The sequence below is a fragment of the Meles meles genome, chromosome 16 (genome assembly GCF_922984935.1).
Source record: "Meles meles chromosome 16, mMelMel3.1 paternal haplotype, whole genome shotgun sequence".
In the NCBI taxonomy this organism is placed as follows: Eukaryota; Metazoa; Chordata; class Mammalia; order Carnivora; family Mustelidae; genus Meles; species Meles meles.
Window position 1 is genome coordinate 11617595 of NC_060081.1, and position 134739 is coordinate 11752333.

The 134739-nt window shown below is 39.2% G+C and overlaps 2 protein-coding genes across 4 annotated transcripts; one reads left to right on the plus strand and one right to left on the minus strand.

Annotated features, from left to right (window-relative positions):
• Positions 1-25015: 25015 nt before the first annotated feature.
• SOWAHC (sosondowah ankyrin repeat domain family member C) lies at positions 25016-29755 on the minus strand. The gene has a single exon (XM_045981892.1). The coding sequence runs from the start codon at positions 29232-29234 to the stop codon at positions 27636-27638; it is 1599 nt and encodes a 532-aa protein (XP_045837848.1). The 5' UTR covers positions 29235-29755; the 3' UTR covers positions 25016-27635.
• A 168-nt stretch (positions 29756-29923) lies between these two features.
• Positions 29924-121230, plus strand: SEPTIN10 (septin 10). 3 transcript variants are annotated; one of them, XM_045981813.1, is made up of 12 exons: positions 29924-30077; positions 69263-69331; positions 75631-75751; positions 76152-76347; positions 82339-82525; positions 85607-85768; positions 88492-88588; positions 89777-89945; positions 108852-108984; positions 117697-117884; positions 118398-118480; positions 119651-121230. In XM_045981813.1, the coding sequence occupies exons 1-12, from the start codon at positions 30051-30053 to the stop codon at positions 119791-119793; spliced, it is 1575 nt and encodes a 524-aa protein (XP_045837769.1). In that variant the 5' UTR covers positions 29924-30050; the 3' UTR covers positions 119794-121230. The 3 variants fall into 3 exon arrangements, with proteins under 3 accessions (XP_045837769.1, XP_045837767.1, XP_045837768.1); XM_045981811.1 differs by lacking the exon at positions 118398-118480 and having other exon boundaries at positions 119651-119813; XM_045981812.1 differs by lacking the exons at positions 29924-30077; positions 118398-118480 and adding an exon at positions 73941-73978 and having other exon boundaries at positions 119651-119813.
• Positions 121231-134739: the final 13509 nt, after the last annotated feature.

Sequence of the window (134739 nt, forward strand, 5' to 3'; positions counted from 1 at the left end):
ATTTGCGGTGGGTTTTTCATAGATGGCTTTGATAATATTGAGGTATGTGCCCTCTATCCCTACACTTTGAAGAGTTTTGATCAGGAAGGGATGCTGTACTTTGTCAAATGCCTTTTCAGCATCTATGGAGAGTATCATATGGTTCTTGTTCTTTCTTTTATTAATGTGTTCTATCACATTGATTGATTTGCGGATGTTGAACCAACCCTGCAGCCCTGGAATAAATCCCACTTGATCGTGGTGAATAATCCTTTTAATGTACTGTTGAATCCTATTGGCTAGTATTTTGGCGAGAATTTTTGCGTCTGTGTTCATCAAGGATATTGGTCTGTAGTTCTCTTTTTTGGTGGGATCCTTGTCTGGTTTTGGGATCAAGGTGATGCTGGCCTCATAGAATGAGTTTGGAAGTTTTCCTTCCGTTTCTATTTTTTGGAACAGTTTCAGGAGAATAGGAATGAGTTCTTCTTTAAATGTTTGGTAGAATTCCCCTGGGAAGCCGTCTGGCCCTGGGCTTTTGTTTGTTTGGAGATTTTTGATGACTGTTTCAATCTCCTTACTGGTTATGGGCCTGTTCAGGTTTTCTATTTCTTCCTGGTTCAGTTGTGGTAGTTTATATGTCTCTAGGAATGCATCCATTTCTTCCAGATTGTCCAATTTGTTGGCGTAGAGTTGCTCATAGTATGTTCTTATAATTGTCTGTCTTTCTTTGGTGTTAGTTGTGACCTCTCCTCTTTCATTCATGATTTTATTCATTTGGGTCCTTTCTCTTTTCTTTTTGATGAGTCTGGCCAGGGGTTTATCAATCCTATTGATTCTTTCAAAGAACCAGCTCCTAGTTTCATTGATTTGTTCTATTGTTTTTTTGGTTTCTATTTCATTGATTTCTGCTCTGATCTTTATGATTTCTCTTCTCCTGCTGGGTTTAGTGTTTCTTTCTTGTTCTTTCTCCAGCTCCTTTACGCGTAGGGTTAGGTTGTGTACTTGAGACCTTTCTTGTTTCCTGAGAAAGGCTTGTACCGCTATATATTTTCCTCTCAGGACTGCCTTTGCTGTGTCCCACAGATTTTGAACTGTTGTGTTTTCATTATCATTTGTTTCCATGAATTTTTTCAATTCTTCTTTAATTTCCTGGTTGACCCATTCATTCTTTAGAAGGATGCTGTTTAGTCTCCATGTATTTGGGTTCTTTCCAGCTTTCGTCTTGTGATTGAGTTCTAGCTTCAGAGCATTGTGGTCTGAAAATATGCAGGGAATAATCCTAATCTTTTGATACCGGTTGAGACCTGATTTGTGACCCAGGATGTGATCTATTCTGGAGAAGGTTCCATGTGCACTAGAGAAGAATGTGTATTCTGTTGCTTTGGGATGAAATGTTCTGAATATATCTGTGATGTCCATCTGGTCCAGTGTGTCATTTAAGGCCTTTATTTCCTTGTTGATCTTTTGCTTGGATGATCTGTCCATTTCAGTGAGGGGAGTGTTCAAGTCCCCTACTATTATTGTATTATTATTGATGTGTTTCTTTGATTTTGTTATTAATTGGTTGATATAGTTGGCTGCTCCCACGTTAGGGGCATAGATATTTAAAATTGTTAGATCTTCTTGTTGGACAGACCCTTTGAGTAGGATATAGTGTCCTTCCTCATCTCTTATTATAGTCTTTGGCTTAAAATCTAATTGATCTGATATAAGGATTGCCACCCCAGCTTTCTTCTGATGCCCATTAGCATGGTAAATTGTTTTCCACCCCCTCACTTTCAATCTGGAGGTGTCTTCGCGTCTAAAATGAGTTTCTTGTAGGCAACATACTGATGGGTTTTGTTTTTTTATCCATTCTGATACCCTGTGTCTTTTGATTGGGGCATTTAGCCCATTAACATTCAGGGTAACTATTGAGAGATATGAATTTAGTGCCATTAGTAGCCTGTAAGGTGACTGTTACTGTATATTGTCTCTGTACCTTTCTGATCTACTACTTTTAGGCTCTCTCTTTGCTTAGAGGACCCCTTTCAATATTTCCTGGAGAGCTGGTTTGGTGTTTGCAAATTCTTTCAGTTTTTGTTTGTCCTGGAAGCTTTTGATCTCTCCTTCTATTTTCAATGATAGCCTAGCTGGATAGAGTATTCTTGGCTGCATGTTTTTCTCGTTGAGTGCTCTGAATATATCATGCCAGCTCTTTCTGGCCTGCCAGGTCTCTGTGGATAAGTCTGCCGCCAATCTAATATTTTTACCATTGTATGTTACTGATTTCTTTTCTCGGGCTGCTTTCAGGATTTTCTCTTTGTCACTAAGACTTGTAAATTTTACTATTAGGTGACGGGGTGTGGACCTATTCTTGTTGACTTTGAGGGGGGTTCTCTGCATCTCCTGGATTTTAATGCTTGTTCCCTTTGCCATATTAGGGAAATTCTCTCCAATGATTCTCTCCAATAGACCCTCTGCTCCCCTCTCTGTTTCTTCTTCTTCTGGAATCCCAATTATTCTAATGTTGTTTCGTCTTATGGTGTCACTTATCTCTCGAATTCTCCCCTCATGGTCCAGTAGCTGTTTGTCCCTCTTTTGCTCGGCTTCCTTATTCTCTGTCATTTGGTCTTCTATATCACTAATTCTTTCTTCTGCCTCATTGATCCTAGCAGTGAGAGCCTCCATTTTTGATTGCACCTCATTAATAGCTTTTTTGATTTCAACTTGGTTAGACTTTAGTTCTTTAATTTCTCCAGAAAGGGCTTTAATATCTCCAGAGAGGGTTTCTCTAATATCTTCCATGCCTTTTTCGAGCCCGGCTAGAATGTTCAGAATCGTCATTCTGAACTCTTGATCTGACATAGTACCAATGTCTGTGTTGATTAGGTCCCTAGCCTTCGGTACTGTCTCTTGTTCTTTTGTTTGTGGTGATTTTTTCCGCCTTGTCATTTTGTCCAGATAAGAGGATATGAAGGAGCAAATAAACTACTAATAGGGTGGCAAAGACCCCGGAAAAATGCGCTGTAACCAAATCAGAAGAGACCCCAAATTGTGGGGGGGGGGGGAAGGGGATAAAAAACAGGTTCTGAAAAAAAAAGAAAAAAAAATTTAAAAAATAAAACAAATAAAAAAATATAAAAAAGAAAGAAAAAATATATATATTTAGATGAACTAGTCAAAAAACGTTAAAAAAGAAAAGGGTAAAAGTTTTTTAAAAAATTTAGCAGAAGAAGAAAAAAGAAAAAAGAAAAAAAAATTGAAAAAAGAAAAAAAAATAAAAAATTGAAAAAAGAAAAAAAAATTGAAGTAGCCGCAAGACTAAAGAATCATGGGGAGAAAGCCATGAGTTCCGTGCTTTGCTTTCTCCTCCTCTGGAATTGCTCTGCTGTCTTAGGAATTGAATCTGCTTTCTCCTTGATAGATGAACTTCGTCCTGGATGGATATTTTGTTGATCTTCTGGGGGAGGGGCCTGTTGTAGTGACTCTCAAGTGTCTTTGCCTGAGGCGGGATTGCACCGCCCTTACCGGCGACCGGACTAAGTAATCGGCTCGGGTTCGCTTTTGGGAGCTTCTGTTCCCTGAACACTTTCCGTAGAGTTCCGGAGGACGGGAATGAAAATGGCGGCCTCCCAGTCTCCAGCCCGGAGGAGCCGAGAGCCTGGGGCCCCACTCCTCAGTGCGCCCCCAGAGGACAGCACCCAATCACTCCCGTATCCCCAGCCTCTAGCCGCGCTCCGAGCTCACCCAGCCCGCGACCAGTTCAAGGTAACCCTGAGCTGAGAGTTCAGTCCTTGGCTCTGTCTTTGCAGCCGGTTTCTCCGTTCTAATACCTGCGAGCTCTCCGACACTCTGACACCCCCGATCCTTCTGTGACCTTGCGGGGCCTGGGGCCACGCTGGCCCCGCGTGGGCTTCACCCCGGTTTAGCCTCTGGAGCAATGTCCCTCAGTGGAACAGACTTTTAAAAGTCCTGATTTTGTGCTCCGTTCCTCCGCCGCTTGCCGGGAGCCGGCCCCTCCCCCCGCGGTCTATCTTCCCGTCGTTTTAGATTCACTTCTCTGCCAGTCCTACCTTTCAGAAAGTGGTTGATTTTCTGTTTCTAGAGTTGCTGTTCTTCTTCTCTTCGCTCTCCCGTTGGATTTGTAGGTGTTTGCAATGTTTAGATAAGCTATCGAGCTGATCTCCTGTTACCTGATGTAGTCTCAGGCTGCTACTTCTCCGCCATCTTGACTCCTCCCCCCCAATAAATACGATTTAAATGGCTGTAATGACTCAGATGCTAGAGGTAGAGCCTTTGAAAGGAAAAAGATGGTGATATCTGAAAGCAAAGGTAGGGAAAAGAAAAGCTAGCAGGAGGCAAACTGCCCAGAAGAGAAAAAAAAAAGTTACCTGGTGACAGCCTTTTGAATACTCTGAGTTTAGCATGGGAGGATTTTGTCTTATGCCCTTAGCGGATAATATTAGCAGACTTCTCCAGACTCTAAGTAAAGTGCCATTTTGCGCACACACAAGGGACTTTTATTTCCTGCTTACAGCATAACACTTCTGTCTGTCCCAAATGTTCAGTTGCCAAAGTACACAAACTGGCTGAAACACCCCTGAACCGCTCATCAAGTGGACATTACTCAGTTCTTTTTATTAATCCTAATTTCTTTCTTTCTTTCTTTTTATTTGTTTATTTTCAGCGTAACAGTGTTCATTGTTTTTGCACCATACCCAGTGCTCCATGCAGTACGTGCCCTCTCTATTACCCTCCACCTGGTTCCCCAACCTCCCAACCCCCGCCCCTTCAAAACCCTCAGGTTGTTTTTCAGAGTCCATAGTCTCTCATGGTTCATCTCCTCTTCCAGTTTCCCTCAACTCCCTTCTCCTCTCCATCTCCCCATGTCCTCCATGTTATTTGTTATGCTCCACAAATAAGTGAGGCCATATGATACTTGACTCTCTCTGCTTGACTTTTCTAATTTCTTTCTAAATCGTATCTCAAACAGCCAAAGGAAAATAAAGAAAGGTTATTTGAGAAATGGAAAGCTTGCCTCTGCCATTTACACGGCTGGCTAGAATATTATCCCTTTCTTCCCTAATCCATTTTTTTTAATATGGCAAATACACATAACATAAAATCTACAATTTTAGTCATTTTTAGATCAGTTCAGTGGCATTAAGTACATTCCATGGTTGTGCAATTATCACTACCATTCATCTCCAGAACTTTTTCATCTTGCAAAACTGAAACTCTATACCCATTAAACACTAAGTCCATATTCGCTATCCAATGCCCTGGCAGCCTCCATTAGACTTTCTAGCTCTATGAATTTGACTACTCTCAGTACCTCACATAAGTGGAATTATATAGTATTTCTCTGTTTGTGCCTGTCTTATATCACTTAGCATAATGTCTTCAAGATTTATCTAGGTTATAGCATGTGTCAGAATCCCACTCCTTTTTAGGTTGAATAATAGCCCACTCTATGAATATACCACATCTTGTTTACCCATTCATCTACCAATGTCATTTGGGTTGTTTCTACATTTTAACTATTGTGAGTAATGCCACTATAAACACTGGTGTAGAAATATTTGTTCAGGTCCCTATGGTCGCGGCCAGTGCGGCAAATGGACCAGGAATGTGAGGGTAAGAGAATGGTGAAAAGAAGAAGTTCAGAGACAAAGAGATGTGGGCAGGAGGAGCACTGAGGAGGATGTCCAACAGTGCCGACTTGATTCAGGGCAGTGAGGCATTCTATAGCCAACAGTAACTACTTTCAGCTGGTTACAAAAGAATTTGCTACATGCACAAAAAAACCTCCGGACTTCTCCACTACCTACTTCTCAAGGTCTAATAGCAGACCCTCTGGTTTCTTGTAAGAACTAGTGAGAAATGAACAAGGTGCACCTGCAGGCAATGGCTGATGTTAGTACAATTGTTCTGTATTGATACAAGAAGTAACAGCAAACCTGAAAGTGATTTATGAGCTGTGCTGGAACAGCAAGGACCAGTTAAGAGTTTATGACTCCGACCAAATTGCTCTCATCTAACTAGTAAACATGTGGGAAGTCATGTTGGCAAGCGCACAACACATAGCACAGACCCTTTCTCAGTGCTACTCAACTTTTCTGTCCTAAGCCTTTTGTTAGGCTATTCGGACTTTAAAGGAGACACAAGTCAGGGCCTGGTTTGGTCCTCATCTCAAGCCTTATCGTGGCCTCCCACACCCTATTTTTCAATTGTTTTGTGTATATCCCCAGCCCAACCCATGTTTGGAAGCCATTATTTGCAGTTACACTTCTTAGGCATACTGAATATTTCCCTTTTCCCTTCTCTCATTTTTTAAGGAACTCTAGAAGATTTATCCTCAATTACTAGCCTTTGGTAAAGCCCCATATAAAAACCAACAGCCTCTAAGTGTCAGGAGATTGTCAGAGTTGATTTGGAAACAGGAGCCAGGCAGGTATGGATGGGCGCCGAGCCATCTGATCCAGTCCTTCCTGCTATACCTGAGCCTGATTTAGAATAACAGATGCTTCAGTCTCTGGGCTTAAGGATTTGAAATGACTGTTCAGTAAACAGCAGTCGGACAGAGTAAAAACAGAGCCCAGGAATCTGAGCCTCCCATTGAGCAATGGCTGAGTGTGGCTGTGATTCAGGGGAGCAGGAAGCTGGCAGCCCAGAGTTAAGGATCACAGTGACACACTGTGCTAATGAGTCATTGCTGTGGCCCTCGGTGACTAATCAACTCTACCCTTCACTGGCTTGAGTTTAACAGCTTTTAGAAGAGGGATCCTGTGAAACAGCCTTACTGTTCAGAGCCATTGTGAGGAAAGATTAAATATTAAAAGAGATTCGGGCTTTGCAAAAAAGAAATCATATAATTCATAAATGTTTCTGTGAATCTCCCGCTATTGATTAATGTAGGCTTTCAGAAACAAAGTTGAAGACCAAAGAAAGAGAGAAAATCTGCAGCCCCTTCTGAGCAGGCAGTTCTGTGGGTTCTTTTCTAATCTAGTACTGTTAGAAAACATGAGTGGCCTGTAGTAACCTTCTGTAAAAGGCCTGTCTGGGCCTTTAGATAACAACCAATTTCCTCACATGATTTCTAGAGTCAAACAACTACTTAATTAAAAACTGCAGAAGATTCTGGAGGGATTCTCTTTACCACAATGCCCAGTGAGATGGAGAAACATCTGCTTAATTTTCTTAGCATAAATTTGGCCCAATATGTAAATCCATCACTACTAATAATTCCTCAATTCAGAAAGTAGAGAATAAAAGCACTTGAAAAAATCTCAGTGACCCTCTGCAGATGGGAGGTACTGCAGATCAAACTACTTGAACATGTGAAAGGTCTGAAAACATACCATTCTAAGCATTAGGCAAACTACCTCCTCCTTTCCAAGATTATTGGCTAGAAAAGCCAGGTGACACCTCTTTTAAATTGTTCCCATGTTTGCCATAAAGGGATTTGGCCAGTAGCAACATTTGTTGAATCCAGGCTCTGTTCTGGAGCATGGCCAGAATGCTCCTGGAGGTAGAAAAAAGTCTCCAGCCTCTATTTCAAGAAACATCATCTCAGGGTGTTGGCAGAAGAACCAGGGAGTCTTACAAGAGCATCAGCTCAACCATGTAATTTCTTATGCACTTACAACTGCTTTTTAACAGTTTTAGTGGTTTTTAATGGTTTTCAACAGTTTAGTGGTTTCTCTGGAAAGCCAGTTCTAGTAGCTGAGATCAGGGCCTTATGAATGAGCCACTAAAAGATCCTAAAAGACAACAATATTGTATTATAGTCACTAATCTTGCTAAGAGACTGGAACCTAATGATTCCAATCACTAAAAAGAGAGGATAAGGGGTGCCTGGGTGGCTCAGTGAGTTAAAGCCTCTGCCTTCGGCTCGGGTCATGATCTCAGGGTCCTGGGATCGAGCCCTGCATTGGGCTCTCTGCTCAGTGGGCAGCCTGCTTCCTCCTCTCTCTCTGCCTGCCTCTCTGACTACTTGTGATCTCTCTCTCTCTCTGTCAAATAAATAAATAAAATACTTTTTAAAAAAGAGGATATTTATGTAATGTGATGGAGGTGCTAATTATTGCTACAATGACAATCATATTACAATATATAAATGTATCAAATTATCATGTGTATGCCTTAAATTTATACAATGTATTTATCAAATATATTTCAATTAAAAATAAATAAAAACTATTTTAAAAGAATCTTTTAAAGTATTGAATGATGGGACCCCTGTTGCTAGGCTCCATTTGAAAAAAATTTTTTTTATTACTTTGCAAACCTACTCTTTGTATTACTTTGTATTATTGTGTATTACTATATTAGGGAATCAGAAATTGATTTTCTTAACATATGTGTGAAAGCTGAATCAAACTGGATTGCTTTTTAAGCTGGTCAATGGAAAAAGGTCACACAGAAGACCAGCAATTAGATCACTATCATCTTTTTGTAAATGGCTCAATCCCAGGCTTCAAGTCATTTTCAAAACCATGTTCAGGACAAATAAGAACAATACACACCAGTCCAAACATGTAACATGCACATCTGGTGGGAAATTTAGAACTTGGGTTTGCTTTTATGGAACATAAAAATGAAAGTTTCAGGAAAAAAGTTAAATCTGATATGGAAACTACTTTCAGAGAGCAAACCTAGTGTTTAATTTGGTTCCAGAGAGTGCTCACTTAATTCTTACATGATAGTTTTGTTCTTTCACCTAATTTTTAATGTAAGTTGCATTAAGAGCACAAAAAATTTCATGTCTTTTGTCCTGACTCCCCAAATGTTAACATTTTGCCACATTTGCTTTAACTTTCTCTCTTGCTATTTTTTTTCCCCTTGAGACATGTGAGAGTAAGTTGTAGACACAATGTTCCTTAGCCCAGATACTTAGTGTGTATTTCCTGGGAAGAAAGACATTATTTTACACAACCACAATGATAAAGTCAGAACACTAACATCAAAATGTTAATTTTGATGCCAAATGCCATTATAATCTACAGACATTATTCAGATTTTGTCAATTATCTTAATAATGTCTTTACAGCAAAAGACAGTCTGGAGCCTGTGTTGCATGTGATTGTCATATTTCTCTAGTCTTTTTTAGCCTGGAACGGTTCCTCTGACTCTTTTTGTCTTTTATGATATTGACATTTTTAAAGACAGCATGTCAATATATTATAGAAAGTCCCTCCATTTGGGTTTGCCAGATGTTTCATAATTATTCCATTCAGGCCATATACCTTTGGTAGAGATTTCATAGAAGTAATTTCATAGAAAAGTAAGTATTCTTCCCAGTGCCTCATATCAGGAGGCATATTATGGTAGTACATAATAATTTCTCATTGAAAACTATATCTTGGCATGCTCTTCTCAGTGGGAAACACACGAGAATTGTAAACCATCATCAGATTCTTAATAACCTTAGTATCATTCTGTATTTATTTACAGAATATATAGAGAACACGTCTTATTCCTGTCTACAATTTAGCACCCAGAAAAGTACATGACATCTAATTGCACTCACACCTACTGAGTGAATTACTTTTCAAGAGGAGAGCATTCACTTCATCTTCACAAACCATCTTTTATGAAATGGCAACCCACTCTGGATCTCCTCAGTCTTGGCTTCTTTCTCAACTTAGACAGGATCACACAGCAGTCCAGTCTGGACAAAGCTCCCTCTTAGGATATGCCACGTGGCTCCCCTCTGAAGCTCAGAGTGGTAAACTGCCATTCACTTCAGTGCTCGAGAATGTTGGGTCACAAAATAAATACATGTTTAGAATGAATATGCCAAGTAATTTTCTCACTTCTGCCAAATACTGAAGTTTCATAAAGTGGATTGAATAACCAACTCATTAACATTCAAAACCATTTCGCAATTCATAGAAAATATGAGGATCATCAATTTCAGACTTCCCTATAAATTGGTGTTATAAATCTCTTAATAGCAGCAGCTATTAAGAGATTAGCTTTCAGGATGTAGGTACTTGTCATAGCCTATGTGTTAAGGATGGCTGACAGATGACTAAATAAACAGGTCAGCAATAGAATATTTAACCGGAGAAAGATGATCATAACTGTCTAACAGGTTTTAATTTCTTCATAGACACTCATTTATGGTTTGACTTTATAGTATGCACAAATTAGTATTAGAGTGAACATTTATCTTTTTTTGATGCAGATCTAAACTCCTTCCTATGTTCTCTCTTACTTTTTAAGTATTATGTTGTATAATAAGTGTTATTGTTGTATTATACAGTCAAGAGTCCTTTTTTGACTTGCCCACATATGTACATTAATGTACATGTAACCACATATGTCTCAAAATTTCCATCTGGGATTACTTTGGCTTTTTCTCAATATAGTTCTTTAATGAACAACTATGTTAGCAGCAGATTCTTTCAGTTTTTACTATCTGAAAACACCTTTATTGTGCCTTTAGTCTTGAAACACCTCTCAGCTTCATCGTCAGTTACAACTGACTTATTTTTGTCAATGCAGTGTAGCCATCATCTCCTTGGCCTTATGGCTCTTCCTGCTCTTATTGCTATTAAGAGATTAGCTTTCAGCCTACCTGTCAATTTTGGAGAGATAATGTGCCTTTCTCTCTGGCTTACTTTGGTGTTCTTTCTTTCTTTGTGCTTGGTGTTCTTCAGTCTAAGTATAATATACGCAGCTGTCAGTCTCTACTCATTTATTCTGGTTGTGATTTGTTGGACTTCCTGATCAATGATTGCCATTATAATGTCAGCTGGTATTTTTCATCAGTCAGGACATCAGAAAATTCCATCACTGTTTCTCTATCTCCTACTGGAATCCTAAATTCATCAATGTTAGGTCTCATCCTACCCTTTATGTGTCTTACCTTCTTTTTTACATTAAAAAAAAAAATCTTTCTCTGAGCTGCATCTAGATAATTTTTTCAAATGTATCTTCCAGTTGATGTATTTTTTTTCTTCTTCTTCTGAAATGTCTGATCTGGTATAAGGCAGGCTGTTCATTAAGTTTGTCCATTTTAAATTTCAATTACTATGTATTTTATTTATGAAAGTTTTGTTTAGGAACACCTGGGTGGCTCGGTAGGTTAAGCGTCTGCCTTCAGTTCAGGTGTCACGATCCCAGGGTCCTGGGATTGAGTTCTGCATCGGGCTTCCGGCTTAGCAAGGAGTCTGCTTCTCTTTCTGCCTGCTGCTCCCCCTGCTCGTGCTTTCTCTTTCTTTGTCAAATGGATAAATGAAGTCTTTTATTTTATTTTTTTTAAGATTTTATTTATTTGACAGAGAGAGGGAGCAGCAGGCAGAGGGAAAGGGAGCAGCAGGCACCCCTGCAGAGCAGAGAGCCCCATGTGGGGCTCAGTCCCTGGACCCTGAGGTCATGACCTGAGCTGAAGGCAGTCGCTTAACCAACTGAACCACCCAGGCACCCTGGATAAATAAAATCATTTAAAAAATGCTTTGTTTAGGCGAACCATAAGAGACTATGAACTCTGGAAAACAACCTGAGGGTTTTGAAGGGTCAGGGGTGGGAGGGTGGGGGAACAGGTGGTGGGTAATGGGGAGGGCACGTTTTGCATGGAGCACTGAGTGTTGTGCAAAAACAATGAATACTGTTACGCTAAAAAAATAAATAAAATGGGAAAAAATGTTTTGTTTAATTCTTTTTCAAATGAGTTTATTCAACTTAGAGTCTGTCATTAGTTGCTCACATTTTTGTGGTGATTGTTCAGAAAGGAATATGAAGAAATCTATGCCCAGAGAAAGCTCACCACATAGTAAGGAAAATAGTCAGGTAGAAAAACTAAATTACAACACCATAGGGGAAAAATGCAACAGGGAGCATATAACATATAAATGTAGCCAACTCATCAAAGGCTTCCTGAAGAAAATGACTAACTAAATTGCAAGTTGAAGTTACCAGTTAATCCATATTTCTCTTGAGCAATAGCATTCATATGGTACCAGCTGTTGCATAAACTAGATTTTTAACAGTATTAAATAGTATCAACTCCATGCCACAGGAGAAAACAAATGTCCATGGACTTTTTGAAAATCAACCAATCTGTGACAGCCCTGGTATCTCCCAGTCCCTAATTTTGAGTCTTACACTCATTCTTTGTGCTAGATATCATCCATTCATCACCAGATTCATTCTCTCCGTGGGGGACAGATAATCTGGGCTTAACTGCTTCAGTTCCAGTCAACTGCTGAGAAGCACAGGAGGAGGGAGGCTGACTCGCTCCTTGCCCTTGGCTGTGGTTCTGCAGTGGCTTTGTCCTTCGGGATGAAAGGTCTTGCTAAACAGCCCCTTTCTCCAGGTCTCAACAGGCGCTGGTAACATTTCAGGCTTGAGCGTTTCCCTGGGTGCCTCAGCCTTCCCTGATGGTTTCTTACTCCTCTCCATTCTTTTTAAAATTGTTCTGAGAACAAGACACCCCAACACTTAGATAGCAACAGTTAACAGACAAGATGAGTCCCCTCGTGTCAAAGGAAAAAAACCCAAAAATTATAATCAGGCTGAATGACCATGAGGAACAAAACCAGTCAGCACCAAGATGACAAGCTTGCACAAAATTCATCAAAATTTGCAGAAAGATCCTGCTACATATCTTATCATACTCTTCAGTGGCGGCTGCCACATCCTGAAACTGCTACCGGAAATGGTGAGCTGCGTCTTGCTGGTCACTTTGTTCCTGCAGTTTGCAGTTGGGCGCCTGAGTCTGACCAGTTTTGGAGCATACTTTTGGTTTGCAGCAGAGGCTATGTCTCCCCAGTTTGTAAACTGCATAGCAATAAAGTTTTTCCTTCCCTCTGACCAAATCTTTGCATTCCAAGAATTTTTGTTAAGAGTTCCTTCATTCAAAAGTCTTTTTAAAAATTCCAGTGGAACATGCCTTCTATTTCCCATCAGGACCCTGCTTACTACAATTTCCCAAAATGGTTTTCCACAAGTCTCAGAGGGTCCCCTTGGGTTTGATACTTTACTAGAACAACTAACAGAACTCAGGAAAGCGCTATACTTTATAAGTATAGGTTTATTGTAAAGGATACACATAGGGCAGAATCTGGGAGGGTCTAAAATGCATAGTTTCTGTGCCTTCTCCCTGTGGAATCAGGGTGTGTTACTATTGGGGTTTCATTATATGGACATGGTTGATTAAATCATCGACCACATAACCGAACTCAATTTCCAGGCCCATCCCGCCTCCCAAAAAGTGTGATTCAAAGTCCCAACCCTCTAATTACATAGTTGGCTTTTTGTTTTTTTGAACAGCCGGCCATCCTAAAGCTATCTAGGGACCTATCATGGGTCACCTCATTGGCAAAACGAAAACACTCCTATCATTTAGGAAATTCCAAGATATTTAAGAGACTCCATGACAGGAAGCCAAGACAAAGACCAGAAACATTCTTTATTATACAACAATGATCATGAAATGGCTTAATGGACTTGTAACTTCTCCCAGAGCACAGGGTTGTCGAACTTCATATTAGTAGTGAGAAGGGACTTAAGACACAAATCAATATACAACTTAAGTTTGGATGCTATTTGGAACTAGGGTTTCCCAAATTAAGGATTTGACAAGTTATGACAAATGTTGTCATTAAACCTGTGATTTGATATCTATATACTTACCTCACTTTCCAAAAGATTTGGGACCATGAACAACCTTCTTTTCAAATATCTTATTGTAAGAAAGTCTAATTCACTCAAACCATAGAAAATAGTCTAAGTGGAGGCAACAGGTGTGAGCTGAGGGCTCTGTGGGCTTAGATCCTCAGCCACAATATTACTCTCGCCTTATCTCTGCTGCTCCATGTATAACACCAAGAGTTGGACAAGATGATATCTGCCATTCCACGCCTGCCACAAGTCAACTGCCAGTTCCTACAATGATAGCATCCTGTATATTTAAGTTTCAAACAACTAGCGCTTGTAGACTATTTATGATATATAGTCTTCAAGCTTTTAATCTTAGAAATTTTCTATCATATATGATATTGAGATTTAAAAATCAATTCTCCGGGTGCCTGGGTGGCTCAGTGGGTTAAAGCCTCTGCCTTTGGCTCGGGTCCTGATCCTGGCATGGAGCCCTGCTTCAGGCTCTCTGCTCAGCAGGGAGCCTGCTTCCCTTCCTCTCTCTCTGCCTGCCTCTCTGCCTACTTGTGATCTCTGTCAAATAAATAAATAAAAAATCTTAAAAAAAATCAATTCTCAAATTAGTATATATATGTATACATGTATACATATATATATAAAGTTAATTTTTATATTAAGGTAGAGATTTATCATTTTTCAAGTTTGTAGAAATACGGCCCAGAAAAATGAAAAATCAATATAATTTATTAAAAAAGAAAAAACTACTTTAGGCCAAGTAACATTTGTACTTGCTGGTGGCTATTCAGTAGTATCAGTAAATATCTGAAGTATTTTACATTTAGCCAGACATTTAACAATTAAATAATTGCCAGATCACTTGCCAAAAAAAATGAGATTCTTCAAGAAGAAAAGGAATAACAACCAGAACTACTTAAGTACTTTTGTAAGATTAACAAAAACTGCCATTTGGAAAGGTAGCATGTCATCATATTGATGTAATGCCTTGAAATAAAATGAAATGTGGCTAGATTTTAGAAAATATAAAACAAGCAGACAGATTGGGGGAAGAAAAATGCATCCACATAGAAAACATGAGAATGTTAGTAAGCATATAAAGGGGAGGGTCTTACCCTGATAAACTAAATATGGCTATAATGGGAATAACAGGAAATACATTCTTTAAAGGTTCATGATCAGTTGTTTGTAACAGAAATCAGGAAAGGGGTATTTACTGCAGTCTCTTAGGTGTCTTGGAACATCTTTGCGTTAGCAAGAAGGTTGTAGGCTGAGCTTCAAAGACCCTCCCAGAATACCACCACAGGAGAGGACCACTGGAGCTGCCACCTCCGTTTCTGTCTGGGAGATGGAGAATCAAGAAGTCACTGTCCCAGATGGACCAGAGTTAAAAAGCTATGATACCCTGTCACCCAGGATCTGCTCACCAAAAGCCTTTTGTTGGAATATTCATAGCACACTCATTATAGCCCTAAAAAGAAACTACTGAATTGACATAAAAGACAAATTGTGTTATAGTCACACAAGTATACAAGATGAGTATAAACAAGTATACAGCAATGAGAATAAACAACCAGTCTGCAATCAATAACACAGCTGAATCTTACAAACCCCATTCAGGAAAAAAGTGAGACACAAGGAGTATATACCATATGATTCCATTTATGTAACATACAAAGTCAAAATTAATCTGTGGAGTATTTCATATACTCCCATAAAAAATTTTAAATGCCTGCCTCAACTATGGATCTAGGCCCCACTGTCCTAGTCCCAGTCCACACCAGCAAACTGGATGCCTGTGCACTGCTCTAGACTTGGATGACTCTAAGAACCAAGCTAGGGCTCTACTCCCAGGAAAGATCTCCATCCCCAGCTTGCCTGAGGAATGACAGTGATAGAAGAACCTGCATCTCACCTTGACCTTCCTAATCTGCACAGCAGTAATTTGATGGAAGCCAGTCTAAATAAAAGTTCTCAAATTTGAGGGTTTAAGAAGTATAGCTGCAAGTCTGGAATATGCCAGTTTCCAGAGTGAGGCATAGGACGGGGGTTAGGATCGAATTGTAGGATCAGTGTGCAACTCAGCGCCCTTTTACCATTCACTAGCTGATGTCCTTGGTATTTGCCTCTTTAGTTAAATCCTGCCTCATCTGTGAACAGCTTGATGCTGTAGCCTTCTCAGGGGCTATATTTTATCATTTAGATTTTATTGTGAATACATTCAGATAAACAGCAAAACAAGGAAAAATGGAAAAGTCATGACAGGAGACCAAAGTACGCTTTTTTTTTTTTTTTGGTACTTTTCCCCCCTTGTGCAATATTTCAAACATATATAAAAATGGTTAACAAATATATACCCATCACCCAGCTGTACCATATTTAAACATCTTGCTATGTTTGATTCTGCTCCTTTTTTTTTTTTAAAGATTTTATTTATTCGTTAGACAGACAGAGATCACAAGTAGGCAGAGAGGCAGGCAGAGAGAGGAGGAAGCATGCTCCCCACTGGGCAGAGAGCCCGATGCGGGACTCGATTCCAGGACCCTGGGATCATGAGCCGAAGGCAAAAACTTTAACCCACTGAGCCACCCAGGTACCCTGATTCTGCCCCTTTTTATAAAAGAAACAGAACACCACCAATATAGTTATTTCTCCATTTCATTCTCCTTCCCCTGCAAAGGTAACAACCATACTACATTTGGTATACATCACCCCATGCCTTTTTTTTTTTTTTTTTGCTGCATATGTTTGTATCCCCAAATGAAAGAACACTGTTTTATTTTCAAATCATATAAACTGTATCATACTGTACATTTCAGACTGCAATTTGCTTTCCTTTTTCACTTAACACTACAATTTTGAATTTAATCCATGTTGGTATATATGGCTTTACTTCATTTATTTTTAAATGCTTTATCACATGTCATCATATGGTAGTACTACAATGTATCTATTCTCCTTGTGTTGGAAATTTGGGTTGTTCCCTTTTTGTTTGTTTGTTTTAAAGACTTTATTTATTTGAGAGAGAAAGAGGGATTGAGAGAATGAGTTTGGGGGGCGTGGCACCTTGGTGGCTCAGTCATTAAGCATCTGCCTTTGGCTCAGGTCATGATCCTAGGGTCCTGGGATCAAGCCCAGCATCAGGCTCTGCGAGGTGGGAAGCCTGCTTCTCTCTCTCACACTACCCCCTGCTTGTGTTCCCTCTCTCACTGTTTATCCCTCTGTAAAATAAATAAATAAAATCTTTTAAAAAAGGAGAGAGGTAGAGAGAAAGAGAGAATGAGTGAGCAGAGGGGCAGAGGAGAATCACACTCCTCGCAGAGCAGGGAGCCTGATGCAGCACTCGATCCCAGGACCCCGGGATCATGACTTGAGCCAAAGGCAGACCCTTAACCAACTAAGCCACCCAGGGGCCCCCTTTTTGGTTGTTATTAGAAACAATGCTGCAACAAACATGCACTTTTCCTTCCTTGATTTCCCTAGAGCCAAAAGTTGGTTAATTCCTGGGATCTTGTTGGGATCTTGTTGAAATGCAATTTCTGATTCAGGAAGTCTGTGTGGAGCCTGAGATTCTGGACTTCTAATAAGCTCCAAAGTGATGCTGATGCTTTAGGTATAAAGACTATCCACTGGGGTACCTGGTGGTGTAGTCCATTAAACTTCCAACTCTTAGTATTGGCTCAGGTCCTGATCTCAGGATGCTGAGATCAAGCCCTACTCCATGTTTAAGGCTCTCCCTCTGCCCGCTCCCTGCACTTAAGCATCTCCCCTTCCCTCTCAAATAAATAGATAAATCTTTAAAGAAGAATAGAGGGTACCTCCTGAGTAGACTATGTATTGAGAAGTGGAATGGTTGGCTTAAAGAGTATAGGTATCTACGGGGTGCCTGGGTAGCTCAGTGGGTTAAGCCTTTGCCTTCGGCTCAGGTCATGATCCCAGGGTCCTGGAATTGAGTCGCACATCGGGCTCCTTGCTCAGTAGGGAGCCTGCTTTTCCGCCTCTGCCTGCTGCTCAGCTTGCTTGTGCATGCGCGCGCGCGCGCTCTCTCTCTCTCTCTCTCTCTGACAAATAAATAAGTAAATAAATCTTAAAAAAAAAAGAGTATAGGTATCTTCAATTTCATTCCATTTTTCCAAATTCCTCTCCATAGTGGTTCTACCTTATACCCTTTCTACAAATGACAGTTGCTGTACATTTTTCCCAACTCTTAGTATTACAAGAAAATAAACTTGTTGAGATGATTACATAGTTTTTCTCCACACGGAATTGTGGTACATTATATCAAACAGATTTCCTGATTTTAAACAGCCTTTCACTTTTTTTTTTAAAGATTTTTATTTATTTATTTGTTGGACAGACAGAGACCACAAGTAGACAGAGAGGCAGGCAGAGAGAGAGGAGGAAGAGGCTCCCCACTGAGCAGAGAGCCCGATGCAGGGCTCGATCCCAGGACCCTGAGATCAGGGCCCTAGCTGAAGGCAGAGGCTTTAACCCACTGAGCCACCTAGGCTCCCCAACAGCCTTTCACTTCTGAGGGGAGTACCTTACTTGAATTTGCCAAATTTGATAAGCTATTATTAAGGATTTTTAACTCTAGTTTAATAAGTAAAATTGGCCTACAGTTTTGCTTTCATGTACTCCACCAGTCTGATTTTGGTGTCAAGATTACATTAAACTCATAAAGTGAGTGTTTCTTTTTATATTCTCTGAAACAGTGTATGTTAGAAAGTATCTGTTTGTGTTATGTTTTGTTTGTTTTGAGAGATTACAATGTTTCTGGAAAAGAACTACTTTTATTGTATTTTTTAAAGATTTTAATTATTTATTTATTTGACAGAGAGAGATCACAAGTAGGCAGAGAGGCAGGCAGAGAGGAGGAAGGAGGCTCCCTGCCAAGCAGAAAGCCTCATGTGGGGCTCGATCCCAGAATCCTGGGATCATGATCTGAGCCAAAGGCAGAGGCTTTAACCCACTGAGCCACCCAGGCACCCCGAAAAGAACTACTTTCAATTAACAACTCAATATCTTTAAAAAAATTTTTTTAAGATTTTATTTTTTATTTGACAGATTGAGAGAGCAAAAGCAGGGAGAGCAGCTGAGGGAGAGGGAGAGGCAGACTCCCTACTGAGCAGGGAGCCCAAAATGGGGCCCTATCCCAGGACCCTGGGATCATAACCTGAGCTGATGGCAGATTCTTTTTTTGTTTTTAAAGATCTATTTATTTGACATAGAGAGATCACAAGTAGATAGAGAGGTAGGCAGAGATAGAGAGAGGGAAGCAGGCTCCCTGCTGAGCAGAGAGCCCGATGCGGGACTCGATCCCAGGACCCTGAGATCATGACCTGAGCCGAAGGCAGCGGCTTAACCCACTGAGCCACCCAGGTGCCCTGATGGCAGATTCTTAACCAACTGAGCCACCCAGGTGCCCCAACAACTCAATTTCTTGAATGGTTATTTGTTTTTTAAAGATTTTTTTTTAGCGGGGGGGTGCCGAGGTGGCTCAGTTTGTTAAGTGTTTGCCTTTGGCCCATGTCATGTCTCAGGATCCTGTGATTGAACCCCAAGTTGGGCTCCCTGCTCAAGGGGAGCCTGCTTCTCTTTCTCCCTCTGCCCATGCTCACTCTCTTCCAAAATATATAAATAAAATCTTAAAAAAAAGATTCTCTATTCTTAAGTCTTTTTCCCTGAAAACATTATCTATTTAATATTTCTCAAATTGTTACTGTAAATTTATTATATTGTTTTTGTATAATTTCTTATCACCATCTTTAAGTTTACTATATTTCTAGTTCGATTTGAGTGATTGACCTAATTTCATTCAATAACATGAGTTGATGAAAAATCTGAATTATAAGATAAGTACAATTCATTTCCATTTATAAACTCAAACTAGGCTGACAAATTTCTGCTTCAACATAGGTCCCAGAATTAATGAATGCCTGCAGCTAGGCTGGGGCATATAAATAAGCATCTATATCACAGATTTTTCTGGTTAAAATGACCTCAAAGTTTATCCTGTCCTACTTCCCACAGTTCAGGAATTCTCTCCTCAATAACCTATACTAATGGTAGTATTGACCTTGAATGAAAGGCACATGGGGGTGGTTTACAGTCTTCACCTACCAATGTTTCCCTTAAATACTCCTTTATTCTGTTCATTTGCTTACCGAAATATCACTCCATAATTAGTTAAGAACTTAATTTCAGCACAATCTAAATCTGAATAAATTTTCTGTGTATACCCAAGAGTCAGAGATATATGCAAGGAGACACAAGGACACAAGGAGAGAGTGAATTTGACCAGTCAGCATAAGAATTACACATGTCTAGGGGCACCGGGGTGGCTCGGTGGGTTAAGCCTCTACCTTCAGCTCAGGTCATGATCTCAGGGTCCTGGAATCGAGCCCCACATCGGACTCTCTGCTCAGCAGAGAGCCTGCTTCCCTCCCCTCTCTGCCTGCCTCTCTGCCTACTTGTGATCTCTCTGTCAATTAAATAAAATTAAAAAAAAAAAAAGAATTACACATGTCTAGACTATACTCGTCAATTATCCCCCCCCCCCCCGGCCGAAAATACACACAGGGAAAGAAAAGAAGAGCAGACCTCAAGTAACATTCCCCAGACAACTTGCAGATAGTTTCAGAAGGATATCTGAAGGAAAGTCTAGGAGAGTGAAAAAATGTTCATGAAATGTGCAAGGTGGGGTTGAAAGTATATATATCACAGTGAGGTAGAAGGCAGGGAGGGGAGTGGGAGGGGATGAGGCCAGAAAGAAGAAAGTGGACCCCAGGAGATTGTGAAAACCTTGTCAGTCCAAAGCCAGGGAATGGCATGGTCAGATGTTCCTTTGCAAATCTCCCTCTGGAAAGGGTGCCACAGACTGGGAGTGGACCCATGGAGATTGAGCAAGCATCTTAGTGCAGCTTTCTGTGGTACCCAAAGTGCAACAAGTCCTCCTCGCATCTCTGATGCCTTAGAATTAAGGTGTCCTTAGGTGAGAATCTAAATACTTGCTTTTTTTTCGCTTTTTCAATATCCGTATTAGGTATAACCCAGTAAAAACTGAAAGAATTACCTTAGACCAAGGAGAGGGGATAGCCTAAATTAAAGTCTGATACCCAAAAATATAGAAGGAACCATTAAGCTGAAGTTACACTGGGGAATGTAAATGGGGTGAAATGAGTAGTTTAACTTCTTCCCCTATCTGATTCTATCCTGTCATTTATTTAAATCCATGAACATACATTACATTTTATATATTCAAATAGCTAATAAAGCAAGGTATTTTTATTCATTTGAAGTACATATGTAGTTAATTGGGTGTCAAAGTTGTAGGAGGTGACTTATTTTTTTTAATTTTTTATTTATTTCTTATTTTTTATAAACATATAATGTATTTTTATCCCCAGGGGTACAGGTCTGTGAATCACAAGGTTTACACACTTCACAGCACTCACCATAGCACATACCCTCCCCAATGTCCATAACCCTCCTCTTCCTCTCCCAACCCCCCTCCCCCCAGCAACCCTCAGTTTGTTTTGTGAGATTAAGAGTCACTTATGGTTTGTCTCCCTCCCAATCCCATCTTGTTTCATTTATTCTTCTCCTACCCCCAATCCTATCTTGTTTCATTTATTCTTCTCCCACCCTCCTACCTCCTAACCTCCCATGTTGCATCTCCACGTGGAGGTGACTCATTTTTAAGAACAGTGTGCAAACAAGGGACAAATATCCTTAAAGATTCTGTTTTTTTTTTTTAAGATTTTATTTATTTGACAGAGATCACAAGTAGACAGAGAGGAAGGCAGAGAGAGAGGAGGAAGCAGGCTCCCCACTGAGCAGAGAGCCTGATGTGGGGCTCAAACCCAGGACCCAAGATCATGACCTGAGCCAAAGGCAGAGACTTAACCCACTGAGTCACCCAGGTGCCCCAAGATTCTGTTCTTTAAAATATATGAATATCACTCTTTGTAATACAGCAAAGGCAAATTTATGACTATTCCAAAATGAGTTATCAAAATTCAGACTCATTGGGTTAAAAATTGGTAAGTTTATGGCAAGGAAAATGGATAACGTATTGCTGGTTTTCTTCCAGGTTGACCTTTAATCTTAAGATTGTGCGGAAGCAGCAAGCCTCTATTAAATCTTAGTGCTCAGACAAAGTGGAGAAGAGGCTGGGGAGAGGGGAGGTGAGGCTGAAAAATGAAACATAACCATACCCTATACATTTTAGCAACTCTTATCATTCTGAGCTAAGAAAATGATCTTTCTCAGCCCACATGAATTTCATCCTAGGCGAGACAGAAAAAAGCTAAACACCTAAAAATCTAGTTTTAATCTTATTCCTATGCAGTATCAGGTACTAAAATCGGTATTTACCTCATCAGTGCTTGCCTTTTTGTTTTGTCTCTTGTACAGGGACTGTGAATTTTCTCCGTCATTTCTACATCACCTGGTGGTAGCCTTGTAAGCTTATGGCCAGTTGACTATAACTTATGTTCCCAGAGAGTGGCAGAGTTTAGTTCTTACCACAAACCCAAGAACCAAGTTGCCTGGGGTTAAGGCCGGGTTTTACTACTAACTAGCTTTGTGAACTTGGACAAATAGTTTCTGCACCTCAATTTCCCATTAATAATATGGACATACTACAGTCTAATGGGGATGAAGCTGGGAGAATTAAACAGCTTATTTTTTATTAAGTGCTTAAAACCTTGCCTGGCATGCATAGTAAGCTTCCTGGAAGTATTAACTGTTTCTATACAGCCAATGAGAACTCTTCACTGGGTTTAGAATCTCCTTAGTGCAACTCAGCAGGCAGCCGGCCACACGACTGAACTGAAGACCACAACCAAACACTGCCTCTTGAATACATACTTGTTATGGACTGAATGTCTGTGTCTTCTCCAAATTTGTAAGTTGAAACCTAATCCCTGATGTGGGGGTATGAGGAGGAAAGGCCTTTGGGAAGTGATTAGGTCATGAAGATGGAGCTCTCATGAATGGAATTAGTGCCCTTGTGAAAGAGACCCCAGAGAGCTGCTTCCCTCTTCTGACATGTGAGGACACAGGGAATAGGCTACTGCCTGTGAAGCAGGAAGCAGATTCTAACCAGACACAGATTCTGCCAGAATCTTGGTCTTGAACTTCCCAGCCTCCATAACTGTGAAAAATAAATTTTTGTTGTTTATAAGCCACCCAGTCTATGGTATTCTGTTATAGTGGCCCAGACGACTAAGACAAAACTCAAGGATCACATTTACCAATATTGGAAACTTCTCGACAAATCTCTTCAAAACTTCTGAGAGACCCATAAGAGTATTCTAACACATGCTTCCAGGTTCTTTCATCAGAACAGCATAAATTTGGGTTAAAAAATTATATAATGCTACTTCACTGGGTGACTTCATTCAGTCAGGCCACTTTCAGCTAAAACTTCGGTCAGAATGAATATGGCCTAGAGCAGTGTTTATCAAGACAGAATCAGTCACAAAGTTTCTTTAGATCTATTTTAACTTCTCAGGTTCTCCTATAACCTCTGATCAATGATTTCCAAGGGCTGTGTTGTGCCTCCTGAGACAGTCCACAGCATGGTTAAAGTGATTATTAGTAAGTTCTCTAAGCTAAACTTCACCTCTCTCTTTTGCTTTTTGGGGTTACACAAAGTAGTCGTTTGTATACATGATAATACTTAGAATATTTAAAGTTAGTTAAAGTAGATTCTCCTATGGGGCACCTGGGTGGCTCAGTGGGTTAAAGCCTCTACCTTCGACTCAGGTCATGATCCCAGGGTCCTGGGATGGAGCCAGCTCAGCAGGGAGCCTGCACCCCCCCCCCCCATCTCTGCCTGCCTCTCTGCTTACTTGTGATCTGTCAAATAATTAAATAAAATCTAAAAAAAAAAAAAAAGGTAGATTCTCCTAGGGATTATGTACTTGAATCAACTTGTAAGGTAAAACTTTCTTATAATCAAATTTATTCATGAATATCTTTTAAGTTGTTCTCAAAGTAAAATCCTATTAAAGCAGATTTTACCTCCCAGGTTGGAAGATTGCTCTTTGGCTGGTCTGTAAATGAGGTGGTTGGCTAGCGTTTAGGAGCCAGATCCTATGAAAAATACATTTGGCATAAATGTGTATCATTGAAATTATCCATACGATGTGACATTATAAAATATTTTGGTGTTTTCCACTAAAAAAAAAAAAAAAAAAAAAAACCAACAACACACACCCACTTATTATCTCCAACACACCAGACATTGTGTGAGGGTGGGGACTTGTCCAATATTCCTTACCAATAAATGTGGAAAAAGAGACAATTTTTTAACTGAATGGGGAAGCCACTCCTAAGACAAAACTGAGTTTTAAAGCAAAGATTAAGGAGATAAAGTATAACATGAAAGTGATAGTCTTCAAAGGAAAATAATTAGATATGACACAAACAACTCTACTTCTGAATCTTGAAAAATGAGTCCACAAAATGTCATTTTCTAACTTAACTTCTCATGTTATTCATGAAAATTTGACTCATCACTGAAGAACAATGGGTTGCAGTAAATTCCCAGAGTATTTATGTTTTAGGACTAACTTCCAGGAAACTCCAAACTGCCATTTATTTAGTAAAATATAGTTTTTCACTAGGACTAAATACAAAGATCCTTCAAGTGGGCTGTTCAATGAATCCTTCCAAGATACATACTTCTCAGGAAAGAAGTCATTCTAGAAACAGAAACTAATCTTAGTCTTTCAGGTATATGGAAAAATATTTTATAAGTTGTCATAAAGCAAGAGTGACAATAAAAATCCCCAGCAGCAATGATAATTGGATCTTCCCAGGTGCAAAATGGCAGAAAAGTACATCAGGTCTTCCCACATATCCTTTTGCAATCTGAATAGAGGTTAATTTTGTTAAAATAGAGATTAAAGTATTTATTTGGTGAGGAAATGAGCTCATTAATGACCAAAGCAAATGGATACTGGAGAAAATTTAAAAAGGTATTCCCATATGTTTAAGATCTGTCTGGGTTGGAAGGGTTCAGGTTAGTTGGTATGTGCGTGAACTATACTTTTTTTTTTTTTTTAATGTAGTGGTGAAGGTACTACCCCTTCTGTCCAAGTTGATTCCTCCAATACTGAAAACAAACTACAGTTGTTTTGCCCAAAATTGGCAATTTGAAGTGCAGAAAATATTGTAGAAAAGCACTTAATCTTAAAATCTTGCTAGCTGCCATTTACTTCATAACCCTGAAGAGCCATCAACCTTCATTCCCTTAACAACTTTAAGGGATAGGAAAGGGATCAAATAAATGGGAAACTTCGAAAGGCACTGTGAACTGTGAACAATAAAACACTACACAGGTAAGAAGTATAAAGGGCTACAGTGATTTAGACAATTCAGAGAAAAAATGTAGTGTGAACCTTTTATTTTGACAAAACAAACTTTTACAAATTACACACTCTATAAACTCCTAAAGTTTCACTCATTTAAAAAATAAGAGATGAGGCATCCTGGACTCCCAAGATTTCAGTCATGAAAAAATAGTACCAGATTTTCAAGTTGTATAAACTAGCTGCATTTTACACACCAAGGAATTGAAGAGAATTGTGACCAAACATTCACTAGTTTCAAGTGTATCTATAAGAAACACATGGACATACTTGGGTTGTCTATACCACAGTTTCATATCAACAAACATCTAAGTAATTGACATACATATTTCCATTAACGGCAGACAACTCCATAAAATCAAATTACACATATCATTTGCTTTTAATAATCTCAATTTGGAAACTGAAAAAGAGGAATGTAGAATTTAAGTAGCTGAAAATGCTATACTTATTGCACATAAGCACATCATGACAAGGAATGCTAAAAGTAGTTCCTCTTAGGAATGATTTTTGAAAATTTAAAGTTAGATTTTATTGGAAGTTAAAATCTTTAGTGTGAAAAGCAGGTTAAACTGAAGTACTGACTCAACCTCTAAAGATCCAATAAATTATAGATTTTGTGTAATTAGTTACTAATATATACATTTTGAGATTAATACCGACCTCAATAGAACATTTAGATGGTTCTGAAGTATCTACATTTCATAGTTCATTTTAGCTTTATATGTCAATGAAATGTAAGATTCCTCGCTGGGAAGTTATATAGCTTGTTCTGCACTAGATACAGGTATATATATATAGAGATATATCTATATAGATATATCTATAGAGATATGTATAGATATATATAAATAATTCCAAACAAATGACTGCTTTTCATCTTCAAGGACCCTCTAATATACAAAATTAGACTGTTTTTACCCATATGTATGGTTAAAAGTGCTTCCCAAATGTACATAGCCTATTTCCATAATCTAAAACTAAAAGCCACACAAATGGGTAATAATTTATGTATTTTATGAGTATTTCTGATATGTCTTTAAACAAATTCAATTGCTATCTAGAAAGGTGTGACACACATGGTACAAATTTCTAAAAACTGGTAAAGTAAAGATCTAAGAACTCTCTAACCTTCAGTTCTGTGCCATTTATATACTGGTTCATTCACTCTGCAAGCTGTTAACTCACTCCTTAATCTCTAAGGGCTCCAGGTACTTAGTTTCAGCAGTACGGAGACCAAAAAGACTAAGGGAGCAGAACTTGTGAGAATTAATCTCCCGGGAAGTTGTTTTGAATCTTGTTACAAATTGATTTAATAAGCTTGTGAGTTAAATTTTATAATAATTATATAGACATTTAACAAATTTGAATGAAATGTGATTAAGAACTACACTTAACTCTGTAATCTTAATGAAAGGTATTTTTCCACTTACTTACAAAAAGAATTCAATAGCCAGCAGCTTTTAAATAAAGAAATAGTCCCACCTCTTTTCCCTTTTATAAAGTGCTATTTTTAACTGGGTAGATTTACTACACAGCTTTTCAATAATTTCACTGTACGCCTCTAACAAATTCAAGGAAACACTGGAAAATTTAAAGTATTAGAAACATATGCAAACATTGCTACAAAGCACAGACTATGAGTGTACTTTCTTAGTAAAGTGTACCTTATGTGAGAATCATTGATTTAATAATTACTTCACAGAAGCATAGGCTCACTAACCTTTATGCCAATTTTTGTTAGTCATCTAAATCAGAAACAGCTTCTGTAGGCAATTCACTTCTAAGTACAACCAAACAGGGTCTTGTCAAATAGAACCAATGGTTATATGATCCCTAGAATTAAAACTCTGGCAAATTTAGACTTTTAGAATAGCAAAACAAATTAGTGAGAATCAGAACCAAAGGCAATGTTTTACTTAAAAGTACCATAGGTTAAGTGTTCTCTTTAAATAATTTTTGTATTAATAATGTACCTTAACACTGAGTGCAATGATACTAGAGTTAAGAGGAAACCACGCTACAGATTACCTCAAAAATGAATACTGCTTATTTATTTAGTTCAGTGATTAAAGTTGAAATTGTTTTTTTAAAAAATAGTTGAGCACTACTTACAATATAAACAGGATACCATTTTTATTCACTAAATAGTATTTTCGCTTTTCAACTATGACCTGACCTTCAGTAGTATTTTAAAAGGTAAATGCAATTAGTAAAAAACAAAAAACCAGGGCAGTATGTAGTTTTGTTCACTTAAAATTTCATTATAACTTGCACTCCTTGTTGCTCTTGGAAGAGTAACCACTTTTAAAAACAGAAACATAAAAGTGCAATATTCCTTATTTTGCATGGCATCCAGTAATTGTAAAATCAAAGGAACCCTCAACCATCAATTCTGTACACCCAATTTAAATACATTCCCAGTCCTCAGAAACAGGGACTCCAGGTCAGAGGGGCCGCACAGGAAAAAGAGGCCTAGGGCAGGTTTGATGAAATCACTTGGAAACCTACTTAATCCAGAATGCTAGGAGAATTCCTTCCAGCCATTCCAACTCCCCAAGTAAGAATGCAGAATTTAGCCTCTTTTCTAGTCTCACTTACTAGCCTATAGTGTGTATTCTATTCCTGAAGACCAATAAACCTAGAATTTTCTAAACGAAATTATTTTTACCCAAATACATTGGATTTCGGCCTCAATTTGAATGAAGATGAGTGACCTTTAAGAGCCCGTTCCTCCTCTTCCTCCTCCCCCTCCTCCAGTGGCTGCTCCGGGTCTCTGAACGAGGGTGTAGTGTGGATGATCTGGGTCCTGAAGCGGATTTTGTTGAGTCTGGGTTTTATTCGTCCACTAGAGCTGCCGGAGGCCTTGCGACCTGGATCCTTTGCTTTGCCTCCAGCCCATCCCTCAGTCAAGTGGTGGTGGTGGTGGTGATGATGATGGTGATGATTCCCTCCATCCTCCAGGACGTGTGAGAGTTTGTAGGTAATGAGGTGTGAAGGGAGCACCTTTGAAAGCCTCCAGCGCCCACCCCCGCTGTCAGTGGCACTCTCTCCATCGTCCTCGTCTAGGGCTCCCACCAGGTTCTTGATTTCCTCCGCGATGCTCTGACTCAGGTACTGAGAGGCCTTTTTCCCACTGTAGTCCCTGATGTCCACGTCTGCGTCGTAAGCCCCCACCAGCAACTTCACCACCTCCACGTGCCCGTGCATGGCAGCTAAGTGCAGGGCAGTGTAGCCTCCGCTTGTCCTGGCGTTGATGTTCACTGGCAGCTGGTGTTTGTTAGCGAAGTTGACCAGCATGGCCAGGAGCTCCTGCCTGCCATGCTTGGCGGCCCAGTGCAGGCAGGTGAAGCCGGTGATGAAGTCTCGCTTGGCGAGCAGGCCAGGCTCGCAGGTGAGCAACCCTTCCAGGCTGTCCCACTTGCCGTCTGAGGCTGAGAGCATCCACGCATGTTCTAGAGGATCCAGCGTCACCGAACCCCCACCGCTGCTCTCCTCCTCTGCCGAGGACGAAGCGACCGATGCGCTGTCTGAGTCGCCCCCGCCTTTGCCGCGTACTCCCCCAGAGAAGCTCCCCGGGCTGCTCCCCCCTGGACAAACGCTCCTCTTCAGCTGCGGGGAGCTGCCCATCACAAGGTCCCGGAGGTTCTGGCGGGTAGACCTTGGGGTGGCCACCCCCCCGGGGGAGCTGCCCGAGTCCATTTCTCCGCAGCCGTGGGGCGGGGGCGCTAGGTCCTCACTGGGCCCGGGGACCGGTCCCCGGGTGGGAGTCTGCACGTCTCGCCGCGAGTTTTTCCTCCGGGCCCCGCCGTTGAAGGGCGGCTCATTCCGGCTCTCTCCGGCCTGGGGCTCCCTATCGCTCGGCTCGCAACCCGGACTCGGGGACGCCGCCTCTGGGCACAGGCCGCTCTCCCGGGTCTCGACCAGGCCGTCGGGCGCCCCCAGGGAGCAGCTGCTGGATTCGGGCTCTGCAGTCACCGAGATGCTCGGCAGGTCCCGTGGGGACACGGCTTCGGACGACGTGGCCCCCTCCAAGAACCTCTTTTTAAGGTGCACGTATTTAGAGCCGTCGGCAGGGTCGGTGCGCACCGTGGCTATGGCATTGACCAGCTCCTTGAAAAGGGCGCGGGCGCGGGTACGCTGCTCGGGCTCGCCGCCCAAGGCACCCCTGAAGTGCTGCACCAGCTCGGCGTGCCGGGCCCGACCCCCGCGCTCCGAGAGGAAGCGCAGCACTGCTTCGGGACTGAGCTCCGCCGACCCTTCCATTCTTGGCCGCGCTGCTCGTCTGGCGGCGGGCGGCTCAACCTGGCCCCATCTCTGCCGGCTTCAAAACGCTGGCTTCTGACCGACGTAGGGTAGAACCGTACCGCTCCTCGGGATTCGCGCCTGGGCGTCGGTGGCGGGAGACGCCACCACCGCCTTACTGGGGCCGCGCCCCGGGAGAACACGCCCCCGCCAGCCCCGCCCCGCTGGCTTCAACCCGCCCCGGAGCCCGCCCACTTCCGGTGGCCGCTAGTTCGGCTCCGGCCCGCCGCCGGCGGGCACGCCCCTTCCCCGCCTCATGGCCCTCCCACTTCCGGCCTTCGTGCGGGCCTCCAATCACTGCACGTACTCGCGGCTCTCCGCTGGCCGTGGAGATTTGTTTCCTCGCATCTTCTCCCGAACTTCCTCCAGTCACCCTCCCCCTGCATGGATTTGTCGTTCTCTAAGACGTCTAGGGGCCCTCTTCTGAGAAATTCGCTTCGCGCGCGCGCAACGATTTTGCCCGGCTAATGGCGCGCGCCCTGCCTCGTAGGGCCTCCACCCTCCCGCTCGGCGCCCTCGCGTCACTGAGGCCACTTGGCTTGGCTCCTCCCCTTTTCCTGCCCCCCCATAATACTGCCCCACCCCCCCGCGGAGGCTGGCCCCGCCTGTTATACCCGCCTCCGGCCTGCCCCCCCCCCCCCCCCCCCCCGCGCGTTCCACCCTTCCCGGCCCGGCTTTGCTCTGTTCGTGGTCTGGACGCTCTGATCGGGGGCAGGGGCTGAGACCCCCCGCTTCGCTGGGACCCCCCCCGCCTTCGTTCAGCTCTCGCTCGGGACTATGACCTCTGAGGTGGCGCGGCACCTGGTGAGTCCCGGTCGACCCCTCACGCCCCGTCTGCTGCCCAGCACTGCCTGCTACCCCAGGGCCCGACTCCCAGGACCCCCGCCCCGCGTTTCCCGGGGTCACAGCGTAATTTCCTCAGCGCGGAGCGCGGAGCTCGCAGCCCAGTCCGACCGCGTCCAGTCCGGGCGGGGATTGTGAGCCCCGCCCCTCCTCAGCCGCTGCTGCCCCCTCGCCCGGTCCTCCCCGGGCTCCCGCGGCCGCCTGGTCCGACGCGGGTGGGGAGGAGGGGTTCTGTTTCTCCTGCGACCGAGCGGGAGACGCCGGGCGGGGCCGTCCCTCGCCCCCAGAAGCGGGGCCCGGGGCGGACCCCCACAGCTCGCCGAGAGCGCGGGGCTGGAGTGGCTGGAAGTTTTGCACGGCTTCCCTGTCTCGCCCAAAGTTAAATCTGAAACAGTGATGTGGGTCCGTCATTTTCATAACGGTTCTGGACGTGCGGAGCGGATTAACCCAACGGTAGTGTGGTAGTTTACGGTCGTACACTCTTCCCTGACCATACTCACTGGAGCCCAGCTTCCTTGGGCTCTGAAGAAGCTCCCTCCTCTTACCAACTGTGCGCTGGTCCTAGTTGTCCTCCATTAGGATTTGAGCTTTTTTTTTTTTCTGGCTTGGCAGCCTTGAACATAAAAGAAAGTATGTTTTGTTCAATGATTTGTTCAATGTTTTATACTTTTAAAATCATTTAAATATTTACCTCATTTGATAGTAAGCTAGTGGTTCTCAAAGTGTGGTCAGAATTATTTTCATAACAATACCAAGGAGTTACCCCTTTTCACCCTCTTTCTAAGTATACATTGAGTTTTCCAGAGACTGTGTGAGGTGGGATGACCTCACCTTTCTGAGGCCTCATGTGTGTACTTGTCTTTTAAAAAAGTTCTTTTAATTACTAATGCTGTAAATATTAATGGTTGTAATCCAGGTAAGAGAAGGTTCTTTGGGGGCCTGAGACCGGAACGTTTGGGAACTACTGGCTTAAGCAGTCTCCTGAGTTAGGTAGTAGGAACAGAGTTCAGATTGTAGCCTTAGAGGTAAGGTGATCTGTGGAAGTTATACAGCCAGTTTCTTTGATAGAGCCTGGATAAGGATTTTTCTCTCTGATACAGCCCGAGATCTCTGCACTTTTATCACGTGTTCAGAGAACTCTGTTTTTCTGTCTGAACTGTGTTAGGGTTCCTTGGTGTGGGTATGTAGATGAGGAAAATGTGTTTTATAAACTGATTCAGAATAATCTTCAGAATTAAACTTGAGCTAAAGAGAGCACTTTATTTAATTGGTATTGTATTTCTTGTGAGTTGGTGTACTTATTTTGCAATAATGCTCCCTTTATTTTCTAATTAAACCTTTTATTTTGAGGTAATTGAGGATTCAGATGTAATCGTGCAGTTGGTAAATAATAGAAATCCCCCTGTACCATTTATCCAGTTTTCTTCAATTATAACATCTTGCAAAACCATAGTACAAGACCACAACCAGGGCATTGTAATTGATACTGAGAATATTGAGAACTTGCCATCACCACAGGATCCCTCAGATTGTCCATTTATACCACATCCACTTCATTCTATACCACTTCCACCTTAACCCCTGACAACCACTAATCTGTTTTTCGTTTCTATACTTTTCTCATTTCAAGACTGCTATATAACAGAATCACATGGTACCTAACCTTTTTGGATTGGATTTTTTTCGTAGAGGAAAATTCTCTGGCGATTTCATCCAGGTGGTTGCATGTCATTAGTTTGTGCCTTTTAATTGCTGAGTAGTATTCAATGGTATGGATGTATCACACTTTGTTTGAAGAACACCTAGTTGTTTCCATCGTTGGGCTACTATGAATAATGTTGCTGTAAACATTGCAGTACAGTAACATGTCATGTAACATAAGTCTTCATTTCTCTGGGATAAATGCCCAGGAGTATAGTTGCTGGTTCACATGGCAGTTGCATGCTTATTAGTTTTTTGGTTTTTTAAAAAATATTTTATTTGTTGGAGAGAGAGAGCAGGGGGAGCAGCAGAGGGAGAAGCAGGCTTCCCACTGAGCAAGGAGCCTGATGCCAGACTCCATCCCAGGCCCTGGGATCATGACCTGAGCTGAAGGCAGACACTTAACTGCCTGAGCCACCCACTGTCCTGCATGCTTAGTTTTGATGAGAAACTGTTAAAACTGCTTTCCAGAGTTTCTGCAACCATTGTACGTTCCCACCAGCGATGTATGTGGGGGCAGTCTCCTTGCATCCCCATCAGCATTTAGTGTTCCTGATTTTTTATTTAGATTTTAGTAGCTATGTATGTATTATGACAGGTGTCTGGTTTTAATTTAATTTGCATTTGCATGATGGTTAATGATGTTTAGCATCTTTTCATGGGCTTATTTATTATCTGCATGTCCTCTTCAGTGAAATGTCTCATTTCTTTTTTTTTTCCTTTTTTTTAAATGACGTTTAGTTAGCCAACATACAGTACATCATTAGTTTTTGATACAGTGTTCAACAATTCATCAGTTGCCTGTAACACCTAGTGTTTTTCACAGCACATGTCTCTTCATTTCTTTAGCCCATTTGCTAACTGGATTTTTTTACTGTTGATTTTAGAGGTTGTTTTTTTTTTCCCCTTTGTTAGATATATGTCTGGTGCCTGTCCTTTCTTGACATGTAGTTGCAAATCTTTTCTCTCAGCCTATTGCTTTTTTCCTTGTCCTCTTAAAAGACTCTTTTGCAGAGCTGGAGCAAATAATCCTAAAATTTGTATGGAATTAGAAGAGACCCCAAATTGCTAAGGAAATGTTGAAAAACAAAAACAAAACTGGCAGCATCACATTACCTGATTTCAAGCTTTACTACAAAGCTGTGATCACCAAGACAGTGTGGTACTGGCATAAAAACAGACACATAGACCAGAACAGAGTGGAGAGCCCAGATATGGACCCTCAACTCTATGGTCAAATAATCTTCAACAAAACAGGAAAAAATATACAGGGGAAAAAAGACAGTCTCTTCAATAAATGGTGCTGGGAAAACTGGACAGCTATATGTAGAAGAGTGAAACTCGACCATTCTCTTACCCCGTACACAAAGATAAATTCGAAATGGATAAAAGACTTCAGCGTGAGACAGGAATCTATCAGAATCCCAGAGGAGAACATAGAGAGTAACCTCTTTGATATCAGCCACAGCAACTTCTTTCAAGATATGTCTCCAAAGGCCAAGGAAACAAAAACGAAAATGAACTTTTGGGACTTCATCAAGATCCAAAGCTTCTGCCCAGCAAAGGAAACAGTCAACAAAACAGGGGGCACCTGGGTGGCTCAGTGGGTTAAGCCTCTGCCTTTCGCTCAGGTCGTGATCCCAGCATCCTGGGATCGAGCCCCGCATCGGGCTCTCTGCTCGGCGGGGAGCCTGCTTCCTCCTCTCTCTCTCTCTATGCCTGCCTCTCTCCCTACTTGTGATCTCTATCTGTCAAATAAATAAATAAAATCTTTAAAAAAAAAACAAAAAACAAAAACAAAACAAAGAGGCAACCCACGGAATGGGAGAAGATATTTGCAAATGACAGTACAGACAAAAGGTTGATATCCAGGATCTATAAAGAACTTCTCAAACTCAACACACACAAAACAGATAATCATATCCAAAAATGGGCAGAAGATATGAACAGACACTTCTCCAACGAAGACATGCAAATGGCTATCAGACACATGAAAAAATGTTCATCATCACTAGCCATCAGGGAGATTCAAATTAAAACCACATTGAGATACCTTACACCAGTTAGAATGGCCAAAATTAGCAAGGCAGGAAACAAAGTGTGTTGGAGAGGATGTAGAGAAAGGGGAACCCTCTTATACTGTTGGTGGGAATGCAAGTTGGTGCAGCCACTTTGGAGAACAGTGTGGAGATTCCTGAAGAAATTAAGAATAGAGCTTCCCTATGACCCTGCAATTGCACTGCTGGGTATTTACCCCAAAGATACAGATGTAGTGAAAAGAAGGGCCATCTCTACCCCAATGTTTATAGCAGTAATGGCCATGGTCGCCAAACTGTGGAAAGAACCAAGATGCCCTTCAATGGACGAATGGATAAGGAAGATGTGGTCCATATACACGATGGAGTATTATGCCTCCATCAGAAAGGATGAATACACAACTTTTGTAGCAACATGGACGGGACTGGAAGAGATTATGCTGAGCGAAATAAGTCAAGCAGAGAGAGCCAAGTATCATATGGTCTCACTTATTTGTGGAGCATAACAAATAACATGGAGGACACATGGGGAGATGGAGAGGAGAAGGGAGTTGAGGGAAATTGGAAGGGGAGATGAACCATGAGAGACTATGGACTCTGAAAAACAACCAGAGAGTTTTGAAGGGGCGGGGGTGGGAGGTTGGGGAACCAGGTGGTGGGTTATAGAGAGGGTACGTATTGCGTGGAGCACTGGGTGTGGTGCAAAAACAATGAATACTGTTATGCTGAAAACTTAAAAAAAAGAAAAGACTCTTTTGCAGAGTCTTTTTAATAATTTTCCTCCAATGTATTATTCTTTTGGTGTTAAGTTGTAGAACTCTTTGCCTAATCCTAGATCCCAAATGTTTTCTCATCTTTTTCCTAAAAGTTTTATAGTTTATTATTTTACATTTATGCCCATGACCCATTTTTTTTTGTATTTTTTTTTATTTGTTTATTTACAGCATAACAGTGTTCATTGTTTTGGCATCACACCCAGTGCTCCATGCAGTACGTGCCCTCCCTATTACCCACCACCTGGTTCCTCAACCTCCCCCCCCCCACCCCTTCAAAACCCTCTGGTTGTTTTTCAGAGTCCATAGTCTCTCATGGTTCATCTCCCCTTCCAGTTTCCCTCAACTCCCTCTCCTCTCCATCTCCCCATGTGTCCTCCATGTTATTTGTTATGCTCCACAAATAAGTGAGACCATATGATACTTGACTCTCTCTGCTTGACTTATTTCGCTCAGCATAATCTCTTCCAGTCCCGTCCATGTTGCTACAAAAGTTGTGTATTCATCCTTTTCTGATGGAGGCATAATACTCCATCGTGTATATGGACCACATCTTCCTTATCCATTCATCCTTTGAAGGGCATCTTGGTTCTTTCCACAGTTTGGCGACCGTGGCCATTGCTGCAATAAACATTGGGGTACAGATGGCTCTTCTTTTCACTACATCTGTATCTTTGGGGTAAATACCCAGCAGTGCAATTGCAGGGTCATAGGGAAGCTCTATTCTTAATTTCTTCAGGAATCTCCACACTGTTCTCCAAAGTGGCTGCACTAACTTGCATTCCCACCAACAGTGCCCATGACCCATTTTTTAAAAAAGATTTTATTTATTTATTTTACAGAGAGAGTGTGAACAGAGGGAGGGGCAGAGGGAGAGGGAAAGAGAAATCCCAATCAGGACTCCCTGCTGAGGATGGAGCCCGCTGCAAGGCTCCATCCCCTGATCCTGAGATCATGACCTGAGCTGAAATTGAGTTGGATTCTTAACTGAGTGAGCCACTGAGTGAGCCACATGAGCCCAACCCCATGACCTGTTTTGAGTTAATTTTTGTATAAGGTGAAGGACTTAGATCGTGTCATTTTTTGACTTATGGTTGTTCCAACACCATTTCTTAAAAATGCTATCTATTCTTTATTGAATTGCTTTTGCTTTTTGTCAAAAAGCCGTGAGTATATTTGTGTGGCACTATTTCTGGGTCCCTACTATCACACAGTCTTGATTCTTGTAGCTATATAAGCCTTGAAATAGAGTAGACTGATACCTCTCACTTTCTTCTTCTTTTTTTCTTTTCTTTTTGAAGATTTTAGAATTTATTTTATTTATTTGAAAGAGACAGAGATAGAGCAAGCATGTTCCGAGCAGGGAACCTGACATGGGGCTCCGTCCCAGGACCCTGGGATCATGACCTGAGCCAAAGGCAGACGCTTAATCAACTGAGTCACCCAGTTGCCCCTATTCTTGCTTTTTTCAAAAATTATTTTGGTTTTTCTAGTATCTTTGCCTTTCATTATAAGTTTTAGAATAGTCTGGTCTATATCTACAAAGAATTTTGCTCAGATTTTGATACATACTACATTATATTTAAGGAGAATTGAAATCTAGTATGTTGAGTCTTCCAATTTGCAGACATGGTATCTCTCCCCATTTCTTCTTCTTTTTTTTTTAATATTTTATTTATTTATTTGACAGAGATCACAAGCAGGCAGAGAGAGGAGGAAACAGGCTTCCTGCTGAGTAGAGAGCCCGATGCGGGACTCGATCCCAGGACCTCAGGATCATGACCTGAGTCAAAGGCAGAGGCTTAAACCACTGAGCCACCCAGGCACCCTTCTCCCCATTTCTTTATATTTTCTTTCATTTCTTCCATCAGCAATTATGTAGCTTTCAGCATACAAGTCTTGCATGTTAGATTTACACCCATTTCATTTTTTTTTTTTTCAGGATTTTTTTTTTCCATTTTATTTTTTCAGCGTAACAGTATTCATTCTTTTTGCACAACACCCAGTGCTCCATGCAAAACGTGCCCTCCCCATTACCCACCACCTGCTCCCCCAACCTCCCACCCCTGACCCTTCAAAACCCTCAGGTTGCCCCAACCTCCCACCCCTGACCCTTGAAAACCCTCAGGTTGTTTTTCAGAGTCCATAGTCTCTTATGGTTCGCCTCGCCTCCCACCCATTTCATTTTTTAAGCAATTATAACTTGTATTTTAATTTCATCATCCACATATTCATTGTTTACATGTAGATATACAGTTGATTTCTGTATGTTTATCATGTATCCTTTGACCTTGCTGAATTCATTTATTCTTGGAATTGGGATTCCTAGTAGATCCTTGGGATGGTCCTCATAGAAAATTGTATCATTTAACACATAGTGACAGTTTTATTTCTTTCTTTCCAGTCTGTTTGCCTTTTCTTGCTGCTTCATTTGTGCTGCTTAGGATTTGTAGCATTATTTGAATAAGAGTGGTAAGAATAAATGTCCTTGCTTTGTTTGTGTTGTTTAGGGGAAGGCATTCAGTCTTCTGTCACAGATGTAGATTTTTTTTTTGTAGATGTTTTATCAGTTCATGAGGTATATTGGTGTATAGGTATTATCTTGGTCTGGTATCAGAGTAATAATAACTTCATAAAATTAATTGGGAAGTGTTTCCTCCTTTTTTTTTTTTCTAGAAGCGCTTGTATAGAATTGTTAATTCTTCTTTAAATGTTTGCTAGCCTTCAGTGAAACCATTGGGACCTAGAGGTTTATTTTTTTAGAGCTTTAAACTTGCAAATTTAATTTCCTTAGTATTTATGTGGCTATTAATATTATTTCTTATTGGGTGAATTTTGTTAATGGGTGGTTTTGTGATCCATTCCTTCCAAGATGTCAAATTTATGTGTATAGAGTTGCTCATAATATTCCCGTTATTATCATTTTGATGTCTTCAGGGTCTATAATGATATTCCCTGTAATATTCTTGATAAGGTTAATTTGTGTCTTCTGCCTTTCTTGGTTCCTCTTGCTAGAAGTTTGTCAATTTCATTCATCTTTTCAAAGAACCAGCTTTAGTTCATTGATTTTTCTCTATTGTCTTATTTTAAATATAACATTTCTGGTTTTACCTTTATTTCCTTTCTTTTTTTTTTCTTCTCTATTTATTTTGTTTTTCCTTTTCTAAGTTTATGAGAGAAGACCTTAGATCACTGATTTGAGACTTTTCTTCCTTTCTTATACATATGGACTTGGTTTTGTGACTTTCCCTCAGAGCATGGCTTTAGCTGTGTCTGACAATTTTGGGTATGTTGTGTTTTCGTTTTCATTCTACATTTATTTTATAAAGAACTATGTTATATCTCACTTAGTACTCAGGTTTTCAGACTTTTTTTTTTTTTTTAAGAGAGGAGAATATCAAGATTCAGGCAAGTTTCATATTTTGCTCAAGGAATTACAACTGGTGATGGTGAGATCTACTATTGGCCATATTGTTTTGCCACTGTCTCCAGCATGTCCCCTATTAGTAATTGCGTAAGTGCTATGATTTAAGAGATCTTGACTGTATAATTATTTATTGCTGACTGCAATAGTAGATCTTGAAATAACGTTCTCTGCCTTTTTCTGCCTCCTGAGAGAAGCACTTAGAATTTCCCACTTTTCTAGATTGTCCTTACCAAAGCTTTTAAATGGTGTCTGAATTTTTTTCAACTCTTATCTGCATTTTTGCTTTCCTCTTTCAGCTCTAATGCTTCTGAACTCATTTATGTTTCTTTTTTAGTATCCTTCACTGAAGATAATGTTTGTATTGTAGAGTCTTTCCTCATTTGTTTTATTTTCTATTTTGAAGTTGTGATTCATAATTCTTTACTTTCATGTCCTGAAATTAATTACTGCCTCAGTGCCTTGTTATATTTCTGGAGAGACATCCTTCTTTCCCACTGATCCAGATCCTGTAATCACTACAGGATAATGAAATACCCGTTTCCTGTCCCACCTTCTCTGAAGCTTTCCCAGAGAATCCTAATCCTTAATAATCTGTCGTACTGCTCATTTGCCACTTAGTCACATGCTACCTTGTAATACCTCCTAACTTAAGTTTTGTATTATTACTTAACTTTTTGCATCAACTAAGTTTTAAAGAGTCTTGCATTTCCCCCCTCTATTAAATGATCTGCCTTCAGGAAGAGCAACCTGTAATATTCTTTGTATCCTTCATAGCCATGATTGTATGTTGTTGAGGATGGATGTTGATTACTCTTTATATGGAAAATAAGTTCACCTTGAATAGTTTTATTCTTGTTAAATGTTAAATGCAGAAATTATGAATTCTTACAGGCAGCCAAGAGCTATTTCTTGGTCTACATTTATGCTTTCATGAAGCTCCACCTTCCACCAGGCTAGACACAGATAATGTCATACCTTTTAGACGTTCCCAGACTGGTTTTGATCTTAACATAGTCCCAGACTACTTATTTGTATTGGTATGTATGTATGTATGTATGTATATATGTTTGTATTTTAGTGTGTGGGAGAAGAGGAAGAACCGTGCTTTTAAAATTTTAATTTTTTTTAAAGATTTTTTTTTTAATTTTATTTTTTTTTATTTGTTTATTTACAGCATAACAGTGTTCATTGTTTTGGCATCACATCCAGTGCTCCATGCAGTACGTGCCCTCCCTATTACCCACCACCTGGTTCCTCAACCTCCCCCCCCCCCCCACCCCTTCAAAACCCTCTGGTTGTTTTTCAGAGTCCATAGTCTCTCATGGTTCATCTCCCCTTCCAGTTTCCCTCAACTCCCTCTCCTCTCCATCTCCCGATGTGTCCTCCATGTTATTTGTTATGCTCCACAAATAAGTGAGACCATATGATACTTGACTCTCTCTGCTTGACTTATTTCGCTCAGCATAATCTCTTCCAGTCCCGTCCATGTTGCTACAAAAGTTGTGTATTCATCCTTTTCTGATGGAGGCATAATACTCCATCGTGTATATGGACCACATCTTCCTTATCCATTCATCCTTTGAAGGGCATCTTGGTTCTTTCCACAGTTTGGCGACCGTAGCCATTGCTGCAATAAACATTGGGGTACAGATGGCTCTTCTTTTCACTACATCTGTATCTTTGGGGTAAATACCCAGCAGTGCAATTGCAGGGTCATAGGGAAGCTCTATTCTTAATTTCTTCAGGAATCTCCACACTGTTCTCCAAAGTGGCTGCACTAACTTGCATTCCCACCAACAGTGGAAGAGGGTTCCCCTTTCTCCACATCCTCTCCAACACACGTTGTTTCCTGCCTTGCTAATTTTGGCCATTCTAACTGGTGTCAGGTGGTATCTCAATGTGGTTTTAATTTGAATCTCCCTGATGGCTAGTGATGATGAACATTTTTTCATGTGTCTGATAGCCATTTGTATGTCTTCGTTGGAGAAGTGTCTGTTCATATCTTCTGCCCATTTTTGGATATGATTATCTGTTTTGTGTGTGTTGAGTTTGAGAAGTTCTTTATAGATCCTGGATATCAACCTTTTGTCTGTACTGTCATTTGCAAATATCTTCTCCCATTCCGTGGGTTGCCTTTTTGTTTTGTTGACTGTTTCCTTTGCTGTGCAGAAGCTTTTGATCTTGATGAAGTCCCAAAGGTTCATTTTCGCTTTTGTTTCCTTGGCCTTTGGAGACATATCTTGAAAGAAGTTGCTGTGGCTGATATCAAAGAGGTTACTGCCTATGTTCTCCTCTAGGATTCTGATAGATTCCTGTCTCACGTTGAGGTCTTTTATCCATTTTGAGTTTATCTTTGTGTACGGTGTAAGAGAATGGTCGAGTTTCATTCTTCTACATATCGCTGTCCAGTTTTCCCAGCACCATTTATTGAAGAGACTGTCTTTTTTCCAGTGAATATTTTTTCCTGTTTTGTCGAAGATTATTTCACCATAGAGTTGAGGGTCCATATCTGGGCTCTCCACTCTGTTCCACTGGTCTATGTGTCTGTTTTTATGCCAGTACCACACTGTCTTGGTGATCACAGCTTTGTAGTAAAGCTTGAAATCGGGGTAACGTGATGCTGCCAGTTTTGTTTTTGTTTTTCAACATTTTCTTAGCAATTCGGGGTCTCTTCTGATTCCGTACAAATTTTAGGATTATTTGCTCCAGCTCTTTGAAAAATACCGATGGAATTTTGATCGGAATGGCATTAAAAGTATAGATTGCTCTAGGCAGTATAGACATTTTAACAATGTTTATTCTTCCAATCCAAGAGCATGGAACAGTCTTCCAACTTTTTGTGTCTTTGACAGACAGAGATCACAAGTAGAGAGGCAGGCAGAGAGAGAGGGGGAAGCAGGCTCCCCGTGGAGCCGAGAGCCCAATTCGGGGGCTCGATCCCAGGACCCTGGGATCATGACCTGAGCCGAAGGCAGAGGCTTTAACCCACTGAGCCACCCAGGTGCCCCTAAAATTTTATATTTTACTACAGAATAGATGTCCTCTCTTCAAGAGTATGTATCAACCCCCATTTTTAGCCATATTAAATCTAATTTTCTCTGCTTAAGATTTTAAGTACTCCTGATAAAAATTCCTGATTTTTAAAGCTCTCTGAGTGAGAACTTTGATTTTTACACTTTCTTCTCATTTCTGGAAGGAAGTTTGATTTACATGATGCTTTATTTCAAAAATTTATTTAACACCTTGTAAGACTTGTATCTGCTACTGATTTGAAGATCACGGAAATAGGAATCACATTTCTTATAGTCTCAGTAACATAAATAAAAGATTAAAAACTCATTTTAAATACTTTAGAATAAATATGATTTTGTAGACTGTAACATAGGCTCTGTTAGTATTACTTGTAGTAAATATGCATATTTTGCTCTAGTATCCTTCCTATCATTCAAATTTTGTCTTTGGCAGTTACATTAATTTGAAATTAACTTCTTCCTTTGTTTTTCTCAGCAAGGCTTGAGATTTTTCACTGAAAATTTAGCTGAAACAGTTTATTCCAGAGCATGACATTTTTATTTATTTATTTTTTTTCCATTTCCATTTTATTTATTTTTTCAGTGTAACAGTATTCATTCTTTTTGCACAACACCCAGTGCTCCATGCAAAACGTGCCCTCCCCATTACCCACCACCTGTTCCCCCAACCTCCCAACCCTGACATTTCAAAACCCTCAGGTTGTTTTTCAGAGTCCATAGTCTCTTATGGTTCACTTCCCCTTCCAAATTTTTTTTTTAAATAAACATATAATGTATTTTTATCCCCAGGGGTACAGGTCTGTGAATCGCCAGGTTTACACACTTCACAGAACTCACGATAGCACTTACCCTCCCCAATGTCCATAGCCCCCTCCCCCTCTCCCAATCCCACCTCCCCCCAGCAACCCCCAGTTTGTTTTGTGAGATTAAGAGTCATTTATGGTTTGTCTCCCTCCCAATCCCATCTTGTTTCATTTATTCTTCTCCTATCCCCCTACCCCCCCATGTTGCTTCTCCATGTCCTCATATCAGGGAGATCATATGATAGTTGTCTTTCTCCGATTGACTTATTTCACTAAGCATGATACGCTCTAGTTCCATCCACGTCGTCGCAAATGGCATGATTTCATTTCTTTTGATGGCTGCATAGTATTCCATTGTGTATATATACCACATCTTCTTTATCCATTCATCTGTTGATGGACATCTAGGTTCTTTCCATAGTTTGGCTATTATAGACATTGCTGCTATAAACATTCGGGTACACGTGCCCCTTCGGATCACTATGTTTGTATCTTTAGGGTAAATACCCAGTAGTGCAATTGCTGGGTCATAGGGTAGTTCTATTTTCAACATTTTGAGGAACCTCCATGCTGTTTTCCAGAGTGGTTGCACCAGCTTGCATTCCCACCAACAGTGGAGGAGGGTTCCCCTTTCTCCGCATCCTCGCCAGCATCTGTCATTTCCTGACTTGTTAATTTTAGCCATTCTGACTGGTGTGAGGTGATATCTCATTGTGGTTTTGATTTGTATTTCCCTGATGCCGAGTGACGTGGAGCACTTTTTCATGTGTCTGTTGGCCATCTGGATGTCTTCTTTGCAGAAATGTCTGTTCATGTCCTCTGCCCATTTCTTGATTGGATTGTTTGTTCTTTGGGTGTTGAGTTTGCTAAGTTCCTTATAGATTTTGGATACTAGCCCTTTATCTGATATGTCGTTTGCAAATATCTTCTCCCATTCTGTCAGTTGTCTTTTGGTTTTGTTAACTGTTTCCTTTGCTGTGCAAAAGCTTTTGATCTGGATGAAATCCCAATAGTTCATTTTTGCCCTTGCTTCCCTTGCCTTTGCCATTGTTCCTAGGAAGATGTTGCTACGGCTGAGGTCGAAGAGGTTGCTGCCTGCATTCTCCTCAAGGATTTGGATGGATTCCTTTCTCACATGGAGGTCCTTCATCCATTTTGAGTCTATTTTCGTGTGTGGTGTAAGGAAGTGGTCCAATTTCATTTTTCTGCATGTGGCTGTCCAATTTTCCCAGCACCATTTATTGAAGAGGCTGTCTTTTTTCCATTGGACATTCTTTCCTGCTTTGTCGAAGATGAGTTGACCATAGAGTTGAGGGTCGATTTCTGGGCTCTCTATTCTGTTCCACTGATCTATGTGTCTGTTTTTGTGCTAGTACCATGCTGTCTTGATGATGACAGCTTTGTAATAGAGCTTGAAGTCCGGAATTGTGATGCCACCAACTTTGGCTTTGGTCTTCAATATTCCTTTGGCTATTCGAGGTCTTTTCTGGTTCCATATAAATTTTAGGATTATTTGTTCCATTTCTTTGAAAAAAATGGATGGTATTTTGATAGGGATTGCATTAAATGTGTAGATTGCTTTAGGTAGCATGGACATTTTCACAATATTTATTCTTCCAGTCCAGGAGCATGGAACATTTTTCCATTTTTTTGTGTCTTCCTCAATTTCTTTCATGAGTACTTTATAATTTTCTGTGTATAGATTCTTGGTCTCTTTGGTTAGGTTTATTCCTAGGTATCTTATAGTTTTGGGTACAATTGTAAATGGGATTGACTCCTTAATTTCTCTTTCTTCATTCTTGTTGTTGGTGTACAGAAATGCAACTGATTTCTGTGCATTGATTTTGTATCCTGACACTTTACTGAATTCCTGGACAAGTTCTAGCAGTTTTGGAGTGGAGTCTTTTGGGTTTTCCACATATAGTATCATATCATCTGCGAAGAGTGATAGTTTGACTTCTTCTTTACCAATTTGGATGCCTTTAATTTCTTTTTGTTGTCTGATTGCTGAGGCTAGGACTTCTAGTACTATGTTGAATAGCAGTGGTGATAATGGACATCCCTGCCGTGTTCCTGACCTTAACGGAAAAGCTTTCAGTTTTTCTCCATTGAGAATGATATTTGCGGTGGGTTTTTCATAGATGGCTTTGATAATATTGAGGTATGTGCCCTCTATCCCCACACTTTGAAGAGTTTTGATCAGGAAAGGATGCTGTACTTTGTCAAATGCCTTTTCAGCATCTATGGAGAGTATCATATGGTTCTTGTTCTTTCTTTTATTAATGTGTTCTATCACATTGATTGATTTGCGGATGTTGAACCAACCCTGCAGCCCTGGAATAAATCCCACTTGATCGTGGTGAATAATCCTTTTAATGTACTGTTGAATCCTATTGGCTAGTATTTTGGCGAGAATTTTTGCGTCTGTGTTCATCAAGGATATTGGTCTGTAGTTCTCTTTTTTGGTGGGATCCTTGTCTGGTTTTGGGATCAAGGTGATGCTGGCCTCATAAAATGAGTTTGGAAGTTTTCCTTCCATTTCTATTTTTTGGAACAGTTTCAGGAGAATAGGAATGAGTTCTTCTTTAAATGTTTGGTAGAATTCCCCTGGGAAGCCGTCTGGCCCTGGGCTTTTGTTTGTTTGGAGATTTTGGATGACTGTTTCAATCTCCTTACTGGTTATGAGCCTGTTCAGATTTTCTATTTCTTTCTGTTTCAGTTGTGGTAGTTTATATGTCTCTAGGAATGCATCCATTTCTTCCAGATTGGCCAATTTGTTGGCGTAGAGTTGCTCATAGTATGTTCTTATAATTGTCTGTATTTCTTTGGTGTTAGTTGTGATCTCTCCTCTTTCATTCATGATTTTATTGATTTGGGTCCTTTCTCTTTTCTTTTTGATGAGTCTGGCCAGGGGTTTATCAATCTTATTGATTCTTTCAAAGAACCAGCTCCTAGTTTCATTGATTTTTTCTATTGTTTTTTTGGTTTCTATTTCATTGATTTCTGCTCTGATCTTTATGATTTCTCTTCTCCTGCTGGGTTTAGGGTTTCTTTCTTGTTCTTTCTCCAGCTCATTTACGTGTAGGGTTAGGTTGTGTGCTTGAGACCTTTCTTGTTTCTTGAGAAAGGCTTGTACCGCTATATATTTTCCTCTCAGGACTGCCTTTGCTGTGTCCCACAGATTTTGAACTGTTGTGTTTTCATTATCATTTGTTTCCATGAATTTTTTCAATTCTTCTTTAATTTCCTGGTTAACCCATTCATTCTTTAGAAGGATGCTGTTTAGTCTCCATGTATTTGGGTTCTTTCCAGCTTTCCTCTTGTGATTGAGTTCTAGCTTCAGAGCATTGTGGTCTGAAAATATGCAGGGAATAATCCTAATCTTTTGATACCGGTTGAGACCTGATTTGTGACCCAGGATGTGATCTATTCTGGAGAAGGTTCCATGTGCACTAGAGAAGAATGTGTATTCTGTTGCTTTGGGATGAAATGTTCTGAATATATCTGTGATGTCCATCTGGTCCAGTGTGTCATTTAAGGCCTTTATTTCCTTGTTGATCTTTGGCTTGGATGATCTGTCCATTTCAGTGAGGGGAGTGTTCAAGTCCCCTACTATTATTGTATTATTATTGATGTGTTTCTTTGATTTTGTTATTAATTGGTTGATATAATTGGCTGCTCCCACGTTAGGGGCATAGATATTTAAAATTGTTAGATCTTCTTGTTGGACAGACCCTTTGAGTAGGATATAGTGTCCTTCTTCATCTCTTATTATAGTCTTTGGCTTGAAATCTAATTGATCTGGTATAAGGATTGCCACCCCAGCTTTCTTCTGATGCCCATTAGCATGGTAAATTGTTTTCCACCCCCTCACTTTAAATCTGGAGGTGTCTTTGCGCAGAGCATGACATTTTGAAGGTGAATTTTGTTTGCTAGTCTTAAAGTTGTTCAGAATTATATTTTGGCACTCCCCTTTTCCTTATTTGCTTAAATAATGTCACATCAAATGTATCGGTTTCCCTATGGCTAGCTACAAACCTTATTATCATAGACAAATGAAGGTGTATGATTACAGTTTTACTACTTAGAAAAGTCTTGAGTCCTGGATTTTCTGTGATAGTACCAGTTATCTAAGTACCATGATCCCTTTAGATTCTGTGTTTGGAGAAACATGGTTACCATATTCTCTCAGCAAACATGAATTGACTACATTGGGAATTCTACAATTCTCAGATTTCTTTCAGTCTGTTTTTTTTTTTTTTTTCAGACACTAAGACAGTTTTAAATTCTGGAATAAATTGTCAGAACAAATTTTTAAAAAGTGGACTGGGTATTGAGCCTAGAAAGGAAGGTAAAATCAAACAGCATTTGAAAGATTTCTGAAATTCACCCTTGGGGAGATATGAACTGAGGAGAATGATCCCAGGCTTTAGAATTTCACGCCTACTTCTTTCTGTTACAAGGGAAGATGCTTGGAGACTCAAGTGAGAGAAGGTGGTAGTTTCTCTGATAAGAATAAGGAAGAGCTAAGGCTATAGAGCCATGTTCCATTTAAGGCTGTCCCACATCTTCTCCCATTCTAAGAATCCTATGTACTCTTGGGCACCTGGGTGGCTCAGTGGGTTAAGCATCTGCCTTCAGCTCAGGTCCTGATCCCAGGGTCTTGGGATAGATTCCTGCATTGGGATCTCGTTTAGCAGGGAGCCTGCTTCCACCACCCCCCTTCTCTGTCTGTCTCTCTCCCTACTTGTGATCTCTCTCTGTCTGTCAAATAAATAAATAAAATCTTAAAAAAAATAAGAATCCTATGTACTCTGATATCTAGGCCTGAGACAACTGACAGAAAGGTATATATCAGTATAGTCGAGATTGCATAGTAATCATTTAGTTAACAAAAGTTGTGTTCCAAAAACCTTTTGACCAGAGGTAGAACTTATATAGGAGGCCTAGGGTTTTTGCTGGGATGTCAGATCAGGGCAATATATTAAATTGAAATATAAACTAAAATGATGCTGTATGTTTAACAAGGTAATATGTACATAGGAAGAAGAAGGGGCTGTAGTTAAGGGAAAGGAGAAGAGACAGTTGTGCTTGAGATTTGGATGTGGGGTGAGACCAGGAGGATGACCCAATCCTACAGGTCCTTGCCAGGTATGATGGGTGCCTCGGCCCCTTCCAGCTAGTTTTAGGCATCCTAGTGTCACATGACCAAGGAGTTTACCAAAGAGAGGATGGGAGAATCATCAGACATCTCAGATCTCCTTTCCCTTCTCCTCTTAAGAACCAGGTCAAGTTTATCCCACTCTCTGTGTAGGCTATGTTTATAGAGACACCAAGGAGTCCTATTGTTCTGATATGTGTAGAAAAATATTTTGTGAGTCATCTGTATGCTGTTTTTTTAATAGACAAATATAAGTTGTATATAGCAATATTTTGCCTGGTTGTATGTATACTCTTTAGCTAGAATATTACTTTGAGCTGTGGATTAAGCCAGAAGCACTAGATTGATTTTTGAAAATAAAAAGATGCCTTTTTTATAAAGGAGGTTTGTTTTAAGAGGAGTTGTTAACTAGGGTATTCCTATATACATAGATGAGATATTTTCCTATTTGAAAATTCTTAGCTAGTACTGCTCAGTCTACAGAGCAGTGAGTCAGGGCTTCAAAAACAAAGACACTGAGTTAATCCCCCACCTCCAGTATGATCTTCATTATTTTCCCATTTATACTGCATGAAATCCACTTACTAAAAAGTCTTTTCTTCTCTTGTGAAAGTATAGCTAGCTCTGGAAAGGCAGTGGGTCACTTTCCTAATACCTAATACCTAATGGAATCCAGAAAGGTAATCCATTAGGAGTGAATACAGCTGAGCAGTTTTGATTTGGGGCCTGACTGGGGGAAGAGACTAGAGTGGGCAGAACAGCATGGGAGAGTGCTGCAAAAGCAAGGTGGAAAAAGACAAAATGGCAAACATAGCCTGTTTCAAGGTTTATCTAGAGTAGTATTTCTCTACCTTTTATTTTCATCATTGCCCCTTAAGGAGAAAAATTAAATTTAAATCAAATTTAGTTAATAGGAGATTTAATTAATCTTTTAAAATTAATTATTTTAATTAACCAAATAACTTTAAGTTCTCCCTGATAAGATGAATTCAATACCAAAGAATAATTCTTTTAGGTAGGTTGAGCTTGGGAGGGTTACAGACCACTGAATTTGGGGTTTTTCATTCCCCAAGAACTGATTTCTACCACCTTTCTGTGGGTTAGGTAATATCTCCATTATGAATGCATGATCTAGAGTTGGTCTTTCTAGGAAGAGGGCAACAAATATGCTTTTTTCTTGGTTAGCTGCTGGATTTGAAAACTTAATCTTGGACTGTAAATTGTTTGTGTATCATAGGTAAATAGATTAGGCATTTGTGAACCTACTCAGGACCTGAACTCCATTTATAATATTGTTTCTAGTGGAAACTGTATTCTAAATTCAAAAAGCTTATTAATAAAATGAACTTCTGGAAAATACTACCTATTAGATTATATTTTATTTTATTTTTTATTTTTTATTTTTTTAAAGATTTTATTTATTTATTTGACAGAGAGAGATCACAAGTAGGCAGAGAGGCAAGCAGAGTGAGTGAGAGGGAAGCAGGCTCCCTGCTGAGCAGAGAGCCCGATGCGGGACTCGATCCCAGGACCCTGAGATCATGACCTGAGCCAAAGGCAGTGGCCTAAAACCACTGAGCCACCCAGGCGCCCCACTACCTATTAGATTATAATTTGTACTAGTTTTAAGTTATATAGTGAAGACTTTGCAAAAGTTCAATATTGAGCTAAATATTAAAGGAAGAGATGGCCATAGATTAGAAGAACTGGCTAGATACTTTAGGTGGGAAGAGGATTTGGTATCTCAGACTCAGTCTGTATATATTCAATCTTAAAATAACATGAGATGCCTTTTAATTATATTGACTAATCATGAAAAATTCCCTTCAAAATTTTTCAGGTATAGTTGTAAAAAACTAAAGATAAATTTAGCCATTACTTCCAATTTCTTTGGACATATTTTTATTTCTTTTAGTGGCCTAGTAATCTCTAAAGGTCTTTGCAAACGTTAAAGTATTCAAGGTACTTTTTAAGTTTTTTGGCTAAAGATGTATTTATTTATTTACAAGAGAGAGGGTCGCCTGGGTGGCTCAGTGGGTTAAAGCCTCTGCCTTCAGCTCAGGTCATAATCCCAGAGTCCTGGGATCGAGCCCCACATCGGGCTCTCTGCTCTGCAGGGAGCCTGCTTCCTCCTCTCTCTCTGCCTGCCTCTCTGCCTAGTTGTGATTTCTCTCTGTCAAATAAATAAAATATTTAAAAAAAAAAGGTCTATTTACAAGAGAGAGAAAGAGAACATGAACAGGAGGGGAAGAGGGAGAGAGACTCTCAAACAGACTCTGTGCTGACATGGAGCCCAACTGGGCGTAGGCTGGGATCCCATGACTGAGACCATGGAAGCCAAGAGTTGGACGCTTAACCGATTGAGCCAGCCAGGTACCCCTCTAGATATATTTTTATATGGATTTCTTCTTTGCTGCTTTGAGTATATCCACCAGCATAATTGAATGCTACCAAATGCTAAAGTGCATTCACTATGACAAGTACTTTGGTTGTATTACCACATTTATTTCCTAACCCCAGGAGCTAAGTACTCTTAATCCATTTTGGGGGGATGAGCATTCACTTTCTCAAATTTTGTTGAGAAATCTTGTTTTTTGTTGTTTTTTAAAGATTTTATTTATTCATCTGAGAGAGGCAGAGAGTGAGAGTGAGAGCAGGAGTGGGGTGAGCGACAAGAGCGAGAAACAGACCTCCTGCTGATCAGGGAGTCTGGTGCAGGACTAGATCCCAGGACTCCAGGATCATGACCTGAGCCAAAGGTAGATGCCTGACTGACTGAGCCACCCAGGTGCTCCCAGAGAAATCTTGTTTTGTTCATGTTGTCATTGTACCTCCTCCTACAGGGCTTTGGCAGTTACTTTGTGCTCCAGCAGTTTGCATCTGTTACCACTATAAGCAGTTAATTCTAACAGCCTTCTTAAGCCGTATGTTTATACTGATGTCATGTTAACTCTTATCTCTGTGACATGGACCATTGAGATCATTTCTAGGGCTCTCTGTTTTGGGAGAAGATAGGCTGCTTGTTGTATAGTAACAGAGATTCTGTTGTATAGAATAGAAATATAGTTTACAGTTTCCACATAACTCTTGAGAGCCAAAAGAACCTAATGCTGAGTTGTAATTTGAACAACTGGAGAAGATTTTTAATCGCCTTTTGCATTTTCTTATTTTGATGTATATTTACTTTTTTTTTTTTTTTGCTTACCGATATGTTTTCTTAATTACTTAGTTTATCCTCAGATGTTCTGGGTTTTTGTTAGCAACTGTTTTCCCATGTATTGCTCCCTTATGTTTAGTTAGAAAATTGTTATATCTTCGTTACTTTTTTTGGTTGAGGTATAATATATGTGTAGTGAAATTTACCCTTTTTAATATAAAGTTCCATGAGTTTTGATGAACACATACAGTTATGTATCCACAACCACAATCAAAGGTATAAAACCATCCAACCCCATATTCCTTTGTGCTTTGTTGTCTTCCTCCTAATCTCTGACAATCACTGATCAGTTTTCTTCCCCGATTGTTTTGCCTTTACCAGAGTGTCCTATGTATGGAATTACTGTAGCTTTTGAGCTGGCTTCTTTCACTGAATATATTACTTTAGAGATTTGTCCCTGTTTTATGTTCCTTTTTATTGCTGAGTATTATTCCATTATATGGATGTGTCACAGTTGAGTTTGTTCATTCTTTCTCCATTTGAGGAACATTTGGGCTGTTTCCAGTTTTCATAGTTTTAAATGAAGTTACTGGTTACATTCACATACAGGTTTTTATGTGAATATAATTTTTAATTTTATCTGGGTTGATATCTAGGAGTAAGATTGCTGAGTGGAGTGGTTTTTATTTAAGAAACTGTCAAACTGTTTTCCAAAATGTTTGTACCAATTTGTATTCCACTGATAATGACTTGTTGCTCTGCATCTTTACTGGTGGTGTCAGTTTTTTAAAAAGTCATTTTGATAGGTATATAGTGATATCTCGTGATTTATTTGGCTTTACCTAATGACTGATGATGTTGAGCATCTTGTCATATGCTTATTTGCCATCCCTATATTCTTGGTGAAGTGTGTGTTCAAAACTTTACCCACTTATAAAATTAAGTTCTTGTGTAATTATTGAGTTGTACAGTTTTAAATATATACGTATTTCTCATATAAGTCCTTTGTGAGATAAATGACTTAAAAATGTGTCATCAAAGTATGTGTATTGTGTTTGCATTCTCTTAATAGTGTGTTTTGAAGAGCAGAAGTTTTTTCTTTTTTTTTTAATTTTTTTATTTTATTTATTTGACAGAGAGAGAGAGATCACAAGTAGGCAGAGAGGTAGGCAGAGAGAGGAGGAAGCAGGCTCCCCGTGGAGCAGAGAGCCCGACGCGGGGCTCGATCCCAGGACCCTGAGATCATGACCTGAGCCGAAGGCAGCGGCTTAATCCACTGAGCCACCCAGGCGCCCCGAAGAGCAGAAGTTTTTTCATTTGTTAGGTTCAATTTATCATTTTTTTCTTTATGGATCGCACGTTTGGTATTGTAGCTAAGACATTTTTGTCCAACCTAAAACTAAGGCCATAAAGTTTTAGGTCTACAGTCTGTTTTGAGTTAATTTTTGTATATTGTATAAGGTTCTACAAGGTTCCTTTTTCTTCTCCGTCTTCTTTTTTTTTTTGCATATGGGAGTCTAATTGTTCCAGCACCATTTTTTTTTTTTTAAAAGACTGTCCTTTCTCCATTGAATTGTGTTTGCACCTTGTTGGAAACCCCCCCCCCACCAATTATCCTTTTGACTGCTCTGGATCACATCTCTCTCTTCCCTTCCTAACATTGACCATACTCTGCTTCTTCTTTAACTGCCTCCTCTTCACTGAGCTCCTTGAAAGGAGGAACTTTTGTATGGGACCAAGGATGAAAAGGGTATCCAGGCAGAGGGAATGACAGTTGCAGAGCGACTGCCTGTGGTGGCGTGCAGCTTTGGCATGTCTGAAAACATGCCCAAAGTGGGGCATCAAGAACAAGATGAAACTGGAGAGATAGATAGATGGTGGTCAGAACCTGTAGGACCTTAGAGAGGCCATGGTACCAAAGGAGAGTATGGCCCAGGGCAAAAGGATTGCCCTACAGAGGGCATATCACAGCATAATATTCCTCTTTGTCAGTATAGATGAAAGAGGAATAATAAAAATTTTCACTTATTTATTGCTTGTGTCTTGTTTCACAGTTCCCTAGAGAGTTCTGCCCATTGCTTTTCTTAGGTTAGGAAGGATTAAGCCTTCCTTATATATTTGTTAATTTAGAGTATAGTAATATTTTACCAGTTTTACATGTGACCAGACTTTTCCCAGAGGGGATTTGTGGGAGCTTTGTTTCAAGGCTTACTGTCATTAATGGACAACCCTTATAGAGGGTTGAGATTTAGTTTCAAGAACCTCTTACCACAGCATGTGCTTTGTGTCTGTCTTCCCCTAACTGGAATGGAAGTTTGCTGATGGCCTGGACTTTTTTCTGTTTTGTAAAGTTATACTTCCCCTGTACCTAGGACAGTTCCTGGAATGTAGTAGCCACTCAATACATATCTGTTGAATAAATGCCTTTTTATAGGTATTTTTAAAATATTTTTTTCTTTCAGTCTTTGTTAAGTTCATATAAGTGATAATATTAATGGATATCAATAAAAAAGGTAATATTTATTCTCCTCCTTCTAAGAATCAAACTCTTTATGCTTGTTTATATGTAAATAACTTATAACCATGATGTCAGTGCAGTCTTAAATTCTTATTTTGTCATTTAATATCACATCATATCATTTCTCTTAATTTTCATAATTATTGCTTCTAATTGTTGTGATAATATTCCCCATAGTATTTCAACATAGAATTTCATATGCAACTTTTCCCATTTTTATCATTTTTTTTATATTTTTAAGATTTATTTATTTATTCATGTGACAGAGAGAGAGATCACAAGTAGGCAGAGAGGCAGGCAGAGCGGGGTGGGGGGAAGCAGGCTCTGGGATCATGACCCAAGCCAAAGGCAGAGGCTTAACCCACTGAGCCACCCAGGTACCCCACTTTTTCCTTTTTTTAAAAACATTTCTTTTTCTGACTTACAAAAATGGAAACTGCCTCCTAAATTGCAGCCTACTAGTAGTAATATAGCATTAACTACGTTCAGTCTAAAAAGTAAGACTGACTGGCTAAGTGAGTTAGGTTAAGTTTTTTAGTGCTCCAAAATGTAGAAGAATTACCGATATGGATGAATTCCAGTCTTAGAGAATCAGTGGAAACTTAGAAATGAGAATTACCACTGTATTTTTAAAAAAGAATTACCCTAGATTACTTGACTAAAAGATTTGGGTGATTAGACTCTGTGAGAGATCCAGAGGGGAACCTTAAACTCAGCATTTCCAAAATTGCATTAAACGTATGCTGATTTATCTCATTTTCTTTCCTACCTCACAGTAACATCTACCAGATTATCTTAGGTCAAGACACTTGAAGGTGGGCAGGCCTTCACTTTAAGGCAGAGTGGATGTTCAGGCCCCTGCCCCCCTTGCCTTGTCTAGGCTCACCTTTTCTGTCCTCCTTGCACTTAACCTTAAAGCCTCCTTAGGCTTAAATGATAATGAGCTTACTGCTGTTTTCCAACCATTCCAACTATACTTGCATATTTTGCACATATCAGTTCCACTATTTTCTTTTCCCATTGGCTAGGAATATTTGTATTTCTCCTTCAAGTCTTTGCTCAATCCTTTTCTCGGCAGTATCTTCTCTGACCGTGCAGGGTTCATTATACCCTGAGCTATTGTTTAGTCCTGTTCATAAACTGAAAGACTGTTTTTTCATTGTACTAAAATTTAAATTGCAAGGATATTTGACTTACTCACTTTTGATCCTCAGTGCCTGGGGATTTCTGTCCTGAAAATGGAAGTCCTTTTAGTAAGTATGGTGTGCATTTGTGGAACAATTAAAAAGCAGTTGTGTATTGATAGTCTTTACCTGATTCTTAGTATTCTTTTTTCCTCAGATAATCCTTTTCAATTTTTTTTAAAAGATTTTTATTTTATTTATTTGACAGACAGAGATCACAAGTAGGCAGAGAGGCAGGCAGAGAGAGGAGGAGGTAGCAGGCTCTCCGCTGAGCAGAGAGCCCGATGTGGGGCTCGATCCAGGACCCTGAGATCATGACCTGAGCCGAAGGCAGAGGCTTTAACCCACTGAGCCACCCAGGCGCCCCTTCCTTTTCAATTTTAAGTCTTTTTAATGAGTTTCTTTGCCTTCCCCCTTCTTCAGCTCCTTTTCCCATTTGCTTTTCCTGGGTTAAATAAATGGCTTTTAAAATTTGATTGGCTTTTTTGTCACCTAGTCTGCATGGGACATAACTCCTCCTCCCAGGAATTCAAGTTGTCTGCTTTTCATTTAATTAAGCCTTGAGATTTAGTTTCAAGAAGTCTTTTCACATCAGCTAGCAGTTTTGTTGTGCCTTTCCTTACTTCCCCTTGTCTGAGCATGCAGTTTCCATGACTCATTCTTCATTCTCTAACACATCACATACTTTTTCCTCATTTCCTTGCTCATAGGTATACAGTCATAAAATTGAGTTGAAAGAGACCTTAGAAGATCATTATTTTTGCTTCCCACTCAGTGCAGAAATTGGTCTACTGTTTGGCCAGTTGATGACTGTATCACTGTTTGAACCGCCACCCTCCCTTCCCCCAACACCCCCCCCCCACTCCGCCCCCATGCACCCTGGGGAGGGCAGTAGCTGAAACCTTCCACTCTTATTAGGCAGCCATTCCAATCTGGCTAGGCAGCCCTAGTCCTTCAGTAATTTCTCCTCACTGTGTCAGATTGGCTTCTCTAGTCCATTCATACATTCTAATTTTCCCTTGGGGTTTCGTTTCCCTAAAACGTACTATAGATGTTTGAATGTCCCTTGACGGAGTAGTAGGCTAAGGATGTTGGGAAAAAGTCAGATTGCCTTGACTCACACAGTGTTAGAAAGTAATTTTAAGATGGCCTAAATAAAAACTTATGTGTAAGACATGAAACCCTAAAAGAACTTGGGAAAAATTTAGATGCATTTTATTTAAACCTCAGGGTGTGAAAAGATTTTTTAATCTTTTTGTTTAGGGAAGAAACCATAAAGGCAAGGATTGATAAACTGGGCTCTATGAAAATTGAAAAGGTCAGTGACAGATCAGGAAAAGATATTTGTAATACATATGGCAAGTACAGGGTTATATCCAACAGCTTTTGTTAATAAGAGGAGCAAAAAAGGGATACCCTGATGGGCAAATGGGAAAAAACATGAACTGATGATTTATGAAAATATGCTGAAAAAAGTATTGAGAATATTGGACATCAAATTAAGATGCCAGTGTTTGCCTATCAAATTGACAAACACTTATAAAGTGTTAATACCCTGTATTGTTGACTACATAATGAGATGAACATACCGATTTTGATTTTTAGTTTTTGGTTATATTTTTGAACATATGAATTTTGGAAATGTGAGCAGGTTTAGCCTTTTTTTTTTTCAAGATTTTATCTATTTATTTGACAGAGATCACGAGTAGGCAGAGAGGCAGGCAGAGAGAGAGGGGGAATAAGACTCCCTACTGAGCAGAGAGCCCAGTTTGGGGCTCTATCCCAGGACCCTGGGATCATGACCTGAGCTGAAGGCAGAGGCTCTAACCCACTGAACCACCCAGGTGCCCCAGGTGTAGCCTTTTTGAGGGGCACTTTGGCAAAATGTTTGTACTTTGACCAATAATTATATTCTAGGAATTTATCATGAGGAAATTATCAAATGCACGAAATGATTGATGCTTCTACAGCTATTGCCCTTTGGTTCCTCCAGGAAGCAGATGCTGAAGTTAGGAGTGTTAGAGGTAGACTGGGGATAGGAGGTAGAGAGGGGAGAACAGAAAGGAAGAAACAGGACTGGAAAGGAAGAGCCTTCAGTCTCTGATGCAGTTGCAGACAGCTGTGAAAGGAAAGAAGCTGGGAAACTAGAACTTGGTGGAGGGAGCCTCAGACGCATGCAGGTCTGGCAGAGTCTGGGCCAAAGCAGTGGAAAGCTCTCTGACTGTTAGGGCTGCCCATCTAGCACAGAGGGGGCCAGGTCCTGACACCCTCACTGTGCTCAGTCCTGGGCGAGGGGCTTCCAGGAAGGATTGGTCTCCAGAGGAGTACGAGACACATCCTGAAGCCTCCATCCATAGCTGGAGGCTGTCAGCCAGCTGCATTCTTTGTACTCAAAGGGCAGGTTCTTGCTAGAAGGGAAATCTTAAGTATGTACCAAAAGAGGAATGTTCATTGCAGTGTTATTAAAAAATGACACAATAAGGAATGGTATTTTTTTCCTATAATAAACATAAAATACTCCCATTTCTAACTAAAAGGAGAGAAGTAATTTCAGAATAAATTGTATTTATTATTTTAAGCGGCCTTGTAATTACTGTAAGCTTTTGTTAAGCTTGATACCCCTAACTCTTTATTACATGAATTTCAAGAATTTCCATGTCTTGATCTTCTGAGGCTGAATTTTAGACTTTGTAGTTATCCTCTAATTTTTATATTTGTTGGAGATGATGGTAACACTAAGGTGATATTTTGATGGAAATTTGACTACCCCAAGCTTCCCTAAACTGAGACTGCTCTAGGGGAAATCCAGGCGGGATATGCACATACGGGGCTGATGTTTTCTTTGCCTTATACTGTCCAGTCTTACTGGTTTCATCTGAATTCTTTTTTCCCCTGGGGTGTAATTAGCATCCACTTCTAGAATCAGGTAATGTTATTATTACTTGTTTTTAGGAAAAGTTTAGATTGGCGCTCTTCAGTTTAAGATTCTTTAACCTGAAGAGTTAATAAAATGATTTTAAATAATGAGTTTGTGGAATCTTGCAAAATATTATTTTAAGTCAAAGAACTCTTTCATCTTAAACCCATAAAATAGGCTCAGGTAATTATTTTGACCACTCTCTGCTTTTCATTCTCTCTTACTCCACACCCCCCCCACCCCCATTTCTCCTGAAGAACTCCAGGAAACACCAGGGAACAATTTGAAAACTTTGGTTCTATTTCTTGGATTAATTTCGTAAAGAAAAAAAAAAATGTGGGACAATAAAGTTAAAATGAAGCTGTGATAAAGCCAAATCACATTTCTGTTCCTGTAAGGTTCATTGTTATACCTAGAGAGAGGGGCAGTTTCAAAATGTTTACAAGTAAGGAAACTTGTTATCTGAGGTCCTATTGTGAAAGAATCACCAAAATGTTTCCCAGTAATTGGCTGATAGGAAAAAGGTCATCTATTATATGTCTCCCACAGGACCCCAGAACAAGACCCACCTCTGTTGTATTGCCCATACTCCCCAAACTGAAATTTTGAAGAAAGTAGAGCGCCCATCTCTTCCTCCAGCTGCCCCCAAATGTTATGGCCCCTTTTTCTATGATTCATTATATATTACAACTTAAAAAAGTGTGTTAGACTTTGCCAGGAGTTAAAGGTACTGTATGTTGTTTTTTTTCCCCCCTGTAGGTCATGTGTAGATAGTTCTAAATTTTTTATGTGCCTGTGTATGATCTGTATATGTATTTAAAATAAAGTAAAAACTATAGAAAAGCAAACTGAGTAGTCAAGTGTAGGTGGTGATTTTGTAGTCTTCCTTGTAATGAGAATGATCAATGGCTTTGTGTTTCTCTGAGGTAAGTTCTTAAGATCAAGGACTCTGTCTAATTCCTCCTGAGACCCCAGTACCCAGCACAGTGATTTATACATAATAAGTGATCATTGTTGGTATTGCAGACTGAAATCCACTTCTAATTTTTTTTAGCTTACCGTTTGCCACTAGAGGGACTTGGTCAGCTCTTGTCCCCATGTTATTTTACCTCCAGTAATGTCTTGTTAATTTGTTAAAAACTTTATTCTAAAACTTGTTTTGGAAATATGACTAGTCAGGTAGTGGCAGTGGGAATATTAAAAACAACTATTTTTAATACTTCTATGTGACTCATTCATACTTCCTGATCAAAACATTTATCTACAGAGATATTAAGTAGACTTTTTTGGGCAGGTATTCAGAAAAACAGGAAATGAACAATCAAAAGCAGATTTGAAATGAACTTACATAAATGACAGAAATATAACTGAGGTTTTATTAGTCAAAATTTAATGATGAACTAGTACAAAACCTATCCCATTTTTAAGCATATTTTACTTATCAACCAAAATGCTTACTCAGCAAGTATTTAACAAAAATATGCTAGTCATTATGTTAAAACTGTGAAGCTTTCTTACCATAATTTGTTGACACCAGGAAGTAGCACTGGGCATGGACTGTTCTACTCTCTTACTGAGTGTGTCTAAGGCAAGGCTCTAAACAGGGCCCCCAAACAGTTATTTTCTATGGCACTTCTTTGCTTTTACCAACAAGTCAGACTCTTGAGATGGGCACTTCAAAATTCCTCAGTCAGATACCTATCTGTTGTACCTAATCAGTTTCTCAACCTCATTTATAACCTTATTCGTAACTACAGTAGGAAACCAATGAAGTTTTTTTTTCCTTCCACCAAACTCTTATATTCCCTGTTTTCTTTCTCCAAATACTAAATTCTACCTCCCTCTGGTACTCAGGGATTTTTTTTTTTCTACCCTAAATGCCACCTTCTTTCTTGCTATATATACACCACTTTTCCTGACTCATTGCAATATCATGGTCTTCTCTGAAAACTGCTTTGGCCTTTAATGATCTCTTTTTCCACATCTCCATAACTACCACTGCTCTTTGCTCTCACTTCTGTGTTCTGGCATAGGAGAGGGACATGAGCTGCTGCCTATATGGCCCACAATGACTAGGGACAGAGGAGTTGGCTGGAGGGAATAAGATGAAGTTTTCATAGTTAAAAAACAAAACCTTAAGCCAATTTGATGTGCTTGTGTATTTTTCACTTTTTTAAATTGTGAAAATACAGCCAGTACCTAAGTATTCATCACAGAACTTTTGTATGGTTTATATAAGGACATCTTCCAACTGACAAGAGGACAAGAGTCATTTCATGTCGAAACAATGTGTTCAGTCAGGAACTCAGGATTTGGAAACAAATTATGTAGTAATTAAGTTACAAGGCCTGCTTCAATAGCTTATATTACCCAGAATGTACAGAGGGAGATTGTTGTTAGCATTCTATAAAATCCAGTCATGATCCACACCTGTGTATCTGTGAGATTGCATTCATAATCCCAGTGTGTGTGTGTGTGTGTGTGTGTGTGTGTGTGTGTGTGTGTGTGTGGTGGGGGGGGCACTTTAAGGTGCCAAAACTATTCTCTTGCTGCAGTGGTAAGATTCTCCCTTTCATCATACATGTGGTCAAAGCTGTTCATTACAGTATAGTTTATTGTAATTAAAGACTAGGGACTGCTTAAATAAAGATAGAGATCCACATATATTGTCATATATAAAACAAAATACTATACTACTGAAGGAATGAAGTAGATTTGCCTAACAGTGAAACAGTCTCCATGAGAGATTAAGGGAAATACCACAATGCAGAGCAATAGGCCACTGCCATTTTTTTTATAAATTAAGACACCTGCTTATTCACATATGCTCATAATATGCATGGTCTTTCTCTGTAAAGATACATAGGTCTGTTGAGGTACTAGTAAATCAAGGATAGAAGAGGAACTTATTTTGCACTATTTCCTTACTGTCACTGTTTACATTTTTCTTACTATATCCATACGATGCTACTTTTTAAAAAATGCCACATTTCCTTAGTATCTTGTGCTGCACCCAAAAGTACAATAGCAATTATTGGGGCAGCATTGCTTTGAAATTCCCACTTCTCTTGTACTTTTCTTCCCCCATTCCTCAATGTTGAAAATAGTGAACATTTGTTTGGTTTATAGCCAAACAAATTGGGACAGTAGTGGAAGGAACATCAGCTTCACAGGCAGATCAGACCTATGTCTATGGCTAACTGGCTTTTGTGATTTGGGGTATGTTATGGAACCTTTCAGAATCGTAATTTTCTCATGTAGGCTGTGGGAATGAGAATATGTATAGCTCAGAAACTAAGAAATGTGCTTAAATAAGAAATGTACTTAATGAGCTATATAGTGATTGGCATATGACAGAAATCCTATAAATGATAATTATTTCTGTTTTAATTGGTTAACTAAGGGACTTGTTCAGATTTTTAAATACTTGTTTTCCTAACTATACTGAAATTGGGTCATTAACATTTGTATTTACCCTGGCATGCTACTGTGGAATATACCTAATGTTGAGTATCTTCATGGCTCCTAGAAAATTTTTAGTGAAATAGCTTATTTTTCCTTTTTAATCCTGTAAAGTCTTTCAGTTTTAAAAGTTTTTAATTTAAATTCATTTTAACATATAGTTTATTATTAATTTCAGAGGTAGAATTTAGTGATTCATCAGTTACCTATAACACCCGGTGCTCATTTCATCAAGTGCCCTCCTTAAGGACTATCACCCAGTTACCCCATCTTCCCCTCCATCAACCCTCCGTTTGTTAACTATGCTTAAGAGTCTCTTGTGGTTTGTCTCTCTCTCTGATTATGTCTTGTTTTATTATTCCCTCCCTCCTTCATGCTCCTCTGTTTTGTTTCTTAAATTCCATGTATTAGGGAAATCATATGATGATTGCCTTTCTCTGATTGACTTAATTCACGTAGCATAATACCCTCTACTTCCGTCCATGTCCATATATGTGTGTGTGTGTATAAACACATCACATACACATATACAAATATATATATAAATGCATCTTTTTATTTATATATATATATACATATATATATATAAATGTGATGTGTTTATATATTCTTTAACCATTCATCTGTCGGTGGACATCTGGGCTCTTTCCATAGTTTAGCTGTTGTGGACATTGGTGGTATAAACATTGGGGTGCATGTTCCCCTTCGAATCACTATATTTGTATCCTTTGGATAAGTACCTAGAAGTGTAATTGCTGGGTTTTAGGGTAGCTCTATTTGTAGCATTTTGAGGAACCTCCATGCTGTTTTCCAGAATGGCTATACAAGTTTGCATTCCTACCAGTGTGTAAGAGGGTTCACCTTTCTCCGCATCTTTGCCAATATCTGGGATTTTCTCAGTTGTTCATTTTAGCCATTCTGACAGGTGTGAGATGGTATTTCACATCTGTCAGGTGGTTTTGGTTTATATTTTCCTGATGCTGAGTGATGTGGAGCATTTTTCTCATGTGTCTCTTTGTCATTTTTATGTCTTCCTTAGAGAAATGTCTGTTCATATCTTCTGCCCATTTCTTCACTGGATTTTTTGTTGGTTTTTTTTTTGTTTGTTTTGTTTTGTTTTGTTTTTTGGGTGTTGCGTTTGGTAAGCTCTTTATGGATCTTGAATACTAGCCCTTTATCTGATAAGACATATGCAAGTATCTACTCCCATTCCATAGGTTGCCTTTTAGTTTTGTCAACAGTTTCCTTTGCTGTGTAAAAGCTTTTTATCTTAATGAAGTCCCAATAGCTCATTTTTGCTTTTGTGTCCCTTGCTTTGAAAGACATGTCTAATAAGTTGCTGTGGCTAAGGTCAAAGAGGTGGCTGCCTGTGTTCTCTAAGAGGATTTTTTAAAAAATTTCTTTGTCTATGCACCACACCCAGTGCTCCATGTAATATGTGCCCTCCATAATACCCACCACCAGGCTCCCCCAACCTCCCACCTCCACCCCTTTAAACCCCTCAGATTGTTTTTCAGAGTACATAGTCTCTCATGGTTCATCTCCCCCTCCAAATTCCCTCAACTCCCTTCTCCTCTCCGTCTCCCTATGTCCTCCGTGTTACTTCTTATGCTCCACAAATAAGTAAAACCATCTGATAATTGACTCTCTCTGCTTGACTTATTTCCTTCAGCATAATCTCTTCCACTCCCGTCCATGTTGCTACAAAAGTTGGGTATTCATCCTTTCTGATGGAGGCATGATACTCCATCGTGTATATGGACCACATCTTCCTTATCCATTCATCCGTTGAAGGGCATCTTGGTTCTTTCCACAGTTTGGCGACCGTGGCCATTGCTGCTATGAACACTGGGGTACAGATGGCCCTTCTTTTCACTACATCTGTATCTTTGGGGTAAATACCCAGTAGTGCAATGGCAGGGTCATAGGGAAGCTCTATTTTTAATTTGTTGAGGAATCTCCACACTGTTCTCCAAATTGGCTGCACCAACTTGCATTCCAACCAACAGTGTAAGAGGGTTCCCCTTTCTCCACAACCTCTCCAACACACGTTGTTTCCTGTCTTGCTAATTTTGGCTATTCTAACTGGTGTAAGGTGGTATCTCAATGTGGTTTTAATTTGAATCTCCCTGATGGCTAGTGATGATGAACATTTTTTCATGTGTCTGTTGGCCATTTTTGTGTCTTCATTGGAGAAGTGTCTGTTCATGTTTTCTGCCCATTTTTGACATGATTATTTGTCTCACATTGAGGTCTTTTTTCCATTTCGAATTTATCTTTGTGTATGGTGTAAGATAATGGTCGAGTTTCATTCTTCTACATATAGCTGTCCAATTTTCCCAGCACCATTTATTGAAGAGACTGTCTTTTTTCCGCGGTATATTCTTTCCTGCTTTGCTGAAGATTATTTGACCATAGAGTTGAGGGTCCATATCTGGGCTCTCTACTCTGTTCCACTGGTCTATGTGTCTGTTTTTATGCCAGTACCATGCTGTCTTAGCGATCACAGCTTTGTAGTAAGGTTTGAAATCAGGCAACGTGATGCTCCCAGTTTTGTTTTTCTTTTTCAACGTTTTCTTAGCAATTCGGAGTCTCTTCTGGTTCCATACAAATTTTAGGATTATTTGCTCCAGCTCTTTGAAAAATACTGATGGAATTTTAATCGGAATGGCATTAAAAGTATAGATTGCTCTAGGCAGTATAGACATTTTAACAATGTTTATTCTTCTGATTCAAGAGGATGGAACGGTCTTCCATCCTTTTGTGTCTTCTTCGATTTCTTTCATGAGTGTTCTGTAGTTCCTGGAGTACAGATCTTTTACTTCTTTGGTTAGGTTTATTCCCAGGTATCTTATGGTTCTTGGTGCTGTGGGAAATAGAATCAATTCTCTAATTTCCCTTTCTGTGTTTTCATTGTTAGTGTGTAAGAAAGCCACTGATTTCTGTACATTGTCTTTGTATCCTGCCACGTTACTGAATTGCTGTATGAGTTCTAGTAGTTTGGGCGTGGAGTCTTTGGGGTTTTCCAAATAAAGTATCATGTCATCTGTGAAGAGAGTGAGTTGGACTTCTTCCTTGCCAATTTGGATACCTTTTATTTCTCTTTGTTGTTTGATTGCTGTTGCTAGGACTTTTAATACTATGTCAAACAAAAGTGGTGTGAGTGGGCATCCTTGTTGTGTTCCTGATCTCAACGGGAAGGCTGCAAGCTTTTTCCCATTGAGGATGATATTTGCTGTGGGTCTTTCATAGATATATTTTATGAAGTTCAGGAATGTTCCCTCTATCCCTGTACTTTAAATGTTTTAACCAGGAACGGATGCTGGATTTTGTTAAATGCTGTTTCTGCATCAATTGAGAGGACCGTGTGGTTCTTCTCTCTTCTCTTATTGATTTGTTTTATCACATTGATTGATTTGCGAATGTTGAACCATCCTTGCAACCCAGGGATGAATCTCACCTGGTCATGGTGGATAATCTTTTTAATGTGTTTTGGATCCTATTAGCTAGGATCTTGTTGAGATCTAAGCATCCCTGTTCATCAGGGATATTGGTCTGAAATTCTCCTTTTTGGTAGGGTCTTTGCCTGGTTTGGGGATCAGGGTAATGCTGGCTTCATAAAAAGAGTCTGGAAGTTTTTCTTCTGCTTCAATTTTTTGAAATAGCTTCAGGAGAATAAGTGTTATTTCTTCTTTGAAAGTTTGGTAGAATTCCCCAGGGAGTCCGTCAGGTCCTGGGCTCTTGTTTTTTGGGAGGATTTTGATCACTGCTCCAATCTTGTTACTAGATATCTGCCTATTCAGGTTGTCCATTTCTTCCTGGTTCAGTTTTGGAAGTTTATAGTTTTCCAGGAATGTATCCATTTCATCTAGGTTGCTTAACTTCTTGGCATATAACTGTTGATAATAATTTCTGATGATTGTTTCTATTTCCTTGGTGTTCATTGTGATCTCTCCCTTTTCATTCATAATTTTATTAATTTGGGCCTTCTCTCTTTTCTTTTGGATTAGTTTGGCCAATGGTTGATCGATCTTATTGATTCTTTCAAGACACCTGCTTCTAGTTTCCTTGATGCGTTCTACTGTACCTCTAGGTTCTATTTCATTGATCTCTGCTCTAATCTTGATTATTTCCCTTCTTGTGTGTGGAGTTGACTTAATGTGTTGTTGATTCTCCAGTTCTTTAAGGTGTAGAGACAGCTGGTATATTCTGGATGTTTCCATTTTTTTTTGAGGGAGGCTTGGATAGCTATGATTTCCCCCTTAGGACCGCCTTTGCTGTGTCCCATAGGTTTTTGACCAAAGTGTCTTCATTCTCATTGGTTTCCATGAATTGTTCTAAGTTCTTCTTTGATCTCCTGGTTGATCCAAGCATTTTTAAGCAAGGTGGTCTTTAGCTTTCAGGTGTTTGAGTTCCTTCCAAACTTTTCCTTGTGGTTGCGCTCCAGTTTCAAAGCACTGTGATCTGAGAATATGTAGGGAATAATCTCAATCTTTTGGTATCAGTTGAGCCCTGATTTGTGACCCAGTATGTGGTTTATTCTGGAGAAGGTTCCATGTGCATTCGAGAAGAATGAGTATTCTGTTGTTTTAGGGTGGAATGTTCTGTATATATCTATGAGGTCCCTCTAGTCCAATGTGTCATTCAATGCTCTTGTTTCTTTATTGATTTTCTGCTTGGATGATCTGTCTGTTACTTAGAGTGGCATGTTAAGATCTCCTACTCTTAATGTATTCATGTCAATGAGACTCTTTATCTAGATTAACAGTTTTCTTATGTAATTGTCTGCTCCCGTATTGGGGCATAAATATTTACAATTGTTAGATCTTCTTGGTGGATAGTCCCTTTAAGAATGATGTAGTGTCGGGCACCTGAGTGGCTCAGTGGTTTAAGCCACTGCCTTCGGCTCAGGTCATGATCTCAGGGTCCTGGGATCGAGTCCCGCATGGGCTCTCTGCTCGGCAGGGAGCCTGCTTCCCTCTCACTCTCTCTGCCTGCCTCTCTGCCTACTTGTGATCTCTGTCTGTCAAATAAATAAATAAAATCTTTTAAAAAAAAAAGAATGATGTAGTGTCCTTCTGTATCTCTGACTACAGTTTTTAGTTTAAAATCTAATTTATATGATATGAGAATCACTACCCCAGCCTTCTTTTGAGGCCCATTGGCATGAAAGAGGCTTCTCCATCCCTCCACTTTTAGTCTGGGTGTATCCTTAGGTTCGAAGTGGGTCTTGTAGACAATATATGGATGGGTCCTGTCTTTTTATCCCATCTGCAGCCCTGTGTTGTTTTATGGGTGCATTTAGGCCATTCACGTTGAGAGTGATTATTGAGAGATATGTTTTTATTGACATTGTGTTACTTGTGAAGTCTGTTTCTATAGATTGTCTCCATATATTTCTGTTCAATAATAGTCTGAGGATTTTTCCTCTTTTATAGAACCCCCCCTTAATATTTCCTGCAGTGTTGCCTGGGTGGTCACATATTCTTTTAAGCCTTGCCGGTCTTGAAAGCTCTTTATCTCTCCATCCATTTTTAATGTCAGTCTTGCTGGATTAAGTATTCTTGGCTGCATGTTCTTCTCATTTAGTGCCCTGAATACATCTTGCCAGCCCTTTCTGGCTTGCCAGTTTTCTGTGGACAGGTCTGGCGTTATTCTGATGGGCTTTCCTCTGTACCTAAGGAACTTCTTTGCCCTCGCTGCTTTCAAGAGCTCCTGTCCACAATTATGATTCATCATTTTCACTCTCAGGTGTCTTGAAGTCTTTCTAGATTCTATGGTCTTGGGGGGAGACCTTTCTACCTCTAGTACATGAACACTGGTTCCATTCGCAAGATTGGGAAAATTTTCATGGAGAATTTGTTCCACTATATCTTCTAGTCTTCTTTCTTTCTCCTCCCCCTCAGGGATTCCAATAATTCTATGTTGGAACGATTCATGGCGTCAGTTATTTCCTTAATTCTGTTTTCATGGCTTCTAAGTTGTTTATTCCAGGCTTCTTCCTGATCCCTTTTCTCTTTTTGTCCTCCAGACCACTAATTCTATCTTCTGGCTCCGTTACCCAAGCTTTTACAGAATTTAGATTAGATTGGAACTCGTTGAGAACATTGTGAACATCATCCCTGGTGGCTTTCAGTTCTGCCCTAATCAATTCCATTTGTCATCAAAGGCTTTCTCCAACCTAGCTATTGCCTGGATAATTGTTAGCCTGAATTCCCTTTCCAACATACTTTCTGTGTCCATATCCAATAGCTCTGTTGCAGAAGGCCCAGTCTCTGAACTTTTCTTCTGTTGGGCATTCTTCGTCCTAGTCATTTTGGTGAGAGATGGCTGAACGGATGTGTAGCCGAATGTATCAACCGTTGTGCAGGCAAGGTGCACCCTGGAACGCTTCTGAGCAATCAAGAGTCCCCACCCAAAAGAAAGAAAAAAGGAGAGAGAGAGTCAGGGAAAAATAGAAACATAAAATAAAAGAGAATGCCCAGCCCAAATGGTCCCCAAGATAAGATTTATGAAATATACAAACAAAAATAGACAAATGAAAAGACCAACAAAGTAGATGACAGGAGAAGAAAATAAATAAATAAATAAAAACAAAAAAAGAAGCTCATCAAAAGGAACGCCAAGTATAACATTTATGTACTACCAGGATAAAAACAAATACACAGAAACACTGGCGGAAGAATAGATGGGAGAGTGGTTATAAATTATCAGTGTGGGCGAGGAAGGTTATTTTGATTGTTCCTGGATGTATTTTGATATCTTTGTTAAAGGACTCAACTTTCCTAAGATAAAGGGAGATTAGAAACTGGTTTACCTATAGGGGTAGCATTGATTGGGGAATAGGGGATTACCTTGAAGCTTAAGTCTATATGAATATTTAAAAAAATAGTATAAACTAAATTGATAAAATTAAATTAAAATTTAAAAAATAGAAAAGTAAAAGAAAACCACAGGTATATGTATCAAAAAGTTCAGGTGAAAAAGTTACGGAATTTGATATAGTGGACATCTCACTGTGATGGTAAATAGGTTAGTGGTGGTTGTCCTCTTGTCTTTTTTTTTTTCTTTTTGGTTCGTTTTTTGGGGGAGGGGCCTGCTGCTTGGTTTTTCAGGGAATCTTGCTGGAGTTAAGTCCTCCTGCCCCCATCAAGGGGGTGGGCTCTGAGGAAACCACTTTTTCAGGCTTTTGTTCTCTGGAGGTTTTTTTGTTGGTTTGTTTGTTTGTTTTCTCTCCCTTGGCAGCTTTTGATGGTTTTTGGATGTTTAGAGGAAAACAAACTGCACCCAGACCTCCCTCTCAGAGAGAAGCCTCAGTCTGTTCCCCTCTGGGTGTTCCAGAGCACATCAATTCCCCATCTGCCCTTAGCAGAGCACGTTCCCAGTCAGGGTCTCTGGGGTCACAGAACTCCCGCTTGTACCTAAAACCATGAGAAATACTAACCGCGGCTGTCTGGGCAGGGCCGGACTGCCAGAGAGGTCCCAAGCAGAGAGAGCACACTGAGATTTTCCCGTCGGCCTGGGTTGGGAGTGCTCAGACTCTCCGAGTCGGAGAGACCATGGGCTGGCACCTGCACGCACCTCTCTTAGGGGAGGCTGTGGGGTGCAACTCAGACTCTGGTCGCACGGCTCACGCGTGGAGAGTGCAAAAGGCTATGATTGTGCAGGCTGGCGTCTGCACACACCTCTCAGGGGAGGGTATGGGGCCCAACTCAAACTCTGGTTGCGCGGCTTGCGAGTGTAGTGTGCAAAGGGCTGTGTTTCTGCCCGCTGTTGAGGCTCCCTCACCCTCATGGGTGCTGCCACCCAGGTGCTCTCAGGCACGATGGAGGCTCAGGGACCAAGAACTGGTTTCTTCGCCACATTCTCTCTGGCTCAGCATCAGCAGTGACTGTCCTGGGTCGGGGGGACTTAAGCCCCTGTCCCTAACTGTCCCGATTCCCACAGTTTTCCCCCAGTGATCCTTTGCTCTTTTTGAGTGCTTTCAACCAGACTCGAAGTTAATGCTGGTCCCCAGTCCCAGGGCACTCTCATATTGGGTTATTACTTTCCAATGGGTCGCTTCTGGTGGCTCCCTCCCCCTTTTGTTTATCTTCCGATGCCAGTCTGATGTTCCTATTGGGCTTTAACTGCCTACTGGTGTCTTCTGCCCCTGTAGAGATCCAGACGTGTATAATTCTAATCTCAGGCTGATTTCATGGGTGATTGGAGTTCCGTGGTAGGTAATCAGCTCACTTTAGGGTACAGGTTGAAATGACGCCTCCTCCTACTTCCCTGCCATCTTGTCTCCTCCCTCTTCTAGGATTTTGATCGATTCGTGTCTCACATTTGGGTTCTTATTCACTTTGAGTTTATTTTTCTGTATGTTGTAAGAAAGTGGTCCAGTTTCATTCTTTTGTGTGTCATGGTCCAGTTTTCCCAAGACTGTTTGGATATTCTTTACTGCCTTGTCGAAGAATAGTTCACCACAGAGTTGAGGGTCCATTTCTGGGTTCTCTGTTCTGTTCCACTGATCCGTGTGTCTGTTTTTATGCCAGAACCATACTGTCTTGATGATCATAGCTTTGTAATACAGCTTGAAATCTGGAACTGTGATGACTCCAACTTCAGTATCCATACCCCCCCCCCCAACATTTCTTTGGCTATCCAGGATATTTTCTGGTTCCACTATTAAGTCTTTTAAATAAAAGTAATGTTCTTTGTCTTCCTGGTTGTAAATGGGAGTTTACTCTTTTACAGTATTTTTGCATGTTTGGGTAAGTATGTTGATGTATATGTTGAATATTATATATTATTTACTTTTGCATGTATTTATCCAGTAAGAAAATCATGGTTTTAAGTATGAGTCAGTTGTATAGATTGCAAGTCAAAACTTGATGATAATGATAATATTATAATTCCCTTTTAACATAGATATATTACTTAGATACAAGGTTTTTTGAACTAATATCTGTTTTAATTTTTTTCTTTTTCAGCTCTTTCAGTCTCACATGCCAACAAAAACAACCTGTCTGTCCTCACAAGTATCTGATGATGAGCAGAAAGTGAGTATATCTTTTAAATAGATCCATCTTGTACTCTGCACACCTCTAGGTTTTCAAAATAACTACTCAGATCTGATAGACTTTTGTTTGTACCTTGAATATAAATTAACTTCTATGTTGATTGAAATTAAAAATCAGTTTAAATAATTGTTGAGTGTTTTTAGTGTCTTTTTTTTTAAAAGATTTTATTTTTTGACAGAGATTTGACAGAGATTTATTTGACAGAGAGAGATCACAAGTAGGCAGAGAGCAGGCAGAGAGAGAGAGGAGGGAAGCAGGCTCCCTACTGAGCAGAGAGCCCGATATGGGGCTCGATCCCAGGACCCTGGGATCATGACCTGAGCCGAAGGCAGAGGCTTTAACCCACTGAGCCACCCAGGCGCCCTCAGTGTCTCTTTCTTAAGGGACATGAAGCAAATTAAAACTCTGGCTGCTTCCACAGCATTCAGTAGGAAGACTAGCACTGCTTTAATGGGCGTACTTGCAGAACTTGGTGTTTGGAGAGAACTCCTTTAATGACAGAGTGTAGGAATTCACTGGATGGCCCTGTCATATGGCTCACCTGAGTGCTAGATCAGCCCTTAAAGGTTCTTCTAAGTGTGCCTGCATAGGAGGGGTGTATTTTGGTAATTCATATTAAAATTTATATTTAAAAAGAGAGGTAAATTTAACTTGGTGAAAGGTGAGTTGATGATTCTTTAAACAGAAAATTGCAAAAACAGGTTAAGCATCTGCCTTTGGCTCTGGTTGTGATCCCCCGCTTTGGGCTCCCTGCTCAGCAGAGAGCCTGCTTCTCTCTTCCTCTGCTATTCCCCCTGTTTGTGCTGTCTCGCTCTCTCTGTTAAATAAATAAATAAAATCTTTAAAGAAAGAAAGAGAAAATCACAAATACAAGCTTGGGTAATTCAGTAAGATTAAATTATTTTCTTAGTTCTGTGCCCATTAAGCCTCTTCTTGTTTTCCCCTCTTCCTTCATACATGCTAAAGGCCCCGCAGTTTTGTTTTTGTTTGTTTTTTTTTAAGATTTTGTTTATTTATTTGACAGAGAGATCCCAAGTAGGCAGAGAGGCAGGCAGAGAGAGAGTGGGAAGCAGACTCCCCGCTGAGCAGAGAGCCCGATGCGGGGCTCGATCCCAAGACCCTGAGATCATGACCTGAACCGAAGGCAGAGGCTTAACCCACTGAGCCATCCAAGCGCCCCAAAGGCCCCACAGTTTTGATAAATTGTAGTTTGACTGCCAAACTACTGTTGTTTTTATCTTTTTTCTTTCTTTGGTAATAATAATCTGCCCCATCTTTATCACCTGGCAGACCTTTGGAATTACTCTTATCTGCTTTCTAACACATTGCTCTGCTGAAACTACTGTCACAGTCACTAGTAATACTTTAGTGACTAATCCACTGAGTGGTCATTGCTTAATCTTCATTTTCTCTGGCCCCTCTTCACTAAATTCTGGTGACCACCACCACATTTTTTGGAAAGCTTCTGTTAACATGACCCAAAAATCTTACAACTTTAGAACAGGAAGGAATTCTATAGGTCATTTAATTCAACTTTTATCTGATAAGTATGTGTTTATCACATAAAAACTCTAACAAGTATTACTCTAAACTTCTTGAACACTTTCATGACTTGGAAGCATAGTGTTTCTTCTCTCTCAACAAACGTGACTAAAAGGGATTCAAAGGGTAGAAAAGAGAATATAGTATACTAGTTTTCTGTTGCCCCATAACAAATTTCCATGATTTTAGCTTCTTAAAAAAACACCTATCTATTAGCTCATTGTTTTGTAGGTTAGAAAGCCAGGCCAGCATAGCTGGCTTCTCTCCTCAGGGTCTCACTCAGGATGTTGGCTGGTTGGATTCTTATCTGAGGCTCCCCTTCCAGATTCTTTCAGGCTGTTGGCAGAATTCAGTTTCTTGTTGGCTGGTTGTTACTAGCTTATGTCCTTGCCATATAGCTCTCTGTCATCCATACAAGAGGGGAGAACCCAACTATCAAATCTCCTTAAGATTTCAAATCTCTTTCACCTGGAAGCTCCTGGTCGTTTTTAAGGGCTCACCTGATTAGGTCAGCCCCACCCAGGATAGTCTCCCTTTCTCAGGTTAACTGATTTGTGACCTTAATTACATCTACAAAATCCCTTCATAACATCATGTAGATTAGTGTTTGATTGAAAAAAATAGAAGGGGCCATCTGTCACAGGGTCCATGTTAGAATTTTATCCACTGTATAATGTAAAAAGTGAATCTTTCTCACCTGTACCTCCCAGACCACTCCCTCAACTTCCAAGTCCATTCCCCAGTAATAACCACTCTCCATAGTCTGTCGCTACCCTTTGAAAGATTTTTATCCATATCACAGTAAATAAATCACTTAATTTTTGAGACTTAGGCATATTGTGGCATATATCAGTAGTTTAGTATTCCATTGTATGGATATACTACATTTTATTTCTCTATTCACCGATTGTTGGGTATTGGGTTCTTTCTGGTTTTTGACTATTTGTACTAAAGCTGCCAAGAACATTCATGTGTATTTTTATTTACCTTGGGTACCTACAGGTGGAGTTTTTTGGTTGTATAGTAATATGTTTTAACTTTATAAGAAACTGCCCACCTGTTATCCAAAGTGCCTGTACCATTTTGCTTTCACACCAGCAAATTTATCAGAGTTCCATTTCATAATATCTAATACTTGATATTATCAGGCTTTTAAATTTAGCCATTTTGGAGTGTTCAGTGATAACTTATTGTAGTTTTAATTCACATTACCTTGATAACCGGTACTGTTGACCACTCTTTCATTTGCTTGGCTGTCTGTGTGAAATTCTATTTGAGTCTTTATCCATTTTCTAAAAAGTGGATTGTTATTATTAAATCATTTGAATTCTTCAGATATTCTGAATATAAGTGCTTTGTCATGTATATATGCCAAATATATAATATTTTCTTTCAATCTGTGATTTTCATATTCCTTGTTGATCACAGATTTAAATTTTTAAAACAAATTTTTTAATTTTAATTTTTTAAAAGATTTTTTTTATTTATTTGACAGAGAAAGAGAGATCACAAGTAGACAGAGAGGCAGGCAGATGGGGAGGAGGAAGCAGGCCCCCTGCTGAGCAGAGAGCCTGATGCTGGGTTAGATCCCAGGACCCTGGGATCATGACCTGAGCTGAAGGCAGAGGCTTAACCGACTGAGCCACTCAGGCGCCCCATAAGTTTTTAATTTTGATGAAAGATACAAGTAGATAAATAATTAGATTGTCACAATATCATACTTCCTGGTGATTGTAGCTTTATGATTAGGTAGTATAAGTCCTTCAACTTTGTTCTTTTGCATAATTGTTGTAGTTGTTACTAATTGCCTACTTTTCCATATAGATTTTAGAACCAGATTGTCATAGAGTTGTCTTACTCTTTTATCCAGTCTGATGATTTCCTTCTTTTAACCTGAAATGTTTAGACATTCATTGTCCAGTACGGTAGCCACTAGCCATGTGTGGCTGTTTAAATTTAAATCAGTTTAATAAAATGTAGAAATCAATTCCTCAGTTGCATTAGTCACATTTGAAGTGCTCAGTATCTGCCTGTGGCTGGCTGGTGAGTTCCTGTTGCACAGCTCAGATATAGAACACTTCTACCATCATAGGAAGTTCTGTTGGATATCACTGGTTTAAACCATTTATATTTAATTTAATTATAGACTTGGCTAGGTTTAAGTCTGCCAGTTTGCTGCTATTTTCTTTGTCACATTTGTTCTTTCATTTTTCTTTCTTCTATGTCTTTTGGATTATTTTTATGATTGCATTTCATCTTTACTATTGACTTACTGTCTGTATCTCTTTGGCCTTTTATTTCTTTAAAATAGTAATTGGTTTAGGCTTTACTTTATCACACATATCTTCAAACAGTATTATAATGCTCCATGTATAATATAGAAACCTCACATCAGTAGCTCTCCATTCCCTCTTCCATCCGTTATGCTGTCACTATCATACATTCTACTTCTCCGTGATAATAAACTCTGTGATACATTGTTGTTGTTGTTGCTTTAAACAATCATATTTTCAAGAAATTAAAACTAACAAAAAAATTCTCTTACAATTACCCACATTTCTACTTTTCTGGCAGTTTTCATTTCTTTTTGTAGGTCTGATGTCATTTTCCTTTCTCTTGAATAACTTTTAACATTTCTTATAGTGTAGGTGAATTTTCTTAGGTTTTTTTTTTTTTTTTGGTCTGAAGATGTCTTCCTTTGACTTTCATTTGTGAATGATATTTTTATTGGTTATGGAATTCTAGGTTGTCATTTTTTTTCTTTGGGCATTTTATTGATGTTCTGTTGTCTTATGGTTTGCATTGTTGTTTATGAGAAACCTGTAGTCATTTTATATGTTTCACTTGTCTGTAATATGTCTCCCCATATTTGGTAGCTCATAAAGTTTATCTTTGTTTTGAAATATTTTGCTCTTATGTGCCTAGTTATGGGTTTCCCTGGATTTTTTCCTGTTTGTAGTTTGCTAAATTGGATCTCTTAGTTCATGTTTAGAAAATTGGAGAATTTTCGGTCACTAACACTTGGATATTTCCTTCCCTCTCCCAGTCTCTCCCCATCTTTTCTGTATGGCATTCCAGTTACAGGTATGTAAGATCATTTGATATTGTCCCACAGTTTTTTTGGACTCTGTTACAGTTTTAGTTTTTCTATAAGAGATTTTTAGCTTGGATTGATGAAGATATTTAACTTGGACATAACTATTGAACAAATCTTCCCTTCCATAGTTTGATCTGCTGTTAATTCTGTTCAGTAGGTTTTTTATTTCAGATGTTGCATTTTTCCTTCTAGGAATCCCATTTGTTGCCTTTTGTTGTTGAGAGTTTTCAAATTTCTCTTGTAATTCGCCACCCATTATATCTATCTTCTTTTCCTGTAGAAAAAGAGGATTACTTTTTTCTTTTTCAGCATATTTGTCATAGTCATTTTTTAAAGTTTTTATCACCTGATTGAATATCCGGTTCATTTGTGGATCTCTTTCTTTTGACTTTTTTTCTCCTGACTGTGGGTCACATTTTTGTGCTTCTTCCTCTATAGTAATTTTTTATTGTGTAGTAGATGTTGTGGATGATACATTGTAGAGGTGCTGGATTCTTATTACTTCTTCTGAAGAGTGTTGACCTTGGTTCTAGCAGGCAGTAAATTATAAGCTTGTTGCATTGTTCATGTTGAGCCTTAGTTTTACACTTTGTTAGGGCAGGTCTGTTTCAGTTGTGTATTAGGGAACATTTCTGATTCCTGGGATGTGATCCTTACTCCTAGAATATGGTTCATACAGGTTTTTAGTGGAAAGTCTGAAATGTTTATTGAGCCCCTTTAATTTACAGAGTTAAAATTCAAGCTCCCTGGGATGACATTCTTGAAAACTCTACATAGCTCCTTCCAATTTCCATTTTCCCCTTGCTAGGCTCCTTGTATTTCCCCTGTACTTGTGCAGTTCAGCAGTCAACCAGAGATTTGAGGGGAGTGCACTTGCAGATTTTGGATTCCCTCCTTTCTATAATTTTCTTCTTCAATTTTCAGCTGATACACCTGCCCTTATTTCCAACTTCTCAACCCATCCTGAGGTCTGTCTTCTTTGTGCAGCAGTGACTAGGGTATGCCTTCAGAAAGACCTAGAAAATGTGCATCTCACTTTACATGGTTTCCTACTCCCAAGAGTCTTATTCCCTCCAGTGCCTGTTGGACTTTGGTTGTACTCCACTGACTTGGAAGAATAGATTATAAATGTTATTAGCAGGTGACATAAGTTACTGTGCCATTACTGGGAGCTAAAACTGCGTAATTTTGTATTGGGCTTTTTTCATGTGACATTTTAATGTAAAATTTAAGTTACCAAATACTTATCATAAACACCTATAATAACTTTATTCCATTTTGTGAGTGACTCTGCCATAGTTTACATGATTTCCTATTTTTTGGAAATCAAGTATTTGAATGTTGTAAGTAATGCTGGACTCTCATTGTATGAAGAGAATAAGAAATGTGTATGTTTTCAGGGTTTGAAATCAGGTTTCTCACAAATTTACTTAATACGGTTGTATCTTCGTGAAGGTCTAATGATCATAAAATCTTTAGTTTCTTTGGTAAATTATATTTATCTTTTCAAATGTGCCTACATCCTATTTTAGTAAAAGTTTTTTTGCTTTAATGAATTATAATTAAAATTTTAAATTTAATTTAAAACAATTTTAATTAGTTGTTTTAAATTATTGCCATTGTCTTTGTTTTCCTACAGCAAAAAAAAGAAAATATTCGTTCTTTAACTATGTCTGGCCATGTTGGTTTTGAAAGTTTGCCCGATCAGCTGGTCAATAGATCCATTCAGCAAGGCTTCTGTTTTAATATTCTCTGTGTGGGTAAGTGGCAAACTCTTCCTTTAAATTATTCCTTTATATTCCTTGTGTTCTCTTCACTCTTGGAAGCAGTATGATGCTCATGTTATTAGAGATCATGATTGCAGATTTTTTCAGTTACTTAAATCCTATCAGTTTTGTTTTTCTTTGCTGTACTGCTTTAAACTTTTTTGTTCTTTAAACATTTCAGTGCTTTCTTCAGAGTCCTGAGTAACTTAGCATATATACTCACTTTTATGTTCTGCTAATGACTCAGTGGACCAGCCTTAACTTGTATGTCTTTCATAGACAAAACAGCCTTTGGAATGTTTGAAATATTTGGGATCCTTGAAACCAGTCTAAGAGTTCTTTTTTTTCTCATCTGTCCTCTACACCTGCGACAATGTACCTTTGTTTCTTTCAGGGGAGACTGGAATTGGAAAATCAACGCTGATTGACACATTGTTTAATACTAATTTTGAAGACCATGAATCCTCACATTTTTACCCACATGTTAAACTTAAAGCTCAGACATATGAACTCCAAGAAAGTAATGTTCGATTGAAATTGACCATTGTGAATACAGTAGGATTTGGTGACCAAATAAACAAAGAAGAGAGGTACATGTTTTCTTATTGTAATTGTCTTATTTCAAGACATTTGTCTTGTCTCAGTAGGCATGATTTGGTTTTCTACTATGGAAATTCATACAGTTTCCTCCCAGACTTTAATTTTTTTAAATAAATCAGCAGTGTTTTATTCTTAACAAATTGACATTTTTCTACACAGTTGTCTTAATTCTTTTTAGCATAATTTGACTCAAATTATTGAAATGTGTACTTAGGCAAAAATTGTTTTAATTATTTCCCCATATTCCAGTTTGGTGTATAATAAGTGATTTGTACTAATTTTGAGGCAGGACTTATTTTGTTGAAGGGGAAAAAAAGTAAGACATACAGTGGCAAATATATAATGGCCAAATCCATGGTGCATGAATTTTTCTGTGTGTAAAATTCTAAGCAAATCAGCCAGGTCTACTATTAAGCATTGCAGGAAAAGTTTGATAGTTGAAATTAGTATCTATATTTGTATTATATCATTCTTTCTCCTGTGGTATTATAAAGTGATTATAGATTGTGTATGAAATTCGAAATATGAAACAGGGAAATAGGTTGGGGTTAAGCAAGAACTTTTTTTTTTTTTCAATTTTATAACTTTAAAATTTATTTATTTAGGGCGCCTGGGTGGCTCAGTGGGTTAAGCCTCTGCCTTCGGCTCAGGTCATGATCTCAGGGTCCTGGGATCGAGTCCCGTGTCGTGCTCTCTGCTCAGCAGGGAGCTTGCTTCCCTCTCTCTCTCTCTCTCTCTGCCTGCCTCTCTATCTACTTGTGATCTCTCTCTGTCAAATAAATAAATAAAATCTTTAAAAAATAAAAAATTTATTTATTTATTTTTTTCAGCATAACAGTATTCATTGTTTTTGCACAACACCCAGTACTCCATGCAATATGCGCCCTCCCTATTACCCACCACCTGGTTCCCCCAACCTCCCACCCCCTCCCCTTCAAAACCCTCAGGTTGTTTTTCAGAGTCCATAGTCTCTTATGGTTCGCCTCCTCTTCCAATTTCCCTCAACTTCCTTCTCCTCTCCATCTCCCAATGTCCTCCATGTCATTTGTTATGCTCCACAAATAAGTGAAACCATATGATACTTGACTCTCTCTGCTTGACTTATTTCACTCAGCATAATCACTTCCAGTCCCGTCCATGTTGCTACAAAAGTTGGGTATTCATCCTTTCTTTTTTTTTTTTTTTTTTTTTTAATAAACATATAATGTATTTTTATCCCCAGGGTACAGGTCTGTAAATCACCAGGTTTACACACTTCACAGCACTCACGATAGCACATACCCTCCCCAATGTCCATAACCCCCTCCCCACTGGGGGTTGCTGGGGGGAAGCGAGAACTTCTTATTTTTTCTTTTAGAAATGCATATGTTTTCATTGTTAGAGGTAATTTTCTAGTTTTCTAAAGTTTGATTTAGAGGGGAAATAGTTTGCATAATTGATTCCCTTTACGTGACTTAACGTGAGCCTTTTAGCACATTTATGTGAACTTTCCAGAAGAAGCAGATTAGTGGTAGTCAAAGGCCTATGACAAGTTGCTTTAAATCTTAATTTCTTTTTATAATTTTCTGTGTAGTGCTCTTATAAATCTTTACTTAAATTTATTCTTAGATATTTGGCATATTTGATGCTCTCATAGATGATATCTTTTAGAAATATTTCATTTTCTATTTGGTATTTAGAAATATAATTGATTTTGCATACAGTGACTTTTGTAAATTCTCTGATTAATTCCAACAATTATCTCTAAATTTGTGTGGATTTTCTATGTACGTATAATAATGTAATCTACGAATAATAACATTTATATATTTTTTCAGTTCTTCTGTTTCTTTTAAAATTTTGTTGATGTATAATTTACACGGAATAAATAAAATACTTTTTTTTTAAGTACCATTCAGTTAATTTTGACAAATACATAGTTTTCTAATTACTACCATGATTATAACATAGGAAATATCCATGGTCTGGGGTTCTTTCCTTACACCTATGTGCAGATTTAGTGCTTCACCACGGACTGGAGGAAACTGCTGTCTATCTAGATTATTAGTACTTCTGTTGGTGCAGGGCCTTCTATTCAGTGTCCTTACCTACCAATTCTAGTTGCCTTGGCCTCCCTGACCTCCTGTTTCTGTCTCTTCAACTCAGTGAGTCCACTGGGCTCTGTGCTTTCTTGTGCTGTGCTCTAGAAACTTGTCTTCAGGCAGTAAGCTGGGAGAATCATAAAGCTTTTCTAATTTATTTCCCTTCTCAATGAACACAATTTTACACTGCCTGTTGTCAGATGTCTGAAAGACTTTTTTGTGTATTTTATCAAGTTTGTAGTTGTTCAGAGTGGGAGAGTAAATGTAGTCCTGGTTACCTCATCATGGCTGAAGACAGTTTTAATTTTTCTTTCTTCCATTTTTAAAACCCGACTGTACTGGGTAGGACTTACAGTATTATGTTGGATAATCAGTGGTATTAGTGGGTATCTTTGCCATGTCCTGGTGCAAAGGGAAAGCTTTATTTTTACCATTTATTATGCTTTCTTCCTTTTTTTAAAAGTTGGAATAAGGAAGTTCCATTGTATTGCTAGTGAGAGGTTTTTTTTTTTATTATGAGTAAATATTACCAGACATTTTTTGTTTTTGCATTCTGTAGAGAAGATTGTACATTTGCTTTAACCTTTAAATGGTGAATTTTAGTAACTGACTTTTCATTGGTGAATTAGCCTTGAAATCTTGAATACCATTTTGTATTCTTTATATATTAGGTATAAAATTAGAGTTATTTTTCTCTGAAGTGATTGGTGGAACTCACTAATAAAACCATCTCAGTCTGGAGTTTTCTGAGATTTTTAATTAATAACTAATTTTCTTTAATGATTATAGGCCAATTGAGAGTAGTTTCTCGAGACAGTTGTAATCTTTTTTCTTTTATAAAGATGTTATTTATTTATTTGAGAGAGAGTGAGAAAGCATGACAGGGGAGAAGGTCAGAGGGAGAACCAGACTCCCCATGGAGCCGGGAGCCCAATGCGGGACTCAATCCCAGGACTCCGGGATCACGACCTGAGCCAAATGCAGTCGCCCAACCAACTGAGCCACCCACGTGCCCCTCGAGACAGTTGTAATCTTAAGTGTTCCAAGAATCTGTCCATTTCATCCAAATTTTCAAAGATATTTATTTTAAGTATTTGATAATATATTCCTCATATTATTTTATTGTTTACATCATCTGTGATGATATCTTCATTTCCTTTTCTGTTTCTGGTTATTTGTGCTTGTTTTTTTTTCCCTTTGATCAGTCTCAACAAAGCTTTGTTCATTTATTTGGTTTTTTGTTGTTGTTGTTTTATGTGGAATTTTAAAAAAAATTTTTTTATTTTATCAACATAATGTATTATTAGCCCCAGGGGTACAGGTCTGTGAATCTCCAGGCTGTCTATTTGGTTTTTGTTTTTTTTTCCAGATTTTGGCTTTATTATTGGTCTTCTCAATTTTATATTTTTTTTCCCTACTTATTTCTGCTCTTATACCTATAATTGCCTTTCTTTGGGTTTTGATCTAATTTGCTCTAATTTCTCATTGATTCTCAGATTTATGCTCTTAAGATTATAAATTATTTACTGATGTTTTTTTCCTTTGATTCTCATTCATTGTGGTTTTCTTCTTTTATGCTTGGTTATTTTTTTATTGTAGATTTCATGGTCTTTGGAAAAGTTTTTGCAGAGATAATTTGAGGTCTAAGATGAAGTTGTCTTCCCTCAAACAGATTTGGATATGTTTATGTTTGGCCCCTATTGGCTTTAATACTCTGAGGATCCTTAAACTCATTTTATGACTCGGGGTTCTCAGCATCAAAGAGGCACTGTGAACCTGGGCTTCGAATATGTGTGAGAGCAGACCCTGTGACTTCAAGTTCTCAAGGGCTTTTTTCCCCCTTTCTTTTTATTTTCCCTGATTCATTTAGTGCCAGGGCAACCTTTCCTACAGAAACTTGGGGAGAGGGAAGGAATTGTAGGTTAATTTCTAGTTCATTCTTACCCTGAAGGTGTGGCTTTTAGGACCTCCATTCAGTGTGGGGAGGCAGTTTCTTAATAGACTCCTACCTGTATGGTCCCTGGGCTTTGCTTTTTTCCATCTTGTCCCCTGAGTCCTTTAGAAGTGAGGCTGAGGAACTAGATTGACAAGTGGCCTCAGGACAAAACTAGCTCTGATGCTTTTAATGCAGGGGTTAGTAAACTCTTTCTGTAAAGTGCTAGATGGTAAATATTTCAGACTTTGTGGGACTTACAGTCTGTCCAAACTACTCAAAGCAGCCATAGGCAATACATATACCAGTGAACAGGGCTATGTGATACAGGCATCATCTGGACTTGGCCCATTTACTGACCCCTTCTCTAATCTTCTACTCACCTCTTTCAGGCTCCACTGTCTCTTCAATTTTGACCTGGTTAATTCCTTATCACTTTGGAAGTTTTTAAGGAGGTGATTTTTCTATTTTAAGCCATTGTCTTTTGTTTCATTGGAAGACTGAGTATGCAGTGTATTAGAATTGGAAACCTAGGGCAAATTACTGTGGAAGAACTTCTAATGGTATGCTGTTTATTTAGCAGAAGATGTTTTGGTCTTCATTTATGACAAGTGTTATGCAACACAGTCACGTAGAGAACTGTTTATGGCTATTAGGTCATAAAATAGGTCATGTTACTGATCTCCTTCAGGTCATTAGTACATGCTTCTTTGGATTTTTCTTATGTTTTAAGAATTAAAGATTAATGTTATGTTTTAAGAATTATGTTTTAAGAATTAAGATTAACTTTTACTATTTTAATATTTTGGGGAGGGAATCATGTTGGATCACATTTAGACGAGTTTCCCAAGGATAGTGTTCCTGATAATGAATACTCGTGCTCCTAATACTCTCTCTCATAATGTTCAAAGTATAGGCTAGGTATTGTAGAGAACACAGAAGTATAAGATAACTGGTCTCTGTTCTCACATTTGTTTACCATCTACATGGGAAGAACAGGGTATTCTGTGAGATTAAAAGAGGTGACGATCCTTAAGGACTAGAAGGATCAGACAACTTTATGGAAGAAGTCAGTTCTGTGCACATTTATTGAGTCCCTAGGCTTCTCAAAGTACATCTCCATTTGGGCTACAAAGATAATTATAAAGGTGTCCAGGGAATTTGACAGAGGAACTATTTGCTATTATTTTTACTTGGAAAGTCAGGTTTACTTAAGAAGAGTAGGAAGTTGAATTGTTTAGATAATTTTTAGTATATCAGAATGAAGTGGAACATTCACAGACTAAGATGAATGCCCGTGTCCATGCAGTGTGAAATGATTTCCATCTTGAAGGATGAATAGAATGAAATAGCTAGAGGGGAAAAGGCATGCCCGGAAGAGAAGTGATCTAAAGCAAGGACTCAGCATAAAGTGTGTGTGCCTTTCCTCTATTTGTAATTAAAGATAAAATCATGCCTGCATTACTGGTTACTTTATTTGATGTACGCCTTTCCTCCTTTCTTTTTTGCTGTTCTTCATGCCTTATGAATCTGATTTAAGAAGCAAGAAGTCATAGAATTTGACTTAAATGTCTTTTAGGTTATTAATATTCATCCCTTTTCTCAGTTAAATAATATGTCCAGTTTGGTTGTAGTTAAGTGCCTGGCCTCATTCAGCACTCTGGCAAGTATGGGAACCCTTATCAGAAAGGGGTGCAGTGTGTGAATGAACATGAGAATGAGTCCATGTACCTTCATTCAGTTCCTATAAAGCAGTGTAAAGCACAGGTTGTACGGATGGTTTTAAAGTTCTACCTTTGTACATGCATATTCTGTGCAATTTGTTTTATTATTAAAGTTCTCTGTTTAGCAAAGATGGTAGCTATTTATTAGTTGGTAAAAGTATAGATCTCACACCTTAGAATTACATAAATATCTTAGGTAACATGGATATGCTGTATTAAATACTTGAATATTTATTTTTGCAGCTACCAACCAATAGTTGACTACATAGATGCTCAGTTTGAGGCCTATCTCCAAGAGGAGCTGAAGATCAAGCGCTCTCTCTTTAGCTACCACGATTCTCGCATCCACGTGTGTCTCTACTTCATCTCCCCGACAGGTCACTCTCTGAAGACACTAGATCTCTTAACAATGAAGAGCCTTGACAGCAAGGTGGGCTTGGAAAAGGACTCAATTTGTCATGCTTTAATATTTATTTTGAACTTTTAAAATATCTTTATTTTTTATACACACACACACACATATTTTAACTTTTATTCTTTGCATTTTTAGAACATTTGATAAGTTTCAATGTTAGGTTATTTCCCAGAGAAATTCAGTTTGGAAGATGAGCTGCAAAGAAAATATATTAACATAAATTTTAGTCCTTTTTTTAGTGATTAAATTGCATGCCAGAATTTATTTGACACTAATTTTACTTTATGATGCTACTAAATGAGAAGAAGTTCATTGACAAAGATTAAGGTCTAATGTTTCATCATGTGTTATAATAAATTATGTTTTAATTTGAACCATCTGAAAACCTGCTTATATATCACTCTTTGAGCCAAAGAGTGATATATAAATTCAGGGAGCTATGAAAAATAATATCTACAAATTAACTTACTTGATTTTTTTTTTTTAATCCATGTTAAAAGTGGTTGAAGACTGCTATCTGTACTGAAAAAACTAGTTTTCCTATAACCTCTGATGGTGTGAGAAATGCAGCTTTCATTATACTGGCTAATGATGTTTTGAGAAAGGATTCAAGAAAAAGGGCATTCTGGCCAGTAATATTTTCTATATAAAAATCAGTGTGGAAAAGCATAAAGCTGCCAGTGAAGTTGTGATTGATTGACTTTTGGCTAGTTGCACAGTCCCCTGGCTTTAGCAAAAACTTGGTGAAGCTTATATGGTAGTTTACTTATCTGATCAGATGTCATAACCATTTATCCAGTATTTTCATAGTTGAGTCTAATTATATAGAAACTCTTAAAATCAACATAAACCAAGAGTGTGTGAATTTTTCTTAGCTAGAGAGAAGCAACATGATGTAATCTGTGTGAACAACATAGAATTTGGTGTCAGTGGAGGCTGGTTTTAAATCCTGGCTCTGTCACTTAATAGCTTTGTGTTCTTTGGTAAGTTTCTATAGCCTCCTAAGCCTCAGTTTCCTCACATCTAAAATAAAAATTTAAGGAAAATAATACCCTACTTCAGGGGGCATATGTGAGTGTTAATTAAATTGATAGCTTGTCTTTTGTTCCTAAAACTAGAATACTCCTCTGCTTGAAATGAAAGTTGCCTTATGCAAACAGTAACAGGTTACCATCAGTGTGAAACATCTTTTTCCCTGCTCCTAACATACAAATAAACATGTACAGCTTTCAGTATAGCTTTCAGTCTGTGATGTACCCTGCCAGCCTAATTATAGTGATATTCTTGGCTAGGAATGCGTGAGGTACTCCCCAACTACGTTATTCATAGCAAGCCCCACAGACATTATCCCCAGGGCCAGTGTCATGACTGGGCCAACCCTTGTGGCTCTTACTATGATCTCAGGATACACTTCAGCCAGATACCATCAGGAAACTTTGAAGGACAAGGTCTGTTACAGGTCCAAGAGGGTACATGGCATGCTGGAAGGCCACACAATGAGGTTGAATGTGATCCTGGGCTCTGCCTTTATTAGGGTTGAGTGTCGGGTGTCTCAGGTTTCATAAGTTCACTATTTATTGGCAAATTTAAAACATAAGAGTGGGATTAGGGCATGCTCAAGTGGTCAGTTATCCAGGTCACCCAGGTTTTTTAAAAGGAAAATGTTATGGGTGGAGGTGGCTTTGTGCCTTATCCGGTTTTGCTGGTAGCTGTGTCATACAGCTGGCAGTATGTTTATTCGACATGGATGTCTTTGAAATGAGCATCTTGACAATCAAAGCTTAATGTCAGACACTTACATTACAGAGTGCTTTTGCTTTCTACTGTGGAAGTAATCATAAGATGTTAACTTGGCATAATTTATTGACTATCTAAGTATATAATATTGAAACCAAGAAGTTGGCATCAAATTTTTATGTACTTTAACTAATTTAGCATGAAAGCTGTTTACCCACTATTGCTGGTGAGTTTTCATGGGTAGATGAGAAAATCTTTATTTCCTCTGGAGCATATTTATAAGACTAATAAATTGAATATGTGTGTATACTGTGTATACACAGTAAGTGTGGAATTGTAGAAGAGCAATAAATTTAAGAATAGAATTGATTTTTACTTTTCATTCCGAAAATTACATTGATATCTCACTCTCTTGATACTAGTTAGCCTGAAATTTTTCACTGAAACCAACTAAATAACCAAAAAACAAAAAAGTACAAATCCTAGATTAGTGGAGACATCAATGTTTTATGGGACTAATGTTGCAAAGATAGTCTTCATTACCCCAGAGTTTTTCCTTTCTGGCCAGTGATAGGACTTTAAGGCTGAGAATGTCATGAACACTTTCAATTGTATTCATAAAATTTCCTTTCTTCAACATCTAGGTAGGAGTCTCTCACAACAGAGTACAGATTAGATGGATTCACTGGGAAGGGGATCTGCCAAAATGAGAGGAAGAAGGAGAAACTCGCCTGCTTCATAGTTTTGCAGAAGGATCAATTACCCTGATTATTAATGTTTAGATTATTAAGAAATAAAATATACTTAGGGAATTCAGCAGGTGATCTCAGCTTCCTGCTTACATTTTGTATGTGACAGAATTATAAGAGACTTTGAGAAAGAGAAGAAAATGTAAGATTTCTAACCCTAAATTCAGATGTAAGATTAATCTTGTAAGAATTCTGCTTTTTAAAAGCAGTTACTATTAAGACCAGCATCTATAGAAGTGATTTGTGTAGGGGAATATGTTGACAGTGACAGCCAGCGATTATCTAGGTTAGGAGTTGGCAAGCTTTTTCTGTGAAGAACCAGGGAGTAAATACTTCAGGCTTTACAGCCCATATGGTCTCTAAGGTAACTGGTTATGTCTGCTATTGGAGAATGAAAGTGGCTTTGGATAATATGTAAATGAGTGGGCCTAGCTGTGCTCTAGTAAATCTTAATTTATATCAATAGACAATGAACTGTACCATAGTTTGTTCATTCCCAGATCTAGGTTAGGAAAGTTAGTCAGAGACTGAGTGGTTTTGAATGCAAAACTAGAGAATTAAAAAAATAAATCTCCAATTACAGTATTTTGTTTTTCTTTATTGTTGATAGGTGAACATTATACCAGTGATTGCCAAAGCAGATGCAATTTCTAAAGCTGAATTACAGAAGTTTAAGATCAAGCTCATGAGTGAATTGGTTAGCAATGGTGTCCAGATATATCAATTTCCAACAGACGATGAAACTATTGCTAAAATCAATGCTTCAATGAATGTAAGCTCCTAGTTGAATGTTAATTTTGTTTACATGTGAAAAGACTAATTTATTTTTTTAATTTATTATTTTTTTTATTTGTTTATTTTCAGCGTAACAGTGTTCATTGTTTTTGCACCACACCCAGTGCTCCATGCAGTACGTGCCCTCCCTATTACCCACCACCTGGTTCCTCAGCCTCCCACCCCCCCGCCCCTTCAAAACCCTCTGGTTGTTTTTCAGAGTCCATAGTCTCTCATGGTTCATCTCCTCTTCCAGTTTCCCTCAACTCCCTCTCCTCTCCATCTCCCCATGTCCACCGTGTTCTTTGTTATGCTCCACAAATAAGTGAGACCATATGATACTTGACTCTCTCTGCTTGACTTATTTCGCTCAGCATAATCTCTTCCAGTCCCCATCCATGTTGCTACAAAAGTTGTGTATTCATCCTTTCTGATGGAGGCATAATACTCCATTGTGTATATGTACCACATCTTCCTTATCCATTCATCCGTTGAAGGGCATCTTGGTTCTTTCCAGTTTGGCGACCGTGGCCATTGCTGCAATAAACATTGGGGTACAGATGGCCCTTCTTTTCACTACATCTGTATCTTTGGGGTAAATACCCAGCAGTGCAATTGCAGGGTCATAGGGAAACTCTATTCTTAATTTCTTGAGGAATCTCCACACTGTTCTCCAAAGTGGCTGCACTAACTTGCATTCCCACCAACGGTGTAAGAGGGTTCCCCTTTCTACACATCCTCTCCAACACACGTTGTTTCCTGGAAAAGACTAATTTATAAGTGACATTTCTGCTAGCACACTTTCACTTGTGTCTTCCAAAAAGACTTCACACAAGGTGAATTTTCAATAAGTTCAGTATAGGAAAATATTTTATTTTCTAGAGTTGGAAAAAATATATGAGAATATATTTACTTTCACCTAAATAAAATGATACATTGGCAAGGCTGGGATTTTCCTTTTGTGGCACCATGTTTACTAATTGCCTTAGAAAGATGCCTTTTGTCCTATCTTTAAAAAACATGTGAAGTCTTTCTACTCTCCTTTGGAATGCTTGGGAACTTTAAAATCTTTAAGGACATATTTCTGATCTGGTATTTAAGCTCATCCTCCCTTACGGCATCACATGTACATATTAAACATTCACATAACTTGTCTTTTCTTTTTTTTAAAGACTTTATTTATTTGAGAGAGAGAGAGAGAGAATGAGAGATAGCATGAGAGAGGCATGGAGAAGCTGGAGAAGCAGACTCCTTGCTGAGTAGAGAGCCCGTTGTGGGACTCGATCCTGGGACTCCAGGATCATGACCTGAGTGGAAGGCAGTCACTTAACCAACTGAGCCACCCAGGTGCCCTAACATTCACATAACTTTTCATCTAATATGACTAAAGATGACTAAGTTCTTTGTGATACTTTCTTCAGGCTACTAATTTTCTTAAATTTCTGGTTGTATTTTGAAGGGTCATTGGTTTTAACTTAACCATATATTCTTGTGGGAGATATTAACCTCCCTGAGACTATTAACTTACCTACAAAATTGGGTTAATACCTGCAGTTGGGCTGTTGTGAGGATTTAGTCTTTGTTCACTGCCTAACACAGTGACATTCAGTAACTGTTCAGGCCATTTCTCCTTTTCCTTTTCTGATTTTTCATTAAGATACTTTAAATATATAAAAAACTGACTAATATAAATGAAGTGATCTCAATACCCATGTGTTATATTGTCTTTAAATATAATTTTATTTTTTGTGCCCACTTGGAATAATTTTTCAGAAAGACATAATTAAGACATGTATCAGTTATTAAAAATTAAGAATAATATTTAATACTTAAACATTAGACCTTTCTCCTGTATTAATTCTCACCTTCGGACAGACCAGTCTACTCTACTACTGTTCTCTAAATCTAGCTATTATGTATTTGTTCAAAATCTTCTCCTTACTTAAGTTAGTTCTTACTCTCCTTGGTCCATCTCTGTTTTGGGTTATATCTTCCTGCTCACAGTGATTCCTTATACCTCTAAGTTTATGTAACATTTTAGTACCTTTTGTACTAGTTTGGGACTTAACTAACACTTTGTATTAGTACCATGTATCTGTGCACACATTAAACATAGATATATATTTTAGTTATTCATTTGGTGTGTGTAAGTGTGTGTACATGTGTAATTTCCTCAACATTATCTTTGTCTTTTAGGGCAAAGATAATATTGAGGGAAATGATACCTATACTAGAATTTTTTTTTTATTCCTATAGCATGATACCTTGCATATGGGGGATGCTCAATGATTAATTTTCTTTATGGGGCCTGAAATTTACTCTTATAGAACAGTTGTCACATACTCACTGCCAAGTTTTAAAATTGGAGGTATAGGGATGCCTGGGTGGCTCAGTTCATTAAGCATCTGCCTTCTGCTCAGGTCATGATCCCAGGGTCCTGGGATTGAGTCCCCGCATCAAGCCCCTTGCTCAAGAGGGAACCTGCTTCTTTCTCTGCCTACAGCTCCCCATGCTTGTGCTGTCCCTCTCTCTGACAAATAAGTAAAATCTTAAAAAAATAAAGTAATTTTAAAATAAATCAGAGGCATAGCAGATCATTTGATTTTAATAACTTTGTTATTTAGTACATTTTCTCTAATCTGTTAACTTTCATAAACTTCTTTAGTTAGTAATTTATCATAATACTGTGAGATATGATTTGGTATCATGGTTCCTTTCCAGGGACATTTGCCATTTGCTGTTGTAGGAAGTATGGATGAGGTAAAAGTTGGAAATAAGATGGTCAAAGCTCGCCAGTACCCGTGGGGTGTTGTACAAGGTAAATGAGCTGAATGATGGCTGGAATACGTATGTCACCTAACAGTCTGAAAGTTACATTCAGTGCATTCTCAAAGATGATGCTTAATTTGGGTTATGATTTGCTTATCAGAAGAGTGGCATGTATTCTGTTTTGGCCAAGTATGTGGAGGCTGGGCAGAACTTCCCCATTTTCTTTATTATACCACACACATTTTGTACCTGGCGTGCCAAGACATTCAGAAAGTGGGAAGCATTAGACAGAACAGAATTTGAGTATAAATACTAGTGTTTAAACATAGTACATAAACTAATCACTAAAACATAATTCTAGGCACAGTAAACCACCTCGTACATTTATGTATTTCCAATTATCAAAGTATTGCCAATTATTTCCAAAACTAAAATTAAAAATTTAAGGGTTTATCTAGCCTTGTAATGAATAAGTAATTAGTACTATCTGGTTCATTCATTTACTTGTAGTGCTATTAATGGAAAATGGATTACCCCTATTAGTACTGGTTTCTGAATACTACTGATTTTTTAATTGACAGATTTGTAATTAAAAAATATTGACAAAACTTAACATTTTTAATATATAAAAAATATAAAAGTAGTAATTGTATTTAAAACTATTGGTTACAGTTACATAATTATTTGTAGTCTTCCAGTCACCATAACCCTAGAAGAAGGACCATGTAAGGAGAACTAAGTATATTTATTCACTAATTTTGAATGGTGTCAAACACAACATCATAAATGTGGCATTGTATATAAAGAGTTTGATAATTATAACATGTACAGATGGTATCTTGAGTATGTAGAATTACTACTTTGAAGTTTTAGTAAAATAATGTTACAGGGTCTTTTTAAGCACTTTGTAAAATGTCCTAAGGATGGTTTGTAAAATGCTAACAAAATATTAGTGAAATAACTGGAACATATTGGTGACATAGTATAATGTATTTCTTTCCTGTTTATCCATTGCCTACTAAATTTAAAGCAGTTTCCCAATCTGTTACATTGCTTATAATTCAGTGTGTATAATGCAAGAGTTTCTTCCTTGGTTACTTATATAAAACAATCATAGGTGTTAGACTGATCATTTCACTGTTATTTCAGATGTGTTTTTATAGATTCTTTCATTCAACAAGCACTGTGTGCCAGGAATTAAAAATTGGTGTTGCTGTTTTCTTGTTTTTCTGGCTAGTGGAAAATGAAAACCACTGTGATTTTGTAAAGCTCCGGGAAATGCTCATTTGTACAAACATGGAAGATCTGCGAGAACAGACCCACACTAGGCATTATGAACTTTACAGGCGTTGCAAACTGGAGGAAATGGGCTTTACAGATGTGGGCCCAGAGAATAAGCCGCTCAGGTAACGGGATTTCTGTGAGAAGCCAATCAAAGAGGAAGTTATAGAGGATTGTACCTTGTTTTATATCCAGGATGTTGGAGAATGTGGTTTTCAGAAACCTGGCAAATCATGAAGTAGAATCATTTGCTTATGATTAATTATTATGCTTCTCAGATCACTTGAGGCCTTCTTGCCTTTGAAGGGTCTCTAATATTTCATCTGATTCTAAGAGTTTAAGAAAGAACATAAAGGCAGAAGCCTATTATCTCAGTACATGCTGAAATGAATAATTAAAGGAAAGAATTCTCATTTGGTTTTATATTTGTAATTTTCTGAAAAAGATAAAAGTATATTTATCTGTTCTTCTAAAAGAAGGTTGGAATGTGAATCATATGAAACCAAAAAACCCTTGGTTTTTAGCTTGATGAAAGTTTGGAATGACTTAAACTTCGGAAAATGTCTTATAAAGAAAGAATGAAAGTGCTTGTAGGGAGTCGGGGATTAAACTGTTTCTTTTTTTTTTTCCCCATTTTATTTATTTTTTCAGCGTAACAGTATTCATTCTTTTTGCACAACACCCAGTGCTCCATGCAAAACGTGCCCTCCCCATTACCCACCACGTGCTCCCTCAACATCCCACCCCTGATCCTTCAATACCCTCAGGTTGCCCCAACCTCCCACCCCTGACCCTTGAAAACCCTCAGGTTGTTTTTCAGAGTCCATAGTCTCTTATGGTTGGCCTCCCCTCCCCAATGTCCATAGCCCGCTCCCCCTCTCCCAATCCCACCTCCCCCCAGCAACCCCCAGTTTGTTTTGTGAGATTAAGAGTCATTTATGGTTTGTCTCCCTCCCAATCCCGTCTTGTTTCATTTATTCTTCTCCTATCCCCCTACCCCCACATGTTGCTTCTCCATGTCCTCATATCAGGGAGATCATATGATAGTTGTCTTTCTCCGATTGATTTATTTCACTAAGCATGATACGCTCTAGTTCCATCCACATCATCGCAAATGGCAAGATTTCATTTCTTTTGATGGCTGCATAGTATTCCATTATGTATATATACCACATCTTCTTTATCCATTCATCTGTTGATGGACATCTAGGTTCTTTCCATAGTTTGGCTATTGTAGACATTGCTGCTATAAACATTCGGGTACACGTGCCCCTTCGGATCACTATGTTTGTATCTTTAGGGTAAATACCCAGTAGTGCAATTGCTGGGTCATAGGGTAGTTCTATTTTCAACATTTTGAGGAACCTCCATGCTGTTTTCCAGAGTGGTTGCACCAGCTTGCATTCCCACCAACAGTGTAGGAGGGTTCCCCTTTCTCCACATCCTTGCCAGCATCTGTCATTTCCTGACTTGTTAATTTTAGCCATTCTGACTGGTGTGAGGTGATATCTCATTGTGGTTTTGATTTGTATTTCCCTGATGCCGAGTGACGTGGAGCACTTTTTCATGTGTCTGTTGGCCATCTGGATGTCTTCTTTGCAGAAATGTCTGTTCATGTCCTCTGCCCATTTCTTGATTGGATTGTTTGTTCTTTGGGTGTTGAGTTTGCTAAGTTCCTTATAGATTTTGGATACTAGCCCTTTATCTGATATGTCGTTTGCAAATATCTTCTCCCATTCTGTCAGCTGTCTTTTGGTTTTGTTAACTGTTTCCTTTGCTGTGCAAAAGCTTTTGATCTGGATGAAATCCCAATAGTTCATTTTTGCCCTTGCTTCCCTTGCCTTTGCCGTTGTTCCTAGGAAGATGTTGCTACGGCTGAGGTCGAAGAGGTTGCTGCCTGCATTCTCCTCAAGGATTTGGATGGATTCCTTTCTCACATTGAGGTCCTTCATCCATTTGGAGTCTATTTTCGTGTGTGGTGTAAGGAAGTGGTCCAATTTCATTTTTCTGCATGTGGCTGTCCAATTTTCCCAGCACCATTTATTGAAGAGGCTGTCTTTTTTCCATTGGACATTCTTTCCTGCTTTGTCGAAGATTAGTTGACCATAGAGTTGAGGGTCGATTTCTGGGCTCTCTATTCTGTTCCACTGATCTATGTGTCTGTTTTTGTGCTAGTACCATGCTGTCTTGATGATGACAGCTTTGTAATAGAGCTTGAAGTCCGGAATTGTGATGCCACCAACTTTGGCTTTGGTCTTCAATATTCCTTTGGCTATTCGAGGTCTTTTCTGGTTCCATATAAATTTTAGGATTATTTGTTCCATTTCTTTGAAAAAAATGGATGGTATTTTGATAGGGATTGCATTAAATGTGTAGATTGCTTTAGGTAGCATGGACATTTTCACAATATTTATTCTTCCAGTCCAGGAGCATGGAACATTTTTCCATTTTTTTGTGTCTTCCTCAATTTCTTTCATGAGTACTTTATAATTTTCTGTGTATAGATTCTTGGTCTCTTTGGTTAGGTTTATTCCTAGGTATCTTATAGTTTTGGGTACAATTGTAAATGGGATTGACTCCTTAATTTCTCTTTCTTCATTCTTGTTGTTGGTGTACAGAAATGCAACTGATTTCTGTGCATTGATTTTGTATCCTGACACTTTACTGAATTCCTGGACAAGTTCTAGCAGTTTTGGAGTGGAGTCTTTTGGGTTTTCCACATATAGTATCATATCATCTGCGAAGAGTGATAGTTTGACTTCTTCTTTACCAATTTGGATGCCTTTAATTTCTTTTTGTTGTCTGATTGCTGAGGCTAGGACTTCTAGTACTATGTTGAATAGCAGTGGTGATAATGGACATCCCTGCCGTGTTCCTGACCTTAACGGAAAAGCTTTCAGTTTTTCTCCATTGAGAATGATATTTGCGGTGGGTTTTTCATAGATGGCTTTGATAATATTGAGGTATGTGCCCTCTATCCCCACACTTTGAAGAGTTTTGATCAGGAAAGGATGCTGTACTTTGTCAAATGCCTTTTCAGCATCTATGGAGAGTATCATATGGTTCTTGTTCTTTCTTTTATTAATGTGTTCTATCACATTGATTGATTTGCGGATGTTGAACCAACCCTGCAGCCCTGGAATAAATCCCACTTGATCGTGGTGAATAATCCTTTTAATGTACTGTTGAATCCTATTGGCTAGTATTTTGGCGAGAATTTTTGCGTCTGTGTTCATCAAGGATATTGGTCTGTAGTTCTCTTTTTTGGTGGGATCCTTGTCTGGTTTTGGGATCAAGGTGATGCTGGCCTCATAAAATGAGTTTGGAAGTTTTCCTTCCATTTCTATTTTTTGGAACAGTTTCAGGAGAATAGGAATGAGTTCTTCTTTAAATGTTTGGTAGAATTCCCCTGGGAAGCCGTCTGGCCCTGGGCTTTTGTTTCTTTGGAGATTTTGGATGACTGTTTCAATCTCCTTACTGGTTATGGGCCTGTTCAGGTTTTCTATTTCTTCCTGGTTCAGTTGTGGTAGTTTATATGTCTCTAGGAATGCATCCATTTCTTCCAGATTGTCCAATTTGTTGGCGTAGAGTTGCTCATAGTATGTTCTTATAATTGCCTGTATTTCTTTGGTGTTAGTTGTGACCTCTCCTCTTTCATTCATGATTTTATTGATTTGGGTCCTTTCTCTTTTCTTTTTGATGAGTCTGGCCAGGGGTTTATCAATCTTATTGATTCTTTCAAAGAACCAGCTCCTAGTTTCATTGATTTGTTCTATTGTTTTTTTTGGTTTCTATTTCATTGATTTCTGCTCTGATCTTTATGATTTCTCTTCTCCTGCTGGGTTTAGGGTTTCTTTCTTGTTCTTTCTCCAGCTCCTTTACGCGTAGGGTTAGGTTGTGTACTTGAGACCTTTCTTGTTTCTTGAGAAAGGCTTGTACCACTATATATTTTCCTCTCAGGACTGCCTTTGCTGTGTCCCACAGATTTTGAACTGTTGTGTTTTCATTATCATTTGTTTCCATGAATTTTTTCAATTCTTCTTTAATTTCCTGGTTAACCCATTCATTCTTTAGAAGGATGCTGTTTAGTCTCCATGTATTTGGGTTCTTTCCAGCTTTCCTCTTGTAATTAAGTTCTACCTTCAGAGCATTGTGGTCTGAAAATATGCAGGGAATAATCCTAATCTTTTGATACCGGTTGAGACCTGATTTGTGATCCAGGATGTGATCTATTCTGGAGAAGGTTCCATGTGCACTAGAGAAGAATGTGTATTCTGTTGCTTTGGGATGAAATGTTCTGAATATATCTGTGATGTCCATCTGGTCCAGTGTGTCATTTAAGGCCTTTATTTCCTGGTTGATCTTTGGCTTGGATGATCTGTCCATTTCAGTGAGGGGAGTGTTCAAGTCCCCTACTATTATTGTATTATTATTGATGTGTTTCTTTGATTTTGTTATTAATTGGTTGATATAATTGGCTGCTCCCACGTTAGGGGCATAGATATTTAAAATTGTTAGATCTTCTTGTTGGACAGACCCTTTGAGTAGGATATAGTGTCCTTCCTCATCTCTTATTATAGTCTTTGGCTTGAAATCTAATTGATCTGATATAAGGATTGCCACCCCAGCTTTCTTCTGATGCCCATTAGCATGGTAAATTGTTTTCCACCCCCTCACTTTAAATCTGGAGGTGTCTTCGCGTCTAAAATGAGTTTCTTGTAGGCAACATACTGATGGGTTTTGTTTTTTTATCCATTCTGATACCCTGTGTCTTTTGATTGGGGCATTTAGCCCATTAACATTCAGGGTAACTATTGAGAGATATGAATTTAGTGCCATTATTGGCCTGTAAGGTGACTGTTACTGTATATTGTCTCTGTACCTTTCTGATCTACTACTTTTAGGCTCTCTCTTTGCTTAGAGGACCCCTTTCAATATTTCCTGGAGAGCTGGTTTGGTGTTTGCAAATTCTTTCAGTTTTTGTTTGTCCTGGAAGCTTTTGATCTCTCCTTCTATTTTCAATGATAGCCTAGCTGGATAGAGTATTCTTGGCTGCATGTTTTTCTCGTTGAGTGCTCTGAATATATCATGCCAGCTCTTTCTGGCCTGCCAGGTCTCTGTGGATAAGTCTGCTGCCAATCTAATATTTTTACCATTGTATGTTACAGACTTCTTTTCTCAGGCTGCTTTCAGGATTTTCTCTTTGTCACTAAGACTTGTAAATTTTACTATTAGGTGACGGGGTGTGGACCTATTCTTGTTGACTTTGAGGGGGGTTCTCTGCATCTCCTGGATTTTAATGCTTGTTCCCTTTGCCATATTAGGGAAATTCTCTCCAATGATTCTCTCCAATAGACCTTCTGCTCCCCTCTCTGTTTCTTCTTCTTCTGGAATCCCAATTATTCTAATGTTGTTTCGTCTTATGGTGTCACTTATCTCTCGAATTCTCCCCTCATGGTCCAGTAGCTGTTTGTCCCTCTTTTGCTCGGCTTCCTTATTCTCTGTCATTTGGTCTTCTATATCACTAATTTTTTCTTCTGCCTCATTTATCCTAGCAATGAGAGCCTCCATTTTTGATTGCACCTCATTAATCGCTTTTTTGATTTCAACTTGGTTAGATTTTAGTTCTTTTATTTCTCCAGAAAGGGCTTTAATATCTCCAGAGAGGGTTTCTCTAATATCTTCCATGCCTTTTTCGAGCCCGGCTAGAATGTTCAGAATCGTCATTCTGAACTCTTAATTGGACATATTACCAATGTCTGTGTTGATTAGGTCCCTAGCCTTCGGTACTGTCTCTTGTTCTTTTGTTTGTGGTGATTTTTTCCGCCTTGTCATTTTGTCCAGATAAGAGTATATGAAGGAGCAAATAAACTACTAATAGGGTGGCAAAGACCCCAGAAAAATGCGCTGTAACCAAATCAGAAGAGACCCCAAATTGTGGGGGGGAGAAAGGGGATAAAAACAGGTTCTGAAAAAAAAAGAAAAAAAAAAAGAAAAAAAGAAAAAAATTTAAAAAATAAAACAAATAAAAAAATATAAAAAAGAAAGAAAAAATATATATATTTAGATGAACTAGTCAAAAAACATTAAAAAAGAAGAGGGTAAAAGTTTTAAAAAATTTAGCAGAAGAAGAAAAAAAAAGAAAAAAAATTGAAAAAAAAAAAAAATTGAAGTAACCGCAAGACTAAAGAATCATGGGGAGAAAGCCATGAGTTCCATGCTCTGCTTTCTCCTCCTCTGGAATTGCTCTGCTGTCTTAGGAATTGAACCTGCTTTCTCCTTGATAGATGAACTTCGTCCTGGCTGGATATTTTGTTGATCTTCTGGGGGAGGGGCCTGTTGTAGTGACTCTCAAGTGTCTTTGCCCGAGGCGGGATTGCACCGCCCTTACCGGCGGCCGGACTAAGTAATCGGCTCGGGTTCGCTTTTGGGAGCTTCTGTTCCCTGAACGCTTTCCGTAGAGTTCCGGAGGACGGGAATGAACATGGCAGCCTCCTAGTCTCCTGCCCGGAGGAGCCGAGAGCCTGGGGCCCCACTCCTCACTGCGCCCCCAGAGGACAGCACCCAATCACTCCCGTATCCCCAGCCTCTAGCCACGCTCCGAGCTCACCCAGCCCGCGACCAGTTCAAGGTAACCCCGAGCTGAGAGTTCAGTCCTCGGCTCTGTCTCTGCAGCCGGCTTCTCCGTTCTAATACCTGCAAGCTCTGCGACACTCCGACACCCCCGATCCTTCTGTGACCCTGCGGGGCGTGGGGCCACGCTGACCCCGTGTGGGCTTCACTCCGGTTTAGCCTCTGGAGCAATGTCCCTCAGTGGAACAGACTTTTAAAAGTCCTGATTTTGTGCTCCGTTGCTCCGCCGCTTGCCGGGAGCCGGCCCCTCCCCCCGCGGTCTATCTTCCCGTCGTTTTAGATTCACTTCTCCGCCAGTCCTACCTTTCAGAAAGTGGTTGATTTTCTGTTTCTAGAGTTGCTGTTCTTCTTCTCTTCGCTCTCCCGTTGGATTTGTAGGTGTTTGCAATGTTTAGATAAGCTATGGAGCTGATCTCCTGCTACCTGATGTAGTCTCAGCCTGCTACTTCTCCGCCATCTTGACTCCTCCGATTAAACTGTTTCTTAAAATATTCCAGGGTAGTTATAAGAATTTTAGAACCTGATGACCTTCTTGTTCTAATTACAGCATTCAGTGTTAGAAACTTGCTAGATAATTTTATGTGGCTTTACATTCCTAACTTGTTTTTATTAAGATATGTAAACATGAAACTCTAATCCTTACCTACTACATCAGATTTGATTTGATGTAGCATTCCAGAATAGGTTTTTTGCATGGAGGAAAGTAGGAAATCTTCAGGAAAAAAACACTTTAAAGTTAAAACTCTGTTGTGGAACTAAGGATTTCTTTTCCATTTCATTATTTGCATTTTGGTCATTTCCCTGACCTTTAGTATTTGTGCTAGAGTAAACACAAAAGGGAGAAGGAGAACATTACATCAGTGATGCCATTGCATCTGACCTTTGGGAAGATTTAATAGTAGATGAGGTTAAATTTTTTAAGTTTTTAATCTATGGTTTTAATAGTTTTTTTTAGCTCTAGTAGTATGATAAATTATGACATCATTATGATATATCATATGATATCATGATAAATTATATTTTATATGATGTCATATAAAACATGATAAATCTAGTAATATGATAAAAAAGAATTCTGTATACTTAACCCCTCCTCACCAATTTCAGGCATGCTGTGCTTTTGATTATAGGCCACTTCTGATAAAACTATTTTCTCTATTGAAGATTTGGCTTCACTAGTGTTTTCCAGAGGAGGCGTCACGTCTCATTCTTTCAAGTCTAAGGGGCAATTCAGAGGTCTCAGTGTACATTAGTAAGACACGAATACTGAGTGAGAGCAAGTGGGACAGCCTTTGAAGTACTCTGAGAAGAGAGATTCAGGTTGCCTGGTGGGTCAGTCATCAGGCATCTATGGAAGATTAAGAAATGCAGGTTCAGAATTTCTACGGATAGAGCCTAAGAGTCTGCATTTAAGTTAAAATTTCCATTTACGCATTTAACAGATATTTGCTGTTTGTCTCCCATATGCTTTCACACACTGCTGGTCAGTGGGTATGTAAGCACTGTGGGCTTAAACAGAAACTGCCTTACAGAATTTCTGGGATGGAGGTGGGAGGAGGACCCTCTGGCCCTTTGTGGAAAATAGAGTCAGGGGTGCTCACACAGTAGTCCTAGTGAGATCATAGAGACTTGGTAATGTAGAGATGGTCAGAAGCACATTTAGGACAAGTAACTTGAAGGTAAAGTTCATAGGACTCATTGATGGTTTGGGTATGGGCTGTAAAGGACAGAGGAATCAAGGATGACTCCAGTCATTGAGAAATGACCTGAATTTGGCTAAATGGTAGTAATGTTTACTGATATGAGCAAGACTGGGGAAGGGATAGATTTTAGGGGTTATGGTTAATCATTGAGAGGTTTCGGACATGTTAAATTTAAGTTGCTTATTAAATATTCCAGTGAAGGGGCACCTGGTTGGCTCGGTGGGTTAAACATTCAGCTCTTGGTTTCAGCTCATGTCATGATCTCATGGATTGTGGGATGGAGCTCTGCATTGGGCTCCACACTCCGCAGGGAGTCTGTTTTGAGCATTCTATTCCTCTGACCCTCTGCCCACTCATACGTGTACATGTGTTCTCTGTCTCTCTCTAAAATAAATAAAGCTTTTAAAAAATAAATATTTCAGTGAAGAGTTTCAGTACGTTATTACATAAATGAATCTGGCACTTAGGGAGAAGTTAAGGCTGGGATAATAATTTGGGAGTCAGCAGTGAATAGTAATATGAAAAATCATAAACATTTTCTTTTATTTTGTAAAAGACTTTATTTATTTATTTAACAGAGATAGAGCCAGAGAGCACAAGCAGGGGGAATGGCAGAGGGAGAGGGAGAAGCAGGCTCTCCACTGAGCAGGGAGCCTGATGAGGTGTTCCATCCCAGGCTCCTGGCATCATGACCTGAGCCACCCAGGTGCCCCAAAATCATAAACATTTTAAAAGTGTCTGCTATTTGCAAAGCTCTGGGCTAAGTGCTGGGGATATAATACTGAGGAAGAGCCTATAGGCCTGGCTATCATGGAGTTTACATTCTTATTGGGGAGGCCAAAATCAAATTGCACAATTAATCACAGTTGTGAAATGTCCGCTAAAGGAGAGATGGTATATAGTGGGGGAGGGTTTCCTGACTTAATCTGGAAAATTAGAGAAGATTTTCTTGAGACAGTTACTGTTTTGAGCTAATAATTTGGGGAAATCAGAGCAAGACATGAAAAGACCGCAAGCAGAGAGAGAATGACATCTTCAGAGCTCTTTAAGAAGGTCAGCGCAGCTAGAGAGCAGAGAAGTTGGGGGCATAAGATGAGAGAACAGGTAGGCAGTAATCAAACTATGGATCACCTGGTTGGGATTTGTGCTTTGTTCCAAGGGAAAGGCAAAACCATTCAAGGAGTTATCATTACCATATTTACATTTGAAAAATCACTTTTAGCTATAATGCAAAGTAAGTATTAAAGTGGTATACAGAGATGCTTAGGAGAGACCAGTGGGAGAGTATTGCTTGGACTAAAGTAAAAGTGGTAAAAATAGAACTGGATGTGTTTGAGACATATCTAGAAGATGAAATTGAAGGAACTTAGTGACTGGATATAATGAGGTAAAGAAGCAGGAAATGCCAGAAGATGCTGCTTTAAAAAAAAAAAAAAAAAAAAAAAGGCTTCTAGTTTCCTGGTATTATGGTTTCATTGGCTAGGTAGATGGTTGTACATTTCCTCGAGACAGGTTATCTCTGGAAGGACTGGCTATTTTGTGGAGCTGCAGTGATGGGCATGATGGAGCATAAGCTTGGTTTGGGACCTGCTGACTTGAGTTTCCTCTGGAACATACAAGTGACAGTGTTCCACTTTGGTATTTTTCTGGAGCTCAGAGGAGAGGGCTGGGCCAAGGTAATACACTTAGGAGTCATCAGCATTTAGATGGCTAACTGAATGTATGAATAGGGATGAGATTGCCTAGAGAGAGAAGTATGTCTGAAAAGAAATTTTATACTAGAAAATTATATACTAGAAAATTTTATATATTATATATATTATATATTTATTTTATATACTAGAATATATATTTTATATACTAGAATAAATATTATATATCTATTTTTTATACTAGAAAATTTTATACTAGAAAAAAAGAAAGGTGCCTTGGAAACAGACTTGAGTCACTTTAATATTTGTCAGCTGGAGAAGTAGATAGAAAAGATTGATAAGTCTTGGGTAGAGGAAGGAGGTAAGCCAGCAGTGTCATGTCTTGGAAGCCAAGTGAAGAAGGTTTCAGGGAGAAGTCAACTGTGTTCAAGCTGAGGATCAAGTTCTTGCTATAGAAGTACAGCAGTGTAATAAAAGCCAGTTGCTTCCTTTACAGCTCTTTGAAAATAATGAAGACCACTCCTCTAAAACAAAAAGAGCAATAAGTTCTATGAAAGACTACATCAGCCAAGAATTACAGATTCAAAGGGAAGACTTAGAACAGGTAGAAACCAGTTTCATTCTGTGCTGGGAGTGGAGTGAATGAACTAAAACCATTTCCAGCCTTTTTTGGTTTCTTCTTGACAATTTACAGTCTAGTCCACTATGCCTGGCTTAGGACATGTACCCTTTTTGTCTTGGCCAGAGTAGGCATGAATCTAATTAATTGTCCTACCAGACTATATCCCCAGGGGGAAGAGGAAGCTCTCCAAAATTAATCAGGTTAACAATACCAAAAGGAGGTATAGGTAGATGGTGGACATTCAGAATCAAAGACTGCTTAGAACATCCTTTTTTTTTTTTTTTTTTTTTTTTAAACTGTTTCTTTAGTTCAGGGAATATCTGCTCACTGATCAAATGAAGAATGGAAAATTGGAAAATGGAGATTCTTCAATTTATACTGGGTAACAGATTGGGTAGGGAACAAGCAAGAAAGGATGGGGAACTAGATCTTAGTGTAAGGGAGGCCTCTGCTGCCTGTGTCTTCTCTGCCCTTCCTAAGCTGCTCTCCTTAAGAGAGAAGACATTTCTTACTGGATTTCTTGAGTCAGGCACAGCAGAATGTTTCTTCTCTTGGTGTTTTATTTGCGAATAAATTATTTGGTAAAGCTTCTATAGTTCATTATAGCTTGATGTCTTAGGAAGGTTCTACAGTTTCAAGAAGATATATTCTGTTTTCTGGGCAATATTTTCCATTTTATTTGGAGTATACCTATTAGTGGTCACTCTGATTTGATTGGCATGTAAAGTTCATCCCTCAATATTATATCCATCAATTAAAAAAACAGTTATATAAACTTGTTGGGATGACTTTTACTTCTCTTTACTACCCAGTCTTCTTTATTGCCAGACCTTCCATCTCCATTTTATTGTGAACAGTTATGCTGAGTCATACTTATTGTCCTAATCTCTCAACACTACTCATGTGCTTATCATGAGGTCCCAGTAAATGGCATTATACTCTCCTCTAATCTTAATTAACTATCTTAAATTATTAAAGCTAGATCAGAAATGGTTAAAAACCATCTTAAATCCCTAAGTTATTTTAGATTAACATAACCATTTTTATTCCCACAGTTAATCATCTTTAACATTTAAGTACAAAATTTGAAGTTTCCTTTTTTGAAAGGAAGATTCTTGTAGTATTTTAGAGTTAAGTGTTTGACTTAATTTTTTTGTGTTGTAAAATTTGTGTCTTTGGAACTCTCAAGAAATAAATAACTTTCTGCATTTAGTCTAGAGCCAAAATGGAAAAAGGTTAGCAGGATTTTTAGAACAGTAAATAAAACACAAGTCCTAAGTGAAGGGACTGTAGTGGTTTTCTTTTCTTTTTTTTTTTTTTTAATTTTATTTTTTTTTATTTGTTTATTTACAGCATAACAGTGTTCATTGTTTTGGCATCACACCCAGTGCTCCACGCAGTACGTGCCCTCCCTATTACCCACCACCTGGTTCCTCAACCTCCCACCCCCCCCCCCACCCCTTCAAAACCCTCTGGTTGTTTTTCAGAGTCCATAGTCTCTCATGGTTCATCTCCCCTTCCAGTTTCCCTCAACTCCCTCTCCTCTCCATCTCCCCATGTCCTCCATGTTATTTGTTATGCTCCACAAATAAGTGAGACCATATGATACTTGACTCTCTCTGCTTAACTTATTTCGCTCAGCATAATCTCTTCCAGTCCCGTCCATGTGGCTACAAAAGTTGGGTATTCATCCTTTCTGATGGAGGCATAATACTCCATTGTGTATATGGACCACATCTTCCTTATCCATTCATCCTTTGAAGGGCATCTTGGTTCTTTCCACAGTTTGGCGACCATAGCCATTGCTGCAATAAACATTGGGGTACAGATGGCCCTTCTTTTCACTACATCTGTATCTTTGGGGTAAATACCCAGCAGTGCAATTGCAGGGTCATAGGGAAGCTCTATTCTTAATTTCTTCAGGAATCTCCACACTGTTCTCCAAAGTGGCTGCACTAACTTGCATTCCCACCAACAGTGGAAGAGGGTTCCCCTTTCTCCACATCCTCTCCAACACACGTTGTTTCCTGCCTTGCTAATTTTGGCCATTCTAACTGGTGTCAGGTGGTATCTCAATGTGGTTTTAATTTGACTCTTCCCTGATGGCTAGTGATGATGAACATTTTTTCATGTGTCTGATAGCCATTTGTGTCTTCATTGGAGAAGTGTCTGTTCATATCTTCTGCCCATTTTTGGATATGATTATCTGTTTTGTGTGTGTTGAGTTTGAGAAGTTCTTTACAGATCCTGGATATCAACCTTTTGTCTGTACTGTCATTTGCAAATATCTTCTCCCATTCGGTGGGTTGCCTTTTTGTTTTGTTGACTGTTTCCTTTGCTGTGCAGAAGCTTTTGATCTTGATGAAGTCCCAAAAGTTCATTTTCGTTTTTGTTTCCTTGGCCTTTGGAGACATATCTTGAAAGAAGTTGCTGTGGCTGATATCGAAGAGGTTACTGCCTATGTTCTCCTCTAGGATTCTGATAGGTTCCTGTCTCACGTTGAGGTCTTTTATCCATTTCGAGTTTATCTTTGTGTACGGTGTAAGAGAATGGTCGAGTTTCATTCTTCTACATATCGCTGTCCAGTTTTCCCAGCACCATTTATTGAAGAGACTGTTTTTTTTCCATTGAATATTTTTTCCTGTTTTGTCGAAGATTATTTGACCATAGAGTTGAGGGTCCCTATCTGGGCTCTCCACTCTGTTCCACTGGTCTATGTGTCTGTTTTTATGCCAGTACCACGCTGTCTTGGTGATCACAGCTTTGTAGTAAAGCTTGAAATCGGGTAACGTGATGCCGCCAGTTTTGTTTTTGGTTTTCAGCATTTCCTTAGCAATTCGGGGTCTCTTTTGATTCCATACAAATTTTAGGATTATTTGCTCCAGCTCTTTGAAAAATACCGGTGGAATTTTGATCGGAATGGCATTAAAAGTATAGATTGCTCTAGGCAGTATAGACATTTTAACAATGTTTATTCTTCCAATCCAAGAGCATGGAACGGTCTTCCATCTTTTTGTGTCTTCTTCAATTTCTTTCATGAGTGTTCTGTAGTTCCTCGAGTACAGGTCCTTTACCTCTTTGGTTAGGTTTATTCCCAGGTATCTTATGGTTCTTGGTGCTATAGTAAATGGAATCGATTCTCTAATTTCCCTTTCTGTATTTTCATTGTTAGTGTATAAGAAAGCCACTGATTTCTGTACATTGACTTTGTATCCTGCCACGTTACTGAATTGCTGTATGAGTTCTAGAAGTTTGGGCGTGGAGTCTTTGGGGTTTTCCATATAAAGAATCATGTCATCTGTGAAGAGAGAGAGTTTGACTTCTTCCTTGCCAATTTGGATACCTTTTATTTCTCTTTGTTGTCTGATTGCCGTTGCTAGAACTTCTAATACTATGTTGAACAAGAGTGGTGAGAGTGGGCATCCTTGTCGTGTTCCTGATCTCAACGGGAAGGCTGCAAGGTTTTTCCCATTGAGGATGATATTTGCTGTGGGTCTTTCATAGATAGATTTTATGAAGTTCAGGAATGTTCCCTCCATCCCTATACTTTGAAGCGTTTTCATCAGGAATGGATGCTGGATTTTGTCAAATGCTTTTTCTGCGTCAATTGAGAGGACCATGTGGTTCTCCTCTCTTCTCTTATTGATTTATTCTATCGCATTGATTGATTTGCGAATGTTGAACCCACCTTGCAACCCAGGGATGAATCCCACCTGGTCATGGTGGATAATCTTTTTAATGTGCTGCTGGATCCTGTTTGCTAGGATCTTGTTGAGAATCTTTGCATCCATATTCATCAGTGATATTGGTCTGAAATTCTCCTTTTTGGTAGGGTCTTTGCCTGGTTTGGGGATCAGGGTAATGCTGGCTTCATAAAAAGAGTCTGGAAGTTTTCCTTCTGCTTCAATTTTTTGGAACAGCTTCAGGAGAATTGGTGTTACTTCTTCTTTGAAAGTTTGGTAGAATTCCCCAGGGAATCCGTCAGGTCCTGGGCTCTTGTTTTTTGGGAGGTTTTTGATCACTGCTTCAATCTCGTTACTAGATATCTGTCTATTCAGGTTGTCAATTTCTTCCTGATTCAATTTTGGGAGTTTGTAGTTTTCCAGGAATGCATCCATTTCATCTAGGTTGCTTAGCTTATTGGCATATAACTGTTGGTAATAATTTCTGATGATTGTTTCTATTTCCTTGGTGTTCGTTGTGATCTCTCCCTTTTCATTCATAATTTTATTAATTTGGGCTTTCTCTCTTTTCTTTTGGATTAGTGTGGCCAATGGTTTATCGATTTTACTGATTCTTTCAAAAAACCAGCTTCTAGTTTCATTGATACGTTCTACTGTATGATCTCTGCTCTAATCTTGATTATTTCCGTTCTTGCATGTGTTGGTTTGATTTGTTGTTGATTCTCCAGTTCTTTAAGGTGTAGGGACAGCTGGTGTATTCTGGATTTTTCAATGTTTTTGAGGGAGGCTTGGATGGCTATGTATTTCCCCCTTAGAACTTCCTTTGCTGTATCCCATAGGTTTTGGACCGAAGTGTCTTCATTCTCCTTGGTTTCCATGCATTGTTTAAGTTCATCTTTGATCTCCTGGTTGATCCAAGCATTCTTAAGCAAGGTGGTCTTTAGCTCCCAGGTGTTTGAGTTCCTTCTGAACTTTTCCTTGTGATTGAGTTCCAGTTTCAAAGCACTGTGATCTGAGAATATTCAGGGAATAATGTCAGTCTTTTGGTATCGGTTGAGTCCTGCTTTGTGACCCAGTATGTGGTCTATTCTGGAGAAGGTTCCATGTGCACTTGAGAAGAATGAGTATTCTGTTGTTTTAGGGTGGAATGTTCTGTATATGTCGATGAGGTCCATCTGGTCCAATGTTTCATTCAATGCTCTTATTTCTTTATTAATTTTCTGCTTCGATGATCTGTCTATTTCTGAGAGAGGCGTATTAAGATCTCCTACCATTATTGTATTCATATCAATATGACTCTTTATCTTGATTAATAGTTTTCTTATGTAATTGGGTGCTTCTATATTGGGGGCATAGATATTCACAATTGTTAGATCATCTTGGCAGATAGTCCCTTTAAGAATGATGTAGTGTCCTTCTGTATCTCTGACTACAGTCTTTAGTTTAAAATCTAATGTATCTGATATGAGAATCGCTACCCCGGCCTTCTTTTGAGGCCCATTGGCATGAAAGATGCTTCTCCATCCCTTCACTTTCAGTCTGGGTGTATCCTTAGGTTCAAAATGGGTGTAGTGATTTTCTTGATGAATATGAGCATTTGAGAATTTTTTTTTTCTTCCTCTTTGGTTTTAAACTTTGCTTTAAATCAGTGATATTTGCAAGTATAGTAATGTTTCATTGAATATTAAGCTAATTTTATACTAGAAAAAGCAAGAATTTTTACTAAAATAGCAAGAAAACTTTTTCATTTTCGTTTAATGAATAAATCCATACTAGTAAACAGTAGTTGCATTAGTTTTATAACAGTATGTAAATTGTTCCCTTACAGATCTTCTAGGAGTTTCTTTACCACCTTTTTAAAGATAGTTTAGGTTTCTTTACTTAGAATTGATTTTACTTAAAATTTACTTCTGGTTGTCAACGCTGAAAAACCTTGTGACATGACAGAAAATATGCAGGAGCGGTAACATGATTTTTTAATTTTTTTTTAAAAGATTTTATTTGTTTATTTGACAGACAGAAATCACTAGTAGGCAGAGAGGCAGGCAGAGAGAGAGAGGGGGAAGCAGGCTCCCTGATGAGCAGAAAGCCCGATGCAGGGCTCGATCCCATGACCCCTGGGATCATGACCTGAGCTGAAGACTGAGGCTTTAACCCACTGAGCCACCCAGGTGCCCCTTTAATCTTTTGATAAAACAAAAATCTGACTTGGTTCAAATTCTAGCTTTTTACTTACAACTATGTTGCTTTGATTACTTTACCTCTCTGAGCTTTAGTTTTCTTGTCTGTAAAACAGAGTATTAGTGCTTGTTCTGCTTGGGTGCTATGGGAATTAGGTAGATAAAGGATTCCAGGAAAGTATCTTGTTGGGAGCAGCTATTCAACAAATGTTATTAGGTCTTTTCTCTTTGCCAGGTAGATTTATTTTCCTTTTAAGCAACTCAAGTGTTTATATACACAGATAATGAGAACTTTTTTAAAGTTACATTTGGTACGAATTCAAAACATTATTTAAGTCAAGTTTGTCATTAAAGACTATCAATCCAGTGTAGGATCAGTGAATTGTAGTGAGGTTTCTGAAAACGATGAAAGTAGCCTGATATAGAGACTTCTTTAAAATAAGAACAAAACAAACAGAAAAATAAAAAGCCTGGTAAATGTTTCCTTAAGATCTGGGGCATTAATGTGGTTATCTAGGGCAATTTGTACATTTTGCTTTTAAAGATAATGTTTAGGATCTTTGCCTCCTCAAAACACCTGCTACTCATACCCCACACAGTCGGCCATAACAGCTGTTGTATAACATTTCTTACTCTAATTCTCCTTTTACTTCTTGAATTCTATACTTAGAAGATTTATTTTTCCAGTTATTGGAACAGTGACTAGGTTGGTATGTCTGGAATCTTAGGAGGATTAGATTTGTTTGGTAAGAGATGAATCTGGAAGGGTAGAATTAGGCCAGATTGTGAAGTTCCTTAAGTGCTATTTAAAGGAGCTGGGACCTTATTTAAGACTGTAAAATTCCTTAATTCATCATATTATATCTATTTAGATATACAGTACTTCTGTAAGCAGTAGAAATTTCTCACTGTAAAACAGCTGGAAGGCACATTTGTATTCCCTGTTAAATCTTTGGGATAGTCTCATAGTGTGTTAAAATGGAAGGGCTTGGTGTCTGACATATATAAGAAGTCTGTGATACCTCTGAATGCTGTAAGTAAGAAAGGGCAGCTGGGCATAGTGTTCCAGGACAATCCTTGCTCTGCTTGGCTAAATCTAACTCTACTTCCTGGCAATTTCTGTCATTAAATGAACATTTATGAAGACCCTGATGTGTCTAGAGAGCTTTGCTGGGTAGTTGGGTTATAGAGATAGTGATCTATTAGAAGAGAGAGACAGATAGGATATAAATGCCTAAGAAGAGGTACAAAGTGCCACGAGAGTGCTTAGAAGGCATAGTTAGCTCCAACTGGGGATACCAAAGAAGGCTTTTTTTTTTTTAATGTTATTTTTTTATTTGACAGAGAGGGAGAGCAAGCATAACCAGGGGGAGTTGCAGAGGGAGAAGGGAGCTGGATGTGGGGCTCCCTCCCAGGATTCTGGGATCATGACATGAGCCAAAAGCAGACATTTAACCATCTGAACCACCCAGAAGTCAGTTGCATTTGAATTTGGACTTAAGGAGTAAAGGATTAGCTGGGTAGAATGGGGGTTGGCAGGTGGGCATTAGTGTTAGAAGCACAGGAGTTACACAAGCTAAAGCATGAAATCTGGTTTAGGAACAATGACTAGGTTGGTATGGCTGGCACCTTAGGAGGATTGGATTTGTTTGGTAAGAGACGAATCTGGAAAGGTAGAATTAGACCAGATTTAAAAGTTTCTTAAGTGCTATTCAAAAGAGGTGGTACCATATTCTGTAGATAACTAATGCAGTGGAATAAAAGATAATGAGGTCTGTGCATTTTTCTGGAAAATCTTAGGAGTGGCAAGAAGTAAGAAAGTGGAAGAAAGGGGAACTAAAAGCCCAGAGATCAGTTAGGATATTAATTTATAACAGTGAAGGCAAAAAAATCACCAAGTTTGAGTTGGGCTGTAACAATATCTGTAGAAATCAGAAGATGGGATTAAAATAATGTCAAGGTCACAGACTGAACTCTCAGACCTTGGTGATCAGATACAGAAATAAGGTAAGGGAAGAGTCAAGGATGACTTCAAGACTTCAAGGTTTCCGGGGCGCCTGGGTGGCTCAGTGGGTTAAGCTGCTGCCTTCAGCTCAGGTCATGATCCCAAGGTCCTGGGATTGAGCCCTGCGTCCGGCTCTCTGCTCAGCGGGGAGCCTGCTTCTTCCTTGCTCTCTCTGCCTGTCTCTCTGCCTACTTGTGATCTGTCTGTCAAATCAATAAATAAATAAATCTTAAAAAAAAAAAAAAAGACTTCAAGGTTTCCAAAGACAGTGATGCTAATTAAGACTGAAAGAGGAATTCATTTGGGGTAATATGAGAATACTTGTTGAGAAGGACTTGATAAATCAGAGATTTCAGAAATCTGGTATTCTGTAGCTTTGGCATCTGGGGCTTTTTATGTTTCATGCTGTAGGAAATGTCATGTTTCAGGTTACTCTGTATAAGAGGGTATTGGTAATTGTTATTATAGTATAAGACTTAACCGGAGAAGTTTGAGTGTTTGGAAGTTTCCTACATCATTTTTTAACATGAGAGTACCACAAATAACTTTTTAGTCTTCAAGAGACCTATGAAGCTAAAAGACATGAATTTTATGGAGAACGTCAGAGGAAGGAAGAAGAAATGAAGCAGATGTTTGTGCAGCGAGTAAAGGAGAAAGAAGCCATATTGAAAGAAGCTGAAAGAGAGGCAAGTATGCTGGTTTGATGTGATCTACATTTGTTTTTTAAGGATCCTACTAGGGAGATTTAGCTCAAGAATTGAGCTGAGATGCTTTTGGAGAGTACTTGTTGTTCATTAAAGAGTAGTTATTTGGGGCACCTAGGTGGCTCAGTGGTTAAAGCCTCTGCCTTCAGCTCAGGTCATGATCCCAGTGTCCTGGGATCGAGCCCCGCATCGGGCTCTCTGCTCGACAGGGAGCCTGCTTGCCCCCTCTCTCTGCCTGCCTCTCTGTCTACTTGTGATCTCTGTCTGTCAAATAAATAAAGTCTTTTAAAAAAAAAAAGTAGTTATTTTAACACATAGTCTTTCAGTACAGACTTCAATTTCGGCCTTTTTGCGTAAATAGTCTTTCATAAGAAGTGGTTCACCAAGGACTTACATTGGACTAGGTTACTAATAAGGGTTTTAAATGCCTTAAGTTTGATCCAGAAATGTTTTAGTTATGGCTTGATAAAGCCTTTCTTGGGAGTTACTGAGAGTTGTTGGAGTTGATGCTTGCTGTGAAATGGGTAACTGTGAAAGCAGTTAAGTAATTCTTTGAGTTTGAAGTCAAGCTTTCTAGATGAGTCAGGTGGTCAAATGACCTTTGGATAGTCTTGGTACACACGTGCGCTTGCATACACACAAACATCACGGTTAATTTCCATAATTCTGTGTGCTTCTAGTTCTTCAAGCAATAATTTTATATTTGGGTTAAATTCTTTTCTGTAGACCTAACCACAGTGGCTACTTTTAAGTGAAATGGCCATATTCAAGATGACGGTCAAAAAGGATAAGCTCAAAAGGGAATTTGCCATCTGTATTTTATATGTGTGTGTTTATGCATCTGAGGGGAGGATGTTTTTTCCTGGTCATCTGAAAGCTGGTTGTAGACATCATGACACTTTATTCCAAGACCCTTCAGTTTGCATCTCTGAAGCTCAGGCACGTTTTCCTCCATAACCATTGTATGAGTATTACACCTAAGAAAATTAATAGGAGTGCCATAATCTCACCCGATCTCCAGTCGGCATTCACACTTCCCTAGTTGTTCAGAGATGGCCTTTTGTTGTTGTTTTGTTTTGTTTTGGGTTTTTTTGGTGATTTTTTTACTTTTGTGTTTGAACTGGAATTCAAGTTATTGGTCTCATGTCACATTTGGGCACTATCTTTGTTTAGTCTCTTGTATTGGAGAATAGTCCCCTAGTTTTGTGTTATTTTTATTTTTTTATTTTTAAGATTTTATTTATTCATTTGACAGAGATCACAAGTAGGTGGAGAGGCAGGCAGAGAGAGAGAGAGAGAGGAGGAAGCAGGCTCCCCCCTGAGCAGAGAGCCCGATGCGGGGCTCAATCCCAGGACCCTGGGATCATGACCCAAACTGACGGCAGAGGCTTTAACTCACTGAGCCACCCAGGAGCCCCAAGTTATTTTTAAATATAAATATTGAGGACAGGATTGTGATGAGTAGGAAATAAGGATGCTGATTTTTTTTTCTCAGTAGATTCATCCTTTTTTTTTTTTTTAAGATTTTATTTATTTATTCGACAGAGAGAGGCAGAGAGGCAGGCAGAGGGAGAGGGGGAAGCAGGCTCCCTGCTCAGCAGAGAGCCCGATGTGGGGCTTGATCCCAAGACCCTGGGTCCATGACCCAAGCCGAAGGCAGAAGCTTTAACCCACTGAGCCACCCAAGCACCTCAGCAGATTCATCCTTAAGATGGTAGTAGAGTAAAACTCCTCTTATTTAAGAGTTTCTCGCTCACGTATCATGATTTTTAGTTTCTCCAGTAAGGAAAAAATATGTATAAATGGTTTTTAGTTGAGTTTTTAATTTTTAAAATCCAACATAAGAATATTTTATTTAAAAGGAAATTAAAAATTCAGGGTAACAAAATTGTTGAAAGGAAAAGAGAAAGACTATTTGTCAGCAGATCCTTTGTAGACTTTTATTTTTATGGTTCAAGTGCTTTTTTGTGAAGTGTAAAAAACGAAGTTAATGTAAACCTAAGGCATCAACAATCAAAGTTCTCATGAGAGTTCTAAAGTTTTAATTATATAGCATTAGTGGCAGTAGATTCCAGGCCTCTTTTATTAATATTACAAGGTACTTCATGACCAGTTTTTTTATTTCTAAAGTCAGTATCATTAAATACTTAAGAGTCAAGATCAGAAAAACAGAAGACCTCTGTGCTGTTGCTAACTTCTGCCCTTAAGGCAGTATCACCAGTATGGTACACTGCTTTATCTTTTCTAAACACTACTTCTGAGTTTGAAAATATGTTTGAATTAAATCCTTAATGTCGTGAATAGTGGAACCATGAGTGAGTCTTGTATATGGTATAGACTGTTGCTATCAAAAATTGTGAACTCCTTCTGATGTGAATAGTAGTTACACCTACCCCCTCCTCCCCTTTTATTTTTTTAAAATATTTTATTTTTAACGATTTTATTTATTCATTTGAGAGAGAGAGCACAAGGAGAGGGAGAGACAGAGGGAGAGAGAAGCAGAGAAAGAGAAGTAGACTCCCCTGTGAGCTGGGAGCCCGATGCAGGACTCAATCCCAGGACCTGGCAATCATGACCTAACCAAAGGCAGATGCTTAACCATCTGAGCCGCCCAGGCGCCCCTGCCCCACCTCCCCCCCCCACTTTTTTTGTTGTTGTTGTTATGATTTTATTTATTTGACAGAGATCACAACTAGGCAGAGAGAGAGGAGGAAGCAGGCTCTCCGAGGAGCAGAGAGCCGGATGCAGGGCTCAATCTCAGGACCCCAGGATCATGACCTGAGCCGAAGGCAGAGGCTTTAACCCACTGAGCCACCCAGGCGCCCCCTGACCTCCCTTTTTAAAACATTTTTCTCTTTATAGTATTTCTGCAATTTTTAGTCAACCTTATGAATGATATATGAAGTACCCTATAACCTTTCAGGATTTAGCTATGCATATAGAGTATGCAGCCTCCATTTAAGTAATCAGAGGTTTTTTTTTGTATTTTTTTTTTATTTCTTTTCAGCATAACAGTATTCATTGTTTTTGCACCACACCCAGTGCTCCATGCAATATGTGCCCTCCCTATTACCCAGCACCTGGTTCCCCCAACCTCCCAGTTGGGGGAAACAACCCTCAGGTTGTTTTTCAGAGTCCATAGTATTTCATGGTTCATCTCCCCTTCCAATTTCCCTCAACTCCCTTCTCCTCCATGTCCTCCATGTTCTTTGTTATGCTCCACCAATAAGTGAAACCATATGATACTTGACTCTCTCTGCTTGACTTATTTCATTCAGCATAATCTCTTCTAGTCCTGTCCATGTTGCTACAAAAGTTGGGTATTCATCCTTTCTGATGGAGGCATAATACTCCATTGTGTATATGGACCACATCTTCCTTATCCATTCATCCGCTGAAGGACATCTTGGTTCTTTCCACAGTTTGACAACCGTGGCCATTGCTGCTATAAACATTGGGGTACAGATGACCCTTCTTTTCACTACATCTGTATCTTTGGGGTAAATACCCAGCAGTGCAATTGCAGGGTCATAGGGAAGCTCTATTCTTTTTTTTTTTTTTTTTTTTAAGATTTTTTTTTATTTATTTATTTGACAGCAAAGATCACAAGTAGGCAGAGAGGCAGGCAGAGAGAGAGAGGAGGAAGCAGGCTGTCCGCAGAGCGGAGAGCCCGATGCGGGGCTCGATCCCAGAACCCTGGGATCATGACCTGAGCCGAAGGCAGAGGCTTTAACCCACTGAGCCACCCAGGCGCCCCGGGAAGCTCTATTCTTAATTTCTTCAGGAATCTCCACACTGTTCCCCAAAGTGGCTGTGCCAACTTGCATTCCCACCAACAGTGTAAGAGGGTTCCCCTTTCTCCACATCCTCTCCAACACACGTTGTTTCCTGTCTTGCTAATTTTGGCCATTCTAACTGGTGTCAGGTGGTATCTCAATGTGGTTTTAATTTGACTCTCCCTGATGGCTAGTGATGATGAACATTTTTTCATGTGTCTGATAGCCATTTGTATGTCTTCATTGGAGAAGTGTCTGTTCATATCTTCTGCCCATTTTTTGATATGATTATCTGTTTTGTGTGTGTTGAGTTTGAGGAGTTCTTTATAGATTCTGGATATCAACCTTTTGTCTGTACTGTCATTTGCAAATATCTTCTCCCATTCCGTGGGTTGCCTCTTTGTTTTGTTGACTGTTTCCTTTAAAAACAGACACAGACCAGTGGAACAGAGTGGAGAGCCCAGATATGGACCCTCAACTCTATGGTCAAATAATCTTCAACAAAACGGGAAAAAATATACAGTGGAAAAAAGACAGTCTCTTCAATAAGTGGTGCTGGGAAAACTGGACAGCGATATGTAGAAGAATGAAACTCGACCATTCTCTTACACCGTACACAAAGATAAATTCGAAATGGATAAAAGACTTCAACATGAGACAGGAATCCATCAGAATCCTAGAGGAGAACATAGGCAGTAACCTCTTCTATATCAGCCACAGCAATTTCTTTCAAGATATGTCTCCAAAGGCCAAGGAAACAAAAGCAAAATGAACTTTTGGGACTTCATCAGGAAACAGTCAGAGATTCTTTATTAATATATATAAATCCACTCCTAAATCTTCTTTCCTGGGTTTACTTAGCTCCTCTCCCGCATTTATAGGAGATGCACACATAGTTGTGATTCTCTTATTTATACCACTGATTTGAATGACAACCAGATGTACCCCACCCTTTAAACACAGACACACACAAACACACACACACACACACACACACACACACACACACTTATGTAGCTTTTTGCAAAAGCAGGAACTATATAAATAAGTAGATAACTAAGGGACAGATGCTTCTCTGAAATGCCATCCTCAAGATGGCAATAAAAGAATCTTAGGGTAGAAGAGTCTTACTGAATCTGTTTCAGTTCTTTTCTCTCTCCTTTTAAATACATCTCCTGTCAGGCTGTACTGGTGTACAGCATGACTTCTTCCAGATTTGGAACAGTTAATTTTTATTAGGATGGAGTTTAGCTCTTCAGTTTCTACCCTCAACCTCTGATTTTTAGCAAAACATTTCTTCAGTGGACCATCTTTTCTAGAAACCAGGTCCTACTTTTTTAAAAAAGATCTTTTTTTTTTATTTATTTGAGAGAGAAAGAGGGAGTGCTTATGTGCATATGGGCAGGGTAGGGGCAGAGGGAGACACAGACTCCCCACTGATCACTGATCCGAAGCCTGAGGTGAGGCCTGATCAGAGGATCCCAGGATCATGACCTGAGCTGAAGTCGGATGCTTAACTGCCTGAGCCACCCAGGTGCTCCAAGTTCTACTTTTTTATATGAATGCTTCCCAGAACTGAAAATACTTAAATTAATATAACTAGATTAGAGAATTTTCTTTTGTTTTTTGTTTTTTTTTTAGATTAGAAAATTTTGAAAGTTGCCTTTTTTGATCTAGATTCTAGATGTTGTACTTATGTTCTTTTTTTTTTTTTTTTTTTAATATTTTATTTATTTGACAGGGAGAAATCACAACTAGGCAGAGAGGCAGGCAGAGAGAGAGGAGGAAGCAGGCTCCCCGCCGAGCAGAGAGCCCAATGCGGGGCTCGATCCCAGGACCCTGGGATCATGACCTGAGCCGAAGGCAGAGGCCCTAACCCACTGAGCCACCCAGGCGCCCCTGTACTTATGTTCTTGGCAGGCAAGGCACACAGCTGATTCAGGTGGAATCTGCTCAAGTCCCTAGGGAAATTTCACCTTGTAAAGTTAAAACCTTTTACAGACTCACTTTAATAACTGCATTGAGTGTACTTAGCAGAAATTTATTTTTTTACTTCATTAGACACAGGCTATTTTTTCACATTCTGGTGTAAATTCTACTACAGTGAGTATTTTGATGAAAAAAACCATTCAGTTCAGGATTTTTTTTTTTAAGACTTTATTTGTTTATTTGACAGACAGAGATCACAAGCAGGCAGAAAGGGAAGCAGAGAGAGAGGGAGAAGCAGGCTCCCTGCCAAGCAGAAAGCCCGATGTGGGCCTCGATTCCAGGACTCTGGGATCATGACCCGAACTAAAGGCAGAAGCTTTAACCCACTGAGCCATCCAGGCGCCCCAAGTTTAGGATTTCTTGATTTACTTTAGATTTCAAGAAGGTTAATGGCTATAGAAAAATGTAATAGATTTTTAAGGTTCTTGATTTAAATTGATAATTGACACTTTTCAGATAGGGTTACCAATGTAACTTTTTACCATTTCACTACACTTGGTAACTTTATTTGGAAAATAAGGTGTTTTTTTAAATAACTTGATTTTGTGATTTGTGTCCCTTTTATTGAACATGGAGTTTTAGAAAGTTTATTTGCAGAGGGGGGAGAATACAGAGCAAGAAAATAAAATCTCTAAGAAAAGGTCAAATGTTTTAAAAACAGGCTTTTGGATTTTTATTTATTTTTTTGTTTATGCATTTTTGGGATGGGAACGCATTTAAAATTAAAGTTACTGGAGCGCCTGGGTGGCTCAATCAGTTAAGCGGTCTACCTTCAGCTCAGATCATGATCCCAGGGCTTTACCTTTCTTTGCTGCTCCCCTTGCTTGTGCTCTCTCACTCACTCTGTCAAATAAGTAAAATCTTTAAAAAACTAAAAAAGCTGCCAAGGCAGTTTCTTTCATTTTTTTAATTAACATATAATGTATTATTTGCCCCAGGGGTACAGGTCTGTGAGTCATGAGGCTTACACACTTCACAATACTCACCATAGCACATACCCTCCCCAATGTCCAATACCCAGCCACCCTCTCTCTATCCCACCACCCCCCAGCAACCCTAAGTTTGTTTTGTGAGATTAAGAGTCTTTTATGGTTCGTCTCCCTCCTGATCCCATCTTGTTTCATTTTTTCCTTCCCTACCCTCCACAACCCCCTGACCTGCCTCTCAAATTCCTCATATCAGAGAGATCATATATTTGTCTTTCTTCAATTAACTTATTTCACTCAGCATAATACCCTCTAGTTCCATCCACGTCATTGCAAATGGCAAGATTTCATTTCTTTTGATGGCTGCATAGTATTCCATTGTGTATATATACCACATCTTCTTTATCCATTCATCTAGGTTCTTTCCATAGTTTGGCTATTGTGGACATTCCTGCTATAAACATTAGGGTGCACATGCCCCTTTGGATCACTGCATTTGTATCTTTAGGGTAAATACCCAGTAGTGCAATTGTTGGGTCATAGGGTAGTTCTATTTTCAATTTTTTGAGGAACCTCCATGCTGTTTTCCAGAGTGGCTGCACCAGCCTGCATTCCCACCAACAGTGTAGGAGGGTTCCCCTTTCTCCGTATCCTTGCCAACATCTGCATTTCCTGACTTGTTAATTTTAGCCATTCTTACTGGTGTGAGGTGATATCTCATTGTGGTTTTGATTTGTATTTCCCTGATGCCGAGTGATGTGGAGCACTTTTTCATGTGTCTGTTAGCCATTTGGATGTCTTCTTTGCAGAAATGTCTGTTCATGTCTTCTGCCCATTTCTTCTTTTTTTTTTTTTTGTCTTTTAATATTACAATTTTATTATTTTTATCACCGTTCCAAGATTCATTGTTTATGCATCCCATCCAGTGCTCCATGCAATATGTGCCCTCCTTAATACCCACCACCAGGCTCGCCCAACCCCCCACCCCCCTTCCCTCCAAAACCCTCAGTTTGTCAGAGTCCACCATCTCTCATGGTTCATCCCTCCTGTGATTTACCCCCCTTCACTTTTCCTTTCCTTCTCCTACTGTCCTGCATGTTATTTCTTATGTTCCACAAGTAAATGAAACCATATGATAATTGACTCTCTCTGCTTGATTTATTTCACTCAGCATAATCTCCTCCAGTCCTGTCCATGTTGATACAAAGTTGGGTATTCATTCTTTTTGATGGAGACATAATACTCCGTTGTATATATGGACCATATTTCTTTATCTATTCATCTATTGAAGGGCATCTTGGCTCTTTCCACAGTTTGGCGACTGTGGTCATTGGTGCTATGAATATTGGGGTGCAGATGGCCCTTCTTTTCACTACATCTGTATATTTGGGGTAAATACCCAGTAGTGAAATTTTCTGCCCATTTCTTTTTTTTTTTTCTTAAAATTTTATTATTCATTTGACAGAGAGGGAGATCACAAGTGGGCAGAGAGGCAGGCAGAGAGAGGGGGAAACAGGCTCCCCGCCGAGCAGAGAGCCCGATGCGAGGCTCCATCCCAAGACCCTGAGACCATGACCTGAGCCGAAGGCAGAGGCTTAACCCACTGAGCCACCCAGGTGCCCCTTCTGCCCATTTCTTAATTGGATTATTTGTTCTTTGGGTGTTGAGTTTGGTAAGTTCTTTACAGATTTTGGATACTAGGCCTTTATCTGTTATGTCATTTGGGAATATCTTCTCCCATTCTGTCAGTTGGCTTTTGGTTTTGTTGACTGTTTCCTTTGCTGTGCAAAAGCTTTTGATCTTAATGAAGTCCCAGTAGTTCATTTTTGACCAAGGCAGTCATATGTACATTTTTTACTTAAAGCATGAACTTTTGAGACATCAGGAAAATTTGTAGATTACTGTGTAGGTTAGTGTTAGCAATTGTTGCTAAGCTGGAGAACACTCTTGTGTGCGTGCTGCCACACTGTGTCGTTGATGGGAATTGCACCTTTGTTTCACAGCTACAGGCCAAATTTGAGCACCTTAAAAGAGTTCACCAAGAAGAGAGAATGAAGCTTGAAGAGAAAAGAAGACTCTTGGAAGAAGAAATAATAGCTTTTTCAAAAAAGAAAGCTACCTCGGAGATATACCAGAACCAGTCCTACCTGGCATCAGGCAGCAACCTGAAGAAGGACAAGGACCGTAAGAAGTAAGCTATCTCCAAATCCCTCCACTCTGGACGTCTTCTCCCCCATTACTTTCTGTTTCATTCCCTAGTTGATCTTACACTTATTACAGTCCGTTTCCTTATTTATTATCAGCCTCTGGCAACTAAAATGTCAGCTCCTTGAGAGCAGAGACCTATTCCTCTTGTTCACTATTTCCCTAGCATCTAGAAGAGCATCTGGCACATATGAGATGTTCAGTAAATATTTGCCAAAATGAGCATAAGAATGAATGAACAAAATACATCAGAATATAAGAAGACTCAGTTACCTGAGGGGAAAAATATCTGCCCTTATTTCATTGTCTAGGTTGTATTTCTAGCACACATCTAATAACTGCTGAACTACTATTATGTTAAATTTCATGTGTAAATGGAAGCTATATACTTTTGGGGGGAATCATAGAAGTAAAATAATATTTGATAAGAAGAATTTAGTTTATCTTTTTTAACAAGTTCTACTGATGATGATTTTGTGAGAATTTTTATTTTAATAAGGGAACCAGGCTATCGATTCGAACTCCTGTGCTTTGATGTCAGAGCTTGTGAAACCAATGGTGGACGTAAAGATGCAGAGGAAGGTAGAGAGGGTCCCTGTACAATGGGGCGGCCATGAGTAGCATTTGGATGATAATCTCAAGGCTTATAGGTTTGGGGTATGTGTTAAAATCAAAGTTACCAAAATTTTAGAAAATAAGTTTTTTTTTCCCTTTTCTATACTCTATGTCCTTTATTTCTCCCACTTAAAGTATCCTTGTCATTTTGCCTGTTTGACTGTTCTTGAAATTCATCATTGATTGGTTCTTTTGAGAGTGCTTCTTGGTGACTCTTTGCCTTAATTTACTCCAGCTACGTCCATTTTGGCAGCATCCAGCTTTCCTTTTGTTCCTCATAGAGCAACATTTCTGGTTTAATTTTGTCATCACATCTTATTTCAAACCCAGCATTTTCAGAATACTGTAATTTAACTTCAAAATTATTAGGAGAGCATAATGTTGGCCCATGGCAGCTTTCTATTTTTGAACTATGGAAAAGTGAATCCACAGAGTTTTGGTAGGTTTAACTGACCTGTGGGTTTTATGGTTTGTGGGGAAAAGAGAAGGAATGAATTCTACATCTAATCTTGCAATGTAAGTTCTACATGGGCATGGATCTTTGTTTTGTTCATTGATGCATCCATCCCCAGTGCCTGTAGTAATAATAATAATAAACAGAGCCTGCTGTAATAGCGGGCATATAGTTACTTGTCAAAAGAATGAATATGACTTTTAATAGCCATAATCATTTAATTTCAAAAGATAAACTATAGTTTATTATGGCTTTAAGATATGCTTTGAATTATAAAGCTAAGGGACCTTTTACCTGTTCTTATCCTTTCACCTTAATCTAATCCAGTGTTACTAAAATTGGATTTCCCAAGTTTATTCCATATATGAAAGACAGTTTACATTTGCTTTGTAAAAATTGTTGCCCTGCTCCACTTAAAGACCATTATTAGCATGTGCTGTTGTTTATAAAGTTAGAGCCAAGCCCATAATTTTTTTGAGACCTCAAAAGTATTCATATTTAAGAAAATACAGTTTGGTGGGTTTTTTTTTTATTTTTTCTTTTCCAAAGGTATACTGTAGTATATTAGATGTATGTTTGCTCTTTCTGTAAAAGCTTTGTAAAACTAATGATTCTAGTAATTTTTATTTCCTATATAGTTTTTTTTGTTGTACCAACCAGAAGGTTTTTTCTTCTCTTTCCAGCTCCAATTTTATGTAAAACAAAGGTTCCAGATCGCAGAAGGTCATCACAAGCAAAAGTTATTAAAATGTTAGAAGTATGCTTTGATTTTCTTGCTGTTTTTATTTGCTGTATCACTTATTCTATGTCTGGCAAATGGTTGTAGTTATTGCCATTTATGGAAGATATTCTTAAGTATAAGGTTAATACATAAGCCACAGTGGATGATATCACTTTTATATTCGCTGTTAGAAGTTTTCAAGTTGCTGGTTTGTGAGGAATCTAAACCCTTTCTCCTGCTGCCCAGTTATTGTCACTTACATGCATTGTACCACAAAGTGTCAGTGCTGCTGAAAATACAGAAGTCATTCATTGTATGGTTATCTGATTGTATTTATATTCCAAGATGAACTCCTTTTTTGTACAGAATAAAGGTAAAATTTGGGAAATGTGTTTTAAAACGTATTACCCACCTGAAGCTCTAACCTCTTATAGTTTTATAGAACTTCTTAATTTTTGATATCATTATCCAGTTGGTAACATGATCCCAAGATTTGTATCAAATTATGTAACATGGCCTTCCATGCTTCAGTGTGCCTTACTGTGGTTGATGTATTGTTGTGATGAAACAAGTTGTGTTTTAAGGCAAAAACATGTAGGTATAAATCCCTTTTCTAGTGATGAGTACCTTTGAACCTGAGGTATTGGTACTCTATTTCATTAGAATATTTTACATACTTGTTTAAAACTCTGTCTTCCAGGGGGAAAATCATAAGGTAGAATCATCTTATTACAAATATTTTTTAAGACCATAATTGTGAGCAACTGAATATTAAAGATATGAAAACTTAGGTAATTCATATATAAGGGGGTATTTGGATTCAGTGCCTTTGTAGTATTCTTAGGACAATTTAATGTCTTTTAACTTTTTCTTAACAGTCACTGGTATATAATTTTTCATTTTTTTTACTTGAGTATCCTAAATAAAATTGACATTTACTCTTGACAAATAAAATATATATCTACATATTTACTAAAATGTGGTGAAATTACTTTATCTTTTCTTTTTGCAAACTGTCATCTTAAACATTATCAAAATTTGTTCATTTAATCATGTTCTTGAATTATTTTAAGATAGAGGTATTATATATTACCAGTATTGTTCAGAAATCAAAATGTTTTATTTAGCCAATGTTGGATTCTGAGCAGTGTATTTTTTTCATGAAGTTGTAAAAGTTGCAAATAAAACCTTTCATTTCATAGTACAATTTATCTGGACAAACACCTTAAATTCCAGTTTTTACATTCACAAATGTAAATTCCACAAATGTCTCTTAGCCTTTTAAAACTTCAGTAAAGTAAGTTATAAGTATCACAGAAAAAGCTCTGAACTTTCTTCTCTTGATCAGTAATCCCCAAGTTCTGGAATGTGGGAGCACAAGAGCCCATGAGTCCATGAGAGCAGGTAGCCTATCGTACAGAGCCCAGCCACTGCCACAGCGCTGAGTGTTAGCAGAGGAGAGTCTTATCCCAGAAGCTGAATTATGTGATGTGAGTGGTGGTTATCTGTAGATTTATTATATCAAACTGTATTAACAGCTATCCTCAGCTTTAATAAAGTTACTTTTAAATGCCAGATTGGTTGTTGGCATGCTAAAACAAAGTTATTCAGTTCTCTAGTTGAAGAGATTATGGAAACCTGCCCAAAACTCTGAACTTAGCAGAGGGGTGATCATCTTGCGCTTCTAGTGACTCTGCTGTGAGAAAGACTCACCACATGTTCTTCAATCACAATGTGATTTTATGTATTTGGGATTCCAGGTAAGATTTTAGTTTAAAAGAGTTATTCTTCAGGGGTACCTGGATGGCTTAGTGGGTTAAGCCTCTGCCTTTGGCTCAGGTCATGATCCCAGGGTCCTGGGACCGAGCCCCACATCAGGTTCTCTGCTCAGCGAGGAGCCTGCTTCCTCCTCTCTCTCTCTCTGCCTGCCTCTCCGCCTACTTGTGATCTCTCTGTCAAATAAAATCTTTAAAAAAATAAAAAAAATAAGAGTTATCCTTCAAAGAACAAAATTTTTAGAACAATTATATTTTTATAGCAATTTGTATAATTACAACTTATAATTTGTAATGTTTCTCCTTACAAAGCTGATTTATTTTTCACTATTCAGGCACAAGGTTACAAGGTAAGTTATCATCCACTGATATTTAAACTAACAAATTTCCTGGGAACAAAATAAAGCTAGACATGTTTTGTTTAAATGTTTTTTCCATAGAGTATGTGAAATAGTTACCACTCACTACCAGCCATTAATCTTTACATACTTACCTGATTTTTTTAAAAAGATTTTATTTATTTATTTGACACAGATCACAAGTAGTCAGAGAGGCAGGCCGAGAGAGAGAAGGAAGCAGGCTCCCTGCTGAGCAGAGATCCTGATGCGGGGCTCCATCCCAGAACACTGGGATCATGACCTGAGCCGAAGGCAGAGGCTTAACCCACTGAGCCACCCAGGTGCCCCTACTTACCTGATTTTTAAAGTAGTTTCACATAGACTATGATTTCAGCTTCAGAACAACACAAAGGGAAACAGTTGCATTATGGGGAGTATAATCTGCTTTTGGAGGATGAATTCTATTTAGGCCCCATTTTCTTATTGGGCTATGGTTAAGGCTAGTCCTGCCCTCATGGAGCAACCAGAATCAGTCCGCTCTCAGTAACAAGAGAGCAGATTTATGCATGGAATACTCTCAGAAGGCCTCAGCCTCCACCCACAGAGCACAAGAAAACATCCAGGGAAGTGACTAGGCCTTGAAGAATTGGAACTGGGTAAATTATCTTTTCTTTTTGCAGTTTTTCAAAGATGCAAATGGAGAATAGCATGTTTTTGATAAAATCTGGGTACTCTAGAAAATCACTGAGTGGAGAGTATAGGGGAAATGTGGAACATAAGTAAGGATGAGATTTTAGAATTAGGTAGGGGACAGATCAAGAAAGAGTTTATATATAAACCCAGTCTTATGGGAAGCAGAAGCCATAGAAAGAGTTGACCTCACATGGTCAGATACTCCTCCAGGGCTCACAGGAAAGATGTATTGGAGGAGCTGGAATGGGCCCAAGCTGGCTGACTCAGTAGAAAGACTGCAATCCAGACAAGCACTTCTTAATACATTGTGCAATAGAATAAATAAGTAGTGTTTAAAAAAATACAGATGCTGATAGGTATACATTTTTTTTTAATTTCATTTTTTTTATTTGTTTATTTACAGCATAACAGTGTTCATTGTTTTGGCATCACACCCAGTGCTCCACGCAGTACGTGCCCTCCCTATTACCCACCACCTGGTTCCTCAACCTCCCACCCTCCCCCCACCCCTTCAAAACCCTCTGGTTGTTTTTCAGAGTCCATAGTCTCTCATGGTTCATCTCCCCTTCCAGTTTCCCTCAACTCCCTCTCCTCTCCATCTCCCCATGTCCTCCATGTTATTTGTTATGCTCCACAAATAAGTGAGACCATATGATACTTGACTCTCTCTGCTTGACTTATTTCGCTCAGCATAATCTCTTCCAGTCCCGTCCATGTGGCTACAAAAGTTGTGTATTCAGGGCGCCTGGGTGGCTCAGTGGGTTGAGCCGCTGCCTTCGGCTCAGGTCATGATCTCGGGGTCCTGGGATCGAGTCCCACATCGGGCTCTCTGCTCAGCGGAGAGGCTGCTTCCCTTCCTCTCTCTCTGCCTGCCTCTCTTGTGATTTCTCTCTGTCAAATAAATAAATCTTTAAAAAAAAAAAAAAAAAAAGTTGTGTATTCATCCTTTCTGATGGAGGCATAATACTCCATTGTGTATATGGACCACATCTTCCTTATCCATTCATCCGTTGAAGGGCATCTTGGTTCTTTCCACAGTTTGGCGACCGTAGCCATTGCTGCAATAAACATTGGGGTACAGATGGCCCTTCTTTTCACTACATCTGTATCTTTGGGGTAAATACCCAGCAGTGCAATTGCAGGGTCATAGGGAAGCTCTATTCTTAATTTCTTCAGGAATCTCCACACTGTTCTCCAAAGTGGCTGCACTAACTTGCATTCCCACCAACAGTGGAAGAGGGTTCCCCTTTCTCCACATCCTCTCCAACACACGTTGTTTCCTGCCTTGCTAATTTTGGCCATTCTAACTGGTGTCAGGTGGTATCTCAATGTGGTTTTAATTTGACTCTTCCCTGATGGCTAGTGATGATGAACATTTTTTCATGTGTCTGATAGCCATTTGTATGTCTTCGTTGGAGAAGTGTCTGTTCATATCTTCTGCCCATTTTTTGATATGATTATCTGTTTTGTGTGTGTTGAGTTTGAGAAGTTCTTTATAGATCCTGGATATCAACCTTTTGTCTGTACTGTCATTTGCAAATATCTTCTCCCATTCCCTGGGTTGCCTTTCTGTTTTGTTGACTGTTTCCTTTGCTGTGCAGAAGCTTTTGATCTTGATGAAGTCTCAAAAGTTCATTTTCGTTTTTGTTTCCTTGGCCTTTGGAGACATATCTTGAAAGAAGTTGCTGTGGCTGATATCGAAGAGGTTACTGCCTATGTTCTCCTCTAGGATTCTGATAGATTCCTGTCTCACGTTGAGGTCTTTTATCCATTTCGAGTTTATCTTTGTGTACGGTGTAAGAGAATGGTCGAGTTTCATTCTTCTACATATCGCTGTCCAGTTTTCCCAGCACCATTTATTGAAGAGACTGTTTTTTTTCCATTGAATATTTTTTCCTGTTTTGTCGAAGATTATTTGACCATAGAGTTGAGGGTCCCTATCTGGGCTCTCCACTCTGTTCCACTGGTCTATGTGTCTGTTTTTATGCCAGTACCACGCTGTCTTGGTGATCACAGCTTTGTAGTAAAGCTTGAAATCGGGTAACGTGATGCCGCCAGTTTTGTTTTTGTTTTTCAACATTTCCTTAGCAATTTGGGGTCTCTTTTGATTCCATACAAATTTTAGGATTATTTGCTCCAGCTCTTTGAAAAATACTGGTGGAATTTTGATCGGAATGGCATTAAAAGTATAGATTGCTCTAGGCAGTATAGACATTTTAACAATGTTTATTCTTCCAATCCAAGAGCATGGAACGGTCTTCCATCTTTTTGTGTCTTCTTCAATTTCTTTCATGAGTGTTCTGTAGTTCCTCGAGTACAGGTCCTTTACCTCTTTGGTTAGGTTTATTCCCAGGTATCTTATGGTTCTTGGTGCTATAGTAAATGGAATCGATTCTCTAATTTCCCTTTCTGTATTTTCATTGTTAGTGTATAAGAAAGCCACTGATTTCTGTACATTGACTTTGTATCCTGCCACGTTACTGAATTGCTGTATGAGTTCTAGAAGTTTGGGCGTGGAGTCTTTGGGGTTTTCCATATAAAGAATCATGTCATCTGTGAAGAGAGAGAGTTTGACTTCTTCCTTGCCAATTTGGATACCTTTTATTTCTCTTTGTTGTCTGATTGCCGTTGCTAGAACTTCTAATACTATGTTGAACAAGAGTGGTGAGAGTGGGCATCCTTGTCGTGTTCCTGATCTCAACGGGAAGGCTGCAAGGTTTTTCCCATTGAGGATGATATTTGCTGTGGGTCTTTCATAGATAGATTTTATGAAGTTCAGGAATGTTCCCTCCATCCCTATACTTTGAAGCGTTTTCATCAGGAATGGATGCTGGATTTTGTCAAATGCTTTTTCTGCGTCAATTGAGAGGACCATGTGGTTCTCCTCTCTTCTCTTATTGATTTATTCTATCGCATTGATTGATTTGCGAATGTTGAACCCACCTTGCAACCCAGGGATGAATCCCACCTGGTCATGGTGGATAATCTTTTTAATGTGCTGCTGGATCCTGTTTGCTAGGATCTTGTTGAGAATCTTTGCATCCATATTCATCAGTGATATTGGTCTGAAATTCTCCTTTTTGGTAGGGTCTTTGCCTGGTTTGGGGATCAGGGTAATGCTGGCTTCATAAAAAGAGTCTGGAAGTTTTCCTTCTGCTTCAATTTTTTGGAACAGCTTCAGGAGAATTGGTGTTACTTCTTCTTTGAAAGTTTGGTAGAATTCCCCAGGGAATCCGTCAGGTCCTGGGCTCTTGTTTTTTGGGAGGTTTTTGATCACTGCTTCAATCTCGTTACTAGATATCTGTCTATTCAGGTTGTCAATTTCTTCCTGATTCAATTTTGGGAGTTTGTAGTTTTCCAGGAATGCATCCATTTCATCTAGGTTGCTTAGCTTATTGGCATATAACTGTTGGTAATAATTTCTGATGATTGTTTCTATTTCCTTGGTGTTCGTTGTGATCTCTCCCTTTTCATTCATAATTTTATTAATTTGGGCTTTCTCTCTTTTCTTTTGGATTAGTGTGGCCAATGGTTTATCGATTTTACTGATTCTTTCAAAAAACCAGCTTCTAGTTTCATTGATACGTTCTACTGTATGATCTCTGCTCTAATCTTGATTATTTCCGTTCTTGCATGTGTTGGTTTGATTTGTTGTTGATTCTCCAGTTCTTTAAGGTGTAGGGACAGCTGGTGTATTCTGGATTTTTCAATGTTTTTGAGGGAGGCTTGGATGGCTATGTATTTCCCCCTTAGAACTTCCTTTGCTGTATCCCATAGGTTTTGGACCGAAGTGTCTTCATTCTCCTTGGTTTCCATGAATTGTTTAAGTTCATCTTTGATCTCCTGGTTGATCCAAGCATTCTTAAGCAAGGTGGTCTTTAGCTTCCAGGTGTTTGAGTTCCTTCTGAACTTTTCCTTGTGATTGAGTTCCAGTTTCAAAGCACTGTGATCTGAGAATATTCAGGGAATAATGTCAGTCTTTTGGTATCGGTTGAGTCCTGCTTTGTGACCCAGTATGTGGTCTATTCTGGAGAAGGTTCCATGTGCACTTGAGAAGAATGAGTATTCTGTTGTTTTAAGGTGGAATGTTCTGTATATGTCAATGAGGTCCATCTGGTCCAATGTTTCATTCAATGCTCTTATTTCTTTATTAATTTTCTGCTTCGATGATCTGTCTATTTCTGAGAGAGGCGTATTAAGATCTACCATTATTGTATTCATATCAATATGACTCTTTATCTTGATTAATAGTTTTCTTATGTAATTGGGTGCTTCTATATTGGGGGCATAGATATTCACAATTGTTAGATCATCTTGGCAGATAGTCCCTTTAAGAATGATGTAGTGTCCTTCTGTATCTCTGACTACAGTCTTTAGTTTAAAATCTAATTTATCTGATATGAGAATCGCTACCCCAGCCTTCTTTTGAGGCCCATTGGCATGAAAGATGCTTCTCCATCCCTTCACTTTCAGTCTGGGTGTATCCTTAGGTTCAAAATGGGTCTCTTGTAGACAACATATGGATGGGTCCTGTCGTTTTATCCAATCTGCAACCCTGTGTCGTTTTATGGGCACATTTAGGCCATTCACATTGACAGTGATTACTGAGAGATACGTTTTTATTGACATCGTATTGCCTTTGAAGTCTTTCTGTCTGTAGATTGTTTCTATATTTCTGTTCAATGATATTCTTAGGATTTTTTCTCTTTTATAGGACCCCCCTTAATATTTCGTGCAGTGTCGGCTTGGTGGTTGCATAGTCTTTTAAGCCTTGCCGGTCTTGGAAACTATCTCTCCATCATTTTAAATGTCAGTCTTGTTGGATAGAGTGTTCTTGGCTGCATGTTCTTCTCATTTAGTACTCTGAATATATTTTGCCAGCCCTTCCTGGCTTTCCAGGTCTCTGTGGAAAGGTCTGACATTTTTTTTTAATTTATTTATTGTTTCAGCGTAACAGTATTCATTGTTTTTGCACAACACCCAGTGGTCCATGCAAAACGTGCCCTCCCTATTACCCACCACCTGTTCCCCCAACCTCCCACGCCTGACCCTTCAAAACCCTCAGGTTGTTTTTCAGAGTCCATAGTCTCTTATGGTTCGCCTCCCCTTCCATTTTTTTTTTTATAGACATATTATGTATTTTTATCCCCAGCGGTACAGGTCTGTGAATCGCCGGGTTTACACACTTCACAGCACTCACGATAGCACATACCCTACCCATTCCATAACCCCCTCCCCCTCTCCCGATCCCATCTCCCCCCAGCAACCCCCAGTTTGTTTTGTGAGATTAAGAGTCATTTATGGTTTGTCTCCCTCCCAATCCCATCTTGTTTCATTTATTCTTCTCCTATCCCCCTAACCCCCCATGTTGCTTCTCCATGTCCTCATATCAGGGAGATCATATGATAGTTGTCTTTCTCCGATTGACTTATTTCACTAAGCATGATACCCGCTAGTTCCATCCACGTCATCGCAAATGGGAAGATTTCATTTCTTTTGATGGCTGCATAGTATTCCATTGTGTATATATACCACATCTTCTTTATCCATTCATCTGTTGATGGACATCTTTCCATAGTTTGGCTATTGTAGACATTGCTGCTATAAACATTCGGGTACACGTGCCCCTTCGGATCACTATGTTTGTATCTTTAGGGTAAATACCCAGTAGTGCAATTGCTGGGTCATAGGGTAGTTCTATTTTCAACCTTTTGAGGAACCTCCATGCTGTTTTCCAGAGTGGTTGCACCAGCTTGCATTCCCACCAACAGTGTAGGAGGGTTCCCCTTTCTCTGCATCCTCGCCAGCATCTGGGTCTGTTATTCTAATGGGCTTTCCTCTGTATGTAAGGAGCTTCTTTGTCCTAGCTGCTTTTAAGAGGGTCTGTCGTGAAACATAATTCCTCATTTTAACTATAAGGTGTCGTGAGGACTTTTGAGAATCTAAAATCTTGGGAGGAAATCTCTCTGCCTCTAGTACATGAACGTTGTTTCCATTCATGAGATTGGGAAAATTTTCATAGACAACTTCTTCCACTATATCTTCTAGACTTCTTTCTTTTTCCTCCCCTTCAGGGATTCCAATAATTCTGACGTTGGAACGTTTCATGGCATCATTTATTTCCCTGATTCTGTTTTCGTGGCTTCTGAGCTGTTTGTTCCAGGCTTCCTCCTGATCCTTTCTCTCTATCTGTTTGTCCTCCAGATCACTAATTCTATCTTCTGTCTCAGTTACCCTAGCTTTTAGAGAATTTAGATTAGATTGGAACTCATTGAGAGCATTTTGAACATCATCCCTGGTGGCTTTCAGTTCTGCCCTAACATTGTGAACATCATCCCTGGTGGCTTTCAGTTCTGCCCTAATCAATTCTGTTTGGTCATCCATGGCTTTCTCCAACCTAGCTATTGCCTGGATAATTGTTAGTCTGAATTCCTTTTCTGACATATTGTCTATGTCGATAGCCATTAGCTCTGTTGCAGAAGGCCCATCTTCTGTATTTTTCTTCTGTTGGGTATTCCTCCTCCTAGTCATCTGAACAGATGCAGCTGGACTTATCGATAGTGGTGCAGTCAAGGTGCACCCTGGAACGCTTCTGTGCTATCAGGGTTCCCTACCCAAATGAGAGAAAAAAGAAAAGAAAAATAGAGAAGAAGAAAGAAAGAAAAAAAGAAAAAAAAGAGAGAGGGAGAGAGAGAGAGGAAAAAAAGGGAAGATAGAAGAGAAGGCTCAGCCCAAATGGGTCCCAAGGTAAGATTTTTGAAGAATACAAACAAAAATAGACATACAAAAAGACTGATAAAATTATATGACAAGAGAAAATATATATATATATATATATGCAAAAAAAGGGAAGAACCTCATCAGAAAAAAACCCCAAGTATAAGATTTATATATTATCAGGACAAACACAAATTCATAGAAACACTGGCAGAAGGAAAAACTGGGAGAGTGGTTATAAATTCTCAGTGTGGGCGAGGAAGGTTATTTTGATTCTTCTTGGATGTATCTTGATGTTTTTGTTAAGGGACTCAACTTTCCTAAGTTACAGGGGGATTAGAAACTGGTTTGCCTATAGGGGTAGCATTGATTGGGGAAAGGGGATTACCTTGAAGTTTAACTCTATATGTATAGTAGAAAATAAAAATTAAAAAAGAATAAACTAGACTAAAGTAACTTAAAATTAAAAAGAATTTTAAAAAATAGAAAAGTGAAAGAAAAACACGGGTGTATGTATCAAAAAGTTCAGGTTAGAAGGTTATTAAGGAATTTGATGTACTGGACATCTCAGTGTGATGGTAAATAGGTTAAAAAATTAAAAAAAAAAAAGAACCAGAATATTGGTAAAGAGTTTTTAAAAAGTTGTATTTATGAACTAGTGGTGGTTGTTCTCTTGTAGTCTTTTTTTTTTTTTTCTTCCTTCCTGGTTGGTTTTCTGGGGGAGGGGCCTGCCACGTGGGTTTTCAGACAATGATGTTCCCTGAGTTAGGTCCCCCCGCTCCCCTCAAGGGGGTGGGCTCTGAGGAAACTGTTTTTTTCAGGCTTTTGTTCTCTGGGGCTTTTTATGTTCTTTCATCTGTTTTCTCTCGCCTTGACAGCTTTTGATGGTTTTTGGAGTTTTAGAGGAGAGCAAACTGCACCTCGACCTCCCTCTCAGAGAGAAGCCTCAGAATGCTCTGCAGAGCTGCTGGCAGTGTTGGTTCTGAGTCACGGTCCCTGGGGATGCAGGAGCTCCTCATTGTACCCAATACGAGGGCAGCGGCGGCTGTCTGGGCAGCTCCAGACCGCCAGAGAGGTTTCAAGCAGAGATTGCTCACAGAGATTTTCCCGCTGTCCTGGGCTGGGAATGTCTGGTTTTTCTGGATGCCAGAGCTCCAGGCCAGCACCTATGTGCACCTCTCCCAGGGGAGGGTGCGGGACGCGCGCGTTTCAGAATTGCCATCTGGCCAGGCTCCCAGTCCCTTACGGGAGCCGGACCCCACTCGTTCTCGGGCACACTGGTGGCTCAGGCACGCTGGCAGCCCAGCGACTGAGACCTGATTTCTCTGCCGCACTCTCTCTGGCTCAGCACCAGGGGAGGCTGTCCTGGGTCCGGGGACTTAGGTCCCTGACCCTAACCACCCAGGTTCCCACTATTTCCCCCCGCGATCCTTTGCTCTTTGTTTTTTGAGTGCTTTCAACCAGACTCCAAGTTACTGCTGGTCCCCAGACGCAGGGCACTCTCATATTGGGGTATTTCCAATCGGTCACCTCTGGTGGCTCCCTCCCCCTTTTGTTTATCTTCCGACATCAGTCTAACACTCCCAGTCTGCTTTACCTGCCACTGGCGTCTTCTGCTCCTGTAGAGATCCAGACATGTATAATTCTGATCTCAGGCTGATTTCATGGGTGGTCGGAGTTCTTTGGTAGGTAATCAGCTCACTTTAGGGTACAGGTTGAAACGGTTCCTCCTCCTACTTCCCCGCCATCTTGACTCCCGATAGGTATACATTTTAATGGAAATGGTAACCATTTACCATTGCATGAATCAAAATGAATAATGAGTACCAAAAAATGTCTTGTGGAGATGGAGATACAGGGAGAACTAAAATACAAGACTAGAGTGTCATATAAATTGAGGGAGGGTGATAAATTGAGTAATCTAAGGTTCTTGTATTAACTGAGAGTCCCAGTCAGTCCATAACATGAGACTGGGAGTGCACATAGACATGGTAAAGTACGTGCCTTTCAAGCCAGAAGAAGTCCAATAAATTATGATCCAAAAGCAAACAAAGGAAATAAAACAAGTATGACAACTAGAAAGCATTTAGTTAATATAGTAGATTTAGACCCAAATAAATAATTACATGGATTACATGCTGTAATCTTTTTTAGATTAGAAAGTCTTTAAAAATCAGCTATAGGGGCGGGGCGCCTGGATGGCTCAGTGGGTTAAGCCGCTGCCTTCGGTTCAGGTCATGATCTCAGGGTCCTGGGATCGAGTCCCGCATCGGGCTCTCTGCTCAGCAGGGAGCCTGCTTCCCTCTCTCTCCCTCTCTCTGCCTGCCTCTCTGCCTACTTGTGATCTCTCTCTGCCATATAAATGAATAAAATCTTTAAAAAAAAAATCAGCTATAGGGGCGCCTGAGTGGCTCAGTGGGTTAAAGCCTCTGCCTTTGGCTCAGGTCATGATCCCAGGGTCCTGGGATTGAGCCCCACATCTGGCTCTCTGCTCCTTGGAGAGCCTACTTCCTCCTCTCTCTGTGTGCCTCCCCGCCTACCTGTGATCTGTCTCTCTCTCTGTCAAATAAATAAATGAAATCTTTAAAAAAAAAACATTAAAAAAAATCAGCTATAAACATTTGACAAGAGAAGTCTGAAACTTTCTGTTCTCATAGACCAAAGATAGGAAAAGGTACATCATGCAGACTAGCCAAAAGCTAGTGTGTAGCTATATTTTCTGTGTATGAAAACTTTAAGGCAAAAGCATTGTTAGAGATGGAAATAGACTTTTCAAATATGAGACTATATAACTACTCCAAATTTGTATGTACATAACAGCCTTAGCATATTTAACGCAAAAATTATGAGAATACATGGAGAAGTATGCAAATCCATACTTGATAGGAGATTTTCACACACCTTTTGTATATGATAGACTAAGTAGACTATTGGTACAGATATGGGAGCCTTGAAGAAAACATTCAACTGCATTGGCCTGGTGGACAGTTACAGAGCTTTATACTCCAAATCACAGAACACACACTGCTTTCAGGCCCACCAGGAACATTTATGAGAACTGACTAGGACATTTGACTACAAAGTGAGCCTGAGTACCTTCGAAAGGAGTTATATCATGTGGACTGTGTTTCCTGATCATATTATAATTAAGATAGAAATTAGCAATAAAAAATTCTCATGTTTGGAAACCAAGAAATGCACTTCTAAGTAACCCATTGGTCAGAGAATAAATCAAAAAGGAAATTAGAAAAATATTTTGAGGGGCGCCTGGGTGGCTCAGTGGGTTAAAGCCTCTGCCTTCAGCTCAGGTCATGATTCCAGGGTCCTGGGATCAAGTTCCGCATCAGGCCCTCTGCTCAGCAGGGAGGCCGCTCCCCTCCTGTCTCTCTGCCTACTTGTGATCTCTGTCAAATAAATAAAATCTTTAAAAAATATATTTGAGCTAATGATAATGAAAATATTATACATCATAACTTGTGAGAAGAAGATAAGCCATTCTTAGAGTCAAAATTTATAATCCTGAAGGCTAGTATTAGGGGAAAAGGCTGAAGACCAGTGGTATATGCATTCATCTCAAGAAGTTGAGAAAAAAATAATAAACTAAAACCAGAGTAAATAATAAAGATGAAAACAGGAATTAATGAAATAGGGGAAAAAAACACAAAAGTTCTTACATTTTTAAAAGATTATTAAAATTTAAAAACCATGGAAAGAATGACCAAGAAGAAAGGAAAGGGGCATAGCATGGCTAAAGTTGAAAACAACAATAAACCTGACATTACCAAAAAAAGTGGGGGGAAGTCGTGGAATGGTGAACATGGAGTGGTGAACATTGCTGGTGGGAAGCAAAATGGTTCAGCCATTTCAGGAAGTCTAGCAGTTTTCCATTTGCTCACCGTATGTGTTAGTTTTCTACAGCTGCCATAACAAATTGCCACAAATTTAGTGGCTTAAAAAAGCACAATATTACAGTTTTGGAGACCAGAAGGCTGAACGGGTCTCACATGATTAAAGTCCAGGTGTGGCCAGGGCAGTGTGCCTTCTAGAAGCCCTAGGGGAGAATCCTCTACCTTTTCCTGCTTCTAGAAGCTACCTACATTCCTTGGCTCAGGATTACTTATCCAATCTTCAAAGTCAGCAGTAGTGAGTTGAATTCTTCTCACATGGCCTCAGTCTGACCTTACCTCTTCCCTCCCTCTTCCAACTTCCAGAGACCCTGGTGATTGTATGGGGCCCACTAGCAACATCTCTGTATCTGCTGGCTAGCAACCTTAGTTACCCTTTGCCATGTAACCTAACATTCAAAGGTTCCAGAGATTACGATCTAGGGGTACGTAGGTCTGCCTGCCATGTTGTACAAGCCAGCAATTCTAGTCCTAAAAGATGTATTCAAGAGTAATGAAAATATTTGCTCATACAAAGACCTATACTGAAACGTTTAGCCTTTTCCATAATCTGCCTAACTGGTAACAACCCAAATGTCCATTAACTGTGGATGTAATGAACAAGTTGTGGTTCATTATACAATGAAAAGGAGCACACTGATACATGTAGACCTGTGAGTAAATCCCAAAGTATTATGCTAAGCCAGACACAAATGGCTGTATGACTCCATTTATGCAACATTTTTGTCAAAGCAAAACTACAGGAACAGAAATGAGCTGTGGTTATCAGGCCTGCGGAGAGGTAGGGGGCAGACTGACTTCAGAGTCACACCAACCCTCTTGGAGTGGTGGAAAATTTTCATATACCTCAAATAAGCGTGATACTTTTTCTTTAAAAGTTAAAAGGCAGAGACAAAGGGAATAAAGTAAGAAAAATGTCACTATACAGATCCTGTTCGACTTTAAAATGTCATAAATAAATTTGAAAATACAGAAGAAATGATAAATTCATTTAAAAAATAACTTACTGATGAAAATTAATAGAAAATCTCAAAATAACGGGTAACCCATAATTAAGATCCTCATAAAGTTTAGGTGGAGATAGCTTCACCCAAGAATCCTACCGAAATTTAAGGAGGAGAGTTGTTTCACTACTCTCCCGGTGCTAGTAGGGGAGCACTTCCCCTCTCCCCAACCACTGAAGATGTCTGTGCCCTAATGCCCTGAACCCGGGAAACTGTAGACTTACCTGGCAAAAAGACCTTAGATATAACTGATGCTACAGCCTGGAGATGGGCCTGGATTATCAGGGTGGCCCAGTGTAATCATTTAGTTCCTTAGAGCTGAGAGCCTTTTCCTGGCTGTATTCAGAGGAAGGGTCAGAGGGAAGGACCATTGGCTCTGATGAGGGAGGAAGGGGCCACAGCCAGGAACACAGCGCCTCCAGAAGCTGGAAAAGGCAGGGAACGGATTCTCTGCTGGAGCCTCCAGAGGGGACTCAGCTGTGCTTTGATTAGTGCAGTGAGACCCAAGTGAGATTTCTGGCCTTTGCTTAAATCCCTGCCTCTCTTAGCTACAAGTAGCTGTCATCCACAAGATCAAAGCAGCAGGTGCCCTAAACCTTGAGTTCTGCCAAGTCTAGAA

Coding starts and splice junctions, on each gene's coding strand:
- SOWAHC (XM_045981892.1), bottom strand. CDS start 29,234: ATGGAAGGGTCGGCGGAGCTCAGTCCCGAAGCAGTGCTGCGCTTCCTC.
- SEPTIN10 (XM_045981813.1), top strand. CDS start 30,051: ATGACCTCTGAGGTGGCGCGGCACCTG. Junction 82,526..85,606: donor TGAAGAGCCTTGACAGCAAG/GTGGGCTTGGAA, acceptor TATTGTTGATAG/GTGAACATTATACCAGTGAT. Junction 117,885..118,397: donor AAGGACAAGGACCGTAAGAA/GTAAGCTATCTC, acceptor TATTTTAATAAG/GGAACCAGGCTATCGATTCG.